Raw genomic sequence first — 136850 nt, 5'->3', positions numbered from 1 at the left:
CACCCCACCTCACCCCTCTCCCCCAGCTGCTTTGTATCGGCTCACTCGCTAAAATCCCTCTAAAAACTCATCTTAGCTAATATTATCCTCTTCTCACCCCTTCATTCCCCACCCCCCACCCCCAACAACAGGTGTAACACTGTCTTAAGCCTGAGGGGGGCAGAATGCCGGAGCAGAGTAACGACTATCGCGTGGTGGTGTTCGGGGCGGGGGGAGTAGGGAAGAGCTCCCTGGTCCTGCGCTTCGTGAAGGGCACCTTCAGGGACACCTACATCCCCACGGTGGAGGACACCTACCGCCAGGTGATCAGCTGCGACAAGAGCGTGTGCACCCTCCAGATCACCGACACCACCGGCAGCCACCAGTTCCCCGCCATGCAGCGCCTGTCCATCTCCAAAGGTCACGCCTTCATCCTGGTCTACTCCATCACCAGCAAACAGTCCCTGGAGGAGCTCAAACCCATCTACCAACAGGTGAGGGGGGTGGAGGGGTCGCTTTGTGTTCAGGGATCACCATGGTTACCTTGAAGCAGGGGAGTCAAACTCATTTCCATCGAGGGCCAAATCAGCGTAACGGCTGACCTCAAAGGGCCAGAGGTAACTAATAAATGTAACTAAATGTAACAACTCATTAATATTAAGTAACTATGAATTTATTACTTTTTCAAGTTACAAACATTACAGTTAGACAGAAAAAAATATGTTTTGTTTGTTTCTATATTATTAAATAAATCCTTTTAATTTATCAGGTTATTAAACCCACAAAAATTAATCAATCAAGGATCAAACTATCCAAGAGAATAAAGAGAAATAACATAAAACACAAGTTATGACATTAACATTGTTCAAATCATTTTAATCTAAAGTTAAAATGGGCTGAATTACTGCATTGTGGGAAATGTAGTTAACTTAACCCGTTTATTTTTAGACACTCTGACCTTTAATGCTCTTGAGGGCCACATAAAATGATCTGGCGGGCCACATTTGGCCCCTGGGGCCTTGAGTTTGACACATGTGCCTTGAAGGGTCCTGAGAAGCTTAGAAATATTATAATTAATGACTTCATGACTGTTTTATTTGATTTCACACATGAAAATTTAATAAGACAAACTTTTTTTTTTTTTTGCTCCATAAAACATCTTTTCGGTTCTTTTTTTTAATCCATAACCCTCTAATTACTATTGATTCATTAAATCCATACGAGTTACTGAACCTCTCGTCCTCCTCTCCTGCAGGTTTTGGCCATAAAGGGTAACGTTGAGTCCATTCCCATCATGCTTGTGGGCAACAAAAGCGATGAGACCCAGCGGGAGGTGGAGACCAAGGATGGGGAGGCCCAGGCCAACCAGTGGAAGTGCGCCTTCATGGAGACGTCGGCCAAGACCAACCACAACGTGACGGAGCTCTTCCAGGAGCTCCTCAACCTGGACAAGAAGAGGAACATGAGCCTCAACATCGACGGCAAACGTTCGGGGAAGCAATCCCGCGCAGAGAGACTGAAGGGGAAGTGTGTGGTGATGTAAATCCAAGTAAAGGAGGAGGAGGTGGAGGAGATTGGGAAGGAGGTGGAGAGAGAGAGGGGAAGAGGAGAGACGCGCTAGAGCAAAACGTCTGGAAGACTCCAGGAATCTCATCATCCTCATCTTCCTCTGTTTGGCTGGTGCGTTTAAGGAACACCACTCAGACGTTCATTTGAACACTTACAGGATTTCAGTTTGGAACTTTGCATCCATGCGCATCCGGTTAGAAGCAGGGTTGGGGGTGGGAAAAGGGGAGGAGGGGGTGACGCGGAACACCGAGAAGCAATCACTTTCACGCATGTGCGCCATCAGAAACCTGCGCTGCAATGACGACCGCAGCCCGTCAAAAACGAGTCAAGGTTTCTCATCCACTTGTCCTCCCCCACCTCCACAGCCTCAGCACACAGTCACCCCCCCACCCCCACCTCCCCGTCGCCCTACTTTAACAGATAAAGATAGTTAGGATCACTCATCCAGCAGACGCGCCGCTGTCGGTGACGCTGGAAGCACAGATTGCGCGTCGCTCCTGGAGACTCCGATGTACATAAACTCGTTCCAGTCATTCCACGCAGAATCCACCATCAGCTACAGGAATCCTCTCGTCCTGAAGAAAAACTTTCTTTCCTTTCTCAAGCTTTTGTGTTGAAAACCCATCCGTGAACGCTCTCGGCGGATGGAGTGCGCGCACGCTCCGTACAACGACGCAACAATCCTTTTAAACCTCATCAGGTGTTCGATAACCGGATGAACTGACAGCTGGACTCATCCACATGGAAACAGATGGATAAATCTGACTTGTCTGAGGATGACAAGGCTGGGATCTTCATCTTAGGGGTCAGGTGAAAGCGCTCTGGGGGGGGGGGGTGATTCTTGGCTTGGGTTGAGAATGTCGCTTTGCTTTTGGCACTTTCCTTTTGCCTTTTTATAAAATTCTTTGTGTCGTTTTTTTGTTTTTTTTGTGCTTTTTTTGGACGCAATTTAATTCAAAAAGCTAAAAATAGAAAAACGTCCTCCACTGTCAAAAAAAAAAAAGCACAGGGGGGTGGGGGGGTGGGGGTAAACAAAGCGACGGTTGGATGCAAACAGGATCCGATTCGGCTATTCCGGTTCCTCTTTCTTTGGTCACGTGACCTCTCACGCGCAGGTATCTGTAAATAGGGACACGGGATTGGTCGCATAGGTAAATATAAATCCATTTATGTAACCAGTGTCACGTTAACAGGTAAAATCCGAGCAACACCGTTGACCGATAAGGGAGAGAAACGGAGCTCACCCGGCCCTCACATTGCACTTTAGATCAGACACACACACACAAACACACACACACACACGCACACACACACTGTAATTTATTCTTCTTCTTTTTTTTTGGGCTTATATTGTGTATTAAAGATCTCCACTTAACATTTAAAATCTTTTTATGTATATCCAAAGTGCATGTATGCGCCCTTCTCTTTTCCCCCAGCAGGAGCTCTGAATATTGTACACAGTGTACACAGGACAGCCAAAAGCACAATACTTTTTTACCAACATATCTATTTGTACATGTTTTTCCTTTATCTTTTCTCGTGTTTATTCGACATCCATTCACCGGGTCCTGAACAGGGGAGGACCCGATTTCATCGCGATTATAGGTGTAGCTCTCATGCGCCATGACGCATGGAGACGTGCGGTGTTTTCTTTGTGTGGTTCATGGCACAATGAGGTGTGTGGTTCTGCTGATGAACAACAGGGTATCGTGTTGCGGTCGGATTAGCTGACGTCACCCCGAAAATCCCCCATTCCCGGGGTGGAGGATGGTTTAAAAAACGATGATCTTTTTTTTTTTTAACTGGAAGAAGAAGAAGAAGAAGAAAAAAAAAAGCACAGCAACTCTTTCCATCTGTTTTCCTTCTGTCTTCATGTGCAGCAGAATCAACAACTGGGCACTTTAGGGTGACATTTTACTTGAAGGCCTGCTTATTAATCAGCCTCACGTTGTAAAATGTCCCTCCTTTCATCACTCACACCCTCATGGACACCCCCATAACAACCCATATGGCGGGGGGGGGGGGGTGTCGTTGTAAATATATGCATATGATAAGAGCCTCAAGTAAGATGTTACCCACGTGAAGAAACACTTTACCCACTGTCTTTTAGGGAGATGTTACAGTAGGAGGCTCGATGTTTGCTATGTACTGTAATATACAGCTTAACAATGATGCTCATGATATATTGTATTTGATGCATCCACTCTTCGGACTCTATCAGACAAATAGAAAAATGTGAATATGTAACTAAAGGATCCGCTCCACGGCTGTTCGCTTTGGTATTTTATTTTGAAATCCGACTCAATCCACCGTCATCGATGCTTTGTGCTTTGCGCCAAACGTGAGGTCCAGTTAAACGTTCCCTTTATACTAGTAGGATGCCAGGGATGCTCACCCCCACCCCCACCACCACCACCACCCCACCCCTGCACAAATATCAGTTTGACGCCTCTGGTTTCCAGATTCCGAGCGCATGTTTGCCCAATCTGTCCTCCTGCTGACGTCCACCCGTTGTCGTTTGTGTTCCTGCGTGGAACGCTACCCAACAGGGGGCGGGGGGGGGGACAATGAGGCGATGCGAGAGGACCGTATAGAGGGGGAGCTGGACTATTAATAGACATGAACACCCCCCCCCCCCAGTATAGGATCCGTATGCGTGCGTGAGGGAATGTGTGGCGCTTCTGGTTTGTGTCCTTTCACAGTTACATCCAGTCTCATCCATGACGCATGACGCGTGTGTGTGTGTGTGTGTGTGTGTGTGTGTGTGTGTGTGTTTGCGCATGTGTGCGCAGTTCAGCTACCTATTTGCATTCCATAACTCGGGTGTGCGCGTGTGTGTGTGTGTGTGTGTGTGTGTGTGTGTGTGTTTGCGTGACGCCGTCGCGCCTGTCAGATGTTTGCAGCTTTCCTGTTGAGAACGCAGACGCATTTCAGTGTGAGTCATTCATTCTAACACACCTACGCACACACACACACACACACACACACACACACACGCACGCAAACATCACGCATATAAAGCAGGCAGGAAAGCGCAGACACACACACACACACACACACACACACACACACGCAGACACATGCATATGTAACAGCCTCGCTTGCTGTTTGCTCTGCATTGTTGCACTAAAAAAAAATCATCTGTCCACCTCTCGACATGTGGAGTTTCTTTCATTCCCACCCGTCATTTGTGTGTGTTTTTTTTTAATTCTTTTTTTGCACAGACCGAAGGCCGGCCCTGCTCACATCTGACTGTAGATAATTGTAAATAGAGTCCAAAGGACCTCATGTTTAGAGATGAAGAGCGCGGAGGTGAGGATGCTGCGGCGGGGAGCTGCGGCCTCCAGCGTCCGCCTCAAGAACGAAGCGAATGTCCGTTTCCTGAGGAGGAGACTTAAAAGTTACATTTTTAAAAATTTTTAACGCCAAACAGTTTGTTAGATTGTTCTCCACAACCAAAACTGCTAACTGACTTTGAAAGAGGAAATCTACGGGGAGCCAAAGTGGACAATATTAATGGAATAAATCCTCTAGAGGCGCAGGACAAAATATGAAACTGTGAAATACTGAAATAATCCAGTTTTCAGTTTTCTTCTTTATTTTCCACGCAGGGAAGTCATTATAGTACTTTATTTAATTTAGTAAAGCAGGTTTTATTGATTTAACGCCATTTTTAATCACGAGTTGTCAATTAAGCCAAATGAGGCGGGATCATTCCTGTGATTGGCTGTCTGCACAATCAGACCCAGGCACCAGCCAATCACATGACAGATAATCTTTTTGTTAAATTTTGATGAAGGGTTGATGGTGAAAATGGCATTGTTAAATAAAAGAAGTTGGAATTAACTTAAAAGTACTTTAAATTATTGAAAATAAACAGGGCAATTTTTAAAATGAATTTAAAAATTTTTTTTCAATTATTTCACTTTCACAGTTAGATCATATTTTGTCCTTATTTATCCTAAAAAAATTTAAAAAAAAAATCTGGACACTGGGTTGTTCCACAGGGTCTCTATTGGCAGAATAATCCATCTTTAGAACTTAACTCCTTCAGTGAGGAAGTTAGCGGTGTCTTGAGCAGCAGAGAAAACATGGTTCACGCGTGTTCTTCCACAGCAGGCCGGGGAAAAAACCACCCTGTAACCAAGGGCAGGAAGTCAGCTATGAGCTACACAAGAAAGGTTTTGGTTTACAGTCTAGTTAAGGGGCGCCCCACAAACCCATTCCTCCCAACGAGGGCATGAGAGATCCATAAAACTGCCCCTGTTGTTTTCGGCTCACCCCTTTACGTTTGGCCTCAGACGGTCAGAGGTTATTTTTGTGTGGCCGGGGCGTGAAGCGGGGGCATTTAGACTTTGTGGTGATGTAGTTTGGTACTATCCTGTTGCTCTGGCCCTTCATTCCTGCATGGTTCCTATTGGTGTTCCAGCCAGCATGAGAACAAGGACACAAACTGTGAATCATCTTTGTATTTTTTAAAAATAAACTCCTCAGCAGCATTTACAGCTTCGATTTTTTTTGCCAACAGTTCATTTACTTTCAGCACTTAATTGTTTTGTTTTTTTAATTATTATTTTTTTATTCTGTTGGAACTTTTTTGTTTTCATTTAATAATTATGATGTACAGATATTTATTCTAGCAATAGTCTTCCTATTAAGATATACTGTGCTGATGCATCCTCTGAATAACTGAAAATAACATATATAGATGATAATAATAATCAAATCTGCAAAATGATTTTCCTAATAAAAATGTGAACCGAGAAGTGTTTCTCTTTTTTTTAAAATCAGGATTCAATATATTCAATATAAATGAACAAATTATTATAATTTGAATGGACATGAATGTGTAGAGAGGAAGAAGTAGAGCCAGAAGCTCTGAAATAAGACACTCCATGGGCCAGGAGGCAGGAAAGTGACCAGGCCCCATTGCATCCTGGGAGTACGGTGCTCTATTTTAGTGGTGGGGTGATAATAAGTTCCGATCTGGACGTTTCCCACGGAGGAAACCAGAAGTAATCTCATTCCATCAGGAGAGAAGCGGCAGAGCTGCTGGCTCTCAGCCTCCTCTCTCTCTCTCTCCCTTCTCTCTTAACCCTCACATCTTTGGGGATGCTATGCCTGGTGCGGTTGCCATGGAGACCCAGTGACGTTGACGACGGCTGTCGCATCATGTGACCCTGGTGGGGACAGAGGAGATGTGTTGAGACAGGCAGAGGTCTCCGGCGTGGGATGACGAGGCAAAGAGGCGAAAAGTCTCCGCCCCCGAGGCTGCCGTGGCAACCCCTCCTCCGGGATGATGGTCGTGTAAAAACACCCATCAGCTCCAAAGTGGAGGTGGGGGGTGGGGTGTGTGTGGATGGAGGGCTGAGGGGGGGGGGGGGGTCACCTCTGTCAGTCTTAAGATCATCTTCGTCGTGACTCATGGGCTTCCACGGGGGATTCTTCAAATGGAAGCGCTCTGCTGTGATCAGCTGTAACCACACTGCCTCCTTAACGAGACTCTAGCTGGGTGGGGGTGGGTGGGAGTGTGTGTGTGTGTGTGTGTGTGTGGGGGGGGGTCAGACTGATGAGGAAGGAGAGGAAGGGGAAATGTATAAGCATCAGCATAATTTCACGCATGGGTGGAAATGAGGCCGATGCGGTTCGGTTCGGTTCCCCCCCCCCCCACAAAAAAAAAGATCCAGACCCCCAGGTTCCATTCACCACAGAGAAACCACGCTCAGCCAATCAGCACGCAGCACCTCTGAGAGGAGGCGTGGCCTATGGAAGCGGAGGACGGGTGTCAGGAAGGACCTTCTGCTCCCCGGAGAGGACTGAAGCTGACGCTGGTAAACGGCGCCACCTGGTGGCAGCGGAGGGAACTGCAGGAGGCCAGGAAGGTGTGACGTCATAGCAGTCGCTCCCTGTTTTTTTTAAACCTGTTTACTAAAAACAACAAAAACGGTTTGCTGCTGCTAGCTGCTCACAGCTGGTACAGCTGCCCGTCTGGAGGCTTTGGACCCCCCTTGCATCTGATTGGTCTTTTAAATTCAGGCGTTATGGTCACTAAATGGAGTTTATTTATCTGCTGCTGGGACACTTTTAGAACTGATCACAAATGATTTTAAAAAAATAAATTATTTTCCTCCTCTAGCTTTAGAGAGAATAAACTTCATCTGCTGGTTCAGGTTGTGTTTGAATTGAGAATAAAAATTCATGCAAAGCTTGAATCATAAAACAAGCGATCAACAATACACAGTCAAAAATATAAAGGAATCATGAACAGAAATCTTCTATTAAAGCAGGTACAAAATTAATTTGTTTCTTATTACAAAGGATTATTAGATCTATGAGGACGTTTTCAAACATAAACAGGATCATCTACATTCAAATCACTTTATATCACAATATTCAATAACATATAATTCCCTAGAATCTCAACCAACAGCGGAATCATTGTTTTTATTTATCATAGAATAAATATGAGAGTTTAAACTCTATAGTGGGAAAATGAACACATTCTATGAAATGAGAAAAATACAGTGAGAAATAAAATTTGAAGGATTGCAGTCAAACATTATATTTGTGTGTATTTTTGTGTATTTATTTATTTATATTTATTTATTTATCTCTTATTTTGCTAAGCCTGGGTTAAAGGTGCTGTCAGGCACGGATGGAGGGAGGGAGGAGAGGGAGAGAGAGGGAGGAGGTGGGGAGGGGGAAGCGACGGGAAGAGAAGGGAGGGGGGCAGAGGAGTGGACAGACACAGGGAACGGAGGGGGAGGCGTTTGGCTCGGTAAAGACGGGGAGTGAACGAGCAGAGAGGGTGAGAAAGCAGCGGATCTGTCCCTTTAAATCACCAATCCAGCGCATTCGGAGGTGAGTTCGGAGATATTTGGGTATTTTTCTCCCGGTGTTTAATATTTCCAACGCGTCCTTTCGCCTCTGCGACGCCGGCTTCTCCGCCACCGAGGCCGGCTGCGGCGGAGAAGAGGGGCTCCATCGGTGTCACGAATCCGGTTTCTCCCCCAGCCCCCGTTTTTTTTTTTTTTTTTTTTTTTGCCGGCATTGAGGGTGGGGAGGACTGGCGACAGGGTCAGCGGATTTCATCCAGCTTCGATTTGACTGGAGGACTCCCGAGCCACCGTATCCAAAAAAAAAAAAAAAACCACACAAAAAAAAAGGAAAGAAAAGGAGAAAGCTCTGGATTTCTTGTGCTGAAGTAGGCATATGACGATCAATTTGCATAATAGCGGAACATTTAAGGCATGCGCTCCAGGCTTGTGCCCGTATAGCCGCTGGATTGGTTCATTATTGGCTGCTGGAGGCTGCTCCCTCAAAAAATGTCACCACCCTGCTCCCACGGCTAACAGTCAGGGCCTATTTACAGACCCGGAGCGGACGCGTCTGCTCCTCATTCGGGAGAATCTGGCTTTTTGCGCACAAGGTCTGCCTGAGCGGATGCCGTGTCCCGTCCGGGTACGCGTGTGAGTGTGGAGCGTGGATCGCCCGTGAGAGTGTGTGTGTGTGTGTGTGTGTGGGGGGGGGGACATGCTGTTCTATCCATCAAAAAATGCCCGCATTGTGTTCTCACTCGGTGGAAGGAGCGGAGTGGGGCCTGTAGCGGAGGACATGGCTCCGAGCCGCAGGCCGAGCGGCGCTCAGGAGCGCCAGGATCAATAAGGATTGATGCTTCTTTTTGTTTTTTTTGCGCGTCTTGAGAGCGGCTGGTGTGTGTTTGTGTGTGTGTGTGTGTGTGTGTGTGTGTGTGTGTGGAGGGGGGGTAGTGGTGGTGGTGCACGGGGCCTGGCCGGGTCCGATGGGGTTTTGTGGTCCAGGCCCGGAAAATAACCCCGTTTACTGAACATATGTTGCTTCTGTGCGGTGAAAAAACGTTGGAGTTGGGGGTGTCGGAGAGATGTTTGACTGTGGGGAGGTGGGGGTTCAGGTTCAGGCTGGTTTTCAGGGCGCACCGAATGCTCCATAGAGGAAAGTTTGAAAATCAACAGGCTAAAGAAATCAAACCTGTATAGGTTTGTTTTCTCCACCAGGTCGTCCTCCGGGGGGGGGTGTGTGCAAACAAACTAAACGAGTGGTTTCAGGACAGATTTATTCTCTCTGGTTGTTGTTTAAAAGTTTTATTGTGGCGGAAGGGACGGATCCTCGATGCTGGTCTAAGCGCGTCAGCTGCGCATGTTTACGCATCTGTTGTGTGTGATGCTGATTGTGGGGTGGATTAGGGACGCTCCACAGGTAAACACGTGCCTGTGCGCGCGTGTGTGAGTTAATATAGTCATGAATTAGGATTAACTCCCTTTTTATTTAATCCTGGACTAATGGTGAAAATATTTGATCAATGTTTGTAATTCTTTCCCTATAAAATACCAAAAACAAACGGACAAAAACACTCTGAAATAAGGGGAGGATATAGACTGGGATTAGGGATTTGGGTTTAAGGTTAAGATTAGGATTAGGATTCACATTATAAAATGTGTGCACACACACACACACACACACACACACACACACACACACACACACACACACACACACACACAATAGCCCTAATTACAGACATGAGTCTGCTCCACAGTAGAGGTAATTAGAGCAGGATCTCCTCCTGAGGAAGAGGAGGGGGGCAGACAGAGGTCCCTGCTGAGAGGCTCAGTCGTTAACACGCTCCTGGTGAGGTGTGTGAGGCGTGTCGTGGGGGGGGGGGGGTTTGATGTCTTGATGAATGTATGAAGACTTTTCTATAACATTAATGACGGAAGAATGAGTTATAAATTATTTCTAATCCAAATCAGCACTTTATTCCATCTGAAAACTTCCGAGAATGACTTTGAGAGAGACTTGACTGTCGTTCAAACACGAGTCACGTGACCACGTGGGTACGTGGCACTAAGTATAGAATCTGGAAATCATGCAAACTGATATATTTTAATATAAAGTGTTTTTTTCGTGTCTGATCTTCCTGTTTCAGACCCCAGCCCACCTGAACGCAGCTGCCCCTCCATCTCTCTCGTTGTGACGTGGAAACTGTTCAGTCATCTGGTCACGTCTGTGCTCCATCAGTCAGGTAGCACCAGTCCCTCTGCACACCTGTGATAATCCACTGGGGGGGGGGGGGGGGTGAATGTTTAGACTCACACAAGACACCGGGTTTCAGGTTTTTTAAATTCAGTCCAGCTCCATCCTGAAAATGTGCCCATGAAATGTTTTATGATCAGAGAACCGCCTCAGTTCAGGCGTTACACTACCACGTCATCACCACACGGTGGTGCTATAACACAAACTGCAATGTTACTACTATTACTACTACTGCGTGCAAAGTACTGCAGATTAGCCATGGATGGAAAAGTTTCATCAAGTTTAATTTTGCTATATCAAAAAAAAATGTGATTGTTTTTATTTTCTTCCGTATTGTGAAGCAAAGCTTTTTGCTCATATCATAAAAATCAGTAAAAGGCAAATAAAAATTTAACCAAGTATGCATGCATGGATGGATAATGATGCTCCACCAGTATCTGGAACGTATCGGAATCCTGATCCGTGGGTTTAAACTATATGTGGACTGAGGACAGTATATTTAAAAGATTACAAATGATGTAGATCCGCTATGATGGAAAATCATAACTTCTGAAATACTGGTGATCAGCGCAATTCAAGGAGTCTGGTGGTGTTTCATTTGGTACAAGCCTGAGTTTAATGTCATCAAGGTCACTGTTTTGCATTTTGATATGGTCTGGAAAGTATTTTTAATTGTTTTTATTTCTATTTTAAAATAATTTAACTAATTTCCCTCCAGTTTTCTCCGGTGCTGGTGCAGTCTGATGGATCAGCATGTCTACCACTAATAATATCGCCCAGGCCAGGAAACTGGTGGAACAGCTGAGGATCGAAGCCGGGATTGAACGTATTAAGGTAGGGCGATAATTTACGATAGTTTGTCTAAAAGTGATTATTCCGTTCTCATCTCTTCTTCTACATCCTTATTTTTTCCTTCATACACATCTATATCTAACCCCCCCACCCCCCCACCCACCCACATTGGCATCCCTCACCCGCCTCCGGACCAGGTATCTAAAGCAGCAGCGGACCTGATGAGCTACTGCGAGCAGCACGCTCGTAGCGACCCCCTGCTTGTCGGGGTCCCCACCTCTGAAAACCCCTTCAAGGACAAGAAACCTTGCATCATCCTATAGCTCCGCCCCTTTCCTCCTGCCCCCACACACACACACACACAAACACAAGCAACACACATACAGACGCACACCCACAGATAAACACTCCGTCTCTCAACTTTACCCCCCCCCCCCTCCCAGACGCACACATCCAAACACAGACGCACACTTGCAGAAACACACTCCTAAAATTGCCACTGGAAAAGTGCCATACCCCTCAGCTGCCGCTAGGGGGCAGGTATTTCGTGCTCACAGTGGCTGAGATCAGTATCACTGAGTATGATCCAAGGTGCTTTGGTAATATTCATGTATGCTGGTAAATTAACGTGTTATCTTAGTTTAAAGACAAAGGTATTTGGATATTATTAATCCGTAGGCGACCATGATTTATTTTTTATTCATAAAATAATAAAAAGTTGGGTGAAGGACGGACAGCAGTGCCATAGGCGAGGAGTGGGAGGATGCATGTGTGGGCAAAGAAATAAGAACGATAGGCGCTCCTGCCAACCGGTGCCAAACACGACATGGTGTCATTACATGCTCTTTATTTTTATTTTTTTTATTTTCTTTTGGCTGTTATAAAGGTATGGAAGCTTCGCCCTCAGACCTGCCCGTTCTAAATCACGGCAGGTCGTTTTGGAGCGAGTGGCCGCAGCCTTTTTTCCTTTTTTTTTTAAATTTTAAATTTTAATTTTTTGTTATCGGGCTAGCATGTTCCCACCTCAAACCTGGTTGAACAGTCCTTCTCTTGCCTGTGGCCTCACTATGGCTGTCTGCAGCCTTTGGCCAAACCTCCACCTGTGCCAACATTGTACAGAAAAGTCGTCTTCAGATGCAGACCTGCGGTCACGGCGTCCGAGATCGACGTCCAGGCAGACGTCAGATCTGCATCTTTTGAGGAGGACGTAGTGAACTTCTCTATACAGAACTCGAGCTATTAACTCCTGGACGTTTACTGCATTTTTCTTAAAATACTTGTTTGTGAAATCAAATGTATGTTTTGATATTTTGTTGAAGCGTTACTTAACAGATTAAGACAATAATGTACATTTTATTTTTCTTTTTTTTTTTTTGGACGTAGGTGTCACCCCTGGCTGATCAGGTTTATTTTCCTCTCTGCTGTTAACTGCTAATGAAACGGGAGATCCAGTTGTTACCTGGGGGGGTTGGGTGGGGTGGGGGTTATACATAACCAGATTTCTACTGTACATCTAGCGTCTCTGTGCTTTAACCCGAGGGAGGGCTAAATCGCAGACCGACCGAGGAGAAAACCGACACTCTCAAAAGTAAAATCCAGGCTTTTGTCCTGGCTTCATTTCGGATCAGAATAAACGGCCGTTGGCGTCCGGTCGCCCCCGATAGAAGAGCCGGTTTGAGCTCGGTAAGGTTTTCCTCCTCTTCCTCGATGCTCCTCCTCTCAAACCAAACTTGATTGTAAAAACTGATGAAAACGTGAAGAAAAAAAAAAAGTCGAGGGAAACGAATCAACTGTATAAACTTTCTTTCAGACATGCGCAGAAGTGATAAGTTGAAGAGTAGCTGTTTTGGGTTTGATCTTTTTTTTTTTTTTGAGTTTCTTCTTTCTATGGAGTCCATGGATCCCCGGTCAGTCGAGTATTAACCCTGTACAGTGTTTGTAAGATACAAAATCTGAACACAGAATCCTTCTCTGTGGATTTTTTTTTTTAAGTACTTCTTCTGTTCTGTCAGGATCATGTCTTGTCTTCTTTCAGTATTATTGGGTTTCTTTTGTCAGATTTTAGACGCCTGTGGGGAAAACCCCCCCCCCCACCGTTAGAAATACAAACACTTGAGGAAACGTCAAATTTATGTTGGACAAAAACAGACAATTCTAGATCTTCCAGATCTTCAAAACCGACCTCCGGGTCTCTCTTTGGATGCCACAGCAGGTTTTTCCTCATGTGTTGGTATTGGTGGGAAACAGGCATCAAGGACAACATGACATAACACACACACACACACACACACACTCTTGCAGTTGTATTCACGTCAAAGGAGAGGCGAGGTCTGTCATTGTGCGTCGAGTTTGACGGTTTATTGCTGACAGAAGGGAGCTTTGTGTCGTATTTACATTCGAGGGTTTGGGCGGGGTTTTTGTGGCATACAGTGACAGCAGGGTGGGGTCTTCAGGACGTATGGCTGCTGATGGACAGTCAGGATGGAATGACCCCCACCCTCCGTTCTTAAATCTCTGGGTCAATATGAACCACCTGCTGCTCGGCGATGCGTAGACAGTGTTTGTATTTTATTTGTGGAGGTGGAGAGGTTTGTTTTGTGTCCTGATTGGGTTAAAAAAAGGCTTGTTCTGTTGTGCGCCCCACTATTTTTGTGTCTATGAAGTAAATATGAAGCCTGCTACCTGTTAGCTTCCCTAAATGATATGCATATTTGGCAAGCTCCACCCACCAGCACCTGAAAGTTTGCAAAAGTTGATTTATCCACTCAGAGTGAGTTTAGTGGTATTGCTAAGCTATTTGTGATTGTCTGGCAAGATTTTCCTGCACTTTTACCGACTTCATGCTAAGCTAAGCTAACCTACTACTAGCTGTAGCGTCACATCTTTTGTGCAGACATGAGAACGGAATTCAAACTTGTCATCTGGCTCTTTTTCTCAAACAAAAAGTCCTGCTTGACAATTGAAACGACGCTTCTGTTGCTAATCAGTCAGCGCTCGTTCACTGGAGGTGACGGCGGCCGATGCAAAGCCCGGCTCCATCACTCATGTGTCTTTGTTCCAAACAGAGAGCGCAAGCTGCTCCCAAAGTACAGAGAAAATGAGTTTTTGGCCATGGAGGGGGCTGAGCATTAGCGTGCATGTGCATGGGGGTGGTTAGCATTAGCCTTCGGGAGCTAAAGCGGATGATTTGTCAGGATTGTAGGTGTAGAGGAGAAGCAGAAATGGATGCACGTTGAGGAACGAGTCCTGCAGCCCTGGTGTTGCAGGTCGGGGCGAGTCTGATCCGAGGGCGGGTCATGTGATGCTGTGAGTCAGAGCGGCGTTATTTTGTTTTTAGCCTCCAATGCTCTTCTTTTTTTTTTAACCACCTGGAGGGGGATGCAAGGAGAAAACGCTCCTGTCACGAGTAAAAACTACAGTTTGAAGTGTGGGAAGCTATTTTTTTTTATCATGGTAACCAATAGTAACCCTGGAGAAGGTGACAAATTCACTCACTGGAAGCATCTTTTTGTTTTTCTCTACCTGCGCCTGACTCGGTTGTGTTTTATTGGTTGCATTTAATAATTATGGGTAAATTTACCATACATGAATCGATCCATGCAGAAACACGGTGTAGAAATTGAATTAGGTGTTGGAGTTCCAGGTCAGTGGGGGCTAACTGATTAGCTATGCTAATGGTTTCCTGCGAATATACGCTAATGCTGCTAACGGGAATCGTACGAATGAACGCGAAACGGAAACATGAGTGCGTTTTCAGCGAAAGATGGGAAGAAATTCAGAATTACTGATGAGGATAAATTTAATTTTCACACAACACAAAACTGCAATAGATCCATTTTATACACACACACACACACACACACACACACACACACACACACACACACACACACACACACACACACAGATGTTGTCCTGATGAAGTCCAATGCCAAATTTACCATTAATTTGTTTTAAAAATCACTCCATAGCTGGTTGGGCTAACAGACAGCTGGTTCGGCTGACGGTGCGTCTGATTGGTCGGTTGGTTGTTAGGTTGCCTTATTGTGGCGTATATCGTGTCAATGCTGGGTTGTTGTTTTTTTTGGTGGTGGTGGTGGTGGTGGGGTCACCTGAGCCGACACCCGCTGCCGTTGAGACGTGACTGGGAGCTCGGTGACGCTAACTTCCGGTTGCGTGGGGAGAGTTGAGGCTTCTCACAGGTGGGGGTGGGGGGGGGGGGTCGCCGCCGGAGCTCCCAGCCCTTCCTGAGAATCATCCTTTGTGTTCAGATCTCCTGTGTATGCATACAGTATATGTATCTTTTTTGCCTTGATTGATTATGAAGAAAAATATATCTATTTTTTGTAACTGTTCTCTGATGTGCCATAACTCATGTTTTCTTGCACACTGTTAATATTTTGTGGATATTGCTGTTAAAAAGATGATATTGAGAAGTAGATAACATTAATAAAAAGACAGTATAATAAGAACGCTCCTGGTTTTACTTCTTTTGGTATGGTACGTAAATGCACCGACATTCCCATCAGATGAAGCTGTGCTAACATGCTAACCATGAGATTGCTTGGAAAACTTGGAACAAAACACAACAATCCTCATGGTGGTATCTGAACTATTGTATCATAGCAACCATGACGCAGCACATGCATGATGGCGTCACCATGACGACGTGGCTTTACTCTCATCTGCTACCTGCTAAATTATATAACGACACTTTATACCTTAATCTAGGAAATTATCTTCTAGCATTTGCAACCATGTGTTTAAGATTAATAAGTAGTGATAATAATAAAAAATATTCTGCATAACTTGATCTATTTTACATCTGGATGGAACTTCTTAACAGTTCTGGCTATTTGCATTTTGATTTTCACTGTTTTAAAGATCCTGCAGACAAACGGACAAACTTAAAAACAAAAACGAGCGATTAAAAATTAACAGCCTTGATCAACTGTTTGATTAAGGTTTGTAATATTAGTATATTCGCTTTAAATTACTCTGCATTGATGCCGTTAAATGCTTACTTCATAATGTTATACGTTTTGCAGCATTTAAGCATTAATGATCTTGTTTAATCCTGTTAATCCCATTTATTCTCTGCCCGGCTCTGCCTCACACTGCTCCCACACATGCACACACATGATCTTTGTGCTGTCAGGTACAAGGTGTGCAGGACAAACATGAAAAATTGCTGCACAAACAGCGTAAACAAAGCGCTCTGCTGGGTGAAACCTCCCATGTGGGTCGTTTGACAGGAATGTCATTGTTCACAGGCCTCCGTCTGGGGACATGTGTTCGGCTTTGGAAGCCCTGCTTCAAAAGTCACTCAAACGACACCCCGCAACCCCTCCTTTCTTCAAGCCAGAGCCAATGGGATGCATGGTGGACGAACCCCGGCCAATCAGAGGCCGGTCACTCCTTTTATAGCCGGTGGTAAACAAATGGGAGGTCCATGTGCCTCCTGTTCCCTCTGTGTGAGCAGACATGTGAGCATCAGGTGGAGGAAGAGGATCAACTCCACCCCCACTGTCTTCCAGCAACATCTTGCAAACCTGATCACGTGACCTCAGCATGGGCGGGGCTACACAGAAAGGTTTGGAATGTGACTGGAGCGAATTCACATCTCTTTATCTTTCCCCTCTTCTGAAAGCAAATGCTTCTATTTCCCAGCCGTGTGGTGAAGTTTTGTTTCCCTGCAGCTTCAGCGGGTTGGGTTGGCTTCCTGTTCCGTCTCCAACCCCCACCAACGAGGACGCGCCAAAGCCCCCCCCCCCACCCCCTGGTTTGCTGACCTTGCCCCCTGAGAGCTTGTTGTTTTCCAACTGCAATTTGCGTGACTCAGCTGCTGTCGTGGTTTTCATTACGCACACACACACACACGCACACACACTGCAACCGAGTACAAAGCCTGTTTAGTAAGAAAACCAACAAACGGTTCCATCATGAATATAATTTATTGACAGAGCATGATGGTTACGACATAAATAGCTGCACAAAACCATTGATACGCTCAATAAATTAAATTCCATTTCAGTTTAACAGCAACGCTTGTTTTTTCCCACCATTCACGGTGGATTAATCATATCAGATGCTGATTATCCTGCATCAGTCTGATCAAAAACGTCCTCAATCCCCCCCCTCCCCTCCCCACCTTGATGCCAAATCGGAGCTCGTTTCCGCTCCGTCATCGAGCGACGATGACGCCTTTGGAGGGATCAGCAGCTCGCCGGAGGAATGCGGGCGCCGCACGCCCAGATTCGGCTCACAAATACCAGACGGGTGACACATTTCTTCTCTCCAGGTCCTCTCCCATGTAGGAAGAGTCAGGAATGTTGGGTAATGGTTTCACTGCAGCATTCCTGTCTGGTCCTTAGAAAACAGGCAGGTATTCCAGGTACATGCCAGGGTGTGGGGCGTGTTTGTCATCCCTCTTATTGATCGCCGCACCCACAAGCGTTCACACCAGAATTTAAGTTTCGTGAAACCTCCAAACGACCGGCCCTCCAAGTCCGACTCTTGTCCCAGTTCCTGCTGGTGGTCAGTCATAGGGGGGTAGTGGTGGTGGTGGTGGTGGGGGTCCGCTCCAGGCGGCGCCTGCATGAGCGCCGGGTTCACGAGTGTCTGAACGCAGAAAACTCCCGTTTGTGTCTGCGTGCCGAGGAGGGGGTGTCGAGTTCGTCAGCGTTCCTGCAGAACCAGTTCAGGAACCCACTGGTCAACACGTCTGCTCTCCTGGCAGTAGGTCCCCACCTCTTGAAGCCTGCAGTGTTCGGCCTGGGGGTTCTACAGGCGGGGGCGGAGGGGGGACGCAATTAGAAATTCAGATGAACTCAAAATATCAAACTAAAAAAAGATATCATAAAAGAGTCTGAATCGGCGTTACATAAGAGAGCGTAGTTAGTGATGAGTCAACGGACCGTGACCAGCATGCAGTGGAGATCTCGGTGCTCCTCCTGGTTCCTGTTGGCGTCCACGGCCCCCAGGAGCTGCTGGAGGCGTCGAACCCCCGACACCCGTAGGATGGTGAGGCCGCTGTCGCAGCAGAAGGACTGCAGAAGCGTGAAGTGGATCTGCAGAGCCACATCATCGGCGTCATCGGCCGCCAGGACGCACAGAACCACGCTGTCTGGATCTCTGAAGAGGAGGAGGAGGAGGAGGAAGAGGAGGAGGATGAGTTGCACATGAACACTCACACTTGCACGAGTGGGATGGAAGCAGGAGTCTTCTTATCGACTCACGTGTTGAGAAGTTTGGCTGATTCGTAGATGCCGACGGTCAGGCAGTTCTGTTTCTGAGCCGCCACCAGCAGCTCCTCCAGAGCCAGACCCACAGCCTGCTTCCTGGGGGGGGGGGCACCACAGAAGAAGAAGAGCCACGAATAAACAAATAAAGATTAGAATGCATGAAACATGCTGCAGGTCATCAATCACACCTGGATTAAACGCTTTCAACACATCAACTGCATTTGTTTCTGCAGAGGGTCTTAATTTTAATCCGACTAGCGACGCATAATTTGAGACGCGCATGTGCACTGTTGCACAAACGAGTCCTGAAATTGGAATTATGAGTTTCTGACTTTTAAAACTCAATATTAATGCATGCATCCCTTGTTTGTTCTTTTCCATATTCGATGCAGGAAATGTACAGGTAAAGGTGTATTCGCTCAACAACCGCCAGAATTTAATCCGATTACAAAAACCGGTCGCAAAAAAATCTCACCTGTTCTCGGAGGACCCGTAGCTTTCCTCTGGAATCATGTTCACACACTGAATCCGGTGCAGGAGGACCAGTGACCCGGTGCAGGACGAGCAGTGACCCGGTGCAGGAGGACCAATGACCCGGTGCAGGAGGACCAATGACCCAGTGCAAGAGGACCAGTGACCCGGCGCAGGAGAACCAGTAACCCGGTGCAGGAACCACTTCCACTGAAGTTCCGTGGAACTGCTGAAGTGTTTCTTAATAGAAGTGTTACGACAGTGGAGCAGAGAAAGGGGCGGGACCGAAACCAACCGAGCGTCGCGATTGGCTGTGAAAGAATGTCATATTTGCATGGCTGTTTTTCTTTTGTCAACACAATTTGGAGAAGAAGGGAGGGGGTGCCACCCATTCTAACAGAATTTACGTGTTTCATGACGCAAAAGTAAAAATGTGTTGCAGAAACGTTTTCCATGGAATAATCCTTAGGTTATTGCATTGAAATCTAAGGATTTCAATGGAAAGAATCCTACATTTATTTCTGTGTCAGTCTGAAAGTATTTGTAAAATTGCAAATTTAATTTAGCAGCTGCGTGTCGTTGAGAGAAAAGAGAGTTAGAAAGAATTTAATAAACCCTTTTGTGCGGTTATTAACTCGACTCGTCATCCCTGACTTGTTGATCGGTTTTGGAAATGACTGATAGATAAAATCACATTGCTGCAGGGGAATTCATCCGCAGACGGTAACTAATTAAATCGCTCTAGTCTCATGCGGTTGAGTGACAAGAGTTCATTTCCCGGTCTGACCTCCGGTGGTTGTGGAAGCATGACTGACACCTGGTGGTCAGAAGAGGGAACGACAGGCCCGATGGGAATAAGAGCCACGTGACCGAGCGCAGCGTCATTACGTCATCCATGCGTCGTGGAATAAAAATTTGAGTCCACTCGTAGAGGTGATGCACATTCTTTATTCATATATTCCTCCACATATTACAATCTGTTTTCAACCCACACATCACGCTCTCCCACAATGCTTTGCGCTCCGTCTTCATGAATATCATGAGAGTGTTTTACATGCAGGACACAAACACATGCCTATAATTCACACGGTTTCAGGTAATCCAGATTACAGATAGTTCCACCCTCTAAACTTCATTCATCATTTCAACGGTTTGCATGAAGAAAAAGGAGTTGTGTAAAATTTCCTGTGAGTTTACTGGAAAAAAATATCGATTTAAAAACATAACAATCAAAACTGATGTCAGAACATAAAACACGTTTGTGATGATGGTGAAAAAAATACTTTTAAATAACTATAAAATATAGTTGAAGTTATTTTTTCTGAATAAAAATTCACTTTCATTCGTAAAAAAAAACAACTTTTAATCACATTCAGACTTGCGATAATTGCCTCATTTTATGAGACAAATTATATATATGTGAGACAGATTATATATTACAAAGTGCTTTATTTTAGTAATCTGTAATTTGATGAAAATATATAAATAAATAGAGTTAGTTTAGTTAGTTGTTTAGTTAGTTGAGTTTAGACTCTCAGTTATTTCCAGACGACCCTGAAGACCCATAAATAAGGAATTAAAACTAATGATATGAATTTCTTTATAGTCACTCTACATATAAATAAATCATATAAGTGTTTTTTATCATCTGTTGTCAGATTAAACTCCATCCATCACATTTAGCATTTTTAAACTCAGATAGGACATAATACCTCCAACAGCATTTGCTGAATCCTGATTGGTGCATTTTTAAGTGCAAATCATCTCTACACTTTTTAGGATGATTGATTAATTCAGATCTGATGGTGACGACACAGAACGCCTCGCCTCACGTCTGCACATAACGCTCAAACCGAAGAACACCTGATCACCACAACGTGAATGAGATCCATTAGAGGTGCGAAGTAGGACATCTTACGATCAAAACGGTACAAAAAGACGTATTCAGGTACCGTCAAATGGCAGGAGAGTCATTTGAGAGCATTTGAAGTTGCCGGATTTATTAGAACTACATCGATATTGCATGAAAAGCAGCCAAACGCATCCAGAAACAAGCGCAGACACGTCGCACCTCTGCAAGAACGACAACTACACTGAATAATCTGCCGCTTCGGAGTTCGCAGCTTGACAAGGCTTCTCCCTCGAGCTCCTCTCCCGATCCCAGCGGGGTCATAGGTCAAAAACAATCATGCACAACTCCCCAAAGGAATATCTGCCCTCTTTGGATAAAAAGAAATGCAGGGTTTTGATCATAAAGCAGCACAAAGACGCGATTAGCCTGAAGGGTTTGGGGTGAGCGTCCTGCGTCGTTACACATTCATTAATATAGAGCTCATGCAGAAAAAGGTTGCATCGGCCAAACGTTTGCATCCCAGTCTTAAAACTCTATCTTGCAGGCGGGGAAGGTCTCGTCCTGCATGGCGACGGTGCTGTTGGAGCCCAGCACGCTGATGCCCAGCTCCTTCTGTCGGTCCAGCGTCTGCTGGTACCACTCCTGCATCGGCGTCGATTCAAAAGTGGGAATCACCGTCACCTAAAGGTGTGGAGAAAGCAATTATAGAGTAAAGCCTGAAGCATCATTTAATAATCAACCAAGACCCTCCTCATTCAATTCGTGGGTAATGATTTTGCTATATTTGGGCCATCAGTTCCTAACTTTTGACTTTCTTCCTACTATATCCGGGGTAAATTCCAGCAAACCTGTATCGCGTCCGGCCAGGATTTCTTGCTGTCCAGCAGCGCGTCCAGTGTGTGCCTCAGGAGTTCCTCTCTCTCGGGACTCTGGCCGCTGATGATGTAACACGAGGAGCGAATGCATTTGAAGAAGTCCGCGTCAACTGTCGGAGAGGCGGCTCCGGAAGGAACATAGGCCAGGTCAACGTAGACGCCAACCTCCCCGGCCGGGGAAGGCTTGGATCCTACAACCGGAGAGACATCAGTGTAGGAACCAGAGGCAGAAGACGTTTGTGTCATTTAGATTTTGTATTTCATACCTTGATGGGGAGATTTTGTTGGCACTGAGCGAGCGTTGAAGGAAGGTGTCCGAGTTGCAGATACGCTCCCCTTCCCCATCTTGGTCTTCCCTGAGCCGGATCTCTGGGAGGCTTCAGCTACCTGAAGTTAAATGTGAGAAGTTTTGAACTTTAGAGAATGACTTATGTTAAAAAAAAAAAAAGTCATGGGATGCTCAAAAAATAAAGACTCTGATTCTCTGAAAATGTCAACTTTGACCAAATATGTGGTTTTACGTCATCCCCTGAGAGTCCATCCTTCCTCAGAGGTGATGCCTATCTTCTCACCAGTGGAATTAAACCGTGGTTAAGCTGACTTGTCTAATGCCTTGATGTGGTTTCTCGAATTTTGTTTCCGGCTCTTTTCAATGTGAAACCAGTATGTTCTATATTTTAAATGAAGATTTTGGCAAGATTTTCTCGTCATTTGAACATCTTTTCCGTTTTTTTACAGATTAAACTTGTCCTTTTCTTTTAAACTCATGAGACAAACTGACCGCTGAAGACTTCTTCCCTTGCATCCCGGCGGTTTTGACCCTCTTCCCGTGATTGTCAGAGTCAGACTGAGGAACGGGCATGGCTGTGTCCGGATGTGGAGGCAGGGGCGGACTGTCCCTGGCTGGGATCGGGAGAGGGTCCCGGGGCAAACCTTGCCCAGTGCAGAAGTCGTGGGGGGAGTTAGACGGCTCACTGCAGGACTCGTCTTCGGAGTCCAGAGCTCCGTCCGCTGTTGTGGATGGGCAGTCTTCCATGCACACACGTGGATAGGACTCGCTGGGTGATGCATCCTTTGCGTTGTTGTTGTGGTGATGCTGCGAAACAAAGGACTCGCTTGCACCTGAACCAGAGTCTGTCGGCTTGAAATGCTTGAACTCGCACGGAGAGACCAGACAAAGATCCACGTCATGGTTCAACGCCTCAAAATGAAGTGTGTTGGGAGCCGGAGGTCGCCACATTTCGGAAGACTGTCCCGAAGATCTCAGGGGCTTCCTGATTGGTAAAGACATCCCTATAATGTGACCCCCGTTGGAGTTGGAGTGATGTAGACTGTCATCCCCTTCTCTTTGGCTCGTAGTGGACGGTCCCTGCTCTAAGGACATGGACAGGGACTCGTCCACTTCTGTTGACTGAGGTGAACTCACCTCTGCTGGCAAGGAGTGTGTGGTGGTGGTGGTGGCGAGTGACGGAGACGGGTCTGAAGACCCTTCTTTAAATGTTCCCAGAGAGAGGAAGCTGAGGTGCTTCTCTCTGGTGCTTCCGTGGCTCTCTTGAGTGTTTCTGGGTTGGCACGGCTGGTCGTCGCTTTGCTTGGACGATCCGTTTGTCTGGCTGGCGTCAGATGATTCCAAGCTGCCCGTATGGGCCTGTAACCTGCTGAGAGTGGCCTTGTTGCACCAAACGTCATCTGGAGACAGACAGTAAGGGGTGTGGCCGGCGCTGTTGGGACGCGAATCAGGAGAGTCGGGCTCTACGGTCTCCTCATCAAGGCTAGCTGGGGCCTGGTTGTCTGGAGAGGATCTTGAAGGAGGGCTGCTCCTCAAAGCTCCGTCCAGGAGGGTGAATTCAGTCGGGGTTAAGTCGAGCTGGACCGAATGCTTAGTGGTCGGAGTCCTGCTTAAGGGACAGGGAAACCCCACAACTTTTACCGGTCTGGGAACATTTAGAGACGGGTCTACTTTCCCTCCAGCAGTCAAAGCAATGTTTTGCATTTCTTGATCACTGCTGTCTTTGCCCGTTGTTGCCTTGACACCTTCCGCATCTTCCCGTTGGGCATCAGCAACTTTGTTTTTCGTGTCTTTGCTTCCCTTTGCTTCATTTGTGGTTTCCGCCATCACCATAGTTTCCTCCTGAAGCCTGAGAAAATCAGCTGTCATGTCCTCCGGTGTGGACATTTTGGAGCCACTAGGGTCCTTGGATGTGTTTTGATTCTGCTGTTTGGAACCAACACTCTCTGACATCGTCCCAGCATCGGGTTTCGGGGAGTTGCCCTTTGGCAATTCCATGTTCACCTTCTTGTCATTTGTTGCCTCCTTTCCTGATGGCTTTCTTGTTTTTGTCATTCCAGTTTTGGAGTCATTTTTAGCTTCTTTTTTCAGTTTAACTTTGTTTTCATTCTTTGGTTTGGGAAGTAGAGCATCCCTTTTTTCCTCCTTCTTTCCTCCCGTCTTTGGAAGGTTCCTCTCTGATGACGCTTTCTGCTTCACACCAACCTCTTTAATTCTGGTACCGACTCCGTTTATGACTTTTCCTTTGTCCTTCCCTTCTTTTACGTGAGACCTCCCGCTGTCCTGGCTGTCTGTCCTTCTGCTCTTTTTTTCCTCCCCCATCCTCTCCAGGTCCCCGGTGGTCACCGTGGGTTTCTGCAGGAAGGCCAGTCCTTTCAGCTTCTCCAGCCCCTGCAGCAGCTTCGCCTGTGGGGTGACACCCGGGAAAAGAACCCTGACCACCTTCTCCTGGGGGCACGCCGGGTGCCAGACGAGCAGGGCGGACACCGAGGTCAGCACAGGGAGAGGGAGGGGTTGGGTTTTGGATGCTGATGATGCCCCATCAGGCCAGTTTTGCATGAATGTTTGATACTCCTGGCTGTTCTTGCCGGGGTTGAGGACGTATAAATCCAGCTGTCCCACGCCCATCTTCTGGAACAGGGTCAGAGGTTCGATAGGGACCCCCTGCGGTCGAAACAATGGCTGCGGTGTAATATCTAACTTCTTTAATAACTGCAGAGTCAGGGCTGCCTGGCTTGTACTCTTCATCACGCCGTCAACACCTGAGAGAAACGACGATTAGTTGAGTATTCAGGGAATGTAGGCAGAGACCAACCAAGGCAAAGCAGACAAACAGGACTGGACAAAAGGTTTCAGGCATCACTCACAAGGTTGCGTTTCCATCTGCAACCTGCTGGGGGCGTTAAAGAACACAACGCCGAGCTCTGGGGAGATGAGCCTCTTCGACCCGTCGTCTGTTTAAAGGAAAACAAAGAAAGTTGGGTAGGAAACAGGGAGGAGCTACTTCCCACATGGATAGGGAGCTGCAGAAATATAATTAGCCTGATTCCTTACTTTTGATGCCAGAGCTCAATTCCAGCTCTGCTACTTTCCTCTCTAGAAAGGCATTGACCCCGGGGAGGTTCTCGGTCCCGATGTGAGTCAGCAGAACCGCGTCTACCCGGTCCAGGTGGCGGACCAGCTTCCAGAAACAAGCCTGAGAGTCCGAGCCACCGTCGATCAGCACCGTGAAACCGCTGACAGCAAAGAAGGCACAGTCGCCACGGCCAGCAGGGAAGACGTAGCAGCAGGGGCGGGACAGCTTCAGGAAGCCCACGGTGGTGGGCGGGGGCAGCAAGTCAAACGGAGACGGAGGGGAAACGGTGCCCGAGATCAGGGAGGTGAACTCCCCCAGGGCCTCCATGGCTGGCAGCACCTCTTGGGGGTTGATGTGCAGGGCGATGGGACCCTGTGGAGGCTGGTTCCCCAACAGCGTCGCCCTCCAGTGGTCGGTGTCGGGACAGCGGACGGTGAGATCGAATTGGGAGGAGGAATCTGAAAACTCTCGATCTAAGAACTAAAGACAGAACAATTTTTCGGCGTTCATCTGCTTGTGATGTCATCTCAGGATGAAGATTAACCCGGTCCCAGATGGAGAAGTGTTTTACCTCCTCCGTCAGTATTTGCTTCAGGTGTTGAGGCGAGAACAGCCCCCTGTCGAACAGAAGCTCTCCGCTCTCCTCCACACTCTGACCGGCCAAGACCAGGAGCTTAAACACAGAGTCTCTGGACAGCAGCGCCGAGACCTGCAAAGACAGGGAACCGTCGTTCCATTTGTGATGTCACAAAAAAATACACCAAAATCCAGAGTTAAAAGGAGTTTGAAGAAAGGAATAGAGAGCAGAAAATAAAGATGAATTTTATGGTTTGGATTCCAAGTTAATTCAGAGCAGGATATTTGTTCCAATGCATTTCTACGACCCCCGGCTCGGTCCAATATCTATCCAGGATTCATGTCCTCACCTCTGAACGGGCCTGATCCTGAGACGGACTGATCAGCACCTGAGTGTCCAACACTCTGGTACCGTGGCGAAGACACTTCTGCCCTGAAGAGGCAGAAAGAAAAACAGAATAGAAAGAGAAGGACAGGCAGAAGCAAACGGGGGATGGATGGATGGATGGATGGATGGATGGATGGAGGGTGGAGGAAGCTCTCTGAGGGAGGAGAGGGAGGCTGGAGGCAAACAGGAAGGGAACTCAGGAGAAGTTGCTGTGAAAGTGAACCTGGCGGCCGATTAATTGTCTGAGCAAAAAGGAAGGAAGAAATGGAACAGCTGAGTCAGGGAGAATGAAAGGAGTGAATCCAGTCTGAGAGGAGCCGCCGGAGAACCGACCCAAATAGAGACAAAAGTTTCTTTGTCTTTAACTCAAGTTAGAGACAAAAATGAGGTCACTGCGTTACGACTCCTGCACCGCTTCATCTTTTGGCAATTTTTATGCTTTCCAGTGCAGAAAACATCCAATGTCACACCTCTGAAATCGGAATGACATCTCAAGGTGTTTTTGTCCAGGTGCATTCAGAAATACTTGCCCTGGAAAATCTGCAACTACACATAAAGACTGTCCTGTTTTTCAGACGCTGTGTCTTTGATTCTTGTTCATTATTTTAACAATTATTCAGCATTAAGCATCAATTCTTTCTCTCATCTTTCACGTCTTTCATAACATCTCATCCTTCATAATAAATCCTTCCTGCTGTCGTTCTGTCCTTCCTACAAACACGCTCGTCGGTTCTGATGTTCAACGCTTGACTTCACAGCTCGCCTGCAGCGCGACCGTCTGAGTCTGATGTCTGTCTTTGCACCAGTTTCCCAGCGAGTCGTCGGCGCTGCTAAAATGCTAAAACATGCACATAAAGAAGGGCGACGCCACATGTCTACAGGTCCTTATTATGTTCTCTGCAAAAAAGGCCCACCCATGTTTTCCTTCCTTCCTTCCTTCCTTCCTTCCTTCCTCGAGCCCTGACTGGCTAAACCAGGGGGTTACCATGGAGACAGGGCTTTCTGAGCGATAAAGGGTCAAAGGATTCAGAGAAGGAGTGGAATCAACCTACCTGCACCCTTAAAAGATGCCGTGTGATGGGAGAGGAACTCTCGGAGAAAGACGTTTAGGTTACAGGACTTTAAGCTGACATCCCATGAGCGTATCCCTGGAGACAGGAACGACAAATTGTGTTTTCAGTTTCAAGCATGACCCGATGAATCAAACAAAATGATAACAGTTTGTACTCATCTTGATGAAGATGCATGGAGGTCTACAGGTTTTATTATTAGCTTAGCTTTAGCTCAACATGGAGACACACCCCTGACAACATGGATGTTTCCACCAGCAAACGGAGAAGTGACATTCTGGTTTAGCAGTTTCCACCAGCCCCTGACCAGTAATCTGTGTTTAATCCTCATCTCTGTCCCTGCACCTCCTTCTTTATGATTAATTTATTATTAATATTATTCCTAGTTTTAATATAAGCTGCTTGCAAATACAAGCTTCCTGATAAAATTACACTCTGTCCTGTTCCATCTCGTCAAGCTCCATCTCCTGCCTCCAGTCTCCACTGATTCGCATAAACACGCAAAGGTTGATGGTTTTGTGTCGATTGAATATTTTCATAGTCAAATTTCCCCCCATGAGCGTCTCCTGACATAATAATCCTGAGAACAAACCACCAGCCCCACACGGCATTTAATTATAACGCGCCCAGAGGGATGAGGCGATGCTGGAGTCCCGCCAGATGACGCATCCTCGGTCTGTCCGGGTGGATAAAAAACCAGTAAAAGATGCACCGGTCAGTTTAGCATCATCTACGATGGTTTATGTTTAAAAAAAAAAAAAAATCCGGTTTGAATTTATATATTTAAAGCGATAAAGGGAGAAGAAACGCGCTGGAATAAACGCACCTCGTTCAATCTCCCCGCTGATGAGACGCGTCTGTCCGGACTGAGCGGTCCGTCCGATGATGATGAGCAGAGAGTGTTTGTGGAGGCAGGAGTCGAGGTCTGCGGTCGTGGGTCGTCTCAGCTCCTCCTGGACCTCCCTCCCCGGGACCCGGCTGGACGCCATGTTGGAAACTTGACTGTGATGTCATTAAAAAAAAAAAAAACCCACGACGGCGCCTTTTATTACCAGGAGAAGCCGCTGGTGCAGTGAATGTGTGGGAGGAGGGTGAATTATTGATGAGATGTGGCAAAAGGAATCAATGTGCTCTTATTTATTGTCGTCCCTTAAGTGTTTTTATGAATTTAGATGGGAGGAAATGACCAACAAGTGGTGTTTGTGGGGAAATATAATAAAAATATGAGTTTGCGGAGATAAAATCCTTCACTGTTTTCTTAATTCAGACACAAACACCGGAGATTAATCAATTTATTGAGCTCATTATCTTACAAATGTCTTTCGAAATAATTGCTATGACCTGCGGATCAATGAGAATCTCCACAGATCATTTCATTACACCCTCCCCTCACCCACACAATAAGAATAATGGAACCAAAGAAGTACATTACAATCTTTTTTAAAACCTTCACCAAGTTTACAAAACAAAAAGTGCCCTTTATTAATCACATGTACCACAATTTCCTATTTCTATCATGACGGGTTAACAACAGGTGTTACGAGCCTTCACAAACATTTAAGGACGTAAAAGTTGCAGGAAGTTCCTCGGGGACAGCTGCACAGCGTTCCAATACGCGCACCTTTACGCACGGCGCACGGCTCCCCAGCGTCACACTGGAACAATGAAAGTGAGATGTATGCATGAAAACTATGGATTGAGGTTGTAGATTTACTTTAAAACTCAAATGCATTTGAAAAGTAAGGCATTAAATCTATTTTAGGCAAATCAATTAATGGAATGTGTTTTTGTATTTACAAGATGTTCTGAGCATTATTAGATAAAATGAACAATTAACTAAATCAATTGCATAAAATACAAATTAATTTCATGATTTCCACTTTGGTGCACATACCGAAGGCAGCCAGCCAAGCTTTTTCTCTAAGGGCATCTCTTTGCTCCTCAGCTTCTCCAGAACTTCTTGCAACGCGTCAATCTGTGGAGAAAAGTGTTTTTGAACTCGACCTGAGTGTTAAAGCTCAAACAGCTCGAGTTTATCCTTCAGCGGAAACATTTCAGGTGAATATTCCCTCACCAGATCTTTCTCCTGTTGAGATTTCAGGGTGAAGTCCGACGAGCGCGTCTCCAGAGAGGAGTCGTCCGCGCGTACGAGCCACAGGTACGCGCAGCAGCAGGTGGCCGCGAGGAGGAGAGCTCTGACGCGGAGCATGGTGCTGGAGCAGGAGCAGGAGGTCTGAGGACTGGTCTGGAGGTGTCTTGGATGGAGACCCCCTTTATAGAGACACTAAACAGCAGCGGACCTCTGAAATATTCACGGCCGTTGTTGACACGGGTCACACCGCTCATCTCCCGTGTCCACCCGGGATAATCACAGGAAGTGACCCGTCGGGATGATGTCACGGGTGGTTAAAGGTGGATTGACATTACATAAAACATGTCTGAAAACGTATTTGCGCCTTGAATGAGTGACAAACGTCTTCCCAAATGTTTTTAATATTACTGAAATATGTTGTCGTTTGAACATGTTAAGCCTGAACACAGTAAAACTTATTAAACACTTCACACGATTGTTTGACCAAAAACATAAAACCATGCTCTTTACATATGATAAGAAGAGTAAACCTTCCCTTCCGTGCTGATCTACTAAACTTCCGCTTTGTGACATCAATAAATGTTAAATCAGACTTCAGGTTAACCCACATTGACACCAATCTGTAGTCAGGATCTAATTTCCTCTTCTATGAGTAACCTCAATCACCCCTTTAGCCAACAGTCCGACCCCTGGTCACCTTTGACAATTCATGACGCGCCCAAGAGACGATTTTTCTGCTATATGAGTGTAATTTCTTTGACAGGGAAAAAAATTTACACCCAGTCATAGAAAGTCTCTGGCTCATTTGAGTTGAGAGAAATAAATAATTTGCCAAATTTTTACTTCACATTATTTTATATTCTGGTTATTTTAAAACTACTGTATCTCGTGAACGTAAAAAGCGCGTTGGCAAATCTGCTGCCATTACTGACAATTTAATAGAAAAATACACACTCCTAAACCAGTAATAAATTGAAAGGAAGTAGGTAAACTGTACAGTAAGAAATAAATAGTTACCTGATGGTAACCGTGGTGACAGCCTTTCACTCAAACTGTACATCTCTAATAAGAAAACTTACTGCCTTCGCTGTGCTTTTATTCCTGCTGTTACTCGTCCTCTCCGCTAGGGGGCGGAAGCTCACGCAGCGCTTTAGAAAGTAAGAACGAGACCGGAAATCCGGTCCAATCAGCTAGCTTGAGCGGTGCGGAGCTAAATAACAGTTTAGCTAACGACTCATTGTTCCGTGTTGTATTTGTAGTAAAAGGCGACAATGTCTGAAAGAAAAGTACTTAATGTAAGTATGCGAACGCTAACAAATCACGTAACATTTAAAAAAAAAAGTCGTAGCGTACCGGTTGTGTCGTAAAACAAACGGGCTAATGCTAGTTCGGAAGCTAAATCCCCCCCACAACAGATAAAGTAGTAAACACTGGATCACGTTTGTTAAAGCTGCTCATTTATTTTAACAACGATGGCTTCAGTTAGATAGAAATCGTGTAATTTCCGTCGATTCGTTGCTGTTATTTTCAATACTGTGTTTCTTGTCCCGCAGAAATACTACCCTCCGGATTTCGATCCATCCAAAATCCCAAAGCTAAAGCTCCCGAAGGATCGTCAGTATGTTGTTAGACTGATGGCTCCGTTCAACATGAGGTACAGCACCTGCTGGTTATTCACCCTTTAGCGTGCTTTAGTTCCACTATTCAAACTATTTACTACACATTTATAAACATCATGTCGTCATCATGGTGTCTCTGGCTGTTAACAGGTGTAAAACGTGTGGTGAGTACATCTACAAGGGGAAGAAGTTCAACGCCCGCAAAGAGACCGTTCAGAACGAGCTGTACATGGGTTTACCCATCTTCCGTTTCTACATCAAATGCACTCGGTGTTTGGCTGAGATCACATTTAAGGTGAGAGTTTTTAATGCAGAGGTTAAGATTCAATAGTTTCTTGTGTTTTTTTTTTTTAATGTTCTCCAGCGGGATGTTCAAATCATTTCACACTCTTTCCTCTTGTTGTGAGTATAGACTGACCCAGAAAACACAGACTACGCTATGGAACACGGTGCAACAAGAAACTTCCAGGCGGAGAAGCTTATTGAGGAGGAGGAGAAGAGAATCCAGCAGGAGAGGGAGGACGAGGAGCTGAACAATCCCATGAAGGTCTGTGATGTAAATCCAAATGGGATGTTATTGTTTTAAACGGGAATACAAATTAAAACTGATGAATTCTCAAATTGTCTTCCAGGTGTTGGAGAACCGCACAAAGGATTCCAAGATGGAGATGGAGGTTCTGGAGAATCTCCAGGAGCTGAAGGAGCTGAATCAGAGGCAGGCCCAGGTGGACTTTGAGGGGATGATCGATCGGTACAGAGAGCTGGAGAGGGTGGAGAAGGAAAGAGAGAAAGAAGAGGATGAGCGCGAGACAAAGTGAGTGAGGAAGGTTAAAAGTTTTATATCATGACAGCTTAAAAAACGAACAACCCAAACTGACTGCTTTGCTTCTCAGAGAGATGTTGGATCGCGCTCTCGTGAAAAGACTCAGAGACTCTGACTCGGAGGAGGAGAAGGAGGAATGCAGCAGCTCCAAGTCGACGATGTTCAGCACAGAAAAACCAACGGACATCCTCGCTGCTGATTCACCTGCAGAGACACAGGTGTGTGTGACTGACGTGTTTTCACATTGCTAGATTTGCTGTAGTCCATTTAAATTCTAATTTGAAACCTGTGGCAGCAGGACTCGCTGCACGCTGATAAAGACTCAATAAATAATCTGAAACGTGGAATTCCTTCTACTTTTCACAGGGAACCTCAGCTGCAGGACCAAAGAGGACCAAAGTGGAGAGCTGGGAAAGGAGCGTGGGGACGCTGGGTGGGGGTCGGGCTCTGGGGTCTCTGGTCGTACGAAAGAAACCAACAGCAAATGGCAACAAATCGACCACAGCAATGACAGCTGGGTCCACGTCACAAACAGGTGAGACGTCATCTTTATACTACTGCTGGTATGATTAAGTGTTTGCGTTGGATTAGTAATTGTTTATCCTCTCTTTTAGCTTCCAAGGCGCCTACTGCTGACTCTGCCTCTAAAGCAGTCACCACACAAAACGGTTCATCGTCCCTAAGCCTTCTAGGGGCGTATTCGGACAGCGACGGCAGCAGCAGTGAATGAGGAGATCCACAGGGATGGATTTTGATGCCAGGGACTCAAATTCAGATGTTTAAATGATGAACAGGAAATCTGTGAAACTCTCTCCCAGGAACTCCCTAATATAAAAACTGATGAGTGTGTCTGTTATCAGGAATTATGTTTGTCATTTCTTGTGAGAAATATCAGTTGTATATTTTATGGTTTAATAAACTGCTAATTCCTTTTATCCTTGACTTATTTTAAATTCAAATGAAGGGTGACAGTGTGAGCTGGTTAATCCCCCCCCACTGCCCTGCAGATGTTCAAATGTTAACATAAGGTTTGATGTTAACATGAGCTGTGGCTTGAATTTCTTTGTTACCACAGATTCCCATATAAAAAAAAATCACATTAAGTAGATCTACTGATTTAATCTGAATAATTTTGATGACATTACTGGGAAACTGAATTAAAATGGCCTTAATTTAAGCTTTAATATCCCCCAACTAAAAACATCCCACTTCCCCTTTAAGACTTCGTGAGTGTTGCGTTCACGGACAGTCGGGGACGGGTCCGCTCACGTCTGGTCCGCTGGTCCGGCTACGGTTAGCTGACCCGACCTGCTTGGCTCGGAAGCTGAACGGAGCTCACGGGTGTTTTCAATTTAGTCCCGGTCGCGTCACAAACGGATGCTAACCAGATTGACGCGATTAAACCGGTTCTGGAAGCCGTCAATGCCGAGAAGGAAGGTGAGCTCATGGGAGAGACGTTCGCGGTGAACACTAGTTAACGGCTAGTTAGCTAACGCGGCTACACTAGCTTTATTTAAAGAGCGCTGCCCGGAATGAATAACTGAAAACTTGACATTTTCAATAAATAACATATCATTAAATGAACATAACAGTTTATTCTGGTGCTGATGTTTTGTCATGACATCCTGACGTCAGCCTCCCGTTGTGAATTAGTGACTTGCGGACATTTTTTATTATTATTTACCCTCTGATGCTAACATGCTAACATGCTATTGTTAGTGTTTGCAGTGATTTGCTGACTTAGCTTGGTGGCTAGCGTTCACCTCCGGTACCGAAACCGAAGATTTAATCACCGTAAACCTCAAGAAAACCGGTAAATAATTCCTACCGGACCTGTTGAGCGATGTCAAAATCCCCTTTTTTTTTTCCTTCAACAGAGAATTAAAATGAATCGCGACATTTAATTGCAGACACGTTCAAGTTCTTTTTGGTCGGCGTACATTAAATCCCTTTAATGGGGCCGCTTTAAAAACCAGAAATTAGGGTTCAGGTTTGTTATTTACTTGTTTTTAATATTTATCTACAACTTCAACTTTATTATTTGGGCAATTTCATTTTCAATGTGGAAATGACTTCTGATCTGATTGAAATCTTCCAACAACATGAAATCATGTGTTCATTTCTCCACTTTTTAACATTCCTTTTTTCAGATCCATGGCAAAGTGGCTGAAGGACTACCTGAATTTTGGCACCAGGCGCGACCCTCCTCAGCCCCCCAGGCCAGATTACAGTGAGAGCGACATCCTGAGGGCCTACCGGGCTCAGAAGGAGCTGGACTTCGAGGATCCGTACCAACATTCTGATAAGGAGCATCAGAATGGTGGATTCGGCTCCTGCAGCGCCACAGTGAGCCTCCCCTCGTTCCCCGCGTTTGGGTCGGTGCTGCCTAACGGCGTGGAGGTGAGGCATGTTTTTACGGTCGTGGGATCTTTTCTTTATCCTTTTGTTCTGAATACTAACAAGGGAATGTTTGAATTTATAAGTTTTTCTCTAATATCCCAGGTGAAGGTGGTGTCACCAAAGCACCGGCTAATTAAAGTCGACTCTCAGGAGTTTGGACGCTGTAAAGTTCCTCTGAGTCCCGTGACGATTCAAGAAGAACCTGTAAGAACTTTAAACACAGATTTTAATCATGATATTAATGTTTTCTGAGTTAATGTCTTTATTTCCATCCCCACAGGTCGTTCCCTCCGCCCCGGCGGTGCTGGACGGCGACACCGACTACTCTGACCCGTTTGATGTGCGTCCGGGCCCCAGAGGCAGACCCACCTGGGAGAACCCGCCGGCGCCGGCCGACTGCTGCAGCTACATGGAGCCCTTTGAGGCTCAGAGGATCATCTCAGGTTGAGTTTTTTTTACATGTACTGACTCGTTTTCACTTCATTTGCCTGCCTGTGACGTTTAATTCTTTGGATTTTGTTACGCAGAGCTGCAACACAGCATGATGACCAACCGGTCTGGGAGCGGAGACGGCGGCCAGCTGTACGACAACCCGTATGAGGAGAGGACGCGTCACCAGCGAGGGGCTCCGCCGGCAGAAACGCTGCCTCAGAGGGGGGAGGGCGGATCGATCGACGGCAGGGAGAGCAAGCTGCCCCAGGACGACGAGAGGCCGGCCGACGAATACGACCAGCCCTGGGAGTGGAAGAAGGACAACATCTCTAAAGCTCTAGCGGGTTAGCATCCGTCGTTAGCGACAACGGCTCACGTTTTTCCCACGTTAACTCTGCGTTCTCGTTCGACCGCAGTTCAGTTCGAGGGGGCGGAAAGGGAGCGATCCAGAGCTCAAACGGAGCAGACCAGGCTCGCCAAAGCTGCAGGAGGGGCGTCGACCTCCGCCGACCCCACCGCGCTCCGTCTGGCCGGAGACACGCCTCCTCTCCTGGGGGAGCGAGTGGATCCGTCTGTGCCGCTGGAGAAACAAGTGTAACGTCAGATCTTGTTCCCTAAACCGTTCAGGTTGATCTGTACGGAACGTTTCTAACGTGTGAGAAATTCGCATTTCAGTTTCAAATTGAAGTGAATCTTTATTGCTCTGCTTTGTGCCGACGCTCCTCAGGTGGTACCACGGGTCCCTGAGCCGCTCGGAGGCAGAGACGCTCCTGACGCTCTGCAAAGAGAGTTCCTACCTGGTGAGGAAGAGCCAGACCTGCAGGAACGACTTCTCCCTCTCCCTCAGGTGGGTCACGTGGGGACGGACGCTCAGGGTCAGGGAGGTGTCACCAGAGGTCTCACTTCCTCTCCCCCCCCCCCCCCCCTCAGGAGCTGTAAGGGCTTCATGCACATGAAGTTCACCCAGGCGGCAGACGGGCGCTTCGTGCTGGGGGAGAACAGCCCTCCCTTCTCCAGCATCCCCGAGGTCATCCACTACTACACCACCCACCGGCTGCCCATCCGGGGGGCCGAGCACATGTCCCTGCTGTATCCCGTCATCGTGCAGACCCTCTGACACGCCCCCCCATCCTCCCTCCTTCCTGGTGCTACTGAACACGTTAACCCCACATCACCTGGTCCTCCGTTCCTTCACGCCTCCTGCCTTCCGTTCCGCCGGCGCCGCTCCCAGGAGTTCGGACCGTCCGGCGCCACGCTTCCTGTTTCAACACTGGCGGCTCCTGAAGAGAGATCAGTGCTTGTGAACACACGCCTGTGAAATGGTTTCATCACTGAAGTTCACATGTATTTAATCTCACGGGCTTCTAGGAATCAGCAGTCATCGGTTTATTAAAACGAGTTTTTTTTGTGTGTTTTCATTTGTTTGGTGCCAATCGTCCAGGCTGTCGATTCTGTTCTGGTGGGTTTCATCTTTAAAACAACAAAACAAACCAACAATAAAACCAACAAATCCCCCCCAGGCGTGGGGGATTTGAATTAGATGTAGTAGAACATGCAGTAAATATGTGATGTCACTGCAAACGGCACTTTTATAATCCGTCTCTGTTTCAACAAACGCTCCTCCTGACATCTCTGGGTTCCTCTGGCCTCTGAATGTTACTTGATGCCCCCCCCCCCCCGTACCCCCCCAGCAGTTCCGTTCACGTGTGAACAAAGTGAAATAATATCACTCCAACACGACCTGTTGACCTCTGGCTTCAGCCGACTCCTGATCTGTTCTACGTAATAAACAGTATTATGAGAAGCTTTGGTAGATTATTTACTGCTGTTTGCTGTTTTTATAAGATTTTGAATGTCGAAATAAATGTTTCATCTGTTTTTAAAGCGTCTGTGTTGTTTCCATCGTTTTGTAATATCGAATGAATGAATGCTTAAAAAAATCCCAAAGGGAAAATATTCATATTTTATTTTAAAATAGAAATTAAGAAAGAATAGAAATTACAAATTCTATTAATAATCTAAGTTATATCAAGTTGATAATTCATTTTTTTGTTTCTGATAGTTTTATAGTATACAGTATAAATGTAGGATTTTATGAACATCATCGTCAACAGGCAGGAGGGCTCACTCTGCTCCATATTCTGAAACCGCGTTTTACACGAGTTCAAACACATTTAATCGTCTAATAATGTTCAATCAATGATGGTTAAAACTTTAATATGATGTATATAACATTTAATCCTCACAGCTATTAGTTTTTAATTGGAAAATAAAAAATAAGAACTGGCGTCAAAGGAAATACCGGCGTCCCTCGCTCTGTTCGCATAGGAGCTCTTCTGCGTCACCCGTTCCCCTGGCAACCAGCAGGTGTCGGTGTGACCGCGACAGACCGCAGGTAAACAGGAAACGAGCAGGTACAGGTCGAAAGTAAATGTTGACTTTGTGTTTTCCGGAAGTAGTTGTGGAATCAGAGTAAATAAAGTAACGGTGATTCTGTTGTGTGTCCGTGTTTGGGTGAGGCTGCCCCCCATTCCCACCCCGCATCAGCTCGACTGTTTCCATGACAACCAGGACGCAGGAACTCGCTCGGCCCAAACACAACAGACTCAGACATCCGGACCGGTACGTCTGAGCTGTCGCTCCTCTTCATCACCTTCATCCTCCTCTCTCCTCTTCATCACCTTCATCCTCCTCTCTCCTCTTCATCACCTTCATCCTCCTCTTCATCACCTTCATCCTCCTCTTCATCACCTTCCTCTTCCTCCTCTCTTTCCTCTCCAGTCGGTCTGTTTACTGGTTGGATGCGCTGCCACCAGAGAGGACCGGGTCCACCACCAGAACCGGTACCTCACACACACACACACACACACACACACACACACACACACACACACACACACACACACACACACACACACACACACACACACACACACACACACACACACGGTACCTAACAGTGTGTGTGTGTGTGTGTGTGTGTGTGTGTGTGTGTGTGTGTGTTTGTAGTCTTGACCCCCCGCTGGTTGGAGTTGTGTCGAAACAAAACGTTCTACCCCCCAGTCACGTGAGTGAACCCAGATCTTCTCACATCAGAACAAATCTTCATCTTCAAACTGGACCCCCCCCCCCTCCAGGCGGTCTCCCATCTGGGGGGTGAGCGGCGGGGCTCTCCGGGCCGTGGCCTCCAGCAGGCTGTGTCACCTCGCCCGGCCCCGGGCCCCTGCAGCCGGTTGGCAGCCGGACCTCCCGCTGCTGGCCCCCGTGAGTGTGTGTGTGTGTGTGTGTGTGTGTGTGTGTGTGTGTGTGTGTGTGTGTGTGTATACCGTGATGCAACACGTGACCTGACGTGTGCTCCCAGGTGAAGGCTGCAGCTCAGGCGGCCGTCGCTTCTTCACGGATCTGTCAGCTCGCCCAGCCGAGGAGGAGGAGGCCCCCCCTGGAGGACTGTGGCCCCAAACCTAAACCGGGACCCGGAGCCACGATGCCCCGGAAAGCCTCAGCACACATCGAGCTGCTCGCTAGTAAATCAACCCCCCCATGATTCCCCTTTAATCTCGCTTTATTTAACGTTTATTCCCACCTTTGCAGCCCCCAAACGCGACCACCCCTCTTACGCAGCGGCGCGCCCGGACTGCTGGCCCACCTGCAGGGCCGCCAGGAGCCACGTGGCCAGCCAGAGGCTCCTGGAGCTGTCGGGGCCCAAGGAGAGGAAGGGTCTGTTCGAGGGTTACGACCCCTACGTCATCAGCCGGGGGGCTCGATCCGCCAACCCCTCCACCCGAATCCAGCAGCTGTGCCGGCCTCTGGCGCGTAAATGCAGCTCCAGCTAGAGGCGGGATGATCGGTTAATCTCCTGGATTAACCTCAAACCGGATGAAGATTCTTACAGATTAAACTATAATTTAATTTATTCAGTTACATCCAGTTTGGGCCCCAAAATAAAAAAATCACATATTTCTGATAAAACGTTTAAATTACAGTTGGAGTGATTTTTCTTCTTCAAGCACATTTATTGTGTTGTTTCTGTTCAGATTGAATCATTAAAAATTGATAAGAAACAAATAATTGTTTAATAGTCGATGCATTTACCAACAACAACAGAATGAGATCTTCATAAATGTGTTACATCTCTCTTTCTGATAAGGATTATTGATCAGATCGGAGAGGATTTAATAATAGGATCAATACAGAGTGAGTAATTCCACTTCCTAGGATCTGATATTTGAATCGAACCAGCCTTGTGTCGCCACTCAGACACGAGGAGGAGGAAATTCAGCTTATAAGGAAATTCTGGGGGGGGGACCAAAGCAAATCCATCACAAAAAAACAAAAACTTTCACACGCCGTTTAAGAGGGAAGACGCGCCCCCCCACTTCCGTGCGTAAAAAAAGGGCAGGACGCGCAGGACGCGGCTCCGCGCGTCGCGACGCGTCTCTCCTGCTGCTTCACCTCCACGCTGACAGGTATAGGAGCGGAGCCGGAAGCGCACGCAGGCCGATTTGAACCCACCTCCGCCTCCTGGGAGTCAGTCGGAGTTCCAGCAGCGCGTCTCAGAGCCGCTCCGGGGTTATAACGCGACTTAGTTCAAGAAACGGGGGGAAGAATGACGGAACAAAGCAAGAAGCTGATCCTGATCGCGGTGGATATTCTCTGCGTCTTTGTCGGTGAGTGACTCCCCCCTCGGTTCCCTCTCCTCTACAACATGGCTGAAGGCATGACAGGTTCCAGGTGGTGCGTTCAGGTGTTCGCTGCGCCTGAAATATAGAATCCAAAAAAAGGGTACAGGAAATAGAATTTTTTTAAACTGCAAAAGTCGGAACTTTAAACCCACGTTTAGATTCATCACACTTGATCCACGCAATGCTGACGCGTCACGGAGTGAGTTACCTGCGTTGAAGCGAGTTTCAGCAACGTGACAACACCTGAGCGAAAAGATTTTACTCTCAGCAGCTGAAGGAAAGTCTTGTTTTAACAGGACGAGGAGTTTCACAACATGAAGATAAGGCAGGACGCGTTACGCACAGATCTGCTGAGACTATTCCAGTGTGTGTGTGTGTGTGTGTGTGTGTGTGTGTGTGTGTGTGTGTGTGTGTGTGTGTGTGTGTGTGTGTGTGTGTATGCACACACACACACCCCCCCCCGCTCCTGCACCCTGTGATCCTTCTTTCCTTCTTTAAACTTTGGGATGAGGAGGAAGAGCAAAGTTCACCGGGAATGAATCAATGAATCAGCTTCACTCTGACAGTTAAAATCCTGTTTTTTTAAGAGACCAGGTGTGTGTGTGTGTGTGTGTGTGTGTGTGTGTGTGTGTGTGTGTGTGTGTGTGTGTGTGTGTGTGTGTGTGTGTGTGTGTGTGTGTGTGTGTGTGTGTGGTCGCGGCTTTGTGACTGAGTACTGTATGCTGTGACCAGCTTGTCGTGACTTGCTGTGGACTGGGGGTGGTGGGGGTTGTCTCTGTGTGTTTGTGTGTGTGTGTGAGGTGGGGGGGGGGGCTTAAGGGAACTGACATCTTCCAGCTGCCGGCGTCCCATTTCTGTCAGGGGGTCGCGGCTCAGATGATGGACAGAGGAAGGAACCAGGGGGGCTCATTCATCACGACATTAATTTTCTGAACTTGTTATTGGGGGAGCATGGGGGTGTGTGTGTGGGGGTGGGTGGGGGTCACAGCCTGCAGCGAGGTGTCAGAAACCTTCTGTTGAACGCCAGGAAGGAATGATAATGACTGTCCCTCCCCCCTCCCGCCAATAGTCTTTTGGATTCACTGCTTTTTTTTTTTCATTTTTCACTTTTTTCTTTAGAATTATTATTTAATTTTACTTTATTTTTATTTGTTGAGACAAAAAGTTTGATGCAAATGCCCCATAGAGGGAAAACTGTTTGGACTTGCAATATAAGAAAAAAGAAAAGTGGGTGTTCGTAACCCCGCCCCTTCACAGTGATTGGTGGACGTGGTTGGGAAAATGCTGAGAAGCCACGCCCCCACAAATTCTGTCTTCATATGATGCAAAATAAACAAACAAGCGGACCTGAGTGAAAACAGGCTCTATTTAATATGGATCCACGCTACGATCTGATTGGTCGTCCCGGGTCACATGACCCACCTGAGAGCTGAGCCGGATTGTCTTCCTCAGAGAGGATGAAGGAGGCGATCAGGAAGCTCCTCCTTCTGCAGATGATGTTCGGGTGTCCATGAACACGGTTGTGAAATTACCCATGATTCACCAGCTGAAAATGCTGACCCAGCCTAAAGTCGTATTTATCATGATGATGATGATGATGATGATGATGATGATGATGATGTGACTCTCCTGTTCATCCTGGCTGCAGGTGTGGACTGTGATTGGTTGACGTCAGTGATAGATAGTGATGTCACTATTTAAATGTTTCAGGTGTGTGTGAGGGAAAGAAAAGTGGTTTTACTAATGCGTCGTTTCTACGTTTTGCTGACACACACACACACACACACACACACACACACACACACACACACACACACACACACGGTGAGCTTCTTTTGCCAAATATGTGTCAAATCCTGGTGGGAGGTGTCGACTTCTGCTCCCTGACATTCCTGTGTGAAAATGAACAACGCAAAGAGAAAGTGTGTGTTTGTGGGTCAGCTTCTTGTAAAACACAGTGTGTGTGTGTGTGTGTGTGTGTGTGTGTGTGTGTGTGTGTGTGTGTGTGCGGTCCCTGATGGTTTTAGATGTCTTGTGTCAGAGAGGAAGGACCGTTTCTGTTTTCTTGTTTTTTGCTTCAAAGGTCAGTGGGGTTTTTTTAAAAAATTTGTTTCAGGATGATTCGTCTCTAAACGTCTGCGGAATCGATTGTTTACCTGTAAACAAATGTAAATAACATAAACAAACACACACAAACAAATATAGGAGCTCACTGCTACACACACACACACACACACAACTTGTGTAGAGAATCTGATTCACGCCAGTGCCACTGAATTCCATCCGCTTGGAAAGACGTTCTTTAGTCGATGACATCATAGCAGTGATGTCATTCTATTAAAATATAAATATTGATCCTCCTCCTCAGTACCAAACAGTGTTATCCATTAGAAATAACAAACAGGAAGTGAACCATATAAGGTAATAACCATCTGAATCCTCGTTACCTGTTTCTGCCTTCGCCGCTCAACCCGACGCCTGAATAACAGGAACGCCGTCCGCTTCCCTCAGGGGTCAGAGGTCAGGAGGAATCTGGACTCGTGTCTGATCCCGAATTCCTTCGTGTTTGTTTTTTCGAGGCCGTTTCTCTCGCCAGAGGTGATTGTGAAAGCGTAAAACAATACTTTCCCTTCGTCGTTTTTCCAGATCTCCTGTGGAAGTTTTGTCGCTGAAGACATAAACTGTGTGTGTGTGTGTGTGTGTGTGTGTGTGTGTGTGTGTGTGTGTGTGTGTGTGTGTGTGTGTAAAGGGGAAACTTTCTTCATTGTTTGCAGTTGTAAAAAGTTTATAGACGACGAAAAAGTCAACAGTTACATGTAAAATGTCAGAACAGGATGAGTCCAGAAAGAGAACAGCTGGCGATGAAGACGTCGGTTTCTTCTTCTTCTTCTTCCTCACGGTTGTGAGTCAGCTGATTGGTTGAAAGACGAAGGGATTCTCTATAAACATTTTGTTCCTTAGATGTTTTTTGATAAACACAGTTTCGACCTGAAAAAAAAAGGAGATACTGAAAGTCTTAATAAATAAAACGATGGATTTTTTTTTTGCCTTCTGGAATAATGGAGCCGATAAAATCCGTCAGATAAGCAAAGATCTCCACGGGTTTGTTTGATAAGGAGGGGTGTGTGTGTGTGTGTGTGTGTGTGTGTGTGTGTTTGTGTGTGTGTGTGTCAAACAAACTTCTCCTATCTAAATGTTATCCTTGTGGCTGCAGGATAAACAATGGGTGGACCCAGCATGCATGACCTGCTGAAATAATGAACCCTGGGACATGGAGTACAGAGCTGGGGGGGGGGGGGTTGGGGTTAGAAAATAAATTATATTTAATGAGAAAGTTGCTCCTCTTCAAACATCATGTGTGTGTGTGTGCTTTAGGTTTGCATGTAATTTGAGTTTCCTCTAAGAATTTAAGAACGAAGTTTCATTCTTTCAAGCCAATATTCTGCTTCCTACCTGCCTACTATGGCGACGCCATAACCCCACCCCTACTCTGCCTCTGATTGGCTCAGAGGAAACATTATCAATCCAATCAGCAGCAGAATAGAAGCGGTCGTGGCGTCGCTGTAGTAGAATTTGTAATTTTTGTTTTGTATGTACATTTTCAAAGGTTCTGCTTCCATGGCAACGATTTTGGTGACAATAACTTAAAAAATGAAAGAATAAAAAAGATCCCCATCAGTGATGCTGCAAGGGCATTATTAATAACAAATCACCTCCACTGCTCCTGCAGGTCAGCGATGAGCTCTTAAAAACAGGAAGACTTTCTAAGAGGGGGTCGGCGACATCAGCCCCCGCCATAGTGCTATTGTCCAAATGATTTAAGAGACAGGTTTAAAAGCTTCTGCTGCTGAAGCTTTGTTTGCAGAGAAACTGTTAAAGTTTTCTGTCTTTTGTTCACATAAGCCTATAAATACCCCTCTGGAGGCTGTTTATGCCCCAGCGGGGTGTTTATGTCGCTCGTCTTCATGTCCGTGTCAGAGCGTGTGTCTGAGTTCAGTCCCCGGCTCCCAGGCCCTTAAATGGTGAGTGAGTTGTGCCTCAGTGTCAAAGGTCACGGCTGTCCCTCCCTGCGTGTTTCCATGGTGACATGTTGGAGTTGTTGAGCTCCATCGATGACAAATTAATTCTCTTAGCGGCGTCAGAGCGTCGGTCCGGAGCCGAACGTCCTCATCTGTGTTCTTAGCTGTTTCCTGAGCCTGTTGGCGGAGGGATACGACGCCAGTGAGACCGGATCTCGTTTTTTACCATTCTACTGTATTTGGAAATTTTTCAGATTAAAAGTAGGGACGTGACGCTGCCCCCTAGAGGTCACTGAGATGATGCAGTTTCAGAATCAGTGGTTTATCTTTGTTACACTTTCAGGCATTTTTAAGATAATTTTCTGTCTGACGCTACAAAATAGGACCTTTGAATCGGCTGCATTCACACCTTTTATCAGCCGCTATCTGAAGTTCTTTGTATCCGTGACGATCTGGAGGCCCAGATTAAAAATGTGTCAACAATTGTGAGATTAATGTCAGCCTGTGTTGCCCCCCCCCACCCAGCGGCACTGCCCTCCGCCATCTTGACGCTGATGTTCACCCCCTACCAGAGAGGAATCTACTGCGATGACAAGAGCATCCGGTACCCCTACAGGAGGGACACCATCTCCCACGGAACCATGGCCGCCGTCACCATCTCCTGCTCCATCATCATCGTGAGTCGAACAGCATCGGCGCTCAGTGAGAGTGACCCCTCTTCCTCCTCACACCCCCTCCTCCTCCTCCTCCTCACAGATCACCACCGGGGAGGCCTACCTCGTTCACACCAAGCGGCTGCATTCCAACTCCCACTTCAACCAGTACCTGTCGGCGCTCTACAAGGTGGTGGGGACCTTCCTGTTCGGCGCCGCCGTCAGCCAATCGCTGACGGACCTGGCTAAGTTCACCATCGGCCGTCCTCGCCCCAACTTCCTAGCTGTGTGCGCGCCGGTTAGCTGCAGCGGCTACATGCTACAGATCAACTGCACCGGAAACCCCCGCAACGTGACCGAGTCCAGGTGAGGTCAGCTGACCCTCAGCCAATGGAAGAGAACCCTGACTCAGATTAGATTAAACATTATATTTAGGGTTGTATGGCAATCATTTCAATGTCATACATGTAGCGTGTTCTCACACCAACACGTCCTGTTAATATAGGAGGAATGACTTCACCTTAAGTCTCACACACGTTTGTTTCCATGTGTTTCATTGGTCAGGCTGTCCTTCTACTCCGGACACTCGTCCTTTGGGATGTACTGCATGCTCTTCCTGTCGGTGAGTCTCGTCGTCATGGTGATTGGCCAATCACGCGAGAGCACACAAGACATTTGACTTTGCTGTGATTTGATTGGTTGGTAGAGGCATAAAGACATCAGTTCTCTAAACGCTCGCAACAAGTCAAATGTGTTTTTTCCTCGCTGAGTCATGTGTGACGTGTTTTTTTTTTCACGCCGAGTCATGCGTGACGTGTTTCCCGTGTGCAGCTGTACGTTCAGGCCCGGATGCAGGGGAAGTGGACGCGGCTGGTCCGACCCACCATCCAGTTCTTCCTGGTGGCGTTCGCCGTGTACGTGGGCTACACCCGCGTGTCCGACTACAAGCATCACTACGGCGACGTGCTGATAGGGATGCTGCAGGGGATGCTCATCGCCGTGCTCACCGTGGGTACAACACGTTTGGGGTATTTATCTACTGCCGGCCCGGTGCTGACTCGTCTTCTTTCAGGTCCGCTACGTGTCCGACTTCTTCAAGCAGCGTCCGGCGCCGTGCACGCAACCGGATCCGACCGAGATCGAAAACCTGGAGCACAAACCGAGCCCCCGGCACACCGACAGGAACCACTACAGCTACCCTGGTCCAGTCTGAACCCGCCCCCCAACACTCACCCCTCTACCCCCCCACGGCAGCAGCTCCACTGGAGAATCTGCTGACTCGAACACAAACCACTAGACTGGACCTGCTCCAATCACAAACTCCCAAGATTCCCAAACACCTGTTGGAACAGAAGCTCCGCCCACCACCAGTGTCTTTAAGTTAGTGTGTGTGTGTGTGTGTGTGCGTGTGTGTGATAGAAATGTGTGAGTATGTTGCTGAATGAGGTATTTTTTATCATGTAAGATGTTTTTAGATACGCGGGGGAAGATTTCATGCTGTGACATGCGAGCTAGCGGCGAGCTAATGTTGAGCTAATGGCACACTAACGGCTTCCTGTTCCAACGCAAACACCAGAAAAACTTTCGTCTTTTCATTTTGTCGCGTTTCTCAGCGAGATGGGACCTTCGACACGTTTTATTCGGAGCGAGACCACCTCCCTGCTTCGTTTTACCGCCTGTGATTTTTTTTTAAACGATGTCTAGTGTTAGCATTTTATTCCGTTTAGAACCGTTTTCTGACAGAATGTGCAGCTTCTCATGGATGTAGCACCACGAATCCCGGCTGGCCTCAACATTCTGCGTTTGTTTCCTCACAAGAAAAGCAGATTTTTTTATGTCATTTAAAAAAACTTTCTCACTTTCTGCGCCTCAGGAACGACAATCAAACTTCATCTGACCTAACCTGAACCCCCCCACCCCATTCCCAACATGTTTATCCTACATATAAACCACTTCCTTATTTTGTCGTTTCCTTTGTTAAATATTAGCCAGCGAGAAATAAAGACGTCCAAAGTGTTGTTTTTTTTTTTTTTTGTGTGATTTTTCGTTCCTTTTGTTTTCTTGGAATCGTTTCTACTTCCTTCTTGTTGGAAACTGCAGAACAATCAGACTGTCGGCTCAAGTCCGGACCTGATGGAGGCGGCTGTGGAATTTCTCAGCGCTGAAGGAATGAGGTCGTTCAACCATGGAAGTTGTTTTTTTTTTTTCCACAGGTGATGATATAACCCTCACTGTGGGGTTTTTTGTTAGTAATAACGCATATGGGTTTTAAAGTCAGATTTACCTTTAACTAAAATAAAAATCACCTTTATTGTGATTATTTCAGCCAAAATCTTTTATTTAGCATCTTTAGCATTGATTCCATTCGGATATAGAAGAATAAATGTGCTTAATGTTGGAAAAAAAAAAAAAAGGAGCAAAACCGGAATAAACGCACGATGAGATATTAACCATTTACGTTTCATCCCACACAGTCACCCGGAGACAAAGCAGCACTTTAATCATATCTTTTATTTGTAAGGCACCAGAGAAGCTTCCTTACTGCTAAAAGGTTGATTCATTCTCATTTGAGTAGTTTGTTTACATCGGTTTTTTTTTTTGTTGTCTCAGAAGGGTGAGCCACGAAGCCAAATCGATGGGTTAAGCGCAGTTATCCCAAGCCCAGATCGCCATGGTAACAGATGCTAGAGGCCTTTTTTTGGTCAGGAGGTCAAAGATATAGCACGGGTTCTAATTAGCTAGTCTGTGTTTATGGTGGTCTGATTAAATAATTTAAAAAAAAAATTCAACACCAAATAGAAAATAAACGAACCAATTTAATGTTTAGTTGTTGCATTAAAAATAATCAAGAAACCATCAAATATGAAATTAAACGTTCAACTGAGCTTTTACTTCTTTATATCCATTAAAACGACCTCTACACCTCAACTCAAGTCGGCCGCACGCCATTGGTCGATTTTGTGCAAGGGAGGAGTCAAAGACGGCCAATAAACCGCAGTTCCGACGTTATGACTCTGTTGGCGCGAGCGCGGCTTCGTGGTTCACCCCCCCACATCCTAAAGATGGGACCATCAACACGTTAAACTGGTTTCTGTTTTGCACGAGAAAAAGAAAACATTTACAAACCTAAAGAACGACGTTCAGAGTCACCGTCTACCGACAGGATGGGGGGCGGGAACGGGGGAGGAACTATTCGGTATACAACATCGGGGCCTCTCGGAACTAGAGGCGTGTAAATGCACACACACACACACACACACACACACACACACACACAACACCGACATCTTCCATGATACACACACGTTAAAAAGCAGCTTTGAAACATACAAAAATGCTTTAAAAAATATGTATATTGATATATTCATATGTATACAAATTGGCCCTTCGGAGCAAAAACAAACACACACACACACACACACACACACCGCTCGTGTGTCTGAGGAGGTTCTCTACACGGGTCTCAGCACACGCAGCGCGAAAAAGAAGAACCCGTCTGTTTGGACTCGGTGTGTTTAAACTTCAGCTCGACGTCAGACAGGAAGAAGGAACGCAAAAATAAAAGCACCGAGCCGCACCGTAAGAGCTTTAAATTTGGATGGTAGGTGGGCTCGAGCTTTAAAGTGGGGCGGGGGGTGTTAAAACAAAACGGATTGGTGGTACCGAGGTGAGCAGCCTGACCTGAATGGGGTTTGGTGCTAACGCTAACGATTTCTGCCTCCATCGGGGGGATATGAATCCGGTTTCAAGGCTCCACAGAAACGCGTCCCAAAACGTTCTGGGTCAGCGGCGGTGAAACCGTTTGGGACTCGACTGCTCGAGGAAACAATAAGGAGGTTGGACTGTTTGGGGAAAAAAGGAGAATTTAGATTTAAACTGATCAACAGTTATTAGACCGAACCAGAATTGGGTGGTTTAAACTTACAAAAGCAGGTGTTGGGGTTCTTTGTTGCCGTCTAACATTAAACCAGGTCCTCACAAGCGGGTCTGTTTTCTTTATGATGTATTTTTAGGTCACAAATCCAAACTGGGAATTAGGTTGAAATGTTTTTTCTCTTGCAGAGCGACTCAATCGTCACGTATTCTTCATTTAAAACATCTCACCCCAAACAATCAAACACCGGGAACAGACAAACGAACCGACGCGTGATCGATCGCAGACGCACGGAACGTCTGGTTCTGACGCTTGGATCCGGTTCAGGTTTGTCAGTTTAGGAGAGGAGGAGGAGGAAGAGGAAGGAGAAGGTGAGGGGGAGAAAACAGAAGGTGCTTAAAGAAAAAATTTAAATAAGTGTTTGCACAGAGACACAAATCAAATGTCCAATTAGTCTTTACCTTTTCGAAAGCGACGCCAAACTAAAGCCGGGTTTTCTGAGCTTGTCTTGTCTAATAAAGAGGAATCGTGGTTACGTTTCAAGTAGCGAGCGTCCGCTTAAAAACGTCCCATTTAACTTTAGACTAAAATTAATTTCGGCCAATCAGAAGCGTCATTAAATCCTCTCTCTGATGGGGGCGAGAAAGAAACAACAGAGGGAGGAACAAAGAGGACGAAGAAGACAAAAATAAAGTCTGGTATAAACCTGTGAGACGTGGGCGGGGTCACGTGACGTGACATGACGCCGCCGTTAGCGCTAATCCTGTCGCTCCGGATGGGAAAACATTGATCTTTGCTAGAAAAAGCATCTATTTAGAGTCGAGAAGCCTGAACTGAGACTATTTCCACTAAATAAGAAGAACATTTAAGTTTCGCTCTCGGCCAATCAGCGGTGACTTTCTCTCCTCATCTCAAAGCTTCTCCTCTTCATCCCTGTGTTTCCTCTCTGACAGGCAGCCAGACTTACATCACTCTACACATACAGTTACACATTTACCTTCTACAGCCCCCCCCCCTCGTCTAAACCCTCTCGCCGCGTTTCTCTAGTCGGACTTGTCGCCGTCCTCTCCTCGCGGCGCTCTCTCCGCCGCCTCCCGGGCCTTGTCCTCCTTCACCGCCTGGGCCTGCCCATGCGAGTAGTTGGCCAGGATGGAGGAGAGGGAGAGCAGGCCGGAGCTGGAGCCGGAGGGCAGGTTGGGGGGCGTGAGGCCCAGGGGCAGCGGGGTCACGGGCAGGGCCAGGCCCTGGAGCTGGGACAGGTGCTGCACCTGCAGCTGTTGCTGGAAACACACACGAGGGTCGTTTGGAAACCAGGTCGACGACAAAACAAGACTTTCATGGAGCTGAAGTAATAGATTACTCCTCTGTTCTACAGACAGATTTCAACTCTCGCTTCAATAACCAACACGAAACCCGTCGGGCTGCAGCTGCTACTTGATGTTACTTTATTTAAAAAAAAACTCATCCCAGTCCTGACCAGCCTGTCAGACAGTGCAGAGGGCGCCGCTGACACATCAGGTCGTTACACTCACCCGTATGATGGAGTTCATCTCAGGCGGTGTGACTTGTTTGGCTCTCTCTATGGCCCCCATCACCTGCTGCTGATGCTGAAACAGAGATGACACACGGTCAGCAAAATAATCAATAATCAACGATCAATACAGCCCATAACTCAAATAAGAAGAAACGAGTCTCTAAACTAGGGAGGTGGTGAAAAATGTTTAAAAATGCCACGCTGGCCAGTTTCCTGAATGTTGACACGCAAATAGTTTCATCCAAATACAATAAACTTCTGGTCGATTCTTTATGGGACAAAACAGAATTTTTTTTGACTGAAAAACTAAAGTCCATCAATCTGTTGTCGTGGAAACAGGCCGTACGTAACTCCTCTTGAAGTCCTGACATCAAATTTCTAGTTCCTGTCCTCTGTTGGGGGCGTTACCGCTCCTCCATTACAGGTTTGAAGAACCGCCACTCTGATCTTTTTCTATAACATTGATTACATCGCCATCTACTGGTCTGGCATGCACCCTGCAGCGTTCCCACCTGTTATAGCGGATCCTTTGTGTAAAACAGAACATTTACAATTTTTTTTTTTCATGGGTTTAAACGAACAAAAGCCACGTGTGTTTCTTACCTCTTGTGACAGGTAAGGCAGCACCTGAGCACAGATCCCATTCAGCCTCTTCACAATTTCAGCCTGAGAAGAAAACAAAGAACATTAAGTAAAAAGAAAAGGGTCAGGATGGATCCGATCCGCTGTAGAAACGCCTTCAAGGAGATGATTGATCACCTGTTTGTGCATTTCAATGTTGAGCCCGTAGGACATTTCATAGTACTGGAAAACAAGAAGAGATAAAAAAATATATCATCACCTTCCTTCCACACATGCAGGATAATTTAACACATCTGTGATTCCGTGTCTGAACCAATCAGTGGAGCCGATCTACACCTCCTTATCACCCCGCAGCGCTTTGGCCGCGTTACAGGAGGATCGGCCAAAGATCGCACGTCTTACCATGATGTAGTGACGCTGCATCTCCGACTTCTCTGAGGCCAGTTTATCGCACTCCAGCTTCAAACTGGGAGGAAACATTTCCAAACAGAGTCAGTTTGAGTGGAAACAGACTGAGGGAACATTTCAGTTTGTAATATTTATTCTAATAGATCATCGTTGCTAATAAACGGGAGGGGGGGGGGTGTCTGTCCTCCCATCCACCTCTCTGCCAAAAACCAGTTCATAAAATGTTTTTTTTTTTTTTAACTTAATAATTTTTTCCGGCTGATACAGGAAGACAAAACAGTTTCCCTCTACAGGTCATAGCAGAGCCAGGCCAACTGCGGCCCCTGGGCCACATCTGGCCCTTTGTACGTCCCCTGACTGACCCGCGTGAGGCCAATCATAAATTACACAGACACAAAATATATGAAACACCAGCCTAATATAAATATTTACAGAGTGTTTTATTCCTCTGATTAGGTATTCAAAATATTTAATTTATAGCCGTCTGCAGTGGAAGAAAGTTGAGCAGAATTAAGTTATCGTTGCTGTTTCCCTTTGACACACTTAAGGTTTCTCATGTGGTCCCTTGTAAAAAATGAATTGCCCCCCGCCCTGGGCTAGAGGACTGGATCCGGGGGCTACCTGTGGTATTGTGCTTGGAGGAACTGGAACTCATCCTTGATGCGGTCGCAGGAGTCGGAGGTGGTGAACTTGAGAGCCTGACTGGACTGAGCGGACGCCTGAAACACAAAGACCATCCGTTAAAGTAGAGACATTTATTACGCCCCGACCCCCCAACGCAGCTCCAGCTGCAGACCCTCAACCTCTGCTCAACCAGGAAGTCAGACACTTTCTGCAAACGCCGCTTCCCTCTGGCGTGAACGACGTGTGAAAAATGCGCGTTTCCTTTCCTGGGGTTTGTTTGGAGACACCAGATTGACCTCTGAGATTAAACCGATTCAGAGGATTGGCGCAAATGGACGGAGGTCAGCCGACAGCGTGTTTAACTCGCTGACAGATTTCGACGCGTAACATCTGTCCCGCCAAAGGCCAGAGTCACGGGCCTGAACTCCATCAGGATCGCCGGGGGCGGCGGCGATCGAGGAAATGTGTTTACAGACGGCAGGATTAATGGGCGCTCGCGGTGACCATATGTGAGAGGAATTTAGAGGCTGGATTAGAAGTCTGGATACGCAGAGACACTTAAACCAACAGCACAAAGCTGTAATCCAGGGTTTAGCCAGGGCCTTAAAACTCATTACTCTGTAAATAAGTGGCACAGGGGGGGGCAAAAGGTTTCCAACGGGATTAACGGAGCGAACAGAGGGGACGCACACATCAGGTTACACCGTATCCACGGCGCACCGGCGGGGGTAAAATAGGAGCGATTGGCTGACACATTTATTTCTCCATGTTTACAAACCAGCCGTCATCGCCGTGAGCTGTGGGATAATGTGTTTGATTAGATTTAAATATAGTAGAATTAATCCCAAACCGCGCTCTGCAAACGCAAACAAATAGAAATACACAGCAGGAGTGTAGAGAGTGAGTGTGAACCCCTCGTGACACCACCAACCAGTTGAAAACGGCTCCGGCGCGCCTCCTGTCCTCATTTATGTAAAACAGTCTCAAGGGCTTGGTTTTAATTCGGTACAACAAACAACCCGGTGTGAACACGAGACGCCACAACGTGTAATTGTGTTTGCACATTTTCTTCTTTCTCCAGAGGCGTTTCTGCTCTGCGTGTCTCAAAAGCGGCTCGTCTGGCTTTTATGTCCAACTCATAAATCAATCAATCAAAATGTTTTTTTTTAAGAGCAAAAAAATTCACAATTTGCTTCTGAGGGCTGTAGAAGCAATATAATTTTATGGGATTATGATATAATGCATTAAATGTATTATTTTATGCCTGTCTTTCCTCTTCATGTTTGTTTGTCAACAACAAAGACAGAAAAAGAGGAAGAGCAAAGATTCCAAATTGGAATGGAAAATATTCAACTTGAAAAAACAAACATTTTTGAATTTGGATGAGACGTATTTTTTTAAAAAAAAAAGTCCTTTTAACCTTGTGAAACACTTTTTTTTTTTTTTTTAATTACGCATAAACTACCTGTCAGTCAAGAATCAGGTGCAAGAGATCACCACGTGCTGGAAACTGGAAGTAGACTAAATAAAGTCTGGGCTTATGTCCCACTTCCTGTGAAAACCCTGGCTTAGAATATTGTTTAATTTATTATGTTGACTTAATAAATTAAAATATCGATGGAATTTTAATTAAATAACATTTTATTCATGGATAATAAACGTCTGATTCATCACCGCTGCTTACACTTGGAGGAGCCAATGGTGGCTGACAAACAAGCGGAATGTTTCCAGAATCATAAACGTAATTTATCTTTAAATTAAAAACTGTTAAAGTGAAGCTTCACGTTAGAATCGATGTGTTTTCAGCAGAAACTGTGAATTAAGCTGCAGGAAGCTGAACAGACAACTTAAATTAGCTGTTTTACCCACCAGCTAGCTAGCAGCACATCGTGTCAACACCACAATGAAGGTCAGCCATTGTTCCAGCTTCGATTTAAATGCATTTTTAGCTTCAAATTTCCTCTTTTTCTTTCACCGGAGAGGCTTAAACGTCGTGCGGAGGTCTGGCATCGTGAGCCAGGGCTGACAGCAACCTGCGCCCAGCGCAGCTAGCATCAGCTGTCGGATGCTAGCTTAGCGTTAGCTGCGCTTTAGTTTCCCCACCGAGACAAGTTGAAGCCGAAGACTTACCGAGTGCCTGGATTGAGGAAACATCATGTCAGCAGTGAGTTCCACCGTGTTCCCCGCGTCTGAGTTGATCACCAGGCTAGCTGGCTAAGCTAACAGCTTTCCCCCCCCCCCGAAATATTAAAACACAGGAGACGCGACTCGCACTTTGTACTCAGTCATCGTTTAAAAGCAGCGTTAGCTAACGTCAAAGCAGCCGCGGCCGAGGATCGCCTTCTGGGCTTTGTAGTTACGCGAGCCCGAGGCTTCTGATTGCTAACAGGAATCAAACGCGTCGCGACGGAACATCAGGGTGGTTTTTTTTTTTTTTTTTTTTCGTCAGTGGAATAACGCTAACCCTCCCCGGGGAAACCCTGGATGTTGACACATGAGCCCCGACTTTCCTCTGCTTTGAAGAGAAGAGCATCACCCGGAAAACAAACTGAGCAGCGGGCGAGCGGGCGCCCCCATGTGACGCAGACATGAACTGCAGGCCTCGGCAGCCAGGGCCGGAACTACCGGGGGCCCGGAGCGGGCCGACACCCGGGTCGACTGATGTTTTGTTATCTAATTCAAGATGTGTTCAATAAATTATGGCAAGTTTAAATTTTAATTAAATTAATTTTAGATTTTTTTACTTTTAGATTATTTTTTTAACACATTTTCAGTTGTAGGAAGTCAGACAATCCCAGTTATAATTGGTGCACTTTGTGCCCTCAGGTGAGTTTTATTCTGGATGGAGGAAACTTCAATGAACACTAATTCTTCTTTTTGATAAACTGACACCACTAGCTTTTGTTTTAAATCCTATTCCGGTGTCTAAAGGTGTTTTCCTCAATCTAGCTAATGCATGGTGCAGAAAATGCTAATTTTGGTTTGTAATTAAATCAAAAACAGGAGTTTACGTTTTAGAATCAATGTAATAACGTACTAAATGTCATCTCTAACTTCTATAACTTCAAACACAAAAAGTTCAGAAATCCAACACACCTGACCACACCATGAGCAAGTATAGGAACAAATTTATTTCAATTTAAAACAGATAACCTTTTCATTATGTTTCTCTCATAGAAGGCGGCAATGATCATAAATCATGTTTGAATGAGGATCAGGCAACAGTGGTCGAAACAAATACATGAAACACATTTAAAAAAAAATGGCAAGAGTTATGTAAATCAATAATCGATAATAACCAACTGATTGAACCCCATTAATCTGGGGGCTCTGCTTCATTGAAATCCCCAAAAAAGCCCCCACTTCCAACACAAAATAAACAGCACATGCAACTATAATTACAGTTCCTTAAAAAACAGATTATCGTTTTAAATCCTCGATCTTAAATACAGAATAAAGTCTGTGTGTGATGATCTATCCTTTAGCCTCCGGTGGGGGTTATTTAAAAAGGGGGGGGGAAGGGGCATCTCTGGCGGCGGTCCTGATGATGACCTCAGCGTTGGCACTTAGAGAGAGCCTGGCTCAAAGAGAGTGGGGTTGGCACACTCAGTATAATACATCATTTACATTTGGCTTACATACATGATAAAAGAAGAAAAATAAAAACAGCATTTTATACACCACAACACAAATGACCTTCAGCTTTCATTGGAGTGAGGGAAAAAAAAAATCAATCGAGTGGTCCTAAATGATAGTGTTCTGGTAATGTTAAGAACATAGCAAATAAAAACGAGATTTAAGTTTAAAGATGTCAGAAAAAAAAAATAAAAAGATCAATTTGATTCCACTGACTCCTGTCACACAACCTCAGCCACCCCCCCCACCCCCCCCAAATAAAAACCATAAAAGGGGGCTGGAGACACCATCCTTCTTAATTCAAGTCAATGAAAGGTAATAAATAAATGTAGTGAAATAAAAACCATCCAGTCTTTTGGTTTCAGACGTGGATGATGACGATGATGAGGAGGAGCCTTTAAGTTTCGTACTCAGGTATATTAACCATTAAATGTCAAGAACACACACTGCGCCAGAGTTTAGTGTCGAGTCTAATAATACAACATGGAGGTGAGCTGATCAACACTCGGGTGTCCGTACTGAAACGCCGGCATCAGGCCGTCAGGCGCGATGCCCGGCGTCTTCGCTCCGAGGTTTAGCGTCACGTTCAGCAGACAAGAAGGGCAGTTTGAGGACAACACTGGCTTTTAAATACACGTCTCAGCTCCATTAGCTTACTAGTTCTGCTCAAAAGATACACCATGCAGGATTTTCCAAAATACAAAATTGATAGACTTGTGCAAACAAATAAAATAAACCCCAATCCCTCCAAAACAACACCGTGTTCATTCTGGTGTCTGATGAGTGTCATTCTGGAGCCGTTGGGATCTCATGACCCCGGGAATGAGAATCCGAGCCATCCAACAGCAGCAACAACCGATAAATCCTGCATCGTATAAATCTTAAGTTTTGTCTCATCTTGTCAGCAGCTTTTGGTTTCCGCTCAAAGGAACAACACAGCATTAGAGTTTGTATCGATGATGAAACCTCATCCTTTCATCCTCATTTCTGAGTTTCTTCCTCGCATCTAGCTACCGAGTACCTCTGAGTCAGCTCTGATGGAGAAACGGAGCATCCACATTTAGATGGATCAAACTTATTTTGTTGTAATGACGACGTGTGACGCTTGAAGAATCGAGTTTAAATAGAAAAGAGCCGAAACCAGAAGCTGCGTCTGAGCAGGAATCTTTAAACCAACAGCAGGAATGGGATACAGTAAACATAGCGTTCGACTTCACGGGATAAAAACATGCAAACACAAACGTGTGGTCGTTACTTGGCCGCAAGCTTCAAGTCAAATACTTGTTGGGATGTTGCCCAGTCCTCTCTAGTGTCTTTAGTGTTTTTTTCACAGGTAGGACTGTGATACTGATAACCAGATGAAGGTCAGAGCCAGAGATCGGGTCCACTTCATTCAGCCCAGAAGGTTCAGAAACAGAAATACAGAAGGAAAAGAACTGCTGGGTGTCGCTAAACGCTAACAAAACGGTCGTCACCTCCGTTCAGGAACCAGGATGACGGCTCTCCACTGATGCTCTGTGATAGCCCTTAATGAAGATGAAGGATAAGTCACCTATAGAGAAGGTCAAAGACCAAAAAAAAGTATATCTGCACTTCACTGGCACTATCAAAGCAAGCCTCCAAAAACTGAAAATTAACTATGCAAAAAAAACCAAAAACCTGACAACAGAATTTGTGGTAAATTACAAAAAAAAGCAGGCGTGGACCACACGGGTCACGGATCCCCGCTAAGAAAGAAAAGCGTCCACCTATGTTCGTACTGTACATGTCTTTAGGTTGGCGAGACGGCACTGCATCATTTGAAAAAACAAGTTTTAAAGAAAAGAAAAATGAACGCATGGGCTCCCGATGGAAACTAAGCAGCGCTGTGTCGCGCGGATGGAGACGAGATGCAAAGAAGTACAACTGGAAAAAAGTCTCAATAAGAAATAGAAAGCAGAGATTAAGTCCTTACTATAACAGACATTCATTTTTTTTTGTTGAGTTTCCTTTTTTTTGTGTGTGTTTTTTTTTTTTTTTTTACAGCAGTTCAGACTCAAGTAGGCTCCGGCATCGTGAAAAAAAAGAAGAAAAAAAAAGAAAAAGGAGCGCTTCAACATGACGGAATCAAATTATGAACACCTTCAAAACCTGGTCCATAAATTAGATAAATAAAAAAAAGAAACAACTTTACTTTAAATCATTGTCACCATACTGTGAAGTTTTTTTTTAAAACCAGCCCTAGTTCATGTGGTCTGGAGCCAGAGCTGCTGCAGTAGTGTGGTCGGCTCCGTGTAGTCCCATTAGAACGAACCCATAATCATAGTTTCACTACCACCAACGTCAGAGGGAAAGAATCTGCTAATCAAAGAAGGCGAAAGGTTGATTTTTTTGTGTGTGTTTTCTCTGCGGGTTTTTTTTTTTTTTTTTTGGCCGCCCAAGATGGTGACCCACCGAGCGTTTACTGTACAGGAGGGGTTGTGTATACGTATTTACAAACAAATATACACAAACGTGTGTGTTTTACTGCGAAAGGTTTGTAGCCCCGCCCCCCACACCACCACCACCAATCAATAACAAGCAATCTTTTTTTTTTTTACAAAAACAAGTCGCTGAATCGAGAAAAACAAAAAAACAAAACAGGCGCAACCTGATGATGTCACTATCAGGAAGTGCGTCTGATTGGACGGTTGAGTGATGCAGGTGTGATTTTGCTCCATATGGGTTTTCTTTAATTTACAGCTTTCTTTTCATTGAGCTACATGCAGCCCAAGCTGGGGCCACACCCCCTCCAACTGCTTCCACCAATCAGAGAAGGTCTAGTGTGAAAAAGATGGGTTTGACTTCCTGCTTTGTAATTAAAGGTGCATCACCTGATGGGGCAGGGAAAGGGGCGATGGGATTAACTTCATAAAAAAAACAACATCAGAGATCTTTAAAGGTGATCGGTTTCTTTTCTGGTCGCTTAATTTGATTATTAATCGATCTGTCACTCCTTTTAGCCGCTATCGAACATAGCAACATTAAAAACACTTTAAAAACCTCATCAATAATCAGATCGATTAGCTATATTTTATCTCACCCTCTCGTGCTTTTTTTTTTTTGACTTAAGTGTGTTTAAATACGCAGTTAATTCATAATATATAGATTTCTTCTTTTGCGTCGCTCACACCGGTGGGTACATTCATGGATGCGAGGTGGAGACACTTCCTGTCCAAGCCGCCGCCCACAGGAAGTGGAAATGTGTCTTGCCAGGTCCTTGGGGTTTGAGGAGGATTCAGTTTCTGCTTCCTTCCCAAAATCGGCAGGGGTTTGATCTCGCACTGCTGAGGGTCTCGACTCTGGGAGGGGTTCGCCAAAAAAAAAAACAAAACAGCTCCTCAGCAGTCGATTTTGCCCCCCCCCCTCCCCAAAATCGAATCCAACGTACCCGTCAGGCGCTGCACAGCCGTGGTGAACGATCCGTGCGCCAGAAGCCAAAATCCGACAAGTCAGCAGCTTTGGGGGGAGTGGCGGCGCCTCGGACGATGAAACCGCCCCGCCAATGGGAGAAGAAAAGGCGGGGCTTTGGTGAAAAAGAGGAGGGGCCTGTGTTCCGACGGTGGAAGGATTCATGAGTGTAATGTAGTGTTTTTGTGAGAAAAAAAAAAAGCCCAGGTAGGATTGTGTGTGTATCTGTGTGTGTAATGCATGCGGCCCAGAGAGGTGTGTGTTTGTGCGATGGGGGGGGGGGCGGCGGGGGGGAGGAAGGTGTGCATTGTGCGTGCGCCTCACACCAGATTGTACTCTTTGAGGTTGAGCTGCAGGATGGTGTCCTTGACGGCGGCGAACACGAAGCGGATGTTCTCCGTGTCCGTGGCGCAGGTGAAGTGAGAGTAGATGATCTTGTCGCTGTCGGGGTTTAAGTCCACAAACATCTTGAGGATGAACTCCCGCGCCGCCTGGGGGTCGCGCTGAGGACCTGAAGGGGGAGGGGGAGGGGGGGGGAAACGAGTGATCATGCTCCAGGACGTTCGTACGTTTTCGAACGTCCGCAAAACGCGACGATCTTACCGTCGAACTCGGGGAAGTAGTCCACCAGGTGGGAGTAGGAGATCTTCTCCTCCAGCAGGTCCTTCTTGTTCAGGAACAGGATGACGGAGGAGTTCTGGAACCAGGGGTAGGTGATGATGGTGCGGAACAGAGCTTTACTCTCCTCCATGCGGTTCTGGTGAGCAAACCAACGTGAGCGACGGTGTGACGAGACGTATCGGATAAAGATCGGACGAGCGTCTTCCTACCTCGTTGTCGGACTCCACCAGGACCTGGTCGTACTCGCTCAGCGCCACCAGAAACATGATGGAGGTGACGTTCTCGAAGCAGTGGATCCACTTCCTCCTCTCTGACCTCTGACCTCCGACGTCCACCATCCTGACGGCAGGATGGGGAAAGGGAATAATGAGCGGAGGGGCGGGGCAGGATGATCAATCAATCGATTTGGAGATCGAAGCCCCTCCGAAGTCCTGAGGGTCAGGACCTTCTTGGTTCTGAATCCATCGGCGTTAAAATAAACCCTGAATCTGTCCTGAAGGCGTTTCTCTGGGGGACGCTTTCAGCTCATGACCCAAATTATGATCTAATCTCATCCTGGGACCCACAACTACTTTTATTTTGGGTCCTGGTCACGTGTGTGAGACTAATTAGCGACGACGTCGAGGAAACGCGATGGATTCAGCGCCGAGGAGAGGCGTCAGATTCACCAACCAGTCTTAAAAACGTGCTCAATGTCGAACAAAAACGTGTGTTGTGATGTGCTGGAGTGTGGATCATGCACGCCGCCACCAGATCAGAGCCCCCACCACATGAGACCGATCTCAGATCAGCTTTGAAGCGAATGCCACTCAGAAAACCTGTTTTTGTAGATAATAAACCAAAATTGTGACCCCAGTGGGCTCAATCTGTCGACGTCCACAGAACCCCAATTCTAGAAACTTCCTTTCTTGACTGAGTCGCATTCGTTGGAGTCAAAAGATCTGATCCCAGATCAGCCTGGGTTTGCTGTTTGTGATCCACCGGATTCACCCCCCCACCCTCACTTAAAACACCTCAGCGTTCACAACATGTGACACCGCACCAGAAATCCAGTGGTGAGACGTACCTGAAGACAAACGTGGGGACAGGAGGATGAAATGAGGGACAGGTGAGAGGACAGCGGTGAAACGTTCAAGGGTATGAGGGGGCGTCCGTGAGGGGCGGGGCTTTCTACCAGGAAATTACTCCAATAAATAAATAAAACAAGCATAAACAGATTACGGCTGAAGGACGTGGATCCTCATCGAGTCTCGGTTTCCACGCCCCCCCCGAGCTTCTCCTTGACGAGGTCATCTCTGATTGGTCGAGGGAGTTCAGGTCCCAGCTTCATTACACGCCTCATTTCCGACGGACGTGGAGCTCCTGCTCGAACGGCGTCGGGACTGTTTTAGTGACCAACTTTCTGAAGTCGCGCTAATCTGGGAGAATTTGCCGGGCGAGGTCGCCCCCTGGTGGCGGGGCCCCGGCGGTCCGCGGAGACCGATATGGGGGCCCCCAGCAGGACGAGGTTGCTCAAAATAACATTTGTCCACCGCGGAGAGGACGACCTGGTTTCTTCTGCCAACCGGAGAGGAGAGGAAGAGGAGGAGGAGGAAGAGAGGAAGTGACCCATTTACAAAGACTGGGCGCCAGAACGGAGGGCTTGGTGTTCATTTTGGGGGGTGTGGGGGGGTTGTGTGTTACGATTAATGTTGCCTGAGGACTTGAGGAAAACAGAACGTGGACATTTTTAAAAGCAAAACTCAAGACCCGCATTTTTAACTCTGCTTTTAACTAAGAAACGAACAATTATGGATTTATTTTACTTTTTTAGACAGTTTTTATTTATTTTGACTATTTTTACCTTTTAATTCCTGGTTCTAACTTGATTTTATTTGCTTTATTATTTTATTTACTGAATTTGAATCTATACGTGTGTGTGTGTGTGTGTTGGGGAAGAGGGGATATTTCTAGAGTCAACTGTTTTTTGCATTGTTTTCATGTAAAGCACTTTGCGTTACTCATTTTGTACGAAAAGCGCTTTATCAATAAAATGTGATTGACAGGAGGTAAAACAAAGTTTTGGTCTGAGGCGACCGTCAAAATGTTAATGATTTTAATCTGACGGATCGACGGGCAAAAGGCGGAAACGAAGAGGTTAATTGGGATTAATGAGGATGGATTAAAAAAAAAAGATGGTTAATTTTAGGGTCTTTTTTTGGAAGGAAATGATGTCACGACAGAATGAGACGGGACGGACGGACGGACGGACGGACTGGGAGCCGGCGTCTACCTGAAAATGATGCTCTGCAAGTCGAAGGGGTACTCTATGATCCCCGTGGTGGGGATGCGAACCCGGAGCACATCCTGCTGCGTGGGGAGATAGCTGGAGTCTGAGATTCGATCCAGATCGGAAAGATAACTACAGGCAGACCAGTGAGGGTGGGGTGGGGGGTACAAAAAGAGAGATAGAGAAAAAAAACAGACAGGAACAGTTATATAAAGCATGAATTACGCCCCCCCCCCCCCACACCTCCATCCCAGGACGTTTGGACCGGTCCTGTTGAAGCATCTCAGAGCGTGTCAGCGAGCGTCACTCGACCGCCACCGGTCCGTCCACCCCCACCACATTTGTGAGGTTAGCTGTCAGCTTGTCGCTTCAGGCTTGACTTGACCCCCCCTTTTTCTTTTTACTTTTTTTGGAGTGGGGGTGTCGAGTCGGACGGATCGCGTGTCAGACAGCGAGGCGACGTCAGTGAGCAGAGAAGAGAGAGAGGCCTCGGCAGCCGAGAGGCGGCACTCGCTTCAGGTGGAGACAGGGGGGCTCGGACACCCCCCAGAAGGTGGTGTGGAATTCTGGGGCCTGGTTAACCCTTTAAACGCCATCCTGGAGAACCTCCACCTGTTCGGGTGCTGCTCCTCGCCTACTGAAGCGCCAGGTTTTCCTTTTTCAATCCTGGAGCCAGAAGTTCAGCACAAACCAACACAAACCACTGATGTTCATCTAACCAATGGGGGGCCCCTCAGGGGTGGGGGGACCACTGATCCAAATCATCTAAATCAGAATTATCAGGTGTGTAATCGTCCGAATTGAAGGTTTTTTTAAAAAGATGCTGCTTCATCCCTTCCTGTCCTCAGTGGTTTGTCCTGATGCTACGGCGACGCTGCCGCCCTGGCTGCCGCTGGGGGTACCTGAAGATGACGTTCTCCAGGTCAAACGGGTACTCTATTATACCCGTGGTGGGCACGCGGACCCTCAGCACGTCCTGCTGGGTGGGGACGTACCCCTCGGCGGTGACGCGATCGAGATCGCTAAGGTAACTGTGACGGGAACGCCACAGCGGTGCAGCGGAGCAGACACAACGTTAGTTCAAACAAACAGTCGAGCAGAACATGAAAGAACTTTTCTCAGCTCCTGTGATCCGGATGTTCTCCCGAACATATATCCTGAAAAAAAAAAAAATAAAAAGTTTCCAAAACGCGCACACGTACTATTTGGTGGAGTCGGACAGTTGGTACTCTCGGCGCCGGTCGTAGGCCTCCTGGATCCCCGGGTCGGCCCACAGGCTCTTGATGGCCGTGATGTAGGGCTGGTCGAAGCCGTTGATCTTCTCGATGTCCACCTCCTTCACCAGTAAGGCGTTCGACTGGAAGCAGAGAGAGAGAACGGGTCAGACGGTATATATTCTGTTATTGCTTTTGGATGCACACATTTGTTCTTGTAGCGCATCCCAGGGATGCACTACGGCAGACGGATAAAATGCGAAACCTTCCTTTAAAAAAAGAGGGGAAAAAAATCTGTTTTACGGAAACAAAATCCAACTTTTTGTGAATGTTTTCTGCTCATTCATAAAACCAGAAACCGATCGGTGGTGGTGGGGGTTCTTACCCGGTTCTGCTCGAACTTGTAGGGGATCTTGAGGGTCTCGGTGGCGCGGATCATGGACTGCATGGAGGTGAAGATGTTCTGGTACACCAGGCGGATGAAGCCCCGCTTGTCTTCGTCGGAGTATCCGGCGCCGTGGATGATCCTCATCTGCTTGATGAAGGTGCTTTTACCGCTCTCCCCCGTACCTGATGGAGATGGGTGGAGTGGGGGGGCGACACACACACACACACAGTTTGATGCTGTTTTAAACACAACACGCTCCATATTCAGAGGAGCCAACAGCTGCCTATGCTGAAAGGTGACGGCAGGGGTCGTCGTCAAAAAGGCTGCATTCCTCCTACTGGGGGGGGGGGCGATCTCGGCCCCTCATGAGTCCATATCAGGGCCGGAGGAGCCGGAGCGATTTTCTAAAGCGGTGTCGAGTTTCCACAAACACACACACACGGTGAGGAACCCATGAAAAGGCATGGATTACAGCTGCAGACGCGTGAAAACATTTCAAAAGCTCTTCGGGAGCGGCGGCAATGAAGCTAAATAAACCCCGACGAGCTGTGGGGGTGTCGGGGGTGGGGTGGGGGGTTGGTTAGGTTGCAAACTTGCCTTCTATGTTCTACATGCCCAGAAACATCTCAGACAACAACAACAACAACAACAAAACCAGGAGCTGATGGCGTCTCCGTTTTGATTTAAAAAAAAAGAGCAAAATACAGAAAATCTGCAAAAACCGAAAAGGAAACCGAAAAAAAAAAAGAAAAAAAGAAGAGACACTCATCTCACCACCACCTACATTCAAGGTTTTTGAAGAGCAGCCATATTTCCGTTACCATAGCAACCCCTCCTCTGTCTCCTCTATATCGTTCCTGCTTTTTTTCCCTCTCCCTCTTTTTTTTTTTTTTTTAACGCCTCCCGTCCACAGCGCCCCCTCCCCCACCCACCCCGCCACATACAGACACACACACACGCACACACACACGCACACACACACACACGCACCAGGCCTCCTCTATTGTGACGGTTCAGGGGTGTGGACGTCGGCGATCTGGGGCTCCATACCATTTCCTGTGTGTGTGTGTGTGTGTGTGTGTGTGATGTCAAGACGAACCCACAAGACCGCTGCTTTGCCCCCCCCCCAGCAGTTCATCTTCAGCTCTGGGATGGGGGGGGGGGCGTAGCAGCATCCTAGCAGCGACTGCAGATCTCTGATTTCCTTCTCGTGACCCCGTCACAAGATCTCCCCCCCTCACCCCCCCACCCAGCAGACGACACTACCAGCCTCTGTCTTCATCCCTCCAACGCTGCACCACCACAAGACAAGCGTCTGCATGACCTCACCCCCCTGCCCCCCCCCCCCTCCCACCCCTCTGCTGAGGATGGAGGATGTCCGGCGTTGAGAATCCATCCATTCTTTTTTTGGTGACGGCCCAGAAAAACGAGGTCACCTTTTCTTAGCTCACACACACTACCTGTGTTTGATGCTTCCTTTTCCCAGGTAGCATTGCAACGGCGTGACGACGCAGCGCCCACACATACACACGCGCGCACACACACACACACACACACACTTCAGCAGAGCTGATGTTCTGATATTTAAAAAATAAAAAACTCCGTCCTGGGTCACACGTGGGGTCGATCTCAAGACCCCCACATCCTGAAAGACGACGGCGAGCGGGTCAGATGACGTAACGGACGTCCCAAAACCGTCCAATCAGACGCATGGGATCGACTTAGCAGCAGCCGGCGGGTGAAGACGGTCTGGGGACGGCGGCGGCGTTTGGGACAGTCAGCATCTAGCCTCATCACCGTGTAGGTGTGTGTGTGTGTGTGTGTGTGTGTGTGTGTGTGTGTGTGTGTTTAGATTTTTGCTCCGATAAAAATTTCACACACTAACTTCTAACAGTCAAAAACCCCATCTGACTGAAGTCTTTAAGGTGGAATCACAACCGAGGCCAACCGCCACGAAACTCCTTCCTGTTCGCTAGCAGATCGATGACACCCATTGGTCGAGATCCAGGACCCGCCCACTTGTGGATCTTTAGCCGGCAGAAAAGACCGGCCACACATCCGACCGGAGATGGATCCTGAATGCGGAGGAGCTCAGTGCCCCTGGAGCTGCCCCCCCAAAAAATGTCCAACTTCCTGAAAACAAGACAGCGGCTAACGCTAGTTTCTTAAAACGGTGTCCAGACACTCGTGAACCAAAGGTTAGGCTAACGCTAACTTTATATCGACGACATCGCTGTGTGCATCTAAGGAGGTGAACCAGGTCGTTAAAAATAAAACGACAGCATTCCTTCAAAATAAAAGATTTAAGGTGTGACATCATACTTATGTACGTCTTCTCCAGTAGCTAAAGGTTAGCGACGCTATCGTCCCGCCTAGCCTGTCTGACCCACAAGCAACCCCGAGTGACCTGAACATGTCACACACACACACACACACACACACACACACACACACAGAAGAAATGATCAAACAAGCCGATTCAATATTTTTCCGTTTCTCTCAAGTTCTGCCAACACCCCCCCCCCTCCAAATGAGATCCATGTTGAACAGCGTCCAATTCAGTGTTAACTGACCAGCTACACCCCCCTCCCCACATAAAAAGCACTGTGATCACACACACACACACACACACACACACACACACACACACACACACACACACACACACACAGGAGCTGGGCCTCATTGCCATATATGATCAAAATAAAAAGCTTGGCAGGAGGAGGAAGGTCAGCAATAAACATGCGAGTCTGACCCCCCCCCCCCATCAGCCCGGTTCAAGCCGTTCCTCCACAGGACGTCCTCACCCGGTAACAAGACGTACCGATGGGGGGGGGGTGTCAGGGAGAACAAGTCGATCAATGAGAGCAAACAAAGACAATCAAACGACTTTTACTACAACACGTGATCCACGCCGACTTCCTGCCCCCCCCCCACCCCTCCTTTATCAAACTTGACGACCCACAATGCCTTGAAGGTTTTCACCGACTCATTTTTCCCCCCTCTGTTTCATGTGAAGCACGTCACGCCAAGCGGTTCACCTCCGTTAGCCCCCCCCCCCCCCCCAGAAGCGCAAGCCCCCTTCCTCCAGCGGCTCGGGGGGCCACGGGCTCCTGGAACCTGCTGTGTTTTGACCAAGTAGAGGCAAACCTCAGCGCCGCCGGAGCAGGAAGCCGGCGGGATGGCCCGATATGGCCCTCCAGCCGACAGGCAGCACAGATGGGGGGCATTCGCTGCAGCCGCTGGCAGAACGACACGCCGAGGAGGGGGCAGATTTAACCTAAAACACCAAAACCCTCACTTTGTGTCTGTCTGGGGTAAAATAGACGCAAACCTCAAAAACTGTCAGGACAGAAGTATGTTGGCAGAAGCGTCCTGGACCAGCAGGAGGGGGGAGACGAACCACAGCGAGCATAAAGAACTGGTTGGAGGGCAAACAAACGGCACACGTCCAGACGAAGCGTTCTAAAGAGCAGCAACGAAGCCCGAGGGTGACGGAGTTCCTGCCCAATCTGTGACGGCGATAGTAGAAGTGATGACATCACGGCGCGTTCGAAACAGTAAAACACTTCACGAAACACGAAAAGGAACCTGGAGCCTCGCTAGAAAGTCTCCCATCAGCACCCAGGTCGCCCCCCTTCCTCTTAAAACAATAGAATGCGGTGGTGAAATGTTCAGAAACTGGTTTTCCTCCTCTGAGGTGTGGAGCACCAGGTCAGCACTGGGGGGGGGGGGGGTGGATAATAGGTGTCGGTGACATCTCGCCGTCTGATCGGCGGATGTGTTTAACTGATCCTATTAAGACTCGCACTAATTCGGCCTCGCACGTCCTGATCCAGGCGTCTGCCGGCAACCTTCCCTCGAAGGGCGCCGTCTTTGACGCCACACATACACACACACCTGATGATTTTTAATCTGATGTCAAATTCCAGGAAATATTGGACTCATCAGGTGAAACCCAAAACATCCTGAACTCACATATTTATTGATCATCTGCCAAAAGACGCATGACGGCAACAAAAGCCAAACCGCCCCTTCTAACCCGTTTAACACCAGGGTGAATCCATCGAGCGATGTCGACTTAAACGGATGGCACAGAATGGAACGCGTCCCCGATAACGTATGGCTCCAGTGTGGCCTACTTCTCTGGAAGTCCAAGGTACTCAGATGGGGGTGGGGGGTGGTGGTGGTGACGAAATGAGACACACATGTCAAATATGCAGGAGTCCTTTATATGCAGGAGAGAGAAATGAGAGCAAACGTTTGGAAAGCGAGCGTGCAACCCAGATATGAGGGAATTGTCCTACAAATCTGCACCTGCTTTGGCGTGCGAGCCATTCGTATCACATCAGACACACACACACACACACACACACACACACACACACCAAGTTGAGATGCATTCACAGCCTATTGTTCCTCCTGTGTGTGTCCACAGGACTGAATCAACGCGTTACAGAGCAACTTATTCAACAGCAGCTCCCACCTGCCCACACAGGCTGTAAAAATAGCTAACCTATTCAGATAGACTACAGGATGAGGGGGCAAATAACCCCCCCACCACCACCATCTAGTCCCCCCCCCCCCCCAGCCCCCATCCAGGATGGCATGTTGGAGACAGTATGCACTGACAATCCACAGATAAATGACTGAACGGGCATCAGTCTGATCCAGCAGAGGCACCTGACGACTGTTATGCAACAGTGGAAAACAGCCCCAACCGTTTTCTGCCATCTTCACGTTCAGCTAATGGATCACGGTGGATGACTGATTAGAATGGGGGTGTAAAAATGGGAGTGGGGGGGTTAAGCCATTAATGTCCACTGTAAAGCATGCAGCAGGTAAAAAGCTGACAGCTAACCCCGCTGTCAAAGCCTCCGATCCCGGCGCACCGCTGCTAGGCGAGGCGGGCTCCTGCAGCCGTGCACCCCCGGGGAGAGACTCCAGATCCCCCCCAGTGGTTTTCACCCCTCAATCGTCCCGAACGCACGCATCTCATGTCGAATAAATCGAACCGAACACCCGAACCGGGCTTCCAGCTAGCAAAACCTGCCCACTCAGCTAGCATCCGTTAGCTAGCAGGCCCCAAGGTGAGGTTTCCATTCAGCGCCGCCAGACGAGACAATAAAGAATAAAACGTCGTTAATGGAGGATTAAGGCGCTACCTACCGAGCAGCAGTAGCTTCAGCTCCCTCCTGGAGTCTCGTTTGTCTCGGCGGAGTTGTTTGTCAATTTCTGCATTGATCCGTTTCGACTCCTTCGCCTCTTCGCTCAGGCAGCAAGCCATCATGGACTCCAGAGTCATCCCCTCCGCTTCAGGCAGCACCGGCGACACTGGACCGCGGCTCCGGCTCACCCACAATCCCACCCCGGCTCGCTTAGATCGGGAGGCGAGGAGGTGGTCTGTCCGGCTGGGAAGGACGGACGGACGGATGGATGGATGGATGGATGGGTGGATGGATGGATGGATGGATGGACGGGGCTTTGGGGGGGAGGGGAGACTAGCTAGGGGCCTCGAGGTGGAGTTATCCCCCCAGCCGGGAGAGAGTGCGACTTCGGCGGGGTGCTCTCGGTAAATCACGGGGTGTTCGGAGGAGGAGGGGGGGGGATCTGTGGGGGCCTCCCCGGGATGCTGCTCTACCTCAACGGCGCTGGTGTTCTAATTACTGCGACAGATCACCCACTTGACACCCGTTTAATAGCATTAACCCCCCCGCTGCCACTTTGATGGTCCTCCTCGAGCTTTCACGATCCGTCAAAAGCGGCTCCAAATGGCGGCGTCGCGACATCCGAAGCCCCCGCTAACGGTTGACGTCTGCTCGGTCTCTCCCAGCGGTAACCCAGCTAGCGGTAGCGGGGACTACACCTTATGCTAACCGGCTAACCGTTACTGCGCTAGCCCCGCCGCAACGACGCGTCCGCTTCCTCCCGACATGAGACGGCATACGCCGTATGCTAAATCAAACGCAACGGCCTCGCTGGCTGCGCTAGCTCCGGTTAGCATTAGCAACGCCCCGGCTAACGCTGCATCCGAGCCCCGCAGTGATTGAACGCGCGAGCTGACTTCGGAGGAATGTGCTCGAGCCCCGGCTTAGCGGCGGGAAAGGCAGCACCCCATCCCGTCTCCGGTGAGACCGTGACGGCGACAGACGAGCAACAACGTCCGCCCGGAACCGGCCGCGTTCGTCAGGAAACACACCGGCTGCAAAAAACAGCTGGTGTGGGATTAGCTCGGCGATTGATCAAGGTCGGCACATACACTTGTCTGAGTGGGGGGGTGGGAGTGGGTGTGTGTGTGTGGGGGGGGGGGTTGAGTGACAGATAATTGGCAGAAACAGGTGTGTGACGGACCAATTAAAAGAACGGGTCTAGTTGGGGGTGGGATCAAATAAAATAAAATAAAAAAATTTAATTATCATTAATTTAAATTATGAGTATAATTATGTTAAAACGTCTTAAATAATTTGGTTCCGTCCATTCTGAAATATATCGATGACTTCATCAGTATAACGCAGACATCAGACCGGATCGGTTCCGGTGAGAACCGGTGACATCCATCGGTCTGTGATCGCACCTGCATTCAACACCTGAGCCTTCATTCATCTTTAGAATCACCTGTTTTGTGTTTAAAATGTTCCATCCACACGCTGCTGTCTTAAATGTTTAGATTTACGGACATACGACTCTTTTCAGACTTGTTTTTTCTCCCACAACTGTACAATTAATATTCGTATAACAGAATGTGTGAGTCCACCGCAGCAAAGATAAAAGATTACACACAAAAATAAAATCTTTATTGTCACAACGAAAGACGATGAAACACTGGACGAAATGAATTGGTATCATATAACAACCAGTCACATCAGTCTGTGATGTCAATGACAGAACATGATCATTTTAGAAAAATTTAAAAAATCAGGAAATGGGATGAGGACAAACCATTTTCCTGATAATGGGTGCAAAAAACTACGTAGACACACGGTGGCGCCAGAGAGCACCAAATGTATTTTACTTTAGTACCATTCAGGATTATTTAGTCCAGCTGGGATGTTCAATGTTGGATCTAGATTGTTGTGAGCACATCTGGTGCACAACCTGTCTATCTTTTAGCTAATTTTCACCAGGTTAAAAGATAAATGAACATGAAGTCAAACGTGGAAAAACGCCGAGGATTCCTTCAGTTTATAAATTAAAAGCTTTTTCTGTTATTCTGCTGCTCAAAATAGCTACAGAAGAGGCGTCGGACCTCCTCAGCGCTGCTTTGGTCCAGACTGGAGGAGAGGAGCTGCTTGTGCTTCGGCTGGACGTTCTCCGCCTCCTCCACCTCCGCCTGCCACTCCTCCTTGAAGGTGTCCCCGTGGGACTCGCACAAGTTGTGCAGAATGCAACAGGCCAGAATCATGGTGGGCACCACGTCGAGGCCGCAGTCGTTCCTCTTGCTCAGGCACTGCCAGCGCGCCCTCAGCCTCAGCAGCGCCTCATCTGGTGCTCGCAGGGCGTCGCCCAGCCGCCGGTTGAAGAGTCGCTGCTGCTCCGTCTGAGACGCGTCGCCGGACCTTCTGCTGCTCCCCAGCGGATACGCCTTCATCAGCCAGGTCTGGAGAGGGTAGCAGGGCGCCCCCAGCAGCACATACCTGCACACGAAAGATGTTTGTCAGTCAGCTGGAGCTACAGGATGGAAGATTCGGCATTTATGTAAGGACTCAGCTGATAAAACGAATGAAAGGAACCCTAAACCTCTGCACTTGATTAGGTGGCCTCAGATTAACAGCTTTAAATGTGTAGTTCAAGGAAAGGTGCCTGAGATTTTATGATCTGTCTCCACTTCTTCCACAATTGTTCTGCGTGCTCACACATGTGACAAGTTTCTGACGTAAAAAGAAACGTAACCGTAACAAAATGTCAGGTTTAGTGTTGGTCACCACCTGCTGGGACGTGATTCCAGTGGAAAAAACTGTGATACAGCCTCCATGTGGCTAAATTGATAATAGTTTACTGCGCATTTGAGAACCCTAACCAGGTTTGTGACATTAATACAGAAATGCAGGTAAACCTCGGCTTACGCCCAGGAGATGTTATGTAAATCGAAAAAACGACGTAAGTCAAATTAACTCGTCTCCAGGCTAAACCAAAGAAAACCATTACCAGTTCTGTACAGAACTTTATTTTGGAATGTATTTTAAATATTATTTGGTTAATATAAATCTATGTTAAGCTTACAAACATTAAAATTTTAGTTTTTAATAATTACGCAAACTTGATTTTGTATTTTTCTGTGCCTTTTTTTTTTTTTAAATGTCTGACGCATTGAAAATGACATAACTCAAAACAACGTAAGCGGAGCTCTATCTGCACATCATGATGTTCTGCACACCGGTGACACCTCCTTAAATGACGAGAAAAAATGTAGCTCTTGAGAAACACATGAGTTATGATAACAAAGAGTTCCCTTCCTTCACGGTAGAAACGTAACATGACTTCATTCTTTACCGGTGTGGTTTGCCGAGGAAGATCGGAGGTGGGACAGGTGATAATCCACCCTCTGCAGCTGAAGCCCACAGTGATGAGTTCTGTAAAATATCTGCTGGGTCAGTCCCACCAGGGAAACTGGCACAAACATCCCAGAATAGTCCCTGACCGCTAACAGCCACCTGGAACAAAAGAGACACGTCTAAGAGTAACTAATGTCGTCTGAAGCGAATCTGTTCCGCAGCATCTCTACCTGAGACAGCACCGACAGCCATCCAGCGGGGTTGGCGTAGTCGGACGCGTTGTTGGATGGCGTGATGATGGCGGTGTGGAGGGTCGTTATGGCAGCGACGCAGTGAGGGAAACCCCAGTGGGACAGGAACAGCCGAGCCGACTCGTCCAACTCCTGATCGCTGGGCGAGCGCAGGTAGGTGGAGCTGAGGAGCGACACGATGGCGTGACACATATCCCTCACGCAGCGGCACACGGTCGACTTCCCCACCCCAAACAGGCTGCTGATGGTGCGATATTCAATGTTGGACGCCAGGCGCCACAGAGCCACGGCCACTCGCTTCTCCACCGGCAGCGCCAGGCGGAAGCTGGTGTCTTGGCGCGCCAGACGGGGCCTCAACTTCTCGCAAAGGTACATGAACGTCTCCTGGCTCATGCGGAACTTATCCAACCAATCAGACGGCTGGAATTCGGTCATCACCACCCGCTCCCACCAATCGGTGCTGGGAGTGGTGGTCCAAGGGCGCGTACGAATGCAGGCATTGGCGCGGACACCTCCTGCTATCATCATCTGAGAATATCAATAATAAAATCATAGAAATTGTATTAATTCTTAATTATGAATCACTGATTCTTAATCTGTCGTTTATAACCGCTTTTTAATTCATGAAAAAATATTCCTTCTGTTCCCAAGATGATTCTCTCCAATAAATTTCATTAAATTTAACGCCTAAATTTTACTTCCATTAATAAATTTATTTTCCAGAGAAAACATCAGTCTCTGATGCAACCCACAATGTTCCGATTTTTGCTGAAATCTTTTTTTTCTTTTGATTATAAATCCAACAATTTTAGATTGTGGCTTCATTTGGCTGATACCCATCAGGCAACACAACTGAACCCCACAAACCAAATGAGACCCTTTATATATTCTTTATTTCCCAAAAATTGAAACGAGTCGCTTGAACCAAGATTTAACACAATTTCATTGTTAGTGCTTCTGTGTTTGTTGTTTTTTAATCCTGTTCTGCTGATTAAGTTATTATAATTATGATTATTACTATTAAATAAGCTAGTTAATACAAAATAGCTGCATAATTCTGAAATTAGCTATTTTGCACATGTATACTTAATTAAATACTTAATTATAATTATAAAATCCAGTATTTTAACTCGTGACAAAGTATTTCTAGAGGGGTTTTTTTTTAAAATTCAAATTAGCATCCTCTTCATCACCTATGTAAATCACAGCACAGCTAATGCACCATGTTATTGTCACATACAGTATTATTTATGTTTGCTATCAGGACGCACCATTAGCATCCTCCTCTGCCTCTGGAAGAAATACTGCCGATGTCTGACGCGTCTCTGGACCTCATTCCGCCGCTGGACGTTCGCGTTGTTGATGTCTCTCCTCCGCTTCAGCAGCATGTACGACATGAGGAACATGTAACACCGCAGCTGCTCCTCTTCCTCCATTTTTATCGTTTTACGTTTGAGGTATTTCATGCAAACTAGCTCAGAGGATGCTGCTGTGGCTCCTCTCATAGAAAGGTTGAACGGGCAGCTAGTCAACGGTACTTCCGGATTTTCTTCTTCGTGTGTGATAATGTGTTAACGACCGCAGTGTGCTGCTGCCCCCTACTGGCTTAAACCGGAAGGTTCAAGGGATTATTCATGAAATTTTGAATGTATTTTGATTCTTGAATAATCCGAATAATAATTATATCAATCCGATATAAAATGATGTAATCTAACTAGTCTACCCTGATTGATATTGTTCTAAACTTATAATTAGTTGTCTTTGGTAAATCTGTACATCTCTGTTCTTGTGCTGCTTTAAAAAAGGAATGTTCTCTCGGGAATCTATAAGAAACTAAAGAGGCCCTTTAAGGAGTGAATTCCTCTGTCAAAGATTAGCAGTCAAGACAACTATTATCCTCAAAAAATGAAAAAGTGGTTTACGTTTCTGCATTTTTTGGTGTTCATCTGATATATTTTGAGTCACCCATTGTTTTTATATCATACATTCCTGTTTTATTTTTTAGGTGTAATATACAATTTTCATCCTCTCTTTATTCTTTTTGTCAGGCCGCAAATTTTCACAAATTGCCAAATTCCCAGTTAGTTGGAAAACATCATAACACAGATTTTGATAAGTGCTCTAGAAATAAGTATTTGATATTTACTCATGTTGGATCAGATTTGGTGCATGCAGCTCAAAGCCTGTGTGTCTGCTTAATGACAAGTTGTGCTTAAAATATGTTCATTCAAGTTCATGCCTATAAGATTGTTATTTGCAAACACACATATAATTATAAAGGACACTCCAAAATATTTTTACTGTGAAGATGTGACAACTAATGCCTTAACAACATCCCAACACTGTGAATCTAAACACACATCGAATAAAATGAAAAGAAACCTTGAAGAAAATACGTATTTAGTCAATGAAAGAAGTTGAGCAGTGAATTTCCCATCTCTTTTAATGTGTTCCGGAGTGTCTTTTTTGTTTAATATTTAGGCGTTCAACAGCAGGGTAAAGGTCAGAGGGGGGGCACACAAGAGAATTATTTACTCAGGATAAATTATAAATTAGTGTACATTCATTTTTCATTAGAAAACCGACAACATGACTTTAACCCGCGTGATGAAGAGCTCCGCCGCCGCATTCTCAAACTCCTTAGCGTCCATGTTACCCCCCGGGCCCCGAGTCTGAGCTCCACCTATAGCCTGAGCTAGCTTGTAAGGGGACATCTTCGCACTGGCCTCCAGGTAGCACCTAGCCTTCTTCTTAGCCTCATGACAGGATTTAGCTTTAGCGTTCACATTAACGCAGCAGCTGGCGTCGCTGCCTCGGGACGTCTCCAGGGCTTCCTTCAAGGTCTCCAGCACGGCCAGGCCCAGGGCCCGGGAGGGGGGCCCCTCATCCGGGCAGCACACTTCCGCGTAGAGCCTCTGGGCCTGACGGATGTAGTCCGAGAAAATGGCGCACGTGAGGACGCCGTGACGGAAGACATCGTACGGGACGACCTCGTGGTCCTGGCAGTGGAGGCGGCGGAGGAGCGGGGCGGAGGTGGAGGCGGGGACTCCGCCCTCGCTGCAGAGGCATTGGAGGGCCTGAGTGTAGAGGCCTCCTCTGACCCCGCCCCCTGTCAGGCTGCGGGTGGAGGGCTCATCTGGACCTTCGAGGACCCCACCTGGACCCCGCCCAGTGAGGTTCAAAAGGTCATAGGCCACAAGGACGTTGTTGCTGAAGGCAGATCTGTGGAAGAAAGACGAGGATGAGTGTGTTAGTTTGTATTTACAGTCACACTTTGAGATACAAGTTTAATTCGTTCTATGAGGTTGTAAGACAAACAAATGTCCCTTTTTTAAAATAACTAAAAATCATTTCATTCCATTTTAGCCTGTGTGGTCCCAAACCCTCTATATTATTAAAACAAAACCACATTTTATCAACCAACAGACATGCAGATTTTACCTGTGTATAATGAATTATATACGAGTTACGTAAAAAACGATAAAGAATGAAAAGAAACACAAAAGTAAAAAACAACAACACATGAGCTACGTCTTTACTCCACCAACGAGAACGAGATCCGGTCTCACTGATGTTGTATCCATCCACCAACTAGCGGTGGCGTCCTGAAAAACGACTCATATCTCAAATATTTGCTTGAATGTCCAACAGAAACATGGACAGAGCGAGAATTCGTACCTCGAACCGCTCCCATCACAAGGTACTACAGTCCTATATAATATTTTAATAATTCAAAGCTCGAACAATCGACGTCCAACTTTGGGTTGCCGGGTTTGGAAAATGTCGTCTCAGAGTTATTAAAAAGTTTATCCACTGTGTCGAACAGTTTGTTCAGACGTCTATGAATCAGAGGAATGAAAAGACATCATGTGACCTGTTGAGGGAGGAAAAAACAGAAACCACAACCTGGCAACCCAAAGTCTGTCAGTGGATTGGAATGCAGTAGCAGCTGATAAGCCTAGAACAGTTCTTTTTTTTTAAAGTGAGATTTCAATAAAAATCTCTTGATAATAACAATAATAATAATAATATTTATTATTATTATTATTACATTATCATTATTTTTTAAAGCCAGGTGTCCAGACCTCTGGGAGTGATGCACCAGCCGCAGGTGCCACAGCGCCCGGTTGAGCCGCTGCTGCTCCTGCGCGCCTGCGCCCAGCGGGCCGTTGCTGAGCGGCTCCCCGTCTCCCACCGCAGCCGCGCCGGCGTCGCTGACCGAGGCCAGGTGGCAGAAGTGGTCGGCCAGGAACCCGACCGGGTCGTCCGACCGGGCCTCGACCATCTTCAGGATGGCCCCGCGGAGCAGCTCCCCGACCCCCGCCTGCGACAGGAAGTCCCTGTCGCTATCCGACCTGGAGGTTTTACCCTCCGGCATCCCTGAGGGAGTCGAACCGAGCCGGCGCTTCTCCTTGTCCGCCATTGTGATGACGTCACGCGTGGCGTCATGGCAGCGGAAGTGATTGGAAATGATTCTAGATTTAATATTGAAAATAATATATTTATTCTAGAATTTATATGATTTAAAAAATTGTGGTTGATACGTTTTAATGTCAGTCATTTAAAAGTTTGCAAAAATAAAATATTTTATATATTAATAATCGTTTTTTTTTGTATTAACTCGGTATATCAACACATTTATTATTTAATTTTTCTGTAAATAGAACGTTGATGGGGAGTTTTACTGGTATTTCATCACCTGCCCAAACTGCCGTCATGTTTTTCCTGTTAATAAAGTATATTTCCCAATAATATATGAGCATATATTGTTAAGTTTTAATCAATAAAAGATGGAAACATTAAAAACACCACCACTGTGACGCCTTTGATTTATCCTGACCTTTTACGTTTTAAGAGGGGAATAAAATACCGCAAGGAAATAAGGCATATTTTCTTTGAAATAGCTCTTAATGCTCAGCCACAAATGTATGACATTTGTGTTTCCTGCCATTAGTTTTTTGTTCTCATTTCTTGCATTATTTGTTTTATATACTACACTCACTATAAAGAGGGAAATAGATGGCTCGGACAGACAACACAGCCATTAATGACACATAAAAATAAAATTGAAACACTTTCCAAACCTTTATTAGATGTAAAATTCCCGTGTTATTCTAGGACAAAGTAGTGTTGATTGATTAACCTGCTTCACAACACGTTCAAAAAAACCATTTACAACATTTTTCAAATGTCTTTCACAACCTCAGGGTAAACACAATGCCTGTTTGCTAAACACAACTGTACAGTACAATAATCTCCACAGTAACAAAAGAACACCATTCAAGTAAAAAGAAAGACAGTCAAAGGTTGAACTGACCTCTTAAAACATTCAGTACCCGAACTATTCTGAGGAAAATCATAAGGAGGAAACAGTTGGCCTTAATGATGTTGCATGTAGCCAAGCTAACAGTAGTCTGGTCTGGGGGGCCACACGTGGGGCCCCTTCGAGGCTCAGTAACTATTGTAGATATACAGTAACAGAATGTTATGCAGATGTCACAGGGTTTTCTAAACACCCACATTAAAACACACCTTAGCTAAAATACAAGCCGACTCTTTAAGCTTGTGTGGTGCTAGCGTTAGCTCGATGCGGGGGGGGGGGGTGTCTTAACTGTGTGTGCCATCCCGGGGGTGTGGCTTCTTTGTCGTTATTGTTTACAGTCATAACGCGTGCGCCGCGTCGTCGACGTGCACGTGGAATCCGTTGGCTAGAGGGAAGTAGCTCCCGTTGGTGTGAGCGGCGCGTTTCAAGGCGGCCACGTTCCCGTTGGTGTGCGTCGGTCGCGGCGGCAGGAAGTCTCTCTGCAGCTTGTGTTCCAGCAGCATGTGGTTCTGAGGAGGGAGGCCGAGGCACGCCCTGATGGAGACGCGAGAGGGAAGGTCAAGGTTAGAGAGACAGCGAGAGAATCAGAAATGAGTAAAATTGAAAAAATAAAATAAAATTAAACTCAAAAATCAAATTAAAGAAATGAGGAACAGCCAAGGTGAGATGTTCTGGGGACAAAGTCAGAGAGAACAGACTACGATGGTTTGGATCCGACCAGAGGAGAGATGGTGAGGATGTTGGTGATGATGAGGATGGAGCTACCAGGAAAGAGGCAGACCAAAGAGAAGATGGATGGATGTAGAGAGGAAGACATGACGGCAGCTGGTGTGAGACAGGAGGAGAAAGAAGACACGCCCACAGGAAGGAAGACAGGAAGTAGTTTGTGCGACTCGTACCTCATGATGTTTTCTATGCAGGCCCTCTGGCGGAAGAAGGCGTTGACCACCGGGGTCCCCTCCGGCACCAGAGGGGCCTTGCAGAGGAAGGAGAGCAGCGCCAAGACGCTGTGGAAGGACAGGAAGGCGTCCTCCCCCTGGGGACGGACGGTCACGCGCTGGCAGAGCTCCGTCAGCATCACCAGGTCCAGGATGATGGGACTGGCCAGGAGGGAGTCCTGGAGCACCACCCGGGATGAAATCAGCATCAGCATCATCATCAGAGTGTGTGTGTGTGTGTGTGTGTGTGTTGTGTGAGCTCACACTGACCTCACAGGTGTTGTGCAGAGCGATGGTGTTGGTCCCGCCCATCATGATCTCAGAGGTGTACTCGTCCATCGCCCGCTTGCTGTCGCCCACATAGGGGACGTATTTGATCACCACCTGAAAGAACACACACACGTTTGAGCAGTCTGACCCCCCCACAGTGGCGCCCCCTGGTGTCCCGCTCACTCACACAGTGGTCGGGCTTCTCCCCGGGTCGGTACAGGATGGGGTTGGACCGCACCATGTCGTCCACCACGTTGCTCTTGGAGATCTCTTTTGAGCGGAACTGCTGCGGCGCCGACAGGTTCTTCCCGTCGTTGTTGCCGAGGTGATTGTAGCTGACGATGGAGGTGGGCTGTGGGGGGGGGGGGGGCTTATGGTCACTTTGCTTTGTTCCATTATCGAGTTATAGTTTGTTCCACCTGCGTGTTTCCAAACTTCCCGCCCGACATCTTCCCTCCCCGAATCCGCCCTCTCACCTTGATCCCAGCGCTGACCAGGAAGTCCACCAGCACCGACTTGATCTTCGTCTGACCCGACTTGAAGTCGTCCCCGCCGATGAACACCCCCTTCTGGACGGCCAGCTCCACGGCCCCCGGTACAAAGGTGTTCTGCGGGGAGCCGTTGATGTAGGCGCAGCCCTCCAGGATGCTGGCCACGGCAAACAGCGTGGAGGGCGACACCTCCGCCCCCGCCTGAAGGAAGAGGAAGTGACACGCTCCATATATGGTTGGAGGAAGGAAAACATTTAGCGGAGGCGATAAGTCTGTGAAATCGATCAATCGATCAAACCCAAAGCTCAACCGTGAGGAACTAAATCTAAATTTTCGAGGTCAAACAGGAATATCTGCTCGTTTTACCCGCAAACATTTCCCTCCTCTAAGCTTTATTAATCACTAATGAAACGGGAGATTAACGGACTCACAATGTAGGTCGGCTGTGAGGACAGACGGGTCTTTCATGCCGGATTTAGACGCAGCGCTTTAAAAGGTTCTAAGACGTGTGTCAAACTCAAGGCCCGGGGGCCAAATGTAGTGACTTTTATTAGTTCCATCTGGCCCTTTGAGGACAGCCATGATGCTGATGTGGCCCTCGGTGCTCTCAGAGCCCCTCCCTCGTCTCACCTGGATGGCGGCCAGCAGGTTCTTCGCCGTGTCGTTGACTCCTGGCGTGACGTCACAGAATCGCTCGGTGTTGGCGGTCCACAGAACGATGACTTTGTCCACGCCGCTCTTCTGGCGGAAGTCTCTGATGTCGGCTCTGACCTGCTCCACCTGGAGGAAACGACCAGTCGGATTAAAGAAGTCGCACGCGACTCATCGCCGGGCGACGGACGCAACCGAGGGCGAGGCATCACCTGCTCCGCCATCGTCCCGGTCAGGACGTTATCCGCCCGACTCTCCTGGTTGGCGGCGATGAAATCCGGGTTGTAGATGGACCGTCTGGGTTTCATGAGGCTCAGATGTGGCCGGAGCTGCTCCTGTAACAACCAAGGGAACACCTGAGCTCTCTCCATCGCCATGCCGACGTCCATGGAGGAGATATCCCAGCCTGGAAACACAAAAAACGCTCTTCAGGAAGCAGCAGGAGGTCTTGAGGTTCGTCTTTTTTTCCGGGACTCAAAGAGCAAAGTGTGACCTTTATGAGTCAACACTTTCATCTCAAGATTCTCAGAGACTCTATAATTAGGTTACCTTTTAAAGCTGACCTTTATGAGTCACAACTTTCATCTTCGCTGAAGTTACTCCAGAAATAAGTGGCTTCAAACTTTCTCTTTATGAACCAAAACCAGCCTACCATCAAAGACGATGTCATCAGGGTGCACCATGGGTAAAAGGTCACGGAACGGCACGTTGACCTCGCCCTCTGGCCCCGAACCCAGGCAGACAGTAGACGACTGTAGGAGGGAGCCGAAGTAATTTGCATGCTGGAGGGAAACGGGGAGATAACGGAGAGGAGAGGGCATGAGTTCAATCCCTAAAAGGAGGGTTTAGTCCAGCAGTTAGACGCCACCGGAGGGGAACATCTGCCCATATAAAGACAAATCCTTCATTCTCGTCAGGTTCTCTGAGAATAGTCTGGTTACAAAGATGTCGTCTCATGCAGAACTTTACAAACTTAAAAATAAGACGTTCTTGATATTGATCGGCGATATCTTTCTGTTCTTGACCAATCAGAGCATATGTGTCAAAATGAAGCCCCGGGGGGCCAAATGTGGCCCCGCCACATCATTTTATGTGGCCCGCGAGAGCATAAAAGGTAAGTAAACAGGTCGAAAGTGTGCTTTGACCTGAAACTACATCTCCCACAATGCAGTTTGACAAAAACGTTGTGACCAAAGTTAATGTCCAAACTTGGGTTTTATTATATTTTTCTTTATTCATTGATAGTTTCATCCTTGATTGATGGAGTTCTGTGGGTTTAATAACCCGATAAATTAAAAGGATTTGTTATAATGAAAGAAATTAACATTTTTTCTGTGCAACTAATGTTTGTAACTTAAATAAGTAATAAACAGAGAGTAACTTAACACTAAGGAGTAGTTAGATTTATGTTCACGTTTATGTAACTCAAGGCATTTATGTTGCCTTGAGTTACATTTTTTAGTTAAATCTGGCCCAAACCGACCAGAAGCTGGTTGTTTATCGGCATCACGGCTGATGACATTCCTGCGTTTGCGTTTGGAACTGAATTAACCGGTCTGGACCAGTTCCATTTTCTTTCCTTTTTTTAACAATCACACCATCCTGCGACGGCTTCCTCGTCCGAGATCGTTTTTTCCTCCTACCTTCACTCCGGTCTTTGTTCTCCAGCTCAGACCCATCTTGTTGGCCAGAACCGCTCCCACCACCGTGGACCCGTTGTTGCCCCCCAAACCCACCAGCATCACCCCCAGCAGGGGGACGTCCCGCTCCGTCCGGAAGACCATCTCCGTGGTCTGGGGGGTCACCTGTGTCCCACATGATAATCAGAGATAATCCAGACTAGAGTGTCAAGGGGAAGTGTAGGGGGGGTTAGATCCACGTACCGTGACGTCACTGCCCTCCTGGTGGACCTCTGCGCTCTGATAGGAGTACTTGGCCTCGATGTGGGTCGCGGTGTATTGGACATTCGGGCTGTTGACGTGAATCCTCCCCGGCATGGCTGCAGTCTGGGAACAGATCGGAACGTTTGGGTGTGGTGTCAGAAACACGTCACGGCTGTGTCGAACTACCGGCATGCCACGGGTGACAAAGCCTCCTTTATTCCCCTCCTCACCCCTCCCCTCCCACACCGACCATATGGTCCATTTAGGCCCCGTCCACACGAGAACGGATTTTTTTAAAAAACGGAACTTTTTAAAAAACGCATCGAAAACGATTCCCGTCCACACGACAGCGTTTTTAAAAAAATAAAAAAAATCTCCGTCCACACGTAAACGCAGCAGTGCGTTTTCGAAGACTGCCATAAGCATGCCAAACCACGTGGTGGCAGTATTGAGTCAGATTTGATCCAATACGAATCTGTTTGTGTGTAATAACCGGACAGGATACGTGAGGCTTGTTAGTGCTCTGTTAGCAGAGCCACACTGCAGTGGTAAATACGTCGGCCATGCCAGAAACCTTTGGGTGAGAAAAAGAACAAGCGGAACGCAGAATGAACGAGCCGGGAGTCATCAGTATTTCTCATATAACAGGTCTACCGGTGTTTATTTGGACGTCATTAAATACACGGTGTAACCACTACTTCCGGTCCAGTCACATCCGGCAAAGCATTTCACAATAAAACAATAAAACAGGTATTTTGTGATCACATCTGGCGCCCGACAGCAACAAATACACTTCCTCCTTTTTCCGTTGGGCTAACACCATTTACCTGTCAACACTGGGGGTGGGGGTGGGGGGGGTTAACCTCATAGAGCTGTCCCCTAACAGAATCCTCCGTGTTTTGTTGTCACAACACACGGGCCCATAAATATGACGTCACCGCGGTTTTCGTCGCAGGCAAGACGTCAGCGGGTTTTTTTTTGTTTTGTTTTTTAAAAAAAAAAGCGGGTACGCCGTCCATACGACAAAGCAGACCCAAAAATCCACCTCGGCCAGCGTTTTTAAAAAATTGCGTTTTCGTTCCGGATATCTGCGTTGTCGTGTGGACAGAAGGCGTAAAATATCCGTTATCGTGTGGACGGGGCCTCATTCTAAGCAGATACAGACTACCAGGAGATAACGCGGTCCAAAACGGAAACCGGTAAAATACACCGGGGGGAATTTCCGCGATGTGTGTGTGTGTGTGTGGGGGGGGGGGGGGGGGGGGCAGGAAGTGTTCTCACCTTTTTCCGTTTCTTTTAACCGTGGACACGTTGTGGCCGTTGGACGGAACCGGTCCCGCTGGGGTCCCGTGGGGGGGGGGTTGAAAAGCGCGAAGAGAGCGTCTCCGTCTCCAGATCCTTCCTTTAGGTCGTATCCGGCCCACGTGCCCATGAGAACAGGTCTACGTCATCAGACGTAAGGGCGGAGCGATGATTCCAGAAAAACGCTCCTTATTTCACAAAATAATTTTATTCTTAAACAGAATTTTTCTCTCCAGAAATATATGATATGGAATAATCTAAATACACTGAACAAAATAAATCATTACATTTCTCTTATCATTTTAATTATCATTTTAATTTAGTAATAATAATTTCTCTAATCTGTTGCCAAACGGGTCATACTAGTAAATTTAACGTTTTCATTCTAATGGACAGCTTATGTCACATTCAGATTTTTTTTTATATACATATAAATTCTAGCCGCACCTGAAGAATATGCAATTATATTTGATGCTATACTGAAAGGAGTTAAAATATTATTCACTGGTCTTGATTTTAATGTACTGCCAGTTCCTCTTCCCAATTCTGTAGAAACAGAAGTAGGAAAAATCTATTTCAGCCATTCTAAAAGTAGCAATAGGAATACAGTATAGGCTTTTGTAAATGCTTTTCTAAATGATATAAATTGGAGGAAATTATGGACCATCCCCAGTAAGTTTTTTGTGACAAATAAGGTGAAAGAAGTTTTTGTTAGAATTATTCATACCCTGCAAACCACTATAATGAAAAAAATTCTGTGGAAACCATCCTGATACCAATTAGAAATTTTTATAATTATATGTTCGTTTACATAAAATTAATTAGTGGTTCTAAAAAAGACAATAAAATCACAAAATTTCTCTCTCAATCTCAAATTGCTTGAAATTTTGTAATATTCTGCAATATTATTCCCTGGCAATTCTTATATATGTATTCTTTGACACTGTTTGTATATGGTTATTCATTTTGATATTAAAAGCCTAAAGAAAGAGTTGCTAACACAGGAAAGAAGGCAAAAATACAAAAATGAAATTATGTTGGATAAGCTCAGCAGGATGAGCTAAAGCTGTAGCCAACATTTCTATTTAAACTTGTGAATTTGTATGATGTTTTCAGCATCTCTCTTATTTATTCTGAGTCAAAATAACATCTCAAAAGTTTTTACTTTACTTTGCTTACAGCCAAAAAAAACAAAAGAAGATTTTTACTTTCAGACCCAGTGTTATTATTGAGAAAATTTTTATAATGTTTGAGAATTTGTTGCATGAATTAAAAAGAAATTGGCTTTAGATCCTTCTTACCCAGAATAAAACCATCTAAAAGTCAACCCACTTTTTGTTTTGCCAGATTTCAGTCACGACTTTGTCTAGTATGGACATGTCCTGATATAACCCCAGAGATCTTCAAAACGACAAAGGACATCAAGCAACAATGTCTTTCTTCCATGATTATACTAAACACTGATTGTAATGAGGAGCTGATTAATCTGATTATTGTTTTTGTGAAAGAAATGAGAACAGCCCAGTGATGCAACGTCTCTAAGAGGATTTTGATTAGGTCTGAATAGACCTTGTTTTTTCTGTCCAGAATAAGCATAGCTGCATTCATTTAATGGAACATGGATTTTAAAAAATGCCAAAAACACCACAGGGAAAGTTTATTCTGTTCTATTCAACTTATTTGTTTGACCAGCAGTCTGTTCCGGTAGTCAAGATATTATTTTATTAAAAGAAAGAAAATCCACAGGTGGAAACTTCTTTATTTAAAATTAAAAAAATGAGGTTTGTTTCTTTCACTATCTTTATGTGACTTATTCTTTCAGCTTCACCTTTCATTATTGTGCTTTTAAAAGAAGAATGAAAAAGAAACATGCTTTTATTATAACCCTTTGGGTAATTACTTATTTATTTTTTGAATGTTTCACTCCTGCACCCAACAATCGTCAGATTAACTTCTGTACTGAATTTAATGATTTAAAAAAAAATATCCATTCACTTTAATAGAACAGCGTACGCCAGTTATTTCATTGCCTCAAAACTCGACGGTCATTGGATAATGCCACGTTTTTGTCCCGCCCCTGGATGCTGAATAGAGCAATGGGCTGGCCTGGATGTTGAGCATCATTTACGATGATTGGAGGATCAGTCAAAAGACTCAACCCCTTTTTGATTGACAGCTTTTTGATTGACGCACATTGTCACTTGAGCTGGGAGTTCAGTCCCATCACAGATTTTGCATGTGAAGTCCAAATACAAACTAAACCATTTCCATCGTTCATTTCTTACACTGTAAGTAAAACGCTTGCAGTATATCCTTGTTTAAATTTAACATAATTACAACATTTTTTGGTCGAGTTTAATAGTGTTTCAGTTATTGATTCAATCATTCATACTGTTGGCTGACTTGGAGTGAACTAGCAGACAGGGAATGCAAATATTGGCCACCTGATTTTCGAGAAGCGTTTGATAGTTTTGCTTATGAGTGGAAACAGAATTAAACAGCTTCGCAAAGCAACACCTAAATGTGGTTTGGTGCAGGAAGAACTGGGTCTTTTCAGCTCTCTTGGTATGAAAAGACGCCAATTTGGTACGACAAAGACACAATTTTATTGAGAAGGAACGGAAGCCAGAATTTATACATAAATAAATTGACAAATTTTTATGCTGACAATGACAATGACCTTCTGTTTGAATTCAAGTAGATGCCTCTGGGACAAAAGTATATTAAAAAAAAAATCAATGAACTGCATTCAAACCCTAGTATAAGAAAAAAAATTTAAAAATCAGAAATCTAATTATTATATGACGTATCGTCAATCTGCCATTTGATTGGACGAAATGTGGTTACGTAGTACGTCCGGCTGACGTCGCTCAGACCAGTCCTAAAAAACTTCCGCCTTAAGTTGTAAAGAAAACATAGCAGCTAAAAGACAATCGACGGCTTAAGCAACACATTTCAGACGTCAGACCAAAGGTAGCTGCAGGTACACACCTGACACGACCTCACCGACCCACGGAAATGTCCTCGAATAATTGTTGACGCGTTTTAGCTCATAACCAAATCCAAACGTCCGGTTTAGTGTAGCTAGCATGCAAGCTAGGCTGCTAGCTGCTCGCTACCTCCGATGCGGTCGGCCCCAGGCCTCAGGGTTAACAACACGGTTCTATCACGATGCGTTTGTCCCCATAACCAGTCAGAAACCAGTCTGTCTATTGTTTTTGATAATATATTGCTTTAAATAAACGAGCGAATTCTAGTTGACTGTCAGCCATGTCCGGTTATGCTAGTAGGTTGGCTGTTACATGGGGTTATCTGCATTCTGATTGATAGCCAGGTTAGCTTGCTAGTTAGCCGGACATCGCGTCAGACAGCGACTGATAATCGATAATTTCACCGATTTTGTCTTGTTTTTAGCAGGTTATGAGGTAATCGATGAAGGTGTCAGAATTATTATTGGTTCATTTTGTTGATGGAAGAATAAATGACACCAACAGACGTGGGTCTAATGCATGTTGGCTAAAACTGAACAGGGAGGCTGTCTGGCTGCTTACAGCTGATCCTTGTTTCTGTATTATTTTTACTATTATTTAATTTAAATTGACGTTTGACCACATTAGTCTTGCTGTTACTAACATCTCCCTCTGTTACCCCCACCTTAAACTTAAACACACTCAAATTAACTTCATCTTTTGTCTTTGTAACCTTCCAGGTAAAGATTGTTGTATTTTAGCTTGACAGTATTGATTGGTTGATATCCATATCGGGTCTTATCAATTCTTCAAATCTACATCACCCACGTTGACTTCTTATATTAAGCATGGCAATTGTAATTACTACTACATACTATAATTTCGTTTTCTTTTGATTCTAGAGTTAAAGTTTTATGGTTTTCATTTTCCTTGATTTACTTATTTATGTGTTCAACTTCCACCGGGTATCCTTTAGAGAATTAAAGGTGATTATGCTGATGCCATACTGTTAGCATTAGACATGTTGGTTTATAGGCAACAAGAAAAATGTGTTTATGATAAAAAGTTTTGTGTCACGGTGTTGAAAAGTTTAGCAGTTGGGTGTCCTGATCAATACAAATACTAATGCAAAACAAATAAAAATACTAATGCATTTCATTTTAATGTTGGGCAATATGAGTGCAGGGATTAATGTGCCACCACTAGTCAATGATAAATGATATAATAAATGAAGTGTAGAGATTTTTTTAATGGCACTACTAACAGTGGATTAAATGTTATTTGATCCAGATTGATCACATCCTGGAACTCGATCCACTTCAGCGACTCAGGCTTTGTTCCAACTTACCAGTTCAAATTGACGTCTTTATTTATAATAATACCCAGACGTAAAAGAATCATGTTCAAATTCTTTTCTGTCAGAATTACAAGTTGTCTTCCTGCATAGTTAAAAAAGTCAAGCAAGCATTCTATATACTTTTCTATTGTCTTTATTTTTTCCCCCCTCCAGGCTCTTGTCACTCTGGAGCTCGTCTGGTTTTCAGAGTTTGTGTGAGTGTGTGTGTGGGTGTGGGTGTGAGTGTTGAGAGTGTGGGTGCGTGTATGTGTGAGTGTGTGTGAGCTATAGTTTCCTCCTCACCTTTTCACCAAGCGCTGCTCCTCCCTCTGGAGGATGACAATGGAGGAGATGAAGAATGAAGCGGAGACAAACTCGATGGTATCCATGACGCTGTACGCTGTGATGTATCCAGTTTTCAATGAGGTAAAGGATCTGATTCATTCTTTAGTTTGTTTTTTTTAACAGACCGAGTTCACACTTGCCATATGAACGTTTGACCTCTCAGGTGCAGCCCTGGTTACTTGAGCCTTGGGTCATGTGATCCAGAATCAGATTAAACCTTGTCTGTCAGTTCCCTTCTGATCACTTTGTCACTGAGTTCAAACAGAAGAGCTAATGATTCAACTTAAGTATCGACTCAATCAAATTCCTGTCATGGTTGCAGTTTAACACAGCAGTAATCAATGACTTAAGGAATGCAAGGGAGAAATTAAAACAAGCCTTTTAAATGAGCAAGTCATTGTCTTGCTTTTTGAAAAATATTCATTTTATTTAAAATAATAATAAATAAATGATAACATTATTTTTCATGTATTACATATTGGATTTTTTTGAAATACAAAGACAAATGTTAAGTAAAAGCTGTGTTATTTCCTTGAAAATAAATGAGGGACTCATAAGAGTTGCCGGGTAAACACCACACTGATTTACCAGTGGTTAAATATTACCATAACTACCTTTTTAACTGAACTAGCCTTCATCTCCACCAGGAAGCACTCATTTATGTGGAATCTAGCGCTTCATACTGTGACATTACCTTGTGTACTGCTCTGCAGACCAGAATCGGCACATTTTTATTTCTCCTGCTTTACTTTACAGCCTCTCCTTGGCTTTGAGAGAACATAACCAAACTTTTTAGAACCATAGAAAATTGTACAACTCACCATTGCTCTAAATTTCAACCTTTCTCAACCAGAGGTGTGAAAAAAATACAATTGAACTTCTACTCAAAATATAAAAATGTGTACTTTTACAGTATTCAAGAGTTTTATTAATCAGGTAAAACAAAATATTCATTGTTACTCAATCACAGAATTGTTTTTACATCCTGGTTGGGAGGCTTCGGCCAAATGCGTTGGCGACGCGTCTGGGGTGTACCCCACCTTGACCCGCAAGGCGGATCGGTGGCTGTAGATGAGACAATGGCGATCATCTCATCTTCAAGAAGGTGGATGGATGTAACGTCATCACTGTCACCCGTATATGAATGTATGCATCCTCATTTAGCTGAGCTCAACCCTGAAGCTCCCACAGGCAGCTAGCACGCGGTGGCTACGTGGTAGCATGTGAGACGGTCAACACGTGAGACAGAATCAGACGCCTGAAGCCGTGTCTGGTGCTGCTAATGTTAGCAGGAAGCAGCCTGGGGGGCCAGAGCCCCTCCCTACAGAGGAAACTGCTGCAGGACTGAGATTCAGGTGTGGCGTCGTCTTGCAGTTGGCAGTAAGAGCACAAGGGGGCGCAGTAGGCCTCCTGTTCCACCACGGAGGATCATGTGCTGCTGTGAGAACACACTGACCCTTCAGAAAAGAATGAAGAACGATTACAGCAGAAACTGACGTTAGCACCCTATAATTCATATCAACATTAGGTAGAAAAGAAGCTTCTTGGTGCTACAAGATTGTTAATCTCAACTAAAAATCTCAGCTTTATGAAAGAGGTCAACCAAACTGCTTCCTGCGGTAATTTGTAAAGGAGTTGAGCAACACCCTGGTGACCTTCCTCCCTGAAACCCTCGTGTTCTCCTGGCTTTGTGTAGATCCTTAAACACACACGTTGGTTCTTTGAACTTGTGTTTGGTCAGAGCATCTGTGTTCAAGTTTAACAAGCATACAGGTTGTAGTTTGAGCGGTGGAGCCGCTGCTTGAACATGTCCAGATCCGTCTGATGTCTGGTATTCTTTTTTTTTGTTTTTTTTCCCTCAGCTGGAGAGGATCAACCTATCAGCAGCTCAGACGCTCAGAGCGGCCTTCATAAAGGTAGGACACGTATCAAACGGAGGAATTTACACATTCCATGGCAACGGCACTTTATAACGCCGCCTCATCTTCAGTTCTTATCGGCATACCTGGCACGCATTTGGCAGTAGTTGAGGCATCAAACCACACTGTGTGTTAGCCAATCAACTCCGACTTCCGGATCATTCTAAATGTTTTGTTTCGCTTCACCATGAAACACATGAATCACCGTTACTCACTTTTAGGAATGTCGATTCAAACGTGAGGCACAGGAAGAAGGCGGACGCGATTTATGAAAGACCTGACTCGAGTCGATGCTACCATTTGAGTTTGTGCGTTTTATCGTCCTCCTGCGCCTTCGATCGACGCTCAAAGGCATCGCCTGCTATCAATAAACCATCAGAGATCTTCTGTTCTGACCGTTGGACTTGCGTTTAACGAGGGGCGCATGATCGCAGCCGTCGGATAACGGCGCCTCGATCCCGATTTTTATCTCCACGCTGCTGTGATTGTGTTTGCACCGCAGCAGAGAATGCCGTCGGTTTCCTGTTCCGCTGCAGATGAGTGTTCTCTGTAAAATATTCATGGAGGAGAAGCTCTTATCCCAACCAAACCGACCCGAGATCACCGTCTGGTCTTTGTGTTTTCTTCCTCGTCACGTATGTCCCATAAATTCTTCTTCACCACCTCCTTCTGACTCGACCCCTACGTCTTCAGGCGGAGAGGGAGAACCCCGGCCTCACTCAGGACATCATAATGAAGATCTTGGAGAAGAAGAACGTCAAGATCAACTTTACCGAATCCCTGCTGCGTATGGCAGCCGATGATGTGGAGGGTGAGTCCAGGAGAGGAAGAAACACCGTCCTGTCCCACCACTTTGGTCTCATTATTCTGCTTTATAATATTAAATCTCTGAAAATGTGCTGAACGACGTTTTCATTTCGTTGTAGAGTTCATGATCGACCGGCCCGAGCAGGAGTTCCAGGACCTGAACGAGAAGGCCAGAGCTCTGAAACACATCCTCAGCAAAATCCCCGACGAGATCAACGACAGAGTACGATTCCTGCAGACGATCAAGTGAGTGCTGTCCCGACTTTGAATGTTTGTAGGCACAATTTTGAATAATTGTGTGCACACACCGTCAGACCTCCTCTTCCATGCTTCACAGTCTGAACTTTTTATGTCGAAACCACCCATTCACCTTTTCTGGAACCAAAGAGCTCAGATCAGATCAAAGCACAGATTTCCACTGATCTAATGTTCAGTCCTTGTGTTTCTTCAGTCTCTTCTGCTTTTGTTTCCCCTGAGTCGTGGTTTCTTAGTGGCCGTTTGACCATAAAGGAGCAGCTGACCTACAGATGTGTCTTCTGCTGGAACTTAATGTGGGTTCTAATCTCCAGCGCTGTTAAATTGATTTTTGATACATTACTTGGAGATACATTCAAATTATTCTCAGTTTTCTGACCCTCAGTTTTTAAAGTCATGTAGGACGGTGGTTTCTCTTACCTTACCTGATTGGTTCCTGCCATAATGTGGATTCTAACATTAGTCAAATGGGTCTGTCAGCTGTGTGACCACCATAACACAACTGATGGTCCCAACCACATTAAAACAACAAGAAAAATCCACAAATGAACCCTGACCCGGCCCAGCTGTGGAGTGGAAACCATTTCTGGTGACGACCCCTCATGAAACTCATTGAGAGAAGAGTTCGGGTTCGCAAAGGATGTCATCTACAATATAAAACATATTTGGGGTTCTTTCACAATGTTTGATTTGATAAATAATTACATGTCTTCCTTCACAGTTTTGATGATTTCAGTGAGAATCTAGGATATAGAAATGAATGAAAATAAAGAGAAACCACTACTAGAGTAGGCGCGTCCAAACTTTTGACTTAACAAACTTTCATTTGAGTGTTTGGGTGCGACTTTCAACGAATATTAAAACATTCATTCTTTATGTCACATTTTCAACTGTTTGCAAAATCTTTTGACGCTCAGAAGCTTGGTTATTTAAGGCGGTGCTGAAAAGCAAAAGAGAGGACAGATTGAAGGTGTGTGTAATTCTTTGGGTGTTGTCGAAATGACGTTTTTTCATTTTCCGTTGTCCCCGGTTGTTGTAAATGTCCGGCGAGCGAGTCGCCCGTCGAATCCGGCCGAACCGGTTCGGCGTCTTTAAGATAAAGGAATGTATCTTTGGTTTTGTGACGTTTATCGAACGTGTTGATGGATTGATCCCCCCCCCTGATGACGGACGGCTGAGGTGGGACATGTAGCTGCTGACCGCTATCAGCTTGGTGAATGACACTTGATTTATAAACTGTTGTTTGTCAATAGAAAGATTGTCAATAGAAACGCAGTCAAGACATTTAGCGACATTTTTATTTGAGAACTTTTTCTTTTATTTAATCAGCCCTTAATCCAACATGTAGATTCTGTTCTGGGGGATTTATTAATAATGCGTCACAGAGACGACGTAACTTAATCCCACTAATCTCAAACAGCCTTTGTTGGACTAAAGTTACGCTATGGAACTCACAAAGTTTGTCTCTGGGGTGGGGCGGTTACCCACAAGTCATCAATAGAGTAGCGACCCAGGATCAGGATCAGCGTCCTGCCTTTAGTGCGTAGCAGGATCCTCACTGATGCCGATGGCCGACGCTCAAAAGGACCGATTGTGTGAACGTTTGTGTGCTCAAGGTGTCAAAGATGAAACGGCGGGAGGGGGGGTGTTAAACGCTTCAGATCCAGCTTGTTTCATACGATGCAAATCACACAAGTTCAACGTGAACTCTCAACCTTCTATTGTCGTTGTTTCCCCTGCAGAGACATCGCCAGCGCCATCAAAGAGCTGCTGGACACGGTCAACAATGTCATCAAGAAGTACCAGTACCAGAACCGCAGAGTGAGTCCCGGACGGCGCCACGCCTTCCTCGCTTTGTTTCTTTAAAAAAAAAGCAACAACAAAGTAATTCTTGCGTTTGTTTTGTTGAAGGCCTTGGAGCACCAGAAAAAGGAGTTTGTGAAATATTCCAAAAGTTTCAGCGACGCCCTCAAAACGTACTTCAGAGATGCAAAGTGAGTCCCGCTGCGCTGAACAATAGAATGCCGAGGGTTATGTGTTTATTTATTTTTCTAGAAATGGGGATTTTTTAAAGGGACAGTAAAGTTAATTTTAAGTGACATATATGTTATTCTTGTCTTCGCGTCTTTTTGCTGTTCTGTTGATCCAACCGTTCACCGCGCAGGTAACCATGATATGTTTGGTTTTAATGGCGTCTAGAATTGCATTGTTTCTTATGGCTGCTGAGCTGTTCGGCCCCAGTGACGTATGACACCACGTGACCACTGAATGCGGAAGCTGCTGCGGCGCAGATTTTAAGCGTTTTTGACCAAACGGATGATGCTACGAATATAAAATAAATTTTTTCTTCTATTTTTTATAATGATGAATAACACATGTCACTTTAAATGAACTTTACTGTCCCTTTTAAAAGACAGAAACTTCATTTGTTTACTGATCACATTTCAGTAGCTTCAGGAAATGGGGCGACTTTGGCGTCATTATCATTATTTATGACGATCCGTTTCATTTATAAGGGAACAAAACAGAGGGCTTAAAGGGGGGCGGGAGGGGGGTGGGGGTTGGACGAACGACTCCTGGTTTCTGTTGCTGCCCCCTCTGGCAGAGGTTTCTGGTGACTTTCATTCCCAATCGCGATCCAATCACCTGCTTCCACCTCTGTGGAACGGACCAATCAGATGCTTCCGATCCTTCGGTGGAAGGAGGCCAATTGTTTGTTTTGTCATCATCGCTCCTTCTCCATATACATTTTCTATTGTTCCCCCCACATCCTGACAAACAGGTAGCTCAACTTTTGTTCACTGGACCTAGATGGAGTGTCCTCTCAGTGTCGGGTCCGTCCCTTCCCAGAATGCCCCCCATCTCCCTGTAATTAGATATCAGCTCAAACAATGCACGCAGGCCGTGACCCGCATCCTCACGCTGTGATTGTGTTTTCTGTCCGCAGGGCGATAAACGTCTTCATCAGCGCAAACCGGCTCATCCACCAGACCAACCTCATACTGCAGACCTTCAGAACCGTGGCCTAGCCCCCCCGCAGACACACAGCCCCTCCTCCTACCCCACCCCACCCCCGTCCTGCGGGGAACTGCGAGAACGGTGGGAGCTTGAAGAGCATCCTGACCCATATGTGTAAATTAGAGTTCATTTTTTTAGGGTTGGGGTCGATTCCATTCAAGTCCGTATTCTAGATTCCAGTTCAAGAGACTGAAAAGTGCCATTTTTTTTTCTTTTCAATGAGGATTTTCCAGTCTTGAAGTGGAACTGAATGGGCCCGATGTCTTGGTTGATTGATTTTATCCGGACAGTTTTAATTTATAACCCTGGTCTTGTTGGGAGTAGGTGAAGCGAGATGTTTATTAAAGACTAATTGCCATTTTTTTTCCTAATATATTCATGTCGATCATTTTAATTTTAGCTCTTTCAAACATGGCTACACATCTCGGATCTCATTTAATGGGGTTTTGTCTCATTCTGTACTGGTTTTCTCTTCTTGGCTCCCGTTGTGTCCATTTTGCCATGCTCTGTATGCACAGGGTCAGCTTTAAGGAGGGGAAGCAGTGTAGTACGTGTGAAAGGTAGACTCAGATTTCATTTCTCTTTATTATCCGAAGACAGAAAAGCCAAATGACTTCCAGCACAGCGTGCGCCTTACCAAGTCCTGTAACATTCCCTCCTCTCAGTTTAATGAAGTGGAGCCAGTCCCTGCTGTCGGGGAACGTAGAGAAAGAGTTGAAAGTTCTGTATTTAACTAATATCTGGTTGCAAATGTTCAATAAATAGTTTCCAAATTAAGTTTTTTAGGTGTGGTTGGGTCCTACGTATTTGATGTGCTCTTTATTTTGAAAAAGTAATGCCGTAAGATGTGTGTGTGTGTGTGGACATGAAGATTTCTATTTTTAATTTGGCTTCAGATAATACTGTGACCTCATTGCTGTCTTTAATCAATGTATTTTAGTCCAGAGGTCACCCATTAGCTGACAGCAGGTTAAATCTGGACTGTGAGAGGCCTCCATCCAGACCGCAAAGCCCTTTGACGTAGCAGTAAGATATGTCCTATTTTTAACTCCTATCATCAAAGGCATTTTGAACAGAAGATGTGCCCAGCTAAGCAGAACTGCCTGACATTTGGTATAGTTAGTACTACAACAATAGGCTGCTCAAATATCCTGATCAGCAAAAGGAAGAACAAAGACGCCAAGAAACGTAACAGTGAGTGTCCAAGATTAATCTTCCTGGGAGGAGCCCAGCTAAGCCTGAGTGCTGAGAAATATCAAGTTAAAACTTACGCTTTAGTGTATTTCTGATCATACTTGGATTAGCATATACGATTGCAATTCTATAATTTGTTTAGTGGAACCACATCCTCTCATGAGGCCGGTTTCCCTCATGTGAACGCTATTAAACCGATAGGCTGCAGTTCACCTAGAGGGCGCTCTGGAGGAACCTTAAATGGAACTGAACGGTTGTTTGTGTAAATAAAGTTTTAGGACTAAAATTAAATGATCTGATCTGGTAAGGGTTCGCAACGTTAAAACTTCCACAAAGACGGCAAAAGTTTACGGAATTCGTTTTGTTACATATCTGGTGACCCTAAGGGCAGGGATACGGCTTAAAATATAATACGTCGCGCTTCAGTGACGTCACTCATCGAAATATGGAAATTTTTATAAGCGTGAATCTGCAAAAATATTTAATGAACTTTTTTTTTTTATCGTTTATGCCCTTTATAATGAAAACACAATGAAAGTTAGCAGAAATTATTTCCGCCCATGAAAATATAATTTTTTTTAGAACTTTATTGCGGAATACTTGGCACGCGCCCCCACAAAACCCGGAAGTTGTGTAAGAATAAAAAGTAGCTCCGCCAACACCGAACACTCCTGGATTTGTGCTGCAATTTTCTCACACGCCCCAAAGTTTTCCTGGTTATTCATTCCAAGGTTTGTGTTATCAGTGATTAACAAGAGTTCTTTTAATATTTATTCAATTTGTAAACATCTCTCCATCTTTCCTATTATCTGAATATATTCCACATCCCATCCTTCCTCCAAGGTCTCCAGGGGTTTTTATGGAATTCTGCGGACAGAACAACTAATGAACTAAAGATGTAGTTAAATAATCCTCTTTTTCAAAAGGTTGCTATGGATATTTTTATCCAACAAGAAAACAGCGCAAAAAATCTTTTCCATTTTTGGACAGTTTTGCTGAGGCAGAGGAAGTTTGGATTGAACTGCTTCACAGTCTGCAGACTAAAGGAAGCCGGTCCCTTCAACGAGAGGTTAACAATGTCACTGCAAACAATGCCGTCAAGTAGTTGAATCATTCTAATCGAGTCGAGGCGGTCGAGAGGAATATGTAAATACATGATCCCCAATCTCATTTCCCTTTGTATGACTGTGCAAAACCGTATGCACAGATGCTTCCTCACTGTTGCAGCCCACATCCTTGATTCAGCTGATGTGAAGCACTTCAGTCTCACTGGACTAACAATGTTAGCAGCGCTGCCTGGAAACAACACCGCAGCTCAGTGCTGCACTGCAGAGGGCCACAGAGGTGTGCCTCCACCAGGGGCCTTCCTGTTTTCCTACTGCATGGAAACTGTTGTCATTAGGAAGAATTAAAATCCTTTTACAACCCCTGGATGTAAAAATATACAGTTACAGCTAGAAGTGCTGTGTTGAAATAGCCCAAAATATCTGGGATTGATGCTTAAAACAAAGAATAAGATTGTTAGAGGTTTTTATTTGATATGTATGCTTAAAAAGTCATTTATCAAATCATTTATTCCATTAAAAGTATATTTCCACTCTACTTTTGATAGAGCTGCCTTTGTGCCTCGAACCAAATTAGAGTTGATAAAAGAGTTGGTAAGGTTTGAACCACCTGCACAGGTAGGCAGGTAAATCTATAACAGGTGGTGTATTTAAATATGTAAACGTTGTACAAAAAAATATGGATACTTGGTCATACTTTACTCGATGCAGGATCTAGATCACTTTTTCTCCTTCTTAGGCATGATGGAAAAGTTTTATGTCAATGTACTGAAAAATATCAGGCCAAGAACACCCGGATCCAGATTATAATCTGTCCCATAATACAGATGATGATGTGCGAAGGGTCCCATTGCATATGTTTCATCTGTGAAAATAAAATTACTGTAATCATTTAAAATCATTTTCTAGGATGATGATGATAACACAGGAAGTCGAGTTCCACATGTCGTTAGGTGTTTCTCTACCCGAGTAGCACCAAATGCTACCCTAATGGGAATGTGAAACATGAGATCTGCACAATTTTGTCTTGCCCATATCCCGGAAACCATTTCTCAGTTGTTTCAGATTTCAGTGGTGACTTTGCTGGCGGAGGTAAGCATTCCGAGTGCTTTGTCGCTACTCTTTGCAGGCTTTTCTTCTGTTTGCACAAGGCGGTGGCCTTTCAGGTTTCCAGAACACACAGAAGTCGGTTTCCAGAGTGCGTCAGATTGGTCCGTCTTAATGGGTTTGCGTTCCTTCAGATATTAAATGACCTTGCATTTGAGATAACATAGATACAGACGTTTCAGTGTGGCTACGTGTTCTCAAACAGACATTGTGAAACGGGATGTTGAAAAATGAGAAAAGATATTATTTCACATCAGTGAGACAAACGGCACGGAAAGGTCACTGTTTTACTTCCTGATGCTTTCTGATTTCTATTTGTTGGATCTCGTTTAAGATGAATTCCTGTTTTTTCACCTCACACAAACTTCCTCAACATTAACCACACATTTGCTTCCTTCATTTTTTGTTTCTTTTCAGCCATAATCGAAAAATCCCAAATCATCTTCTCTTCCTCGTAACGAGAAGAGGAGCCCGCGAACACATTCAACACATTTCGCTTTTTCTGAACATCTTTTTTTTTTTTTTTTAAGAGTGTTTCCAAACACAGACGTGACGAGACGTAGCGTCCGCCGGCAGAAATACGAGCAGTCCAATCGAGGTTAATGAAAATCACGGCAGAATTTGCATCCTCCCTGGTAAACATGAATAATTTTATAGATGAAACGTAAAAGATTGGCTTCACAGAAATGAAGCTTTCGTCTTTTTGCAGCAACAAAGTTGCTGCCGTGGACGGGAAAAACCTAATTTTTTCACATTAATATCCCAAAATAAACATTGATATCACTATTACAGTAAAACAAGAAAAAAGAAACCCACCAAAACCAAAGGAGGCAAAGAAATCCTCCTGACAAGCTTAGAGCTTCCCGTTTTCCCTCTCACAGCTGACACAAAAACATGTCAGTCATTTTCTCCAACACGTTTAACGTGTAACCAAAACGAAACAAAACTAGCCAGCAGTTGGGCCGGAGGGCAGGAACGTGTTAAATAAAATTGTTTTAATAGAAACAAAAAAAATCCACAACCCAAAACTGGTTTGCGTGTGACGTTGGCCGAAACCCTTCTGGTAATGGAGTATCTTCATTATCGGGCGTTGGTCCAGCCCCGCCCCCGTCAGCTTCGCCCTTCCGGGCTCAGTAGCCCCGCCCTCTTTAGGGCTTTGTCCACATTGGGAATCATTTTGTCGCTGAAATCCCACAGTCTGGTGTCAACGGTCAGCTCCTCCAGTTTTAATTCCGACCGCTGAGCGTGGCGGACGTGAATGAGGCGACAGACGTCCAGCGGGACGCGGTACTGTTCCCCGAAACTCTGGAGGATCTCGTGTATTGAGGTTTGCTTCACCATCCTGTGGCGCCGAGACAGGGATGCATGCATTATTTATATGAAAATATAATGGGATAAAAAAACCTTAATTTATACACAAATATTACTTTATAAAAGGGATGGGATTCTATATTTTATACTCCTTAGAAGTTAGAAATAAACTTGATAAGGTTAGCCGTGATTCCACGACTGACTTTTGAAGTTTGCATCCTCTTTAAAGTGCTACGTATTTTTTTGATTTTAAAAGGATCAACAAAGACGGGTTGGCTGCTTCTTCCTGTTATATTTACACATCTTTTGTTCCTCCAATATAAATATTTGCTCAGTCTACCTTTGGCTATTCCCCCGGTCACCATTTGGCATTCTTGTGCACTCTTTAGCACCTCTGGAGGATAACTAGACTTAGCATCCGCTGGTGGTGTGTTCTACAATATTTCACTGTGACATGAACAGAAGATCTGAAGCCAGTTGTCTGGTCTCGAGCCTACCTTGGCTGAATGAGCAGCTTGTATGGGTGGTATTTACTCCTGTCGGGCTCCTCCTTGAAGATGTGCTCCAGGATGTTGACTCCCGGGACCCCGTTCCATTGGGGCAGGTGAAACTTCCCACTCGACTCAAAGTGTATCTTTGGGAAGATGTGATTCTCGATGAGGAACACCCCAACCTGAAGGGTAGACATGGCAAAGGAAGAAAAGTATGGATACTGATACAGTATTTTACAGATGAGGTTAGACAGGAATCTCCATGGACTATGATGTTTGCAGATGACATTGTGATCTGTAGTGAGAGCAGGGAACAGGTGGAGGAGAAGCTAGAGAGGTGGAGGTTTGTCCTGGAAAGGAGAGGAATGAAGGTTAGCTGCAGTAAGACAGAGTACATGTGTGTGAATGAGAGGGACCCAAGTGGAAGAGTGAGGTTACAGGGAGAAGAGATCAAGAAGGTGGAGGATTTTAAGTACTTAGGGTCAACAGTCCAGAGCAATGGAGAGTGTGGAAAAGAGGTGAAGAAGCGTGTCCAGGCAGGATGGAACGGGTGGAGGAAAGTGTCAGGTGTGATGTGTGATAGAAGAGTTTCAGCTAAAATGAAAGGAAAGGTGTACAAAACTGTGGTGAGACCAGCGATGTTGTTTGGTCTAGAGACAGTGTCACTGAGGAAAAGACAGGAGACAGAGCTGGAGGTAGCAGAGATGAAGATGCTGAGGTTCTCTCTGGGAGTGACCAGGATGGATAGGATCAGGAATGAGTCCATCAGAGGGACAGCACATGTTAGAGGTTTTGGAGATAAAGTCAGAGAGACCAGACTGAGATGGTTTGGACATGTCCAGAGGAGAGATAGTGAATATATTGGTAGAAGGATGCTGAGTTCTGAACTGCCAGGCAGGAGGCCTAGAGGAAGACCAAAGAGGAGGTTTATGGATGTAATGAAAGAGGACATGAAGGTAGTTGGTGTGAGAGAAGAGGATGCAGAAGACAGGGTTAGATGGAGGACACTGATTGGCTGTGGAGACCCCTGAAGGGAGAAGCCGAAAGGAAAAGAAGACTGCTACAGTATTTGCACTTCTCAATCGCAACATGAGCGTATCTTACATTGGGGTGCTGCGGTTGGAGGTCGGCCATCAGGGACACCAGGTTGTCGTATTTGTAAGGCATGACAATCTCATCGATGTCGTGCAGCAGGACGTATCTGGAGCGCTCCATGGATCTGTAGATGCAGTCGTTCAGCGTCGTCTGCTGGCCGAAGTAGTGAACGTCGCCCCCGCTCACCGAGAAGAGCCAGCCCTTAGACGGGACCAGATGCTTGTCGATGGGCCAGTGGACCATCTCCACGAAGCCCTCCTGGGCGTAGCCCTGCAGCAGGCGCTCCAACTCTGGACCACAGCTGGTGTTGTACATCACCACCCGGTCCACGCCCAGCAACCTGAGACCGGGTGAGGCAAGGGGTCAAAGGTTGGTTGGATGGTTGGTTGGTTGTGGACGCCCTGGGTTTAGTCGATTTAAGGCCAGATTGCTAACATGTTTAGTACTAAAGTGATAATTTTCAAAACCCAACGACACAACTATTGTTTACCGAAAAGATTCAATTTCCAAAAGGAAGTAGTCCTTGCAGTTAATGCGGTCCCGGAACCACACGCGATTAACAAATTCTGTGATGTCGCAACAAACTATTTCATTAATTACGGTAATTTAAACATTTATGACCCTCTCCATACCGATATTAAACCACTTCTTATCTGTATTTACTTTCCCCACACTCTGTTAGACCCATTTAAAGCACTTTTATATCTCACGAAAGTGCGATGCGTGCCGAGACTCACGGAACGTAGCAGACAGCCAATAGTATACGCGTACGGTATCACATGACTACCTACTAAAAATCCGCAATGTAGTGAAGCCGTGCATCTTGAAGGGCGAATAAATGAGGGATTACTGTATAATAAATGGCGACGGTTGTGTGACGTTTACAACCGTCTGTTCTTCAGACCCTGGACACGACGTTCTCCTGTCAACGACCCAACAAAACGCATCAAAACGTTTCTGGTGACCCGTTTAGGTTACATATACTGTCAAGAGAAAGATTGGAAATATCAAAACTGCCTTCTGAGGATTGATTTGAACTTCTTTTTTGTGTTAAAACCGAGTCAGACTGAGTCCTTCTGGACGGCGAGAGACGTCAGCAGCTACATTTGGATTTAGCAGAAAGAGTACAGTGCGACTCAACACTTGCGACTTCAACTCATTGCGGATTTTTAGTAGGCAGTCACGTGATACCGTACGTGCATTCTATTGGCTGACGGTATCCGGAAGTACGCTCCGCTCTGTGAGTCTCGGACCTCCGTGAGACACAAAAGTGTTTTAAACAGCCTATCAGAGTGTGGGAAAAGGGTTCAGAAACATTTAAATTACCTTAAATAATAAGATAAATAGTTTGTTACTTTATTGCGGAACTCATTATTTGAGTATGATTCCTGGAATGCATAAATGGTGAGTAACAAGGGCGCACTGTATACAAGTTATTCACCATTGATGGTGCATTCGCTCGTGTGGCCGCGGCGCTCACCTGTACATCTCCAGGGCTTGGGCGACCTGCAGCACGTTGTTGTACTCTCCGAACAGCGTGGAGATGCATACGGTGAAGTTGAACCGCAGCTTCCTGTCCTCGCTCCCGTCCCGGTTTCTGATTGGAAGCCACGTCTGGTTGAGAACCAGCTGCTGGTCCGTCAGAAGAGCCACGTGCGTCGCCCCGCAGTAGTCGGGGATCCGACACATGACGTCCGTGGTGACGTAAGGATAACCGAAGTTGTCCAAATGTTGAAAGGCAGACGCTGGAGTGGTGGTGGATAAATGTCCTCCGCAGCAGAACAGGCAGTGGAGGGGGCCGATAGAGTCCCGCTTGAAGATCCCGATGATGCGCAGGTCGTACCCCTCCACCCTCTGGTCCACGTAGGCCGACACCAGCAGGTGTTTGGTGTTGTTCAAGGGGGTGATGGTCTTCTCAGAGACCAACGCGGGGCAAACAGGTTGAGGCCTCCACGGTTTGGGGACGGCGGGGTTTGTCCTTGGTATGTTCATAGTGAGGAAGAAGATGAAGACGAAGGTGGCAGTGAAGAGAAGGTAGACCTTCACTTTGGATTTGTCCGGGTCCATCCTGAGGAGAACCCAGGGAAACGCAGTTAGACATGAGGAGCAGTGACATCGTCACGCACCCTAATACTAAAATGTAATGACGTCCTCAGTTTTTGGCAGCACGTTTACCTGCAAACCTTTTCACACATGAAACTCAGATGACATCCAGATTGCCGGAGGAACGTTATGTTTCCGACTGGTTGTGACTCAAATGGAAACAGACGTTCAACGTCTCACCACAACTCACACTGATGAGCAGACTTGGAGGAGTCATTCAGAGTATAATGTTAATAAGAATATTATACAGTATAATCATAATATAATCATAATAAAATCTACTGGGATGGAATCCATCTCCAAAACCATACTGGTAGATAAATTATTAAGCTTTGTAGCTGCTGTTGGCTTCTCAACCTGCTTGCTTTGTGGTTTTCACCTGGAAGTTGATATGAGAGAGCTGCAAACAGCATCGCCCACAAGCTCTAATGGACCCTATAAAAGGATTGTAAAGAACGAACACAAGAACTTGGAGAGACTGATACGAGTCTTTTAAGTAAGAGATTCTGCTCAATAAAACCTGAACTTTTATGTGTTTGTACAAGGCACGACAAATGGTTTATTTCTTTTTCAATCCCAGAGAGGGTTATTTAGTTATTATCTGTGTCATAAATAGTGTTCTTTATTTTATTGATAGTGATATTATTTATTTCAGGACTTTTTTCTGTTAAGATTACAGACAGGGTTGTTAATATTTGGTTATGTGTGGCTTTTTGGAAGAAAATATGTGTTTACATGCGATCGGCACAGTTTGTCTGTTACTATTTGACCCCCCCCCCCATCAGAGAGGGGAAACGTAATCTGGCCCCCACAGGGAAATGTTTGGAGACCCCAATTCTAATCTCTCTAAACAGCGACCTCTGACTGCTGAGTCATGGAGTAAAAGGACTCATGATCCTTCCATGATAGCGTGTGTGTCCACGTACGTGTTTTAGTGTGTGTGAGTGTGTGTTTGTGTGTGTGTGCGCTCAACAACAGTGGAGGCAGATCGTCTTTCAACACACCCAGGAACCAAACCTCAACCGACTGGTCCATTGTTAACAAACACTAATCTCTAAATCAACAACTTCATCGGAAGCCTTTCTTCATCCTCACAAATGTAACTGAAAGTGTTTTAAAACGACAAAAGAGTCTAAAACACACACATGGGTTATAAATCAAATAAATGTAAAGAGCAACAAGCAGCCGCTTCGCGCCGCATGGACACCAAACCGTTAAACACCGCAAGAGCATTACTTCCTGTATCCAGCATGTGTGTGTGTGTGTGTGTGTTCAGATTTATCTCATATATAAATATAAGCTGAGGTTTGTGGATCTACACAGGTGTGTGTGTATTCATAAGACGCTTGTCCGAGTGTGTGTGTGTGTGTGTGTGTACACAGATGTGTAAACATGTATGTGTCAACAATAATATGTGAGTTCACCATGATTTCTAAAGCCACCACTCCACCTCAGAGAACCATAAGGGCCTCGAATGAGGGCCCCGGGTCCCCCACTAGTTTAATAGTGAGAATTATTAATAATGATTATTGTGTTTAATCGGATTAAATAGGACACATTTAAATAATTAATTTATTTCACTTCTTCAAATGTTCTGGTGGTTAAATATAAGGTTTAATTAGTCGATTTTAAAATATATAAATCTATATTTAAATATGCGTATATGTTTTTAAAGAAACACAAAGAAGAACAGAAATAAGTTGCAGCATAAATATATTTATTGAATCCCCTCAACGCATTTCGAAACCCTTCTCTTCTCTAAATAGTGATATATTAGTGTTTGCATTTTTAAATATATAAAACATAAATATAAAATTTGTATATATACTGTATATAAAATATATATATATATATATATATATATATATATATATATATATATATATATATAAATTTATAAAAACTTACTTCCTGTATGGGATGCAGCCGTTTTTCCTTCGCTCACAGGGGTAGGTTTTCTGGATGAAGCTGACATAGAGGCTGGAGACCAACCTTCAGCTGCTGCAACACCAGCAAATGGATGCAAGTAATCCAGATAAATTGATCAATCATTAAAGAGAAGCCTGCCCTCCTGAGAACACTTTTAGTGGCTCATAAACACACACTTATATATCACCATTTAGATAAGAGTTTTGAAAGCTGTTCATGGGATTCAATAAATACATTTACGCTGCAACTTCTTCCTCTTCTTCTTTGGATTTTTTTTTTTTTAAAAACCTTGATGATATAATTAACATTTTTGACTCATACAATTCAGTCACGAACAGATGTTTGTTATGTGCAGAAATAATTCTTTGTTTACTCAACATTTACCTATTCGGGACGAGCGTTAAATTCCCACAACCGGTGCGCACACCGACAAATAACCTCCTATCTGCGTCAATAAATAACCAAGCGGTTATGAAACGGTGGAATATAATCCCTTTACATTACAAAAGTGTTTCAGATCTGCTTGATCCCAGCAGCGGGTCTCAGTCTCAGAACTGGGGAGTCATACTAGGAAGTAGAAAGAGCTTCCAGGATGAAAATGACAGTTACTCACTGGAAACCGGAGTCCCGCTGCTCGACGACTGGACGCACCGGCGGGAGGATCTGGTGTTCCTGCTTTCCACAGGTAACACCTTCTGGTCACATTATCTCTTACCTGTCTGTCCTTCCTGATGCTTTTTTTTTTTTTTTTTAACCTGACCGTGCGCCTCGTTACGCATGGGCGGGGCCGGCGCGCCCCCAACCCCCCCCCAGGGTGGAGCGAGCTCCTTATCAATGTTGAGAAATAATCGCTCTAAAAATCAAAATGATTCGAACCCGTGAAGTCATTTTTGATTCCGAAATAACCAGAAAGTATATCTGAAAGGGAGGGGCTCGGTCCCACCCCCACCCCCGACCCATTATGTCCTAAAGTAGCAGCAGAATATTCTGTCTCCTTCTTATAAAGAGACTCCTGGACCTTAAAAACCAGTTAAACCAGCTACTAGGACCTGGAGCTACACTGGTGCGATCATGGTTTCAGGATGATGATCATCCCATCCTAGATCGATTAATCGCCAAACCGAATAAATTTCAGGTCAATTATTATTATTATTATTATTATTATTATTATTAAGGTTTTGAACTTTCCATGAAACCTGTAAACACGTTATCAAAATGAAACATCACATGCAAAGTGCATTAATTTGAATTCTGTACACAAATGCCCGTGGAATTCTGTGTGCAAGAAAAAAAACCCCAAAAACTGTACGTCTTAAGTTTATTTGGAAGTCAAATACTGTATAATGATCCGGATAAGATTACAAAGATGAAGAATGTCGATTGATCGTTTGATGACGTCACGGCGCGAGGGGCAAAAACTCCAGTAATTACCTCCACGATGAAGAGGACACCTTTCAATAAAGCCTCCGCGGCTCCACAGACGCTTTCGTTTCATGAGTAAATTTTATTTTTGTCATCATTAAAATGACGCTGTGGTCCAGAGGTGGAGTCACGTGCCTTTGTCTGACGTCATTTATTTCCGCCTCCTGTAAAATGTCTGAATGTACCTGAACGCACCACCGCCAAAAAGAAGAAGAAAGAAGAGAGACGGTGAGATTCTCGTTCAACAGTTGATTTTTTTTTTTTACTTGAACGGCTTCAGATCGTTGTTTTACGTTAATTTGCGCCACCTGCAGGCAAAAAGGATGCAGTGCATATATGTTGTACACCTGAGCTCATTTTCATGGAACGACAACAAAACTAAAAATTTTTTTTTTTTTTTTAATGTTCTGGAACAAAAGCGGTGATTCAAAATAACATTAATAACTGGCCTCATGTTTCACTTCCTGTCATTTCACTCAATGCGTGATGAGAGTGGAGAGGAGTTGAGGCATCTCACCAACAGTCAAGGAAAAGGCAGTTTCCCAATCTGGATTATAATCCTAACAGGTAAATACTGCAGTGTGTTAATCTGAAAGAAAAAAAAAAAGAGTTTGATTTAGACATGAATTTATTGGCTCCAGCCATTTTCCAAAGCAGAGTTCCCTGGTCTCTCTGCATTAAAACACGCGTCAACACTCTAATTAAAAGTAAATATTATTATCATTATATATTTAAAGAAATTAATATATTAATGTAATTTGTGTCAGTGGGAAGATATTTATTTTGTTGTTTTTTCCGCCGCCCCCCCCCCCCCGCCTGAGCATCTTTGATTTCATTATGTCACTGTTGAGAGGACCAGCTTTAGAGGGAACTGACCAGACGAGTCATATGTTTTGCTCCCTTAGAGAAGCTTTTTGGAGATAACCGCAGTCAGTGCCTCCCAGCTACTTCAGAACTTCTATAGGTGCAAACAGAAAGAAGGTGAGGGCATACGTGAGTTTTAACATGCGTTATCACAGGCGCTAAGTTCAGTACTGAAACAGTATCCCAGCTATGTTAGTGGCATTAAGAGACTAGTTTGTCAATGGAGTGAGAGACCCTGCATTGAGACGAGAACGTCGTAAATACGTCAGGGCTCGTCCAGAATCAACGTTGATAGAAGTACGTGAAGAAGCTTACTTGTGGGCCTCAGAAGAGCATGCAATAAGTGCAAAAGATGTAAAGAGTAGAGTTAAAGTCTGTAGCCATGTAACAGCAGATGCACAGTGTAGAGCTGCAATGGCTGGTGAGAAATAAAGGGTACCTTGAGGATGTCATGAAGGTCCTCGCAGAGCAAGAGAAAGTCAGCACAACTGGTCAAGTTAGTGAGAAATCTGTCTCACTTGGTGATGTTATGACTATTCTTGCGGAACAAGGGAACGTTATCATTGAACTGACTAAGGCAGTAAAGAATTTGACTACGAAGAATCGAAGTCCAACCACCACATCAGCTAGTAGACCAAAAACCCTACAAAGCTCACAGCTGATGGTAAACCAATGTGTTTCAGATGTCAAACTGAAGGTCACGTTGCTGAACAGTGTCCGGCACGATCACAGATGCGTTTTTCAGGAATCAGTTGTGTGGAGGTGATGACGCCTTGCTTGTCACTTCTACTTGGCTCAAGATAACGGCTGCAAACGGCCTTGAGATACCTTATCAAGGTTATGTGGAACTGGAGGTGGAGACGATGCGTTTGAAAATCCCACACTGTGGTTTCCTGGTCTTGAAACCCTCAGCGGGTGTAGCCACAGCAGAACAGTTTATCATCGGTATGAATGTCATTCGCAGACGTCGACAACTTGTCATATCAGAGTTTGATAGTGTTGGAAGGAACGGTAGCTTCTGGTTGGACGACTGCATTTCAGCAAATACAAACATGCATTGTTCCAAAAAAAACAATAGTCGGGGTAGTAGGTAGGGAAAAAGTGGTAAGGTACATTGATTTATTCACTAATGATGAGGAAGATCTCGGTTGTACTGATGAAGTGAAACATGAAGGCTGGCTGATGATACAGCCTTACAGGAGAATACCACCCAAAGTCCAAGATTCCATTTCAAAGCTGTTAAAAAAAAGGGCATAAAAAGAGAGCGAGAGGTCATATGCCTCACCTGTGGTTGTAGTCCGTAAAAAAGATTGCAGAATACGTCCATGAGTAGACTATCGCAGGCTAAACCTGAAAACAAAGAGAGATGCGTTCCCACTACCTCGCATCGATGAAAGCTTTGATGCTTCGAAAGGTGCCAGGTATTTTTCCACCATCGACCTTTCACGTGGCTGTCACCGGTGTGCTGGTAGATGAGCATGACAGGCATAAGACTGCTTTAACAACGCCGTTCGGGCTGTTTGAGTACTTGCGTATGCCTGTGGGTGTTTGCAATGGTCCTGCGACCTTTCAAAGGTTAATGCAAGCGACTATGAAAGACTTGATCTTTGAGATCATGCTTGTATACCTCGATAATATTTTGGTGTACTCGCCCTCGTTTCAGTCATACCTGGATAGGCTTGACATAGAGTTAAGGCGTCTCAGAGACACCGGACTGAAGGTAAAGTTGGGAAAATGTCACCTTTTGCAGAAGGAAGTCAGATTTTTAGGACATGGAATGGTAGCTTGAGGCGGTGAATACTGATCTGTATTTATCATGTTTTTAATACAATCCACACAGCCCCGGTGACATGTAATTCAATACTGCTCTGCTTGGATGACCAACCACAGACACACACCTGCACAGGTGAGCTGCTCGGTAAATATTTAGAAGCAGAAGCTTTTATTCTATGAGCTGCGGTTATAGATGCAGCTGTCCGTTTCTTTTTCACGTGCATCAGTCATGCAGACGCTTAAGTAAAGAATTAATTAATCAATTAATTGATAAACCTGTATATTTTTTTTATGATTTTGACAAATACACACACGGAAGTGAAATATATACAAATATAAAGTGCGGATAAATAGTTTGGACACACCTCATTCAACGCATTTTCTTTATTTTCATAACTATTTACAATTTAGATTCTCATTAAAGGCACCAAAACTACGAATGAACACAGTTGGAGTTATGTTGAAATAACTGAAAATAGATTTTATATTCTAGTTTCTGTAAATTACCAACTTTTTTCTCTGATTGCTGCTTCTGCACAACCTGTTTGAGGCGGAAAAGTGACTTTCTCCCAGCAGGTGGCGCCACAGACACAGACTCCATCAATCTCCTGTGCTGTGAGTTTTTTTTCCATTAGGGGGCGCTGTCTTCAACGCACGTCACTGAATGGAGATAAACGTCTGACATAATTTCATTTATACTGGACCGTTAATGAAATTTAAAGAAATATATTTCACAATTAAATGAAACTATCAAGATGAATGTCATATTTTGAGGCTTCAGCTCAGTCCATTTAAGAAGATGTCATAAGTAGATCTGAGGAATACAAATTGTTTAAAGAATTGTCTTCACAGCATCTCTGACTCTGTAAAAGAAAACTGCAACGATGATGAAAGTCAAAATGGAAACAGGTGATTGCCAAATGGATCGCTGCAATTGAGAGCAAATGGGAAAACTCTGCGGAAAAGTGAGAAAATTCTAAATATCAGCATCTGAATAGACTGACATTTAATGACACAAAACACAGGAAGGCTTTTCTTTTTTTTCCTGGAGAGGTTCCTGCTGATGTGTCAAACAGAGCGAGAGAGAGAAGCGACTGATTGCAGTTATTTTTGGCGGTGAACAGTTTGCAGCCACGCTGTTGAAATCTGTCACCTGAACCTGTTGGCCGTCTTTGCGACATATTCAGAAACAGGAAGACATCTCCCATGTGTGCAGCTCAGCCGGACTCAGAATCACCACCATAAGCATTAGCATGCTAACATCGGCTAATTACCCTTAAATGTAGCCCTGATGGGCTTTGCTGCATGAAGAAGGTCACATCTTCGTCCCCTTATGACCTCAGCAGCCCGACCCGCTCCAGAGCCTTCTTCACGCTGGGGAGCATCTTGTCCTTGAAGTCCCAGAGCCGGGTGTCCACGTGGAGCTGCTCCAGCGGTTTGGGCTTCGGCACGTTGATCGGGCTGTGGATGATGTGGCAGACATCCCACGGGACTTTGTAGACCTGTCCGAACATCCTGAGGACTACGTGGACCGAGGTTTGCTCCACAGACCTGTCATGGAGATGGAGAACACCGATGGAACGATTCACGTTGTTGGGTGTGATCCCCTCTGGATGCTGACGCTCTAAACCAGGGGTGTCAAACTCATTTTCACCGAGGGCCACATCAGCATAATGACTGTCTTCAAAGGGCCAGATGTAACTAATAAATGTAACTAAATGTAACTCAATGTAAAGCAAAACAACAAAGTAATTATTAAAATTAAATAACTCGAATATGTAATAAATTTAAAGTTACAAACATTACAGTTACACAGAAAAAACACATTTGCTTGTTGCTGTTATAAAATAAATCAAAAAAGTTAGTTTTTGGTAGAAGCACGCTTTTGACCTATTTATTTTTAGACACTCTTGACCTTTAATGCTCTCGAGGGCCACATGAAATGATGTGGAGGGCCACATTTGGCCCCCGGGCCTTGAGTATGACACGTGGTCTAAAAGCCGAGCCTACCTGGGATTGACGATTATCTTGTAGGGGTGGGGGTCATTCCTATTGACCTCCTCCCTGAAGACGTGCTGCAGAATATTGAAGCCTGGAACGCCTCGCCACACAGGAAGTGGAGCGTTTCTTCTGTCCTCAAAGGGCGACTTTGGAAAGATATGGTTCTCGATGAGGAAGACTCCCACCTGAAGAAGAAAATTAGAGGGTAATGACCGAACTGGAGCAGTTAAGGTAGAATCTTCCCACCTGTTGGTTCTGCTGCTGGAGCTTCTCCATCATGGGCCGCAGGCTGTCGTATTTGTAAGGCATGATGATCTCGTCGATGTCGTTGAGCAGCACGTATCTGGAGCGCTCCATCGATCTGTAGACGCATTCGTTCAGCGTGGCCAGCTGGCCGAAGTAGTGAACGTCGCCCCCGCTCTGCGAGAACAGCCAACCGGTGGACGGGACCAGATGCTTGTCGATTGGCCAGGAGACCATCTCCACGAAGCCCTCCTGGGCGTAGCCCACCAGCAGGCGCTCCAGCTCCGGACCGCAGCTGGTGTTGTAGATCACCACCCGGCCGACGCCTAGCAACCTGAGACCAGCCACCACACACACACGCAAACACACACACACACACACACACACCCGTGTGGCTTAAATATTAACAACACAGGTCTGCAAAATCTGGAGCCAAGAGCTAGTTAGTGTAGCTTAGCATGAAGACTAGACATAATAGGGGGGGTAAGTTTCTTTATGTTCTGTCTGTCTGAACGCTGCTGCAACATTACAATTTCCCAGTTTGGGATCAATAAATTCTATCTTATCTGATCTTATTTGAAAAGTCTGGACTTGGCGTCTCGTGGTGCTGATGCTGCCCTCACCTGTACATCTCCAGCGTCTGTGCGAACTGCAGCACGTTGTTATAATTTGCAAACAGAGTGGAGATGCAGACGGTGAAGTCAAACTGCATCTTTTTCTCCTCGTTGCCCTTCTGGTTTCTGATAGGAAGCCAAACACGGTTGGACGCCTCCTGCTCGTCTCCCCGAGTCAGAAGACGAACGTGCGTGGCGTCGCATTTCTCAGGAAGCTGACACATGACATCCGTGGTGGCGTAGGGGAAACCAAAGTTGTCTGAATGTTCTGTAATAGTTGCTGGAGTCGTGTCGGATGACCGGGTGTCGCAGCAGAACTGGCAGCGAAGAGGGTGGATGGCGTTCCGCTTGAAGATCCCGATGATGCGCAGGTCGAAGCCCTCCACCCTCTGGTCCATGTAGGCCGACACCAGCAGGTGTTGGGTGTCTTCCAGAGGGGTGATGGTCGTCTCAGAAACCGACATGGGACAAGTTTTGGGAGCAAAAAGCGGCTTCGGGATAGTCGTGTCCGTCCTGGGAATTCTGATGGTGAGGAAGAGGATGAAGAGGAAGGTAGCGGTGAAGATGAGGAAGAACTTCCCCTTCAGTTCTTTGGCCATTGCTCGTCCAAAGACGTGACGCGTCCTAAGACAGAAGTAGAGTCAAGAAAAGAACAAAAACAAAACTTTTATTTACTTTAAAATGGGTTCAAACCTGTTTCTGATGACATCGATGATTTTTTATTAATGAGCTCATTTGCATATTCTTTCCTAAAGAGGCGTTGCTTTGTTGTTTTTGAGTTGATTTTGATCATAGATGCAAACACGTGTTATAAAACAGCTCAAACCACAGATAGAAACATAAACCTGTGATTGTTCCTTCTCATTAAACATCAATTTTATGATCACCAATAATAAAACACTGATTGGATCTTGACCTAGTATAAAGTCATGATAACGACCAATCTAGCGAGGTTTTAAATCCGAAACTGAGTCAAGGCTTCACCCCAAACAGGAGTGGGGAGAGAGTACAGACCTCTGTGGAACGCTCCAAATGCATGACTGGTAAATTTGCCCCCCGTGTGACCTTTGACTAATGGTTGGAGATCAGGACACCTTGATACTGTTTGGCTGCAGCTTCTCCCTCCATAAGAGCATCCAGGTGGCGTTGACTGCGTCAGAAATCAAGGATCTCACATTGAAACTGGTCTCAGATCCAGACTCGACTGCCCTATGGAGCCGAAGGCTGGTTTCTCAAGATAACAAGACCATTCAGTCAAGACCCGACTTCTCTTTTATCAAGGTCACGAGAACCGATCATTCAAGTTCATTCCCCAAGGTCGAGTCGGAATCCTGGAGGATCTCAAAGTCCAGATAAACGTTGGCTACGAACACCTGAGACTCACCAGCTGATGTAGGCGGACTGTGGAGGACCCTCGGCGGTTTCACCCTCGCTGAATGTGTTATCAGTCGACAGACACCACGACAAACCTTCCCTTCAGGCACAGAAAGAGGTAATAAACAGCATCGGAAATGATTGACCAAAGGGTCCAATAAATGGAACGACGGGCTGCGCTCAGAAGGTTTGAATCCACATAATTCAAAACCAGACAGAAAGTCTGTCTCATAAAGAATTCTAATTCTTATTTTAATTATTTCCCTATCATTAGTGGGAGTTTCCTCTTGTGGGACCGATAAAGGAATATCTTATCCCAAGAGGGAGGGTTGGATTTCTCAACACCAAGCAAACAAAGAAAGCAAAATTTTCTTGATCTTAAATTAACTGACAAAGATTATTATAGCGATGGCAGCTGACATTATGTTTTACAGATAGCCTTAAATAGGATTAAAATAAACAATCGACACTTAAATTGATTTAAAATGAGCAAATTTGAGCTTTACAACCCACCAGCCTCCTCCAGAGTCCCGACCGGTTCCTTCCTGATAGAACAAAAGCAGACGGATCAATGATTGGAATCAACGACGGCAGCTGGCCACTATGTTGACTTACCTTCAGGCCACGCCCGATGCAGCTGATGGATCCTCTGCCCTCCTTCATTCCACCTTAGTCTGACCCCCAGGAGGCAAAGCAACTTTGGTTAATAACTGCTTGTAAGGTGGCTTTATGAGCCGTTATTAATCACAACAATCGTCTCACAAAAAAGGTGATATTGGAAAAGTTCATATAAAAAAAGCTCCCATATCTCTACTATTACATTTAATCCACACCAAATCGAGACGCCACTAACATGGATGCTTGTCTCTGACGTCCGTATCCACGCAGGAGGACATGATGGACCCGGAGATCCAGACATCGTCGTCTCCAGATTACGACCGGCTGGAATCTGATTGGTCACCTGAGGTCAGTCCTGAGATACCTTAAAGGCTGCGTTCAGACTGCAGGCATATCTGATTTCCTATCATATCTGATTTCTAGGGTTGACTGTTCAAACTGTTTTTTAAGTGTCCAAATGCGATCTGGCCCTGTTCAGACTGGGCCACATTATCGGCCGATCTGACAGGTTGCCGTAACAACAATAATCCAGTGCGCCTTATATATGAAAAAGCTTAAAAATAGGCCACTCATTGAAGGTGCGCCTTATAGTCCAGTGCGCCTTATAGTGTGGAAAATACTGTAATTTTCACTTAATTTTGATGATTCTTGGTGAAAAGCAGCAGTAACTTCCCGGGTAGGAGTTTCTGTTCTCACCAGCAGATGTCAGCAGAGAGTAAACATGAGTGACGTGTTCAGTCTGGCCTCAGCTGACATCCATTTCCTGTTTAAACGTGACAGATGGTGCTTCAACACGTATGTGCGCCTCACAGGCTGCTGCAGACTGATAACAGACACCCGAATGTTTATCATTACCGATCAATATTTCTGGCTGCTTTGATCACCAAAGTATCAATGGAATTAAGATCACCAGACCAAATCTGACCTGATGATGCCGCAGGATGTGACATCACAGCCGTCTGAAAGATTCATCACCTTTTGGAAGCACAAATGTTCTTCATTCACCGGGGTTCCAAACAGTCCTGAGTTCCGCTGCCGCCCCCCCACCCCCCAGTTTGAACGAGGAAGGGGAAAAAAAAAAGTGAAATGTGTTGGAGTTTATTTCTATAATCTGTTTTAATTTTTAAGTTCTGGCATTAACATGAGATCTTGTGGGAATAATGATGAGGAGGGGACGCTGTGGTGTTTCTCTTAATAATCTGAAGACCGACGGCCAAAATGACTCCCAGCCAGCTCTGGTTTTATTCCCTCATCTCAGAGCGTAATGAAGCGAAACCAGTCTGCTGCTGCTGCTGGTCGTACTGGGATACTTTGGATGAAATGTGTCCCATTTCTAGGGTCCTGGAAAATGTCTTTTAGTGTGAGGAAGTGAGTCGGCAGAATGGGCAGATGGGAGTTGTTGGTTTTTTTTTCTTTTTTCCAATTTCATTTTAGCTGAGCAAATCTTTACAACGGAGCCTTTGAGTGGGAAGAAAGTTGAAAGATTTGGAATGAGAAAAAAAAACTACAACTTTTTGGGAGACCTTGTAAAAAAAAATAAAAAAAATTTAATTTAAAAAATGGATGATGATATAATTTTATTCAACTAGTGAATACAACAATCTCAAATATTTTATTATAAGGAATACTGAGCATAATTACTCTTCTAGTTTCACCCAGTTTTTAGCAAACTAAGCTAAGTGATGATACGATACTACAATACGATCCAATCTCATATGAGATAATACAATGTGATAGAAAACGATACAGTATGATACGATTTATTAGGTTTAGATGAGAAAATGAGATTTTAAGATAAGAGAGGAAAAAAAGATGAGACAAGAACAGATAAATTAAGCCAATGTAAATTCGTTTAGTAGTCACAAAATATGGAAATTTAGAAAAGAAACATCAATAAAAAATAATAAATATTAAGTAAATAAGTCAAAAAAGAGACACAAAATATTTTAAAAAGGAGTGAAATATAAAACTCTATAGGAAACAGTAGTATGCTAACGGTTAATGTACATTGAATAAGACTCATTTAACTCGTGGCCCATGGAGAGACGTGTCTTTACATTCAACCGGCTTCATTCTGGGTCATCAATAAAACACTCAAGGCCTCGGTGCCGGGTCGGTACGTGATGTCATCATCGCGCGGATTCGTTAGCGGTAGTGTTACAGCTGAGAGCTCGACGGCGTTCGATCCTCCTCGACTCGATCTATACGCCTGATGGAGAGCAATTTAATGTTTAATGTTTAAAAGATTCCTACATCATGATTCTCCTGGTGGACGGTTTAAAAAACAGACGGGAGAACCAGAGCTGAAGTCCTGCACTGAAAAATACATTACCCACAATGCAACCTGGACAGCATCGATGAAACATTTCTTTTTAATTACACTCCTCCACATTTTAGTCCCAGTCGACTCCTTAAGGGACGAACACGCTGCTACGCTACGTGCTCCTAATTAACTTAATTAATGCTACACAAATAGCCCATCTTAGCGATGAAGCTACATTCATCAAGTACAATCCAAGTGCTCCCTATAGCAGCATTTCATGCAAAGTAAGCTAGCATTACTGTAATTAGACGGTCAGCCATTATTCCTGCATGAACATCGGAGGTGAATGAATGTTTTTAATAAAGCTGGAGCACGTCTGCATTCTGATTGGTCGGTTGTATCCCGGTGATTCACAGGAGGCCAATCAGTCCTGTTATTGGTGTTGATGAGATCCATCCATCCATCCATCCGTCCATCCATCCATCCATCCATCCATCCATCCATCCATCCATCCATCTGGTAACCATTTCTAGACCAGATCAGATCTGTAATCTTTCCAGCGACTTCTGGTTCTCCCTTGTGGGCTCCCCCCAGTTGTAAAAACCTCCACAGGGGGGCGCCCTGGAGTCAACCCTCTCAGAAGTCAGAACCACTTCACCTGGCTCACCTTGAGGCACAGGTGCATCATCTTTTGCCTCTTGTATCTGTGACCTTAAGATATTTAAACACCCTCATGTGAGGCAGTAACTCATCCCATCCTGAAGGGGGCAGTCCACCGATTTCCACCTGACAATCATAGCCTCGCATTTTGAGGTATTTTTCTGTCCCGTAGAAAGTTAAAACTACATATAATATCGTAGTTTCAGGAATCCCTTGAAGCATCACTTTAAATGCAAACAAAAGGAGGAACTCGCCACCGGTCCCTTCTGATTGGTCAAATTTGGCCATGTGAGGGAGGGGGGGCGGTTGTCTATGTTGTTTTTTAGTCTTCTGTTTTCAGTAAATAAATCAGCTGAAAGTATTCACAGTGTAAAACGGTAAAAGAAATAACCGGCAGGATATGAGATTATAACTAAAAGGAAATAAAAGGCGGAAAATTGTAGCATTTAATCAAAACAATGAGCTGAAAGACGCTAAAAGTAGATTTTAATTCCTTGTGGTTCCATTAGCACAAGGAGGATGTTGTTGTTTTCACATTAATCTTCATCTAAAAAAATGATTGTTAGATGTAGTCAAAATGAGAACATGTGTGTTTGTTTATAACCTTTTAACGCCTCTGACGCTTTCGTGTAAATTTGATGTTGTTTAAGTCAATTTTGCGCCTTTTTTTTCTCCCCCCCCAAGCGTTGAATAAATCTTTTAAGATCAGATGTTTGCATATTGAAATGACTTGATTGCTTTTTGGCTTTTTTTCTTCCTTACATACAAAACCCTTAATGGATTAGCACCATGCTAGGCTGCTAACTCCCATGTTCACCACCCGCCTTAAAGAACGCTGCGAACGTCTGCTGCTGGTTTATTGAAGGTTCCCAGAAAACAGCTGAAGGAAAATCAAGCATGCAGCTTTTGTCAATGATGGCCCAAAGCTATGGAGCAGAAAGTCAATATATGGCAACTGCGAAAATACAAGAAAGTACAAGAAAATGGTTTAATGTGATGGGAAAGATCCATCCATGCAGTGAAATAGTTGTAAAGATAAGATAACAAAACTAGCAAATAACTTTTAAGACAAGAGAACCTCATCTCGTGTTTCCAGATCGAATTGTGTAAGACATTCTTACCCTAATTTCTCTACTTATTCTCTATTTTAGTTTCCAATCTATTTTTTTGTCCTCCTTCTCCAGCTGATCTGAACATTCATTGACGCTGAAAAACAAAATTTTCTCACCACTTCTTGAAAGCATCTGCGACGTTTAGGAACAATCAACAATCCATATTTTCTTATATTTTTTAACACATTTTTTGCTGAAAAATTCCCGATTTTGCCGGAGTCGCCTTCAGACCAGACGTCTGAAGCAAAGGAGGATTTTTTTTAGAGAGCCTGCTTTGCATTTGCTCATCCTCCTCCTCTCTCATCAGCAGCCACGAGAACTTCTCAAACGCAATTAGAGAGGGGGGGAGGGGGGTGTAGACAGATGTAAATTTGGTCGGGATCACAGAGGAAGCTTATCCAGCCAGAGGTTAAACAGATAAATCGGGTCAAACAGGAGCAGCAGGTGCCGGCGGTGGAGGGCGGAACTGGAAAAAACCCGCTGTGTTAATTTTAACCTTCATGCTCGTATCCATTGGACACACATGACGTGACGCCGGAACACGCATAGCAGAAGCTTAAATACACAAAATAAACCCACAATTTTATGAAAGGCACATCCATCTCATTAGAGTCATCTTGGGGTTAATTTTTACCTCCCTGTGAAACGCCTTTCTTTTCTAAAAACCACTTGTAATGGAGCTCTCACTCAGGAACCTGGTAATATCTGCTTACAGGTGATGGATTGAACCAATAACAGAATGTATTTCATTCATTCAGCCACCACCTGCTGATCAGGAGTGGTAACCAATCATGCACCAGTGGAACCAGTGGAACAACCAATAGGATCTATTGGTTTGACACTCTGACGTGTTTTCTGTAGGATCAAAGACACGCATTTTGTACGTTTTTGCTTCCAATTATTATTGTTTCCTGAAGACATTCAAGAAGTTGTGAAGAAATATGAAGCTCTGGAAATTTTTAGTCAGAAGTGATTTTATTTTATGACTGCGTAAAATGAAAATTCTGAAAATATAAAACACATGTTTTCATTGGCGTGATCTGGATGAACTGACCCTTCAGACGATCACAGCTGCTCATTCATTTCTGCTGTTTTTTTTTTTAGTTTTTTTTTTACAAACAGTCACACCTGTCATCATTGAACCGGAAAAATTTTTTGACGGTACATTTTGTTTTTGTAAAAAAAAAAAAGAAAATAAAAAAAATGTTGGAATTGAAATCAGTTAACAGATATCACCATTTGAGATCATGATGCTGATGTAAAAACAAAAATATTCTTTTTCTCACTTTGATGATGATGCGTTCAAATGCCTCTTACGTACCTCTATGTTGCATGTACTTGTTTTACTGTGTAGCTGCTTTATTATAGCGTCTAACATTTAATTGAACAGCATTCTGAATGATGTGTCACAATATTTCTCTTCTATTTGTTCTGCGTGTTCAAAAAATAATGAATAACTTTTACTATTTTAAATCGTATTTTCTTGATTTATTTAAAGGTGACTTTGTGACACCAGATAAAATTGTAGCTTCTGGGCAAACTCTGGAGACTTTACAGGAACGTTCATTAATGTGCATTGCCCCCCCCCCTCCCCTCCCCCGTTAAATAAACTAATAAATAAAATAAAGCACATAAACGTTCAGCCTCATTTGGTTCTGTTTGTGTTGTTATTTTTGTCATAAAGGACTCCGGATGCAAATGAACTGGAAACTGTTATCTGCTGCATCAAATGGAAATGTTTATGTGTGAACTGTGCATTGTCCCCCTAGAAATTAATAAATGAAATAAATAAACAGAGAGTATTCTCCGGTGGGGGAGTGCCGCTGCGGTCGCCCACCCCTCCACCCCCCCACCCCCCCAAAGACGGAGGAAACTGACAGAATTGGGTTTAAAGTTTCCGGAGCCGGATGTGAATGTGGTGCAGCAAAAAAAAAAAAAAAGTGACTTAAGAAAAACAACCAAACAAATAGGATTAGCTGCAGCCACGGTTAATCCCATTTTATTGCAGATACCTCTAAGTGTGTGTGTGTGTGTGTGTGTGTGTGTGTGTGTGTGTGTGTGTGTGTGTGTGTGTGTGTGTGTGTGTGTGTGTGTGGTTGCTAGGGTGTGTTCATGTGTTCCTTCTGGTTTGAAGGCGTCGTGTTGACGGATTCAGCAGCTCTCTCCTTTTTTTAGAATGAATAAATTATTATGTTGGCAAGCATCTGTGTCTGTATGTAACTGTCTGTTGTTAACGTGTGTGTGTGTGTGTGTGTGTGTGTGTGTGTGTGTGTGTGTGTGTGTGTGTGTGTGTGTAACATATTGCTGCACTGTAGATCATCTCCCTGAGGAAACACCACATTTCAGGTCTTCTCACATATAGCCTCATTTTCAGCTTGTGAACACGTAAAGAGGAACACCAACAGTCTGTGTGTGTGTGTGTGTGTGTGTGTGTGTGTGTGTGTGTGTGTGTGTGTGTGTGTGTGTGTGTGTGTGTGTGTGTGTGTGTGTGTGTGTGTGTGTGTGTGTGTGTGTGTGTGCACGTCACATGTAGGTGTGAGCACAGGAACAGGAGAAGCACACGGCTGGAGCACGTGTGTGTGATGAAGGGAAGTGTGTGTGTGTGTGTGTGTGTGTGTGTGTGTGTGTGTGTGAGAGAGAGAACGATCACCGCTACATGTGCTAATTGTCTAGCTTCTCCTCGGCTATTAGTGTGTTTCTCTATCGCTGAGGGAAAACCAGCACACACACACACACACACACACACACACACACACACACACACACACACACACACACACACACACACACACACACACACACACACACACACACACACACACACACACACATAGTTACATGTTAGATTCTTGACAGGTTGATCAATGGACGTCTTGGTGACCATAATGACTCGGTGGGCCTCCCTTCCAGCGACGCGTCGCTTGAGTCCGAATACAATAACCCTTTATCACAATCTCTCACACACACATGCACACACACACACACACACACACACACACACATGCAACACACACACTCACACTGGATAAAAGACACATCAATCATAATCAGAAGCACCTTTAAAGACAATGCTGCTGAAGGAGAGGAAGAAAATGGCACGTCCCTAATTACCGTCTCGCTGTTGTTTCCGCCCGCTTATCGGGCTTGAACACGTATGATCTAGTGTCCACACACACACTCACACACACACACACACACACACTCACACACACACACACACACACACACACACACACACACACACACACACACACACACACACACACACACACATCACTGTAACAATCCATGAAGACTCTTAAAGCAATGTAATTCTTCTTCCTCTCTTTCTCTTTTCTCTCTCTGTTCTTCGTAACCCAACGGATCCACGGATCAGTCCTGCTTCACTCGCTCGCCTGCGAGGTTTACGTGATCTATTGATCCGGAGGATTTCTCCCAGTATCCCCCCCTACTGGGATGGAGGGAGCCAGCCAGCCGGAGAAGAGCAGCTCCACCGTCTCCCATTGATTAAAATGAGTCATCAGCAGGTCTCAAGACTGCATTTATTTCCCCGTGTAGCAGAGTTACCACTCCAGCAGCAATTATGTGTGTGTGTGTGTGTGTGTGTGTGTGTGTGTGTATGTGGTGAAACTGTCTGTACGGAATGCTGGCTTTACTTCACAACATCTTGAAGGAAGTCGGATCTAGAAAAAAAAAAGAAATTAAAGAAAAGCGACGAGTAAATTTCTTGTAAAACAAGATTAATCAACGTATTTCTAGATGTAAGCATCTCATCAGCTCTTCCTGTTTGCATCGGGAGATGCACAATCTGTTGCCTAGCAACGTGGGAGGTGATAAGTAAAAGTTGTGTTAAAAAAAAAAGGAAAAAAAAAAAAAAAAGCTCGTAGTAGAAGTAATAAAAAGAGACGTTGCGGTTGAGTTTGCATCCAGATTGGAACAAGAAACGGAGCCAGAAATTCTCGTTTTATATTTCTGCTTCCTGTTATCGCCGGCGTAGGATGGATGTTGGGGTTTTGGGGGCGATTGGGGCTCCATTTGCACCGCCGTGACGTGATCGATCCGCAAAACTCGTCTTTTTTCGTAGGACGTGAAATGAATCACTTTATTTGTTTCCGCATTTTTCACATTTTTCTTTGCGTGTTTGTCGCTGCTGTTTGCATGCCATACCAGTAGGTGGCGGTGTCACCTTTCAAAAAAAAAATAAAAATCGCACCACAGAACAAGATCGCGGCCGTGACGCAGCAAAACTACAATGGAATTGGTAAACACAGGAAAAAACAGAACCAGACGGAGTTTTTATTTTATTATGGATGCGATCTTGTTTTTATTTTATGCGTTTTTATTCTCAGGATTCATCTTAGAAGCGAAGGAAACGCTCCTCCTCCTCCTCCTCCTCATTCGCTCCTGGAATCAAACTGGGACTTAAGATCCCGGCGTTAGATTTACATTCAGGTTGCGTTCTTGTGGAGGTCCGTCCTCTCGGGCGTTTTAAAACCAACACCGGTGTAAAAAAAACAACACAAAAAAAAACAACGCTAAAGCGGGTTGGATCTCCTCCCTCCGGCCTGCAGGGACTCCTCAGCTACAGGCGGCATCGATTTTCTCAGAGGAAGTCGGGCTGCTGTAAGCGGAACCTTTCTGTCGGATTTACCCTCCCTCCTCTTCTTCTCCTCCTTCATCTCTCGTCACGTTCCCCTCCTTTCATCCGTTCTCCATCCACAACATCCTTCCCCTCTTCTCCACCCGTTTCTCTTCTCGCCTCTTCGTCCTTCGACTGTTCTGCTCCCTCGTTTCCATTCTGTCCTCGTCTCTCTCTCTCTCTCTCTCTTTCCATCAATCTGTTTCTCCCTTGTGTTTTTGTCCTCTGCAGCTGGCGCTCCCAGACAAACAGGACAGTAAATTTGCATTGCGATGCCATCACGTTCTGCGCCCTGACGCCTCCTCCTCTTCCTCCTCTTCATCCGGAGAGCCGCCGTCGACAGGCGGCCGGAGGATAATTGAGAGTTGTATAGATCAACATCGATTCCCTCCGTTCTCTCCTCACTTTCAACTCCTCCTCTTCCTCACCTGTTCTTCTCCCTCTCTCCTCCACCTCTCGTTCCCTCCTCTGATCCTAAGTTGTAACGGCTGTGATAATTCAACCAACCTCCGTTTGGCGATCCGTCCGTCCGGACGGCGAGAGGAGAGAGCTCCTTCCTCCGATTTTGACCGGCTTATTAAGACACGGCGCCATTTTGGGGATTACTGCTTTTAACCGGGATTCTCCTGGGATCTCGAGTCCAACCCGATAATCCTCAACCTCTTCCCGTTAATTACATCCGTCCGTCCACCAAGTATCCTCACAACTGTTTCAGATAGAAAGATGAAACAAGAAGCAGATTATTCAGCCAGCAAAAGGGGATGAAAATGAGATGATGACCTTGACAAAACGAGGTCAAGGTCAAATTTCAACTTTTGTACTCATTGTGGATTTTTGGTAGGCAGTCACGTGATACTGTACGGGCATTCTATTGGCTGACGGCATCCGGAAATGGGCTACGTTCTGTGAGTCTCGGACTTCCGTGAGACACAAAAGTGTTTTAAAGGTAATACAGAGAGAAGGTGGTTTAATATTAGAATGGGGGGGGGGGTTCAGAAACGTTTAAATTACCGTAAATAATAAGATAAATAGTTGGTCGCTCTATCGCAAAATTCCTTGAACGCACTAACTGCGATGAACGACGGCGCACTGTATACCTTTTTAGGTATATAACACTGAAACCTGATGAGATATAATCACAAGACAAAAATCAACATTTTCAGGAAGCTAGAGGCAAAAAAAAATGTGTAGGTCAGGGTAACATGAAAACCTTTACATCTGCGACTGTAAACATGCATCCGAAGCATCTCTGGCACCATGAAGGAGGAGCGAAGCGTATAAACGCCACAACCCTCCGAGGACCCCAATGTGGACGAACATGTATGAAGAGTCAGGATTGTGTTTTCTCCACCGGTGCCAGTCGGAGTTGTTTGCACATCGATCTGTCCTTCAATACTAAGCACCCCCACCCCCCAACGCTCGTTGATATGGATTCTCTCGCTCGCTCTCACGCTCGCCGTGATGCGCCGAGCGTTGAATTACAAACAACGGGCCGTCCACTCGTCTCGGCGAACGCAGCGGGTTCGGACCGCAGCCGTGAACCGAGATGTGAGGTAAAATACATCACCTTACGTTTTCTTTTTACTCCTGCGACAAATTCTTTTTATTTTCCCGACTCTGTTTGATGGTGTCAGAGATGAAAAACTAGTCCTCAACATATGAACATCTGACTTACGATCATTCATAGATATGAACATCTGCGCTTTGCCGACGTGTCCGACTCCTGTAGTTCCCCTTTCTGCCACAACCCCCGCTGAGCAGCGTAACATCAACACCACATACTGTAGATTCAGATTTCACGCGTCATGTTAACATGACTCAGCAGATGTCAGACTTAATTTGCTCTGATGTCAGACTTCCTGTGGTCTTTTGGTCTTTTCCTGTCCTTCTTTTCTCCACATCTCTGGTCGAGTTAACTGAGAAACTGAATGAAATAAAACAGGAAGTCACCAGGAAGTAACCAGGAAGTCAGATGACCAGGAAGTCAAGTGACTTCCTGCGTCTTTCACATCAGTGTGGTGGAATATCTCATGGGATTAACGGTTGGATTAGCCTCTACATCCCGCAGGAGAAAATTAATCCAGTAGAGGTAAAGATGTTAAAGTTACATTACGGTAATACAGGATTTTATTATTATGGGTTGTTTTAATGCCTTGTAATTGTTTCTGGTCAGTCTGAGGGAATAGAACTTTAGTATTTAGAGCAGTAATGACATTTAAATGACCTCAAATGGAGTTTATAGATTGGAATTTAACAAATAACGACTTACAAACAATTTAGCTGAAGAACAACCTCTCTGAAGCAGTTGTGTTTGTAGGTTGAGGACTACCAGTATTGATGTTGGAGCAAATCAGCTGCTGACAAAAACATTGTTATCTAGAGATTAAAATGCATAGAAAAACAAAGAAGCCGTCAGCGGGTTTAATTAAATGAGCTGAAAGGAAAGCGAGTTCCTGCAGGAAGGTGGAGGTGTTCTGTTAGCGCGGGGGGGGGGGGGCGTCACGTCAAGGTTCATCACAACATTAACATTCCTTTCATTCATTCATATCGTCCATCAATGACGAAAAACATCAACCAAACTAAAGCATCGTTTAAGAGATGAAATAAATACTCCATTTCAAAACGATTTTTTTTTTTTTAATCAAAAGAATATTTGAATATTTTTGCGGATGTGTACGAGAGGAAAAAAGGAATTCCAGAACGTCGACTAACTTTTTTTTGATTATATTTTAAACTATAATCTCCATTTCTCGGTGAAACCCTTCGTGTTGGACTCATTTTCATCACTTCCTGGTGTGATGTCACTCATCTCTCGCCTCACGCTGTCAGACGATGCTCCGCCTCGACCTTTGGCGGTCTTGTGTCTGACCTGTTGCAGGAAAACGCCATCTGCCTTCGCCTCCGAGGCGCCACGGCCGCCCCTTTTCCCCCTCCACCCCCCGCGCTTCACCACGCGGAAAGACATGTCTCTTTGAAATCCGTCAGAATTTTAACTCGCTATGTCTTCACAGGGTGTGTGTGTGTGTGTGTGTGTGTGTGTGTGTGTGTGTGTGTGTGTGTGTGTGTGTGCTGACAAAGAGAATTTAAAGTATTGAACAACGGCAATTAACAAACGGCGGCGAGGAAGAGGAGCGATGAGAGACCCTTTCCTTTCCTCATCAGTAAATCTCAGCTGATAGGCACCGAGGAATCATCTGTTTTAATGAGCACACACACACACACACACACACACACACACACACACACACACACACATAAATCCATAGATAGTCTCCATGTGTTTGTGCCTACAGAACACAGATTGCCTCATTCTATCATCACTGGCCTTATTTTGGGAGAAGATCCTCAGACAGGAGGGGGGGAGGGGGGCACCTCCTCCTCCTCCTCTTCCTCCTCCTCCTCTTCCTCTGTTAATCTGATGGTCCATTACCTCACCTGTCAGGAGGAGAACATATGGAGGTAACACCTCCCACCTGACGCTGGTCTCTGCCGCCGTGCATCTTGGTCATTTTTCTTCCTGGATGGGTGTCGCCAAAGTCGGATGTCGGATGTCCGGCCGCCTCCATGCCGCTCCTCCGTGTGTGTGTGTGTGTGTGTGTGTGTGTGTGTGTGTGTGTGTGTGTGTGTGTGTGTGTGTGTGTGCAGAGGGGAATTGTTAATACCTTGGCAAGCAGAACTATCTAAACAGTGGAAACAATGGGACTTTAACACACACACACACACGTGGACACACACACACACACACACACATACGGGTGACAGCCATTGTTCATCTGCTGCATGTTTACCACGCGGACACACAGGTAGGTGTGTGTGTGCGCACATCTGGACACGCGTGTGCCTTTTGTGGACCAACCCAAGGCTTTTGGTTGCCTGGTAACCAGAGAGGGAAAGGGATTTCACTTGTTCAGGTTTACAATAACTAAACCTACACACACACACACACACGAACACACACACACACACACACACACACACAAACACACACACACACACACACACTGTACAAATCAACTATGAAAACCTGGATTAACTGTATTGTGACCTTTGCTTTGATCGTCTGTATAATGTCCACATTGGCATCAGAGGCGAGAGCCAATACAACCAAAGCTGTGCAAACACACACACACACACACACACACACACACACACACACACACACACACACACGCACGCACGCACACACACACACACAAATCTGTGGTTACAGATGACAACAGACACCTGGTGATGAGGAGGATGAGGAGGACGATGAAGCATTCTGGGTAAGACTTTTTTGGATCATTGGATTTTTTGGACCTATTTTTGGATCCCACCCGTGTAAATTTAGCCCCACAGACGCCTCGATGCCCCCCCCACCCCACCCCACCCCCCCACGGGCGCTTCGCTTTTTTACATCACATTTGAATAAATCTGTTTTTCCACCAGCGAATCCATTCCACGATTACCCAGCGAATAATTACCTCCAGCTGAAGAGGAGAGGATGAAACCATTATTCACCGTCAGATTATTAATCACCACTCCAGACCCCATCGCGCTCCTCGGCTGTGAAATTATAGTTCTACTTTAGCAAACAACAATAATGGACTGTATAAAGGGGCGGCGGGTGTGAAGGAGGGAGGGGCTGATGAGGGATTGGACGAGAGGAACGTCCACCTGAGAGGAAGTCGACTTGATTAAGAGGAAGAGGAGGAGGAAGAGGAGGAGGAAGAGCACGAGTTTGAAGAAAAAGAGCGCTGGAATCCGGAGGAATAATTACAACGGCGGGTTGCTCCATTGTGGAAGCTGCAGACGGTTTCACATCGTTTGTATTGAAGCTATTGTCAGCAGGTTGGCAAGGAGAGGAATGAGGGGAGGGAGGGGGGAGAGAGAGGGATGGGGGAGGGAGGGATGGGATTTGGGACAGAGGGAAGAGCTCAGGGAGGGAAGACAGAAAGAAATGATGCATGAAAAGATGAGTTTCTTGTCATTTCTCACCGCAGACCGACTTCATTAAAGCTCCAGCCGCCGCGGAGGGGAGCTTCCTGTCGCTAACGCCGCGCACACGCGCTTTACGCTGATGATGTTAGCACATTTAGAGATACAGAATAAACACCAGCTTGTTTCCCTCTCCGCTGACGCGACGAATGTCACCCCGAGATTTTTATTAAGGAGGATGGAGGACTAACATTTCATCATCAGTGTCGTCGTCGTCACGGGAGCAGAATTGCATGAGGAAGATCACGCTACTTTTTGGGTGCTCTAGAGATGCTACTTAGAAAAAAAGAAGTCAAATGAAAGATTGAAAATTCTTATTTCGCAATCTTAAACAATGAAATGCTTAAAAACTTCCCCTACGAGATTAGAGAGAGTATAAAGATGTTTACCGTCCCTTTGTGGTTCGTCTTATACTTTGTGCTGTGTTATCTGTTGTACTGCCCGTTGTACTGCCTGTTGTACTGCCTGTTGTACTGCCTCTGTTGTACTGCCTGTTGTACTGCCCGTTGTACTGCCTGTTGTACTGCCTCTGTTGTACTTCCTGTGTTGTACTGCCTGTTGTACTGCCTGTTGTACTGCCTCTGTTGTACTTCCTGTGTTGTACTGCCTGTTGTACTGCCTGTTGTACTGCCTGTTGTACTGCCTCTGTTGTACTGCCTGTGTTGTACTGCCCGTTGTACTGCCTGTTGTACTGCCTGTGTTGTACTTCCTGTGTTGTACTGCCTGTTGTACTGCCTGTTGTACTGCCTGTTTTGTACTGCCTGTTGTACTACCTGTTGTACTGCCTGTTGTACTGCCTGTGTTGTACTGCCTGTGTTGTACTGCCCATTGTACTGCCTGTTGTACTACCTGAGTTCTACTGCCTGCTGTACTGCCTGAGTTCTACTGCCTGTGTTGTTTTGCCCGTTGTACTGCCCGTTGTACTGCCTGTTGTTTTGCCCTTTGTACTGCCTGTTGTACTGCCTGTTGTACTGCCTGTTGTACTGCCTGTGGTATACTGCTTGTTGACCGTGGGTCTGAGCGGACTGCAGTATGTCGTGCATATATGGTTCATTTGACAATAAAGCTGACTTTGGCTTAACTTTGACTTTGAAAAAGCACAAAAACATTTATGCGTCTTTAACGTTAGCATCAGCGTGACCACAAGGGGGAGACAGTGAGACTTATTAATGCAAAGTTGATGTGAAGATGTTCAGCTGAGCTCCCATGCCGTCTCGTTTCCACGTTTTTTTTTCTTCCTTTGTGGTGTTACATCATCTTCTAAACTTTACATCCACCCCTATCCGTTTAATCCTCTCTTCTGAAGCGACAACGATCGATTGGTGGCTGCATAATTCGGTAAAAGAAGCACCGGGACGGTCCCTCCTGCAGACTGCGATCAACCTCAAAGACTTTTACATTAGTTTCAGCTCATTGTTTTTCTGTCTGGCCGGCAGCTCACAGAAACACCTTCATTCGCTCTCGTTGCTGTAATGGTTTTGTTTTCTGTAGCTGCAGGCAGCTATATTCCAGCGGCTCTAAAAACCAACAGAGGCCTTTCGCACCTCGCAGTTCCCAACATACTAATTTGACTGGTGCATTTCTATCCACCTGGTTTATTTTTTTTATTTTTTTTATTTTTTTGTGTGTCTGCAATTTCAGTTTGGACATAAAAACTGTGGGAAAAACAAGTATTTAATCTCAGCCGAGGTAGAAAAATGGGTCAATCGATAAAAACAAAAAGGTGGATGGAAACTAAAACATAAACTTGAGCGCTTTCTACTGATTTTTCTGAAAGTTTTGATTCAATTTATTGCAGATTCACCTGTGTGTGTGTGTGTTTCTTCCTGTATGTGTGTGGTTTTGTGTGTTCGTGTTGCCTCCACGTCTCTGTGTGTGTTTTTGTTGTTGTTCTTGCTGCGGGGAGACAAGTCTTTAATTCCTCCAGGCTTGCTGGGAGCTATGATGACTGATGCATCCCGGAGCAATAATATTCAGGGGGTAGAATTTTACAACATCCCCTCTCTGTTGGTATTGAAGCCATTGGAACATTGCTTTGCTCATTTTCATACATATTGCCTCTTCTGTCTTCTTTCGATTCACCTCAACCGAGATCCATCACAGAAAGAAAGTGTTTTCTTTGAGACGTACCTTACCAGAATCGACGGCACTGAAATGCTCTTTGAAGAGATTTTTCACAGCGGCAGAATGTTTTTTGGCGCTTTTTTAAACATTCACACCTCCAGAGGAGCTCAGGAGGGCTCGACCTACAGCGCTAGCAGCTCAGGGAATCGGCCAAACCGCCAGAGTTCAGCCTCTTTCTGCCTGCTCTCGATATAGATCGTAGCGCTGGTGCTAAAAACCTGAAATCAGATGAATAAAAACGGTTTTCTTTGAACTTAGAGGAGAATATTTTTACATGTAGAGCACATTTAACTAATATATTTAAATTAAATACAGATAAACCTCGGCTTGGTTACCGGAGACGTGATGTAAGTCAAAACAAAGATGTAAGTTGAATGAACTGAAGATAACCATTGCTAGTTCTGTACTGAACTTAATTTATGGATGCATTCTAATAATATTTGGTTAATACAAATATATTTTTAGCTTACAATTAATTAGATCTTATTATTTAATATAATAAGCACTGCCGAGGCGCCCTTGAGCGAAGCGCCCTTGAGCGAGGCGCCCTTGAGCAAGGCGCCGTTCCCCTCACAATCTGCTCATTTGGACTCTCCACAAAGGGGCTGCCCCCCACTCTACCTCCCATTGCATGATTACAGGCCCCATTGTGGGTGGTTGTGTGTTTTCCAGGGGCCTGTCCACGCTAACATGCATGATTGTGATTGACTAACATACTAGAGTGTGGATTCCTTATTTCCCTTTTGGAATTATAACAGTATATATTTTTTAAAAAAAAATTAAAATTAAAAATAATACAGAAAAAAAACCTCTCTGTCTCATCTTCAGCTGCTTCTTCGTCATTGTGGGTCACGGGGGTTTCTACAGGCTAGTAATATCATTTTTTATGTTTTTAATTCTGATTTATTCTACAGTAGCATGATATTATGTGCTTTTAATGGTTTACTAGTAATTTTTTGATTCCGATATTTGTGGCAAGTAAAATGACATAAACTAAAATGTTATTTTTCCGTGTGTTCCGAGAACGACGTCACGCCAAACGACGTAAGCCGAGGTTAACTGTACAAATGATCCAATGTTATGTTTGATATGTGTGATTCTCTTTTAATAGTACATTGTTCGAATATGTATATATTTTTTTTTACAATATTGTAGATGTATTTTACTGATTTTACTATTTTATTGCTTTTACTGCTTTTTATACATCATGAAAACTAGCCTTCTGGCTAATTCTGGCCTGTTTTTTTAACCATATATAATCATGTGTTTTATGAAATTGTATTGTCCCCTTCAAATAAACTAAACTAAACTAAGCTAAGCTAAACTAAGCTAAGCTAAGCTAAGCTAAGCTAAGCTAAGCTAAGCTAAGCTAAGCTAAGCTAAGCTAAGCTAAACTAAACATAAAATTATCTGTTCTTGCACTCTTGGGGTAAAAAAAAGCTAGAAAATAGTAGCAGCGGACATCTACTGCTATGACTGTAATAGCTGGAATGGAAGCGCTTTCACGTGAATATCAAAATATGAGTAAAATTTTAAACGTTAGACATTAGAATTCCTTTCTAACAGTTAAAACATGCCTCCTTACAGCTGGTATTACAGAGATTAAGCGCTGAAAGGTTAGCATCACTATTCCTCAGTGTAATCCACCGTGAAGTCTCCGAGTTAAGCATTGTTCAAGACACCATGTCGGCATACTTGTGAGGATTATACGGTGTCATCAGATAACCAATCCACATAGACCGTGAGCCAAACAGCGAGGGAGGGGTGGTTGGGTTGGGGTGCAGACAGGATGTTCATAACCCCCCTCGGGCCAAACCTGCAGCCTCAGATAGCAGAGCGACCTCTGAAGGTAGGGGGGGAGTTTTCCGGTTTGGGGTGCGAGCGTGTAAAGGTGAGGCAGATCTTTATCCGCCGCCGCTGGTCAACATTCATCCGCCGGCGCTTTGGATGCTGATGCATCCTGACCTGCACCGCAGCAACACTTCTCCTCCGGGGAGGGGGTGGGGGAGGAATAACACGAGGTGGGCGGAAACCCTCGTCCAGCTAAACACCACCTTGCATTCCGGCTGACACGTTGGCAGTTTTATTTAGCAGCGGCGTTGTGGGGCGCGCCGCGAAAAAACGGCTGCAGAAGAAAGAAGTAGCTGAGATCAAACAATTTAAGATTTGGTGCAAAAAACTTTCTCAGAATAGCTTGTCTAATGAAAATAGGTATCGCTGCCTGCAGGGATGGAGGCGAGAGGATTATCAGCTGGATCTGCACATCCAGATATTATCCTGTGGAACAGGTGGAGGCCAAGAACGGAGCAAAAAAAAGGACTCCTCGCATTTCTAACGAGTCCAAATGATCGACTTCCTGTCGCAGGACTTCATCATTTCACCGATTTAACACTAAACTTACTAATCAATGCGATTTCTGATACAGAATAATTATGGTGGTCTAAGGATAACATTATTAATCACTGAGCGATTCATCGTGACATCTAACGCCCCCTAGTGGCAAGAAAATAATTTAAACTACGTAACAGCTTGAGCTAAAACAGTTTAACAAAGATGTGGGGTTTGTTTTTGTTTTTTTGCATAATTACATAACTAAAAGGAACACAATAATCGCAGATTGTTCTATTAATAAAGTATTGATTGATCACACCTCCAGCCTTCACATGAAACCAGGAAGCAGCAGAGAGGAGACTTGCTGCGCGGTGGAGATAAAAATGGGACGTCTAAAAACATTTCAGCCTCTTAGTTTTGACTCTACGCCTCCCACGACTTCCAAAATACTTCTTCATTCCACTCACTCACAACTGTCAAACGGGCAACGGTTTATTTTCAGAGCTGGGAACACTGGAAGAGCTCGAAAGAGAGATGATAATAAATAATATACATCTATCTATCTATCTATCTATCTATCTATCTATCTATCTATCTATCTATCTATCTATCTATCTATCTATCTATCTATCTATCTATCTATCTATCTATCATATTTTAATTTGACTATACGTTTTTATTCTTATTTATTGTACCGTAACATGATATTATGTGCTTTTAACGGTTTTCTAGTGATTTTAAAAGTCCAGTATTTGTGGCGGGTCGACGTTAAGTCGAGTAAAATGACGTTAACTTCATTATTATTTTTCCATATTCTTTAATTCAAAGTATAATCAAACTGGATGTAGCTGTATTTTTATTTTTTTATGTTTACCAGCGTTACGTTGCCTCTCCATAGGAACTGAATGATGTGGAACCAATGTTGGCTGGGTCAGGTTTCTGTCCGGAAGCATTAACTGACGCTAACGCCGAACTCCGGATGTTTTGCTAGTTGATGTTAACTATTGGTGGATTAACTGAGAAACTGAATGGAATCAAACAGGGATGTCAGACTTAAAGGGGCGTGGCTGGTTTTTGATGACCAGGAAGTGACATCATCACGTCATTCAGGTCAGTGTGGTGGAACACCTCAGTGGATTAAAGCTGGGCTTAGCCTCTACACCCCCCAGGAGAAAACTCATTCAGCAGAGGTAGAGATGTTAAAGTTACATTATGTCACTACAGGATTTTATTATTATGGGATGTTTTAATGTCCTGTTATTGTTTCTGGTCACTCTTATTGCATAGAACTTTAATATTCAGAGCAGTAATGACATTTAAATGACCGAAAATGGAGATTGTAGATTGAAATTTAATAAGTAATGAGATTAAATTTTAATTAATCAATTAATTAACTAAATAATCAATTACATTGATTTAAAAAAATAAAATAAAATAAAATAAATTTACAGACAGTTAAATTTACGCAGAGTCTCTCGGAACCAACTGCGTCCGTATGTTGAGGACTACCTGTATATACAGGTAAAAAATGAAGAAGAGTAAGAGGAGTAAATGGAATAAAGACACCAGTCCGCAGCTCATGATCGCTCCTGCTGAGTGTGTCTGATCGGCCTCCATCAGTGTTGGTCTGGGGGGAGCCGGTTGTGCACCAGACGCCTGTTTGCTGGTGATTCAGGCTGAAGTGTTGTCATCATTAGGACAGCAACGCCGGGAACACAGATGATTTATATTACATGGGAACAGCAATGCCACCAATCCACTAGAGCAGAAAGCACTAAAAAGTACCGGATGGGATCACACTGCGAAGTGAAGAGACAGAAAAATCAAACAGAGACTCTCCTTTGAAATACTGAGTCATTAAAGCCAACAAGAGGAGTATTAGAAAACACTCGTCGGCTTTGTTTTTACCGCAGTCGTTAATCTGGGGGAAATAAACTGGAACGTTTAAGTAGATTTTATGAACGCTGGCATTTTGGAATTAATTTAAACAAGCAGGAGCCGATTAAAAAGCAAGGATAATCATCAGGAAGGTGATAGAAAACAGAAATTAAATAAAGTGAGGAATGTGTTCTTTGTTTTTTGTGCGTCGCTGAATTTGAGATGACAGCAAAATTCTGGTGCTGCTGAAATGCTTCATTATCCTGTCTTTATGTTGATGAATTTGGTTGATGAGTGAGCGGCTCAAAGGAAAAAAAAAAAAGGTCATTTCTGCGCTCAGTTACTTCTGCGCGGCGGGAATTGAAGAGCCATTCTCCTCCGGCCTTTTGTCTCCGATGTGAAACGGACGACATTCATAGGTAGCTCTGAAAACAGACTGTTTGTCTGTCAAGTGACGACCTTGTTTTTTTTTTATTCTTTTTTTTTTCCCTGGAGGATATTAACCAGACGTTTTTACTTTTTGAGACAGCAAAAAAAATAAAAAAAATAAAAGTGCTTTGTGTTTTTTGTCTCTCCAGGTTTATTTTAAATGATCCCAGCCATTAGTTTTCAGGGCTGCATCTCTTCTGTTTATTAGCGGCTCGCAGACAAAGCGCAGCCACTTAAACGTCGACTTCCATCCACTTGGTTTCTAATTAGCTCCACATTGTTTTGATACAAGAGAAAACCATGAATTTTAAACAGGCACGGCGGGAGGCAGCTTAAGCTGCATTTTCCAGCAATATGACATGACAGCTTGGTATTATAGGAGGCAAAGATACGCAGTGACAGAAACACTGAAGAAGGACTTAAACTGCAGAGACATGAGATCATTTAATGTGACGTAGGGGGGGTAAAAGGGGGTGTGGGGTGAGGGGCAAAGACCCAAACAAACCCACCGCATTAGCTCCAATAGTGTGGCCTTAGATGCACCAGAATCCATCCAATAATCCATTTTTCTTCAGCGTATCTAGGGTCAGGTTGCCTTGGCAACAAGCTAAAACGGGTATCCCGAATGTTGCTACGGCCAGCGACGCTATCGGGTTCCTGCAGGGGGATCCCGAGGCCCTCCCTTGAGACGTCTAACCCCCCCTCCCCCTCCCCCAGTGGGTTCCAGGTCTGTCCTGGAGTCTCCAAAGAGAAAGATGCTATAGATGCTAAGCTAAATAAGCGAAATGCAAAAAGATGCTGTCGTCAGTTTTTGCGTAAGAGCAATTAAAATGGATTTGGTCAATGCTACGCTAACATGCTCATCATGAGCAAAAGCTGCATGTACATGATAAAGTGGCTCTAGATGCAGAAAACAGCCGATATTGAATGTCAACGATTCAATGAAGACAGTTTAGGAGGTGGATTTTCAATAATAATACAAATATATATAATTAACTCCAATCAGCTGATTATAGTTAATCTATTTTTGTATCTATATAATTAGGAAAACGCTTGTGGACCGAAGTTCCTGCGGCGCCGCCGAGGTTTGGATCGCTGACGCTTTGACTCTCTGCCAGTGAGGAATTGGCCTCTGCGCGGTGAGTAATGTTAAATGTGCACAGTTTCTAAATTAATTAAAATAAATTAATTACCTCATTAGCATAGCATCATTAATTCATTCTCTCGCCCGCCGTTTCCTGAGCGGGAATCTTTGGCGTGGACGCTGCAGTTTTCCATGGAAATATACGTCCGTCACAGGCTCACGGGATATTATTGATAATTCCTGATTGATGGATCAATCAATCATGTTGATTTGAAGTTTAAATCTGATTGATGATAGCAATATTTGGTGCTCAAAATTATGAAATTAAAGGTTCTGAGAGTAGATGCTAACATGCTAAGCTAAGACACTGAACATGGAAAAGGATAAACCTGTCAGCAAGAATGTTAGCATATTAGCATGCTACGTCTATTAAATGGGTGTTGAAGTCACACGGAGGTGCGATAAAGGTATCTGGCCCCCCCGGTGTTCAAATAGGCCCCCCGGGTTGTTCTGGGCGCCGTTTTTCGCCGCCAAGTGGGCGGGAACTAAAGCAACAACCAATTTCCTCTTCCTGTTGTCGGTCTTGGTCCGGCGGTGGTCCAGCAAGTCGCCGCCTGGCACTCCAACTGGCTGCTCGGTTGTTGTTGTTGGGGGAGAAACGGCCCCGTAGGCCCCCTGACTCCTCCCTGTGCGGGCGAGGCGGACGACGGCCTGTGAATCCGTCGAACCGCTTCTAAAACCGCGCCCCCCGCTGATACCGGAGAGGTATCAGCGGTTGTAGGGGCAGATTGATGCTGAGGCGGGCAGACAGCGACGAGGACAGGCAGATGGACACACACACACACACACACACACACACACACACACACACACACACACACACACACACACACACACACACACACACAATGCGGCCACACTGCTGCTGAGTGAAAGCGTGACTGTGACAGTTCTGCTGTGGGGTTATCAGTGGCCAACAGAGCATGTCCACACACACACACACACACACACACACACACACACACACACACACACACACACACACACACACACACACACACACACACACACACACACACACACACACACACACACACACACACACACACACACACACACACGGGATCCTGAGGGCTCTCTAGTCACTGTTATGTATCGTCGGAGCTGATGGGAGCAGACGTCGATGTTTCCTCGCATGCCCTCTTCCATCCACAGCTTCCTCTGCCTTGTACCATTTTACCCCCCCCCTTCCTCCCCTTCTACCTCTTATCCTTCCTCCACCTCCTCTTCATCACACCCCCCCCCCTCACCTCTTATCCTCATTATCCTCTCCACTAATACACCCCATCCGTTCTTCGCCGGCCGTCCACGCCGCTGCGATCGCCCTGATGGACCGTCCTGGTGACGGCGCAGGTGTAACGGAGAGCATGTTGGAGGGGGGTTGGGGTGTCATCATCTGAGAGATCATACCGCATGAGCGGGAGTGTCTGTCTGCCCCCCCCCCCCAAAACCCCACTCAGATTTTTCTTTCACTCTCTCTCCCTGCAATAACAGTTTCGCACTCCCTTCCTCTCTCCGCTGGGAGACAAACATTAAAGAGCTTTCTCATAATGAGGGAAACTACAGAGAAAAGACCTAAAACTACACACACACACACACACACACACACCCGTGCACACGCATGAGGGGGGGGGGGGCAAACGTGCACGCATGTCCTGCAGTTACGTAAAAGGTTACGTAAAAAAAGCATGAATATTAAAATGAATGCTGGTGCTTGGCTGTCATTAAAAGTGCACGTACAGCTGTGTGTGTGTGTGTGTGTGTGTGTGTGTGTGTGTGTGTGTGTGTGTGTGTTGTACATTTCTGCGAGCTCCTACACTCCTGGCGTCTGGCTGCCGTTATGATACCTAATATTTTATGAGGGAGCAGGATGGAGGAGATCCTGGTGCTGTTAATACCGGGGCAGAACTCCTGCGAGGCCTCGGCGTTACAGACGACCGCCGGCCGGCGGCAGCGACGCAACCGGAGCGAATCCGGGCCGATAATGACCGCTACAAATTATATTCAGGTGACATTTAAAACCCTCCAGGTACGCCGATGAAGAGACTCTTAAATATTTTAACCCCTCACAGGCGCACCTGTAGGGGAACGTGTGTCAAACTGGACCACCACATCATTTTATGTGGCCCGCGAGAGCAAAAAAAGGTCAGAGTGTCCAAAAGTAAATAGGTCAAAAGCGTGCTTTCAACAAAACCACATTTCCCATAATGCAGTAACTGTAAGCCTATTTCAACTTTGACAAAAAGTTAAAATACCAGTGCGCACTATAAGGTGCACTGGGTTATAAGGCACACCTTCAATGAATGGCTTATTTTAAATTTAAATTTTTTTAAATGTTAAGTTTTGAATTTTAACTTTAAATTTTAAATTTAAATTTAAATTTTTAAGATTTAAATTTCCCGGTTTGGGATCGATCGATCGATCGATCGATCTATCTATCTATCTATCTATCTATCTATCTATCTATCTATCTATCTATCTATCTATCTATCTATCTATCTATCTATCTATCTATCTATCTATCTATCTATCTATCTATCTATCTATCTATCTATCTATCTATCTATCTATCTATCTATCTATCTATCTATCTATCTATCTATCTATCTATCTATCTACATTTTTCATACATAAGGTGCACTGTTGGTTTTTGAGAAAATTAAGTGCTTTTAGGTGCGGATTATAGTGCGGAAAATACTGAATTTATTTATTTTTATTCCCTTGGATAATTTAATCCTTGATTGAATCATTTCTGTCGATTTCATAACCTGAAAAAGGGATTTATTATAACAGAGAAACATACAAACATGTTTTTTCTGAGCAACTGTAATGTTTGTAACTTGAATAAGAAATAAATTCAGATTTATTTAACATTAAGGAGTAGTTACATTATATTTTACATGACATTGAGTTGCATTTACTTACATTTATTAGTTACATCTGGCCCTTTGAGGACAGCCGTGATGCTGATGTGAGGTGTGCATCTCATAAATCTGTCATTTTGCTATCAATTGCGTCCGTTCTGGGGTTTGTCTTATTGCATGCTAATGCTAAGCTAACTTGTGCCCCACAATAAGGGTAAATTCTAGGCCACCCCATCTTTACTCCACCTTCTTTACTCGTACCAGACGATGTCTTTGGCTTCTGTTTGTCATGTTGGGATAATTGAGCGATATTGTGTTTCTGTGTTTCGCAGCCAGACGTCGTTCAGACGCTTTTCTTTTTTTAAAAAATCTGATGGGAAAGAACCCAAACCTGTCGGCCTGCAGCTTCAGGCAAAGAATATTT

At 45.3% G+C, this 136850-nt stretch overlaps 17 protein-coding genes across 24 annotated transcripts in view; 7 read left to right on the top strand and 10 right to left on the bottom strand.

Moving 5' to 3' along the window:
- Positions 1-2359, top strand: part of diras1b (DIRAS family, GTP-binding RAS-like 1b) — a 9672-nt gene extending 7313 nt beyond the window's left edge. The window contains exons 2-3 of the mRNA XM_068339213.1: positions 132-473; positions 1235-2359. Of these exons, the coding sequence (XP_068195314.1) occupies positions 165-473; positions 1235-1522 (597 nt within the window). The 5' untranslated portion in view covers positions 132-164 and the 3' untranslated portion in view covers positions 1523-2359. The remainder of the gene's footprint in view (positions 1-131; positions 474-1234) is intronic.
- A 5912-nt stretch (positions 2360-8271) lies between these two features.
- Positions 8272-12786, top strand: gng7 (guanine nucleotide binding protein (G protein), gamma 7). Its single transcript, XM_068338394.1, has 4 exons — positions 8272-8409; positions 10514-10609; positions 11339-11454; positions 11610-12786. The coding sequence occupies exons 3-4, from the start codon at positions 11374-11376 to the stop codon at positions 11733-11735; spliced, it is 207 nt and encodes a 68-aa protein (XP_068194495.1). The 5' UTR covers positions 8272-8409; positions 10514-10609; positions 11339-11373; the 3' UTR covers positions 11736-12786.
- Positions 12787-16686: 3900 nt separating this feature from the next.
- LOC137610666 (growth arrest and DNA damage-inducible protein GADD45 beta-like) lies at positions 16687-19600 on the bottom strand. Of its 2 annotated transcripts, none has more exons than XM_068338393.1 (4): positions 19132-19600; positions 18651-18752; positions 18296-18546; positions 16687-18195 (listed from the first exon to the last, which is right to left on the bottom strand). In XM_068338393.1, exons 1-3 carry the CDS (start codon positions 19167-19169, stop codon positions 18321-18323), a joined length of 366 nt encoding a protein of 121 aa, XP_068194494.1. In that variant the 5' UTR covers positions 19170-19600; the 3' UTR covers positions 16687-18195; positions 18296-18320. The 2 variants fall into 2 exon arrangements, with proteins under 2 accessions (XP_068194494.1, XP_068194493.1); XM_068338392.1 differs by having other exon boundaries at positions 18330-18546; positions 19132-19587.
- Positions 19601-20055: 455 nt separating this feature from the next.
- Positions 20056-28242, bottom strand: LOC137611283 (microtubule-associated protein 1S-like). Its single transcript, XM_068339387.1, has 11 exons — positions 28080-28242; positions 27236-27331; positions 27169-27185; positions 26146-26337; positions 25791-25928; positions 25198-25699; positions 25011-25097; positions 22636-24905; positions 22121-22241; positions 21828-22045; positions 20056-21660 (listed from the first exon to the last, which is right to left on the bottom strand). Exons 1-11 carry the CDS (start codon positions 28240-28242, stop codon positions 21505-21507), a joined length of 3960 nt encoding a protein of 1319 aa, XP_068195488.1. The 3' UTR covers positions 20056-21504.
- A 413-nt stretch (positions 28243-28655) lies between these two features.
- On the bottom strand, positions 28656-29462 carry LOC137611316 (cocaine- and amphetamine-regulated transcript protein-like). The gene is made up of 3 exons (XM_068339444.1): positions 29328-29462; positions 29148-29228; positions 28656-28908 (listed from the first exon to the last, which is right to left on the bottom strand). Exons 1-3 carry the CDS (start codon positions 29460-29462, stop codon positions 28801-28803), a joined length of 324 nt encoding a protein of 107 aa, XP_068195545.1. The 3' UTR covers positions 28656-28800.
- Positions 29463-30517: 1055 nt separating this feature from the next.
- Positions 30518-32800, top strand: yju2 (YJU2 splicing factor homolog). Its single transcript, XM_068338568.1, has 8 exons — positions 30518-30640; positions 30899-30999; positions 31115-31259; positions 31377-31511; positions 31597-31778; positions 31858-32005; positions 32154-32322; positions 32402-32800. The coding sequence occupies exons 1-8, from the start codon at positions 30617-30619 to the stop codon at positions 32515-32517; spliced, it is 1020 nt and encodes a 339-aa protein (XP_068194669.1). The 5' UTR covers positions 30518-30616; the 3' UTR covers positions 32518-32800.
- Positions 32801-32989: 189 nt separating this feature from the next.
- Positions 32990-36479, top strand: LOC137610767 (SH2 domain-containing adapter protein F-like). Its single transcript, XM_068338567.1, has 8 exons — positions 32990-33224; positions 33938-34187; positions 34290-34391; positions 34468-34630; positions 34715-34963; positions 35036-35213; positions 35347-35466; positions 35550-36479. Exons 2-8 carry the CDS (start codon positions 33942-33944, stop codon positions 35734-35736), a joined length of 1245 nt encoding a protein of 414 aa, XP_068194668.1. The 5' UTR covers positions 32990-33224; positions 33938-33941; the 3' UTR covers positions 35737-36479.
- Positions 36480-36912: 433 nt separating this feature from the next.
- On the top strand, positions 36913-38550 carry spmap2 (sperm microtubule associated protein 2). Its single transcript, XM_068338255.1, has 6 exons — positions 36913-37241; positions 37401-37462; positions 37629-37686; positions 37757-37883; positions 37981-38143; positions 38211-38550. The coding sequence occupies exons 1-6, from the start codon at positions 37180-37182 to the stop codon at positions 38450-38452; spliced, it is 714 nt and encodes a 237-aa protein (XP_068194356.1). The 5' UTR covers positions 36913-37179; the 3' UTR covers positions 38453-38550.
- A 450-nt stretch (positions 38551-39000) lies between these two features.
- LOC137610594 (phospholipid phosphatase 2-like) lies at positions 39001-45989 on the top strand. The gene is made up of 6 exons (XM_068338254.1): positions 39001-39286; positions 43846-43997; positions 44077-44339; positions 44538-44595; positions 44805-44981; positions 45046-45989. The coding sequence occupies exons 1-6, from the start codon at positions 39226-39228 to the stop codon at positions 45184-45186; spliced, it is 852 nt and encodes a 283-aa protein (XP_068194355.1). The 5' UTR covers positions 39001-39225; the 3' UTR covers positions 45187-45989.
- A 475-nt stretch (positions 45990-46464) lies between these two features.
- On the bottom strand, positions 46465-53590 carry LOC137610596 (TLE family member 5-like). The gene is made up of 7 exons (XM_068338256.1): positions 53126-53590; positions 50993-51090; positions 50366-50429; positions 50141-50185; positions 49985-50047; positions 49380-49454; positions 46465-49127 (listed from the first exon to the last, which is right to left on the bottom strand). Exons 1-7 carry the CDS (start codon positions 53150-53152, stop codon positions 48891-48893), a joined length of 609 nt encoding a protein of 202 aa, XP_068194357.1. The 5' UTR covers positions 53153-53590; the 3' UTR covers positions 46465-48890.
- A 516-nt stretch (positions 53591-54106) lies between these two features.
- On the bottom strand, positions 54107-68765 carry LOC137611491 (guanine nucleotide-binding protein G(q) subunit alpha-like). 2 transcript variants are annotated; one of them, XM_068339730.1, is made up of 7 exons: positions 67722-68765; positions 62550-62734; positions 62153-62307; positions 61853-61981; positions 58891-59020; positions 58664-58817; positions 54107-58571 (listed from the first exon to the last, which is right to left on the bottom strand). In XM_068339730.1, the coding sequence occupies exons 1-7, from the start codon at positions 67855-67857 to the stop codon at positions 58381-58383; spliced, it is 1080 nt and encodes a 359-aa protein (XP_068195831.1). In that variant the 5' UTR covers positions 67858-68765; the 3' UTR covers positions 54107-58380. The 2 variants fall into 2 exon arrangements, with proteins under 2 accessions (XP_068195831.1, XP_068195830.1); XM_068339729.1 differs by lacking the exon at positions 61853-61981 and adding an exon at positions 60954-61082.
- Positions 68766-69319: 554 nt separating this feature from the next.
- LOC137611490 (uncharacterized) lies at positions 69320-72835 on the bottom strand. Its single transcript, XM_068339727.1, has 4 exons — positions 72567-72835; positions 71275-71823; positions 71043-71203; positions 69320-70186 (listed from the first exon to the last, which is right to left on the bottom strand). The coding sequence occupies exons 1-4, from the start codon at positions 72798-72800 to the stop codon at positions 69742-69744; spliced, it is 1389 nt and encodes a 462-aa protein (XP_068195828.1). The 5' UTR covers positions 72801-72835; the 3' UTR covers positions 69320-69741.
- Positions 72836-73293: 458 nt separating this feature from the next.
- On the bottom strand, positions 73294-75753 carry tpgs1 (tubulin polyglutamylase complex subunit 1). The gene is made up of 2 exons (XM_068339205.1): positions 75381-75753; positions 73294-74517 (listed from the first exon to the last, which is right to left on the bottom strand). Exons 1-2 carry the CDS (start codon positions 75716-75718, stop codon positions 73869-73871), a joined length of 987 nt encoding a protein of 328 aa, XP_068195306.1. The 5' UTR covers positions 75719-75753; the 3' UTR covers positions 73294-73868.
- Positions 75754-76356: 603 nt separating this feature from the next.
- Positions 76357-82269, bottom strand: LOC137611390 (inositol-3-phosphate synthase 1-A-like). Of its 2 annotated transcripts, XM_068339561.1 has the most exons (11): positions 82133-82269; positions 80852-80974; positions 80612-80773; positions 79621-79750; positions 79181-79374; positions 78948-79097; positions 78303-78518; positions 78014-78178; positions 77827-77940; positions 77518-77735; positions 76357-77152 (listed from the first exon to the last, which is right to left on the bottom strand). In XM_068339561.1, exons 2-11 carry the CDS (start codon positions 80963-80965, stop codon positions 76957-76959), a joined length of 1659 nt encoding a protein of 552 aa, XP_068195662.1. In that variant the 5' UTR covers positions 80966-80974; positions 82133-82269; the 3' UTR covers positions 76357-76956. The 2 variants fall into 2 exon arrangements, with proteins under 2 accessions (XP_068195662.1, XP_068195661.1); XM_068339560.1 differs by lacking the exon at positions 82133-82269 and having other exon boundaries at positions 80852-81042.
- A 2745-nt stretch (positions 82270-85014) lies between these two features.
- Positions 85015-93177, top strand: LOC137610529 (programmed cell death protein 10). 2 transcript variants are annotated; one of them, XM_068338138.1, is made up of 8 exons: positions 85015-85136; positions 86633-86884; positions 88666-88719; positions 89416-89533; positions 89649-89775; positions 91527-91605; positions 91696-91778; positions 92732-93177. In XM_068338138.1, exons 2-8 carry the CDS (start codon positions 86795-86797, stop codon positions 92811-92813), a joined length of 633 nt encoding a protein of 210 aa, XP_068194239.1. In that variant the 5' UTR covers positions 85015-85136; positions 86633-86794; the 3' UTR covers positions 92814-93177. The 2 variants fall into 2 exon arrangements, with proteins under 2 accessions (XP_068194239.1, XP_068194238.1); XM_068338137.1 differs by having other exon boundaries at positions 85018-85126.
- Positions 93178-93246: 69 nt separating this feature from the next.
- Positions 93247-104032, bottom strand: LOC137610528 (uncharacterized). 4 transcript variants are annotated; one of them, XM_068338136.1, is made up of 6 exons: positions 103710-104032; positions 103076-103177; positions 100545-101132; positions 99074-99404; positions 97976-98151; positions 93247-97509 (listed from the first exon to the last, which is right to left on the bottom strand). In XM_068338136.1, exons 3-6 carry the CDS (start codon positions 101129-101131, stop codon positions 97278-97280), a joined length of 1326 nt encoding a protein of 441 aa, XP_068194237.1. In that variant the 5' UTR covers position 101132; positions 103076-103177; positions 103710-104032; the 3' UTR covers positions 93247-97277. The 4 variants fall into 4 exon arrangements, with proteins under 4 accessions (XP_068194237.1, XP_068194234.1, XP_068194236.1 ...); XM_068338133.1 differs by having other exon boundaries at positions 103076-103168; XM_068338135.1 differs by having other exon boundaries at positions 103076-103165.
- A 4460-nt stretch (positions 104033-108492) lies between these two features.
- On the bottom strand, positions 108493-111803 carry LOC137611281 (uncharacterized; the record flags this gene model as incomplete). The annotated part of the gene is made up of 5 exons (XM_068339386.1): positions 111398-111803; positions 110023-110637; positions 109403-109733; positions 109166-109341; positions 108493-108706 (listed from the first exon to the last, which is right to left on the bottom strand). Coding segments are annotated over exons 2-5 (1311 nt in total), but the record flags the coding sequence as incomplete, so codon positions are not given.
- Between the last annotated feature and the right edge of the window lie 25047 nt (positions 111804-136850).

Source organism: Antennarius striatus, chromosome 17 (assembly GCF_040054535.1).
Source record: "Antennarius striatus isolate MH-2024 chromosome 17, ASM4005453v1, whole genome shotgun sequence".
NCBI classification, from domain to species: Eukaryota; Metazoa; Chordata; class Actinopteri; order Lophiiformes; family Antennariidae; genus Antennarius; species Antennarius striatus.
The sequence above is the reverse complement of the archived record's forward strand: the minus strand, read 5'-3'. Positions and strand labels throughout refer to the sequence as shown.

Excerpts from the sequence above, each read along its gene's own strand:
- LOC137611390 (XM_068339561.1), bottom strand. The coding sequence starts at position 80,965 with ATGCCGGGGAGGATTCACGTCAACAGCCCGAATGTCCAATACACCGCG. Across the intron at positions 77,941-78,013 it reads GGGAGAAGCCCGACCACTGT|GTGGTGATCAAATACGTCCC; the intron begins GTGAGTGAGCGG and ends GTGTTCTTTCAG. Across the intron at positions 77,736-77,826 it reads CTCTGCACAACACCTGTGAG|GACTCCCTCCTGGCCAGTCC; the intron begins GTCAGTGTGAGC and ends GTGGTGCTCCAG.
- spmap2 (XM_068338255.1), top strand. The coding sequence starts at position 37,180 with ATGACAACCAGGACGCAGGAACTCGCTCGGCCCAAACACAACAGACTC. Across the intron at positions 37,242-37,400 it reads AGACTCAGACATCCGGACCG|TCGGTCTGTTTACTGGTTGG; the intron begins GTACGTCTGAGC and ends TTTCCTCTCCAG. Across the intron at positions 38,144-38,210 it reads ACACATCGAGCTGCTCGCTA|CCCCCAAACGCGACCACCCC; the intron begins GTAAATCAACCC and ends CCACCTTTGCAG.
- gng7 (XM_068338394.1), top strand. The coding sequence starts at position 11,374 with ATGTCTACCACTAATAATATCGCCCAGGCCAGGAAACTGGTGGAACAG. Across the intron at positions 11,455-11,609 it reads CCGGGATTGAACGTATTAAG|GTATCTAAAGCAGCAGCGGA; the intron begins GTAGGGCGATAA and ends CCTCCGGACCAG.
- LOC137610596 (XM_068338256.1), bottom strand. The coding sequence starts at position 53,152 with ATGATGTTTCCTCAATCCAGGCACTCG. Across the intron at positions 50,430-50,992 it reads CTCCAAGCACAATACCACAG|TTTGAAGCTGGAGTGCGATA; the intron begins GTAGCCCCCGGA and ends GTTTCCTCCCAG. Across the intron at positions 49,455-49,984 it reads TGCCTTACCTGTCACAAGAG|CATCAGCAGCAGGTGATGGG; the intron begins GTAAGAAACACA and ends TCTCTGTTTCAG.
- LOC137611316 (XM_068339444.1), bottom strand. The coding sequence starts at position 29,462 with ATGCTCCGCGTCAGAGCTCTCCTCCTCGCGGCCACCTGCTGCTGCGCG. Across the intron at positions 29,229-29,327 it reads CTCAACAGGAGAAAGATCTG|ATTGACGCGTTGCAAGAAGT; the intron begins GTGAGGGAATAT and ends TTTTCTCCACAG. Across the intron at positions 28,909-29,147 it reads AGCTTGGCTGGCTGCCTTCG|TGTGACGCTGGGGAGCCGTG; the intron begins GTATGTGCACCA and ends TCATTGTTCCAG.
- LOC137610528 (XM_068338136.1), bottom strand. The coding sequence starts at position 101,131 with ATGGACCCGGACAAATCCAAAGTGAAGGTCTACCTTCTCTTCACTGCC. Across the intron at positions 99,405-100,544 it reads CAAGCCCTGGAGATGTACAG|GTTGCTGGGCGTGGACCGGG; the intron begins GTGAGCGCCGCG and ends ACCCGGTCTCAG. Across the intron at positions 98,152-99,073 it reads TCCAACCGCAGCACCCCAAT|GTTGGGGTGTTCCTCATCGA; the intron begins GTAAGATACGCT and ends TCTACCCTTCAG.
- tpgs1 (XM_068339205.1), bottom strand. The coding sequence starts at position 75,718 with ATGGCGGACAAGGAGAAGCGCCGGCTCGGTTCGACTCCCTCAGGGATG. Across the intron at positions 74,518-75,380 it reads CTGGTGCATCACTCCCAGAG|ATCTGCCTTCAGCAACAACG; the intron begins GTCTGGACACCT and ends TTTCTTCCACAG.
- LOC137610529 (XM_068338138.1), top strand. The coding sequence starts at position 86,795 with ATGACAATGGAGGAGATGAAGAATGAAGCGGAGACAAACTCGATGGTA. Across the intron at positions 86,885-88,665 it reads TGTATCCAGTTTTCAATGAG|CTGGAGAGGATCAACCTATC; the intron begins GTAAAGGATCTG and ends TTTTTCCCTCAG. Across the intron at positions 91,606-91,695 it reads ACCAGTACCAGAACCGCAGA|GCCTTGGAGCACCAGAAAAA; the intron begins GTGAGTCCCGGA and ends GTTTTGTTGAAG.
- LOC137610767 (XM_068338567.1), top strand. The coding sequence starts at position 33,942 with ATGGCAAAGTGGCTGAAGGACTACCTGAATTTTGGCACCAGGCGCGAC. Across the intron at positions 34,392-34,467 it reads TGACGATTCAAGAAGAACCT|GTCGTTCCCTCCGCCCCGGC; the intron begins GTAAGAACTTTA and ends CCATCCCCACAG. Across the intron at positions 34,964-35,035 it reads CATCTCTAAAGCTCTAGCGG|TTCAGTTCGAGGGGGCGGAA; the intron begins GTTAGCATCCGT and ends GTTCGACCGCAG.
- LOC137610666 (XM_068338392.1), bottom strand. The coding sequence starts at position 19,169 with ATGATTCCAGAGGAAAGCTACGGGTCCTCCGAGAACAG. Across the intron at positions 18,753-19,131 it reads TACGGGTCCTCCGAGAACAG|GAAGCAGGCTGTGGGTCTGG; the intron begins GTGAGATTTTTT and ends CCCCCCCCCCAG. Across the intron at positions 18,196-18,329 it reads TCCACTGCATGCTGGTCACG|AACCCCCAGGCCGAACACTG; the intron begins GTCCGTTGACTC and ends CCCCGCCTGTAG.
- LOC137611491 (XM_068339730.1), bottom strand. The coding sequence starts at position 67,857 with ATGACTCTGGAGTCCATGATGGCTTGCTGCCTGAGCGAAGAGGCGAAG. Across the intron at positions 59,021-61,852 it reads CTGGAGAACGTCATCTTCAG|GATGGTGGACGTCGGAGGTC; the intron begins GTACCCCCAGCG and ends TCCTGCCGTCAG. Across the intron at positions 58,818-58,890 it reads TGGTGGAGTCCGACAACGAG|AACCGCATGGAGGAGAGTAA; the intron begins GTAGGAAGACGC and ends TTTGCTCACCAG.
- LOC137610594 (XM_068338254.1), top strand. The coding sequence starts at position 39,226 with ATGACGGAACAAAGCAAGAAGCTGATCCTGATCGCGGTGGATATTCTC. Across the intron at positions 39,287-43,845 it reads TATTCTCTGCGTCTTTGTCG|CGGCACTGCCCTCCGCCATC; the intron begins GTGAGTGACTCC and ends CCCCCCACCCAG. Across the intron at positions 44,596-44,804 it reads ACTGCATGCTCTTCCTGTCG|CTGTACGTTCAGGCCCGGAT; the intron begins GTGAGTCTCGTC and ends TCCCGTGTGCAG.
- LOC137611490 (XM_068339727.1), bottom strand. The coding sequence starts at position 72,800 with ATGAGAGGAGCCACAGCAGCATCCTCTGAGCTAGTTTGCATGAAATAC. Across the intron at positions 71,824-72,566 it reads GGCAGAGGAGGATGCTAATG|ATGATGATAGCAGGAGGTGT; the intron begins GTGCGTCCTGAT and ends TGATATTCTCAG. Across the intron at positions 70,187-71,042 it reads TTCCTCGGCAAACCACACCG|GTATGTGCTGCTGGGGGCGC; the intron begins GTAAAGAATGAA and ends TTTCGTGTGCAG.
- LOC137611283 (XM_068339387.1), bottom strand. The coding sequence starts at position 28,242 with ATGGCGTCCAGCCGGGTCCCGGGGAGGGAGGTCCAGGAGGAGCTGAGA. Across the intron at positions 25,098-25,197 it reads ATTGAGCTCTGGCATCAAAA|ACGACGGGTCGAAGAGGCTC; the intron begins GTAAGGAATCAG and ends TCCTTTAAACAG. Across the intron at positions 22,046-22,120 it reads AACAAAATCTCCCCATCAAG|GATCCAAGCCTTCCCCGGCC; the intron begins GTATGAAATACA and ends CTCCGGTTGTAG.
- yju2 (XM_068338568.1), top strand. The coding sequence starts at position 30,617 with ATGTCTGAAAGAAAAGTACTTAAT. Across the intron at positions 31,260-31,376 it reads TGGCTGAGATCACATTTAAG|ACTGACCCAGAAAACACAGA; the intron begins GTGAGAGTTTTT and ends TTGTGAGTATAG. Across the intron at positions 32,006-32,153 it reads ATTCACCTGCAGAGACACAG|GGAACCTCAGCTGCAGGACC; the intron begins GTGTGTGTGACT and ends TACTTTTCACAG.